Genomic DNA, 144,179 nt, shown 5'->3' on the forward strand with positions numbered 1-144,179 from the left:
AGTGGTAATCATACTTCATAACACATGCTCATGAAGTTAGTGCATGCAGCTCATTAGTGGCTCTGTGCAGAGACCAGACACAATACCTATCTGTGCACTAGCAAATTAAACTTGTCCCCAAACATTCTCTGGCGTTGGGGCCACTTGGCATGGAACATCCCATCTCCATGCTATTAAATTCTCTCACCGTACAAAACACAACAGCCACATGCAAGCTCCCTACTCAGAAATGTTCTTGACTTATGCTAACTCCAGAACCAGGACTGTGAATCATTTGGTAGAGCACCAGTTGATCTGGGCCAAAACTGTGCCTCCAATTAATGTAACAATTTAATAGCACAGATGGCAATGTCCCATTATCCAGAATCATTCCTTGGTATGGTTTAATTTACTAATGTAGACATAAGCAATGGCAATCAACCACTTCTGAGTGATGATGAGGTGACTCTGCCTTCAAAGGATTCTGTTTCAGACAAATCTTAAGACATGCCTATAATTTGAATCTCATGACCTTTCTCTATGTATCTTAGGGTATAATTTCATGTTACAATATTTCTAGTGGATTTACAAAAGAGAAAGGAGATAAACAAAAAAGCTTCACTTTGTATGTTTGGGGTTTTCTTTTATGGACGTATTTTACTGATGCAGTGTAAAGTGTGACCCCATTAAGAGCAGGCACGTTGAGGGAACTGTAAGGTCTGAAAGGAGCAGCAGAAGCAGGATTCAAAACCTGGCACTACCACCAGCAGCATTACAATATGAAAGCACACCCTCAGATATCTTGCACTAAAACATTTTACAATCTTTGCACCAAAATGAAGTCTCACAGACATTCTGAAAATTCCAGCTGTGAGACACCAGCAAGTCTGAGCTCATGTTACCTCTAAGCGTTTTTAAAGCACCTCTCCAGAAACCAAAGGTTATGCTCTTCAGTGCTTGAGGCACAAAAGCTTCAATGCAGAAAAGCCTGAAGTCTTGGCATGTAGATGCAACATGAGGCTAAAGCACCTGTGCACTGCAGTTAGTGATGAAATGTCAAAATAAATCAGTCTCTCAATGAAACATACACATCTCAAAATTGATAGAATAATGTACTATATTTTTAGAAGCCAATGCATTTTACTAAATGCAAAGGAAGTATTTCAAAATATTCCTGTACCATACATTTCCTATTAATTTGATTGGGTTGTTTAGAAAGAAGCCATCAAACATTACTGGTTTGGCAATAACAATTTCTAAGGAACACATTTTATTTGACAGTTAATTTCTAAGTGAAGTAAATACTTTGATATTGCAGTCCTACAAATAGCTCCAGTGCAAATCTCACATGATATCAATAGTCTGCAAAGTAATTTAGAAGTCTAAGGGTGAAATCTGAGGTATTTCAAAGAATCCTAGGAGGAAGTCATAGACCACATCCACATTTTTTTCTCCATGCTGGAGAACATAAGAAAACTCCAAGCTGAACTAAATTCAGAGATATTTCCCTTGATGCTCAGGATCAATATCCAGACAGCTTCCTGAGTCTTAGGTTCAGCAAATGCATGCTTCATATCCCATCATCAGAAACCTGTCAAAGCTTTTTAAATGCTGAATAGATAAGAAACAGTGCACAAAGTAATTTACGAAATGTGCCATAACAGCAGATTCTCCAAGCTCCAAAACTTGTCATCAGCCTAATGTGAACATCATCTATTATCCTGTGTTCTATCTGCCAGAGGGGTCAGAATCTAAATATGATATGAAATCTTCCTGGCTTTCCTTCTTATGCTATGGCATTCATCAGGGAGAATGGATGAAGCAGCAAGCCCAACTTTCAGAGGTATCAGAAGGAAAAGAGGAGCAACATGAGTCACCACAAGCGCTCCTGGCTGAGACATCTCATTGCTTTCACTCGAAACTTGACTTCATTGCACTTTACTGGGCAGATTCCATCTCAGCTGCTAGAAAGAGCATTTTACTGGTGGACTAATAAAAAATTATAATCTTTTTACTTCAATGACCTTTTTTTGTCAAAATCAAAATGTTTTGCAGATTGATATGTGCAGAGTCATTCAGCAGGAGACTTCTCACTTTATTATCCAAATGTGTGTAAAAGAAAGATCAAGCATATTTTTATAGAATCAATCAATTACTAATAATCAGAGATTATTGCTCTTCTGTGCAAGCATAAAGCATTGTTGTGCTCAGTATTAGTAACAGTAAGACTTTCCCCCATACAGCCCTTGCAATCTGATGCCTGGTATCTTCAGTGCAGCAATATTTTCTTACAGAGTAGTGCAACTGCCTTGAGAATTTCTTTGCAATGGCATCATCCATGCTCTGAAAGTCTCAAGTCACATTAGTAGTATTGCAAAGCTTCAATGTCAGAGTTATCCACGACCTCCATGACATTGTCTCTGTTGCATTTACCAATATGAAACAGCAGTGGAAAGGAAACATGGCACAGAGAGGTCCCACATCACCAGGGCTGTTGATAGTCAAGGACTACTCATGTATATATCATATATAACAGCTTTGGCTGGCTTGTAAACTTAAAATAAAGAAAGTACTTATAGAGGACTCATAACTAGTCAAAGGGATATAACTGAACTTCTGTATTACTATTTCTAGAATCAGCAGCAAAACTGGGCACACTTACCTATTAATTGAGGAACTTGGAGCAAACCAGCTCTCTGACAGCAACGATCTTCACATAAAGCATCTGTAACATCTTCTCCCCTTTTCTGCACACCCATGCCAGAGCAGTATGTTCTTCTCACAACTGGCACTTGAGGAAAACATCCCATTCAGCTACTGCATAGCAGGCATTTTTAACTAACTAATTATTTTATTTATTTTTAACTGTATTCAGATAGTTTTTGAATGTTTCTGAGTGTGTGTTTAAGTAAGAGTAAGGGAGAGAAATGCACAAACACACACACTGTTTTAGTTAAATGCACAAGAGTAGCAGAATAATTCTGCATTTCATCTTCTAATCACCTCAGAGACAAAGCTATTTGGTGTGAACTTCTATTTAAGCAAGATAATCACAAACTGTTGTAAAAAGAAGAAAAACCTCAAACAAAAAAACATCAAAAAATGTGGGTTTTGATTTTTCCATTCATTTTACGTAGGAGTCCTATTTATTCAGAGATTCTGGATTCGCTTTGGTAAGACTGACAGAAGAATCAGGTTACTAAATTTAAATTTGTTCACTTTTCTCTGGAAAACTCCGCTGAAGTCATCCATAGGGAAGCAATGGATCTATCCCACAAAATCAGTTTCCTGTAAAATTAACTAATTACCATTCTGTTCCATACTGTGCTTCATCATAGGCAACAAATACCAGAGTGTCTCAAAAATACCTTGGGATAATACTGGCAATACAACAATTTTACAATTTGACTGTCTTGCTGAAGAAAAGCACTGGTCAAAATATTTCTGTAATTTCTTTTGTAAAGATACAACCGATGATAGTTTTAATAATGGTATTCTGTCTACCACATAAATGCAGATTGGGCATGCATATTATATTATGAAAATGAATTCCTTGGATTATTTTGCTAAGATAGGATTTGCTGTGTGTTTCAAATTTACCTTAAAACAGTAATAAGCCATTCAAATGCAATACAGAACTTTAAGGTCTCAGAAGGAATAATTTATCAAGAGTTCATCCCTGTAGAATTGTAAGATGTGCTTTTTAGAGAGCACTAAAACCACAACTGTCATGTAAATACATGCTTCAGAAAAATTTGAAGGCCAGTAATGCTCTCAATAGAGGGACTTATAGGTCTCAAGTAGCCCATGTAAAGGTCAAATAATATAGAAAAAGGATTAATAAAGGAGATCTGGAGCATAAGAAACTTAGCAACTGAGCTGGTAAAATGTATGTTAATTGTCTTGTCCATATCCTAGCTCAAAAGTAAGATTGTTCATAATGCAGAACAGGTTGACTGATGTCAGAATACCACCTCAGTAAAACTTCCCTACCTTCTGAAAGTGAACATAATTCTGTTTCCCTGATGTATTTCTTCATTTATAGGCTATCTGAATTGAAAAGGCAGATGTTTTATTCTGGGAATTGACTGCAAGGGTGATTGCTTTCAGGTGAAACACTTAATAAATTAAAATTTAGGGAGCAAGATAACCTTACTTAGGGAGAAGAGTTCAAATAAGTAAATGTGAAAAGGAAAAAAAAATGCCTGGTGGTTTGGGTTACATTTCTCTGCCTAATTAGATAATTAGAAGGTGGCAACTAGAGGGTCTGATATTGATTAGTTTTCTGAAAAACCTCTTCACTGAGAACAAGAACTCAAATAGCTGAAAGCATTTTGGTATGCAGTCTATGGTGGTCACCTTTCTAGTCTTAACAGTTGTTTCAGGTAACCAAACAATGTTATCTCTAATTTGTAGTGCTCTTTAACAAATAGTGCAAACATAGAATTAACATTATTTAGTTATCCACTCAAAATGACAAGTTTTTGAGGATGGTTCTTGGTGTTACAGCAGTAGCCAGCACATGCTGGTTTTTCCTCACACAAAAGGTACATGCAATACAGAATATTAAAAGCTGACCCTCAGGTGACTCACTAAGCCAAGTGTTGTGTATTGAAGTCTAACAAGAAACTGAAAATTCCTTTCACAGTCTTGGCCACTCAGATAGGCCATATTTTTTAGTAGGCTTTTGAGAACATTCATTCACATACATCTATATAGGTAGTTTAGACCCCAAAACATCTAGAAGTTAATTAAATCCTCATTTCAGAACACAAAATCAACACTAGCCAGGGTCAGGAAGAAATCCTGAAGTTGATAAGAATCACTCCTTAAATATGCATAAGTAGGGATTCTATGATTCTCTTGAACTTTCTCTTGAACTAAAAGAAATTTCAGGAGAACTGAACTGTAAATCTGAGTAATTAAAATATCTGAATGCATTCAGCCTTCAGATGATATACCTTGGTACAGCCATCCAGTTCAAATAGTGCCTCAAAACAGCACTAGGCTAGTGCTACACAAAGGCACTGTAGCAGTGACTTTGACACCGAGCATTAGGATACAGACAGAGTTTTGTTACCAGCATGCCAGAGAAAGACAGTGGAAAGAAAGAGAACTTTTAGCAAACTTGTGGTGGAAGTTTGCTAATAACAAAAGCCCGCTTCGTGCAATATTCTCCTTTTTCCATCATTGTGCTTCTCAAAATCAACAAATTCTCTGGCTCCTATTGCTCATTTTTCTGATTTTCCCAATATTCTGAAAAGCCATATAATGGTATAAAACCATACAGATATCAATCACTTGATATCCATATATTTTTGGATAGGGTTTTGTTCAATAAACTGATTAGCCTGAATATTCCTGTAATAATTACATTTCATGATAATAAAAAAGAGAGTTGTAAAAAAAATATATAATCTTATATCCTTCCTCTGTCTTCAGCCACCTTGAAACTGCTGAACTGGACAGACTGAGAGCCAAGATTTAAATGCACCAAAAATAAAGGTGACAAAATTACCCATGCTTACAAAATTTAGTTAAAATTAATAAGTCTAAGAAAAACATATATAAGGACACATAAGGTTATCGTGGTACTCAGAAGCATACTCCCTTTCTCCCTTTTTTCTCTACAGATAGTAGCCATTCATATATTCAATAGCTTCCTGCAGCTTGAAAAGCAGTATTAGTATTTTAGAATCAAAATTGGAATGGCAGTCTTCAGGGGTTTGTCTGTCTTAACCTCATCTTTATTAAACCGATGGAGTTTCTTTACTTGAAGGGATTTAAAACAAGACTTTCTGCTCCATCTTTAACTTCCACTAAACTTTATAGTCCTCTTGGTGGGTTATAAACCAGTAAGCTTTGCTGAAATTAATCATCTTTCTACTCAGCCATTTTCTCTTGAAGGTATAGACACCACAGCTATATGCAATGAAAATAAATCTCTCCTTATACCACGTTAATTACCTTTGACAATTTCTATTGCCTAAAATCCCTTTTGAGACTAGTAGTGTAGCCATTAAAGGGATCACCAGCTACAGATAAGTCTTCAAATCAAATTTTTTTCATAAGAACACTGAGATTTTCATGGAAGAACAGCATGCAATGATGAGAATTATAGAATTCTTTTTACTAATGATGATAGCTCTCCTCAAAGACTATTTGTATGAGATTCGACCTCAGGAAAGATTATTTCCTTCTAGTACAACCAAGTATCATTTTGCTAAAAATGTTTAAAAAGTCAGCCTAATATTGGTCCTACAACTGATCCTGAACATTAACTCTGTTTTCAGAATGCTGTGAAATAGGAAGCATCATGTCCAATAAATAATTTCTTAGCACCATTTGAATGTCAGACATCAAATGTAAAGGACTAGCAAAGTTTGGTTGAGGACCTATTATTCACTTACTGTTTCAAAAACAAGTGACAATCTATTCGTGCACAATTTAAAATATATAAAGGAAAATTAAACCAAATACCATTACAATCATATATCACATGCTTTTTTTCCCCCCCTCAAAGTAGGCCAGATGAAAGTTCCTATAATTTTACGTAAAAGATATCGTTGGGATGAACAGATATAAAAAAGCATGCTTACCTTTACTGCTATAAAATTCTTCTTAAAATTCCTAACTTTCTTTCATCCCCAATTATAACTGCATGAAAAATTCAACCAGTCCAGTCTGATGCATCTAATTATTTCTGTATGGCATAATCAATTAAATCTATGCAAAGTTTGTTTGTAAAATTTGTGAATGACATTAAGCATGAAGTAGCTGTATTATGGAAGACAGAGTCAGAATTCAAAATGAGGTTTCATGAAATGAAAGAATGATCTGGTGTCAACTATGGAATTTGCTGAAATCAGATAACATAGAAACATGACCCACAGAAAGGTAGTACCGTCCAATGTAAAAAGACTGCAGCCCTACAAAAATGTCTATAGATCTAAGGTAGATCCCCGAATGAATGAGGGGGGGGGCATGTGATTCTGTCACAAGCATGAAAAGGCAAAGGTCCTTCTGGGATGTAGCAGCAAGCCCAGTGAAAGAAATCAGGTATAAATTTTTTAACTGGTATGGTGGGGCCTCAGTTTGAGATGCCTACCCAGCATTAAGCCTTACAAAGAGCTGACAGAGGAGAAGCAACAAGGATTTTGACCTGGAGCCTGGAAAAAAAAGGAAACACTGACATTATTTGGATTCTCTAATATGGAAAAGAGGACCAGTATAGCTCTTTAGATGTTTAGAAGTCTGTGCCAGTAAAATATATATATTTTTTTTTTCTTCTCCATATCCATTAAGAGTAAGGTAAAGTGTTAATCTGCAGGAAGAAAAAATTTTTCAACCGTAAGGACTGCTAAGCATTTCAATAGATTACCTAGGGAGGCAACAGAGTCTTCCCCCCTGAAGATTTAAGAACAGGTTAGCTAAACTCCTGGGCAAGTACATTTGCTCCCATATATGGACAAAGATGGACTAAATGTCCTCTTGCAATTCCTTCCAGAAATTGTTGCAGACACACTGTTTCATATCAGCATACAATATTCCTGCAACTCTTCTAAAGCAGAATTCTGAGATAGCTACAGTTGGAGAGCAGCGGTTGCTTTTTATAAAACTGTCCTCCTATCTATCCATGCAGTTTTCTCACTCTTCAGTAACCAAAGGACATGTGAAATCTTTCAGGATTCTCTCTTGTCTGTCAGAATTAGCAACCCCTTTCTTGTGTGACACTCTAAGAGTGATTGAATCTGGCTTTAGCCACATACTAAGTAACTGTCATGGCTGTCTTTATCATAGCTGATCTTCAATACAGAATTTTTCAAACTCCCACTAAAATGGTTTGCCATTCTCCTAACTATTTCTTTAAAAGCTATTTTATTTAGGGTTTCACTAGAGGCTACTAATGCAAGAGAGATGCAATTAAACCTTGTTCCCTATATGCTAAATTGTGACATCTTACATCCCCTAATCCATTATTTAAATTATAACTTCTTGCCCTCTCTTACTTCTATTTACTTCTACTTATTTGTTTTTCTTACTTCACTGTTTCATTCTATTACTAAGTGCTGTGTGACATTTACCTCGTATTTGTACACAAAATGCTTAAATTTCATTATTGATTATGCATAATCAGTGCAGGCTAATTGTCTCTGCTTCTGTAATTGTCATTATTGCATTGAAAATTACATAAACAAGAACTGAACATACAAGCTGAATCTTTAGGAAAATACATCATTTTGGAAAAAAAATCAGGCTTTCTAAATGTACGCTCCTTTCTTAGAGGAAGGGAAGCAGACTGGTGCATTTAAGGACAACATTTTTCTTTCAGATGTGCGTGGCTGATCCTAATTCCATTACCCTGCTCACCTTATGTGCATAGATCTCTGTGCATGAAAGATATAGAGAGCAGACTATCAAAGGTGAGTTCTGCTTGGTAGGATCTGAAAGGAAAATATCGCTTTAAGCTAACTTTGTCCAAAGCTTCAAGTTATCAATACAAAATCAAGGTCCATTTGAAGTAAGCTGGAATATCATGTCCTGCTTATGGTTTAACAGAATCAATCAGGGATATATGCTTCAGTCTTGCGGACAAGTAGCAAATTCTTCAATATTCCTGAAGAGCATTAGGTCTTTTTCTTCTCGTACACTCAAGTTATGTCACACAAAGCTAGATGGACCAGCTGCAAAGTTTTCTTTTTCTCAAACTCAACACCAATTCTTAGACTAAACACAGGAGAAAAAGAAATGCCAGGAATAACTAAGTGCTGGTTTCCTGTGGTTTAATTATTACTCTTCCTCACCAAGTATGGATAGTAGATTCATCATAGAGAATCAACACAGCAACTTCTGATTTCAAGCACAAGATTCTAAAATACTGTAACTTCTATAACACCACTGTGCAACCTTTTCATGAATTTTCAGCAAGCATTCATCCCTTTTTGCTCATATGCAAAAGAAACACCTTAACACATGTCATTCAAATATGTATATATTGACATAGAGTGTCTATAGGTAGAAAAGACTGACCATTCATGGCACTGACTTTTCTCTACAGAGCTGAGTAAGGAGCTCTAGGGGTCTTTGCACAGACTGCAAAGCAAAGACCCTTTATCACTGTAGATTGGCATGTTTTGGCTAAAGACATTTAAGGGCAGGAATGAGTCAGTGATTATGCAGGTGACACATCTGAATTATTGGTAAGAAATGGTGAAATGTACCTGTTTGCTGAGGAATGATTTTGGATTATCTTTACTTTTGAGAAATAGAAGTGTTGTACAGCTTTCAGAGTGCCAATAACAAAAGAAAGGAAGCCCTTGAAAAGACAAATTCTTCCTCAGAAATGTCACTATCTGTGATACCTGTTTTATTACCTTTGACCCCTTCACCAATAAATTAAAGGTGAAATTTTCCCATTTGAGTACAGAAAGTCAGATATGCCAATATAAATGTCCTGGTTTTCAAAAATCCTGAGACCTTTGCAGTTCTTTTCATTAACTTTGTTAGACACTTTGGGTACTTACTGCCCAAAAGCATCTAGCGGTGGATTTAGATTTGTTTTCCTAGGGACTACTGCTTAAATATATTGTATGAGCTTTTTACTTTGGTGACAAAGTAGAGAAATGGGAATTCATCCTTCCACCATAATGTGGTGATTTTAAGTTTCTCAGGCTCTGGTTTGCAAACTCCTTTGCATTATTAGTAAGAAAATAGGAAAACACATTTTAGCAGCATCTTCCGCCCTAAAATACAGTCGTTCACTTTCCCAGTACTACTAGCTGTTATCACTGAAATGCATTTCCAAAGTAGACTGTGACAGCAAATTGGGACCACTGCATACCAGAAGAGGAATTTTGACCCCAGGAGAAAGCTTAATGCTAATGAAAAGTAGTCAGGAATCCTTATTAGCTACATGGAGTAAGATAAAATTTTTTGGTTTTGGTTTTGGTTTACGAAATGTTACTGACAGAGCTAATTGTAAGATCGGTCTTTCAGGAGGAGGGTTTTCCACTGAGGAATGAAGATCCTGTTTCCAAGGAATGTAATGATACCAACCTTGAAAAACTAATCTCATGCCTTCATAAAAAAATGGTAACAAAAGAGCAAATCTCATCATAGCAGATGCTGCTACCTTGTGAATATGCAAAAAATGAGCAAGGAGTAAATTACAGAAAATATTGTTATTGTCAAATTGGCCATGTGACTATTGATATCCTAGAAGAATGGATGTGTTAGGACAGAAGAAGCAAGAATACTCTGCAGAAAAGGAAATGTGATGTTCACATGCTGGCCTCAAAATTAACTGCTTTTTCATGTAAATTTTAATTGTCAAAATCCTCAAAAAGTACCTTTGCACCAATTGTTCTAAGCCAATGTAATAGAAAGCACAACATTATGTTCTTAAAAGAATGTGCCGAAATACCTAATTCTAATATTGAAGTTGGCTTGCATAAAACATTTCCATTTATATGAAGTGTGAAGTATCAGCAAAGTAGAGAGACAAAACTACCCCTCTATTTCAAACTGTATTGTGTTTGTGTATAATTCAATCTAATTTATATAGTGCCTTGTCATGGAAGCATATCCCTGAAAGGAATTATACATCAGCTCAATAAAAAGCTATCTTAAAAAGAGCCCTTAATCTTACTTTAAGAACATTTAACAAGGGAATGAAATAAACGGTTTGTAATACAGGCAGACCCAGAAGTTTAGCATATATTTACGTTTTGAATACGTAATTCTAAGTAAGGCTAAATACAATAGGGCAACTTCAGTATCACAGTATTTGCTCAAGGCCTCTGTTGAATATCATGAATTAGTCTCTCTTTTCTTTCTTTTTGTTGATCTTACACTCATTTATTGCTAGCTGACGTCACAAGGCTGACAATCTAGAGCCAAGTCCTTTTAGTTCTTCACAGATAAGCCCCAAGTCTGTCAACATTCTCCACATCCTCCAAGCTCCATCAACCCTACTGCAGAAAGGACAACCTAATTTGTAAAATGGAGCGTGGGAAACCTTGCATTCAAGATGCATTCAGTCGTTATCCTTGCGGGGTTACTGAACAGCACAGAGTTGTGCCACTTGTTTTTGTTGAGGCCTATTAACAGGTAATCAAAAAGACTACACAGGTAAAATCTTGACTTCAGTGAAATCCATCTTTTTTACTTGAGTGGAACAAGGATTTTATCCCTTCCTGCTACCTTTTCACTAGACGAGTCTAAATACTAATGTTCTGTGTGCTATAATGTGTGTTTAATTAGCAGTGCAGCCTAAAGATTCCCAAACTAGTCTGGAGATGAGCACAGCCTAGTTTTGAGGCTTCACGTAGACCAGTTCATTCAATGACGTGCCACTGCACTTTTCTTTTCTGTGTGGAAAATTATCTGACACTCTGTCCCATACTACCATGGCTAAAACTATGATACTCGAGCTAACACTTTCAGAGCTGTCCCAAGTAGCATTGCACTGTACTGCAGTCTGCCAGGCTGATAAGCCCACAGTCTTGACTGCCATCCACACACACAACAGCTTTGCCTTCCTCCTATGGCAAAATGAGCTGTTGTGAACTGGCCATCAAAATCACTACAAGAAAGGTCCATATGTTCCGTTCCCTTTTTAATGTGGCTGAGATGTTTGTATTCTGTCCTGGACATTTTTATGAGGACCTAAAAGCAAGGCAATAAAAGAAATTTTATATTAAGATAAAAGGTTAAGTTATGCTAGAACTCATGCATCTGAAGCAACTGGGCACTGGACCAGTGTCCAGGTACTTGTGCAAGCTCCTAATACCCTTGGAGGAAGCTTAGAGCCACTGAGGACTGCCATAACACAAGAATAACTCTGTCCATATGACACAGGGCATCATCAGTCTAGAAGTCTTGTCTCTAGCTAGAACAGGCAAATACGCTACACAGCACAGTGCACGGGTATAGAGATGCTATGTTGGCTTCAGATATAATCTGTCGAATAAGTATCTCATCAACATAATGCAGTACTAAATTCTGTGTCTTATCATTATCTTATCTTGTCATGTATCTTACACTGTACTTAGCTTTATAGGCAGGTTTTTTACTCTAGCTCTAATACCCCTGCATGGCACTACACCATGCAGCTCAGACATATCAAACATTTCAGGCGCACAGCATGAGAGAGAAAAAGCTGGTGTAAGGCCTGTTCCTGAGGCTCTGTGCCACTCTTAGAGGCCAGCTTTCAGTGGCAAACTTAAGAGCTGCTGCAAGGCTTTCAGGGTCACTTTTACAGGAGGGGAATGGGCTTCCTGAATGCAGAGGTGATGGAGGTTTCACACGGTGGAGTACTGCTCAAGCATTTTTCTGCTCTGTTATCCACACAGCTGAAGCTTTATCGGTGTGTTTTTCTCTCTTATGCAAATCCCATCATTTTAGGATCAAACCATTTTCAAAACATATGAAAACAATATATGAGCAACTGATTCCTGACAGCACAGGGAGAATATTAGTTACCTATCTTGGGCACTGTCCTCCTTTAGTAGATCTATTCCTATCACAGCGGAGCTGAGTGAGACACACTTAAGAATTTCCTTTATTTCAAAATGCGTTTCCTCAGTCCATGTCTTACTTTTTCCTCCACTTGTGTGGCTTTTCCTCCATATGTGTGGTGCTTTTTTTGTTTTCTTTCTTTTTTAACCTGCCACATCTCTTTCATACTTAACACCTTTGTTTTTCTTGTTTCATCTCGTTCTGCATTTCATCACATTTTGTAGCTCTTGTTGTTGTTGTCATTGTCTGTAGAGTTGTTGATGCTTGACTTTTACCTTAATTTGAGATGAATAGAGAAAAATGAATTATATTCGCTGTAGAACATATGCACACAACAAACACCCGACTTTTAAAAGATGTCATGGAAGCATCTGGTATGTTATATTTTTATGACTGGTATAAAACTGAAATAATTGGTATTTACTTTTTATTTTCATCTTCAGATGTCACTTCTGCCCACCCCCTTTATACCCACTTAAAAATGTAGCACTACATTAAAGTTAAATCCACACACAAAAAAAGTCAGTCTAAAGGCATTTTTGAACTTCTGAAATTAAAACATTCCCAGAGTAAAAATAATCTTAACTACTGCAAAGTTTTATGCTCTCTCTGGTACTCTACACTCATTACTGACTACAGTTTAAAAATCTATGCTCATTAAGGCTTTTACTACCTGTTGGTGTGCATGTAAGTGAAAGGCATTTGTGTCTGACTACTTAAACTGAACTGACATACCTAATAAAACAGGCATTGAAAACTCAGTAAAAGGTTTTTTGGCACCCCAGAAAGTGAGTGGGATCATAACATAATTAAAATACATAGAAGGCAACTCTGAGTCAGCAAGGCAGCTACAGTACTTAGTAACTGTCACTTGATTACCCTTGAAAGCTGATAAAAATCAGAAATAGTGATTGCCCACCACAGGCATAAGATTTCCTTGCGGCTTTCGAAACATAATCACTGTATTGCAGGAGGTCTAATCAACAGCTGCATATAATCTCTGTGATAGCTGTAAAAATGCATTAATGAAATATTCATGCAGGTAACTGTCATAGGCATAAAACACCATAACCTATTCCTTTTTACTAATAAATACTTTACTGGGCTGTCCTGTTTCAACTTATATTCTAACAGAAACAATTTAGGTTCTGTTGCTGATTTGGCCTAACCAATATGAGCAACATCTCAACAAAGATGTCAGCCAAACTCCTGAGGAAGCCAGGACCAGGTGATGGAGCCAATTCCTGGAAAAGAGACATGACCACCAATTGCACATTTTAGAGCTAGATCCTTTTGTTTAAAATATCTCAGAAAAATTTTCTTTTGGAGTGAGAAAGAGATTAGATATATGTGAGTAGTTCTTGCTCCTACATTCACTTCTCAGAAAAGCACTGAAGAGGGAGGACTTTTGTTTATCAAAGGCATTAGGCTCACAAGACAACTACCTCTCAGTCCTGAGAGGTCATTTAATCCCTCTGCATCTCACTTCAAGATAATCAGGGAGACAATACTTCCTCTCCGTTTTAATTACGGACAAAATAAACGTTAAAATAGAACCCATCACTATGTGGCTGTAAAGTAATCTGACAATATGACACTAATAGTAAACGATTTAAGATACTTTATATGCAGGTATAAAGCTTGCAATGTACATTGCAGTATCTGTGCGACATATGTGTAAGGAGAACAGCATGGTAGTGGCTAACTATGGGACATCAGAACTGTTGGCCTGACAGCAGATACAAAAATATAAAGACCTTCAGATTTCTATTAAAAAATCAAGAATCCAACCCATCCAGACCACAGAAGGTTCATAAAAAACTAGAAGGAACTCAGACAGTTTAGGCAGTTATTTGAGAAATACAGCTCATAATCAGCTTAACTAAGCAAAAACTTTGCTTATATAGCTGTTGTAAATGCACTTTTATGCCATTTTCTTCTGATTAGAATATTAAACATTTTTATCTTTAAAGCGTGAAGTGATCAGATCCTTGATAGAAAGGATTCAATTTTCAACTCTTTGTTGAATTTCTTTTGCCTTTCCAGTACCATTAAAACTTCCAATGGATTAAATAAGGCAATATGGAAAATCTTTTTGAAGACAAGGAATCTTCTAGATAAAATGTCCACTGAGGATATCAAATATCATTTCAAATATACCTCTTGACTCATAATTCAACCACCCACAGTTCTACTGTCATTTCAATAACTTTACCAGAATAATAGCACATGAGACTCATCTGTGTCAGTTGAAGGAAAATCTAAGCTCCCCTTAGAGCATCTTAAAATGTAAAATACCAAACTTAGCTGAGAACTTAAAGACAGATCCAAGAAATAAATTCTGTTGCTCCAAGCAAAATTTGCAACCCTGCTCAAAAAACCCTGTTCAGCCACTGCCTGCCTAGAGACATCTACATGTGGTAGATTTTTACCATTAAAGGTTACCAGACTGCCTAGAATTACCTGCAGCTGTGCCCAGAAGTGTTTCAAATCACTGCAACCATAAATCACATATTCCCAGTCTGAGAGGGGCCCCACAGCCAGAATACAGTAGGTTTCTGCCAGACACAGCAGAGCTACTGTGAATGCACCACACAGGAGCTCCAAAGAGCCAGACTTGTTAAACATATGCAGAGCAGCTTAAGATCAACCTAAGATCACACTCAAGGCCTAACTCTACATCAGTGTCACAGTCGCAACAGACTCATTGCAGAGATGAAATCAAGCTGCTCTAGATATGCCCAGGCACCAGTGACACCCCTTTGACTCAGCCACGCTTCAGCTGTAATGGTGCTGTGTAATTCAGAGCTAGTCTCACGCTCCGTATTTCAGGACTTACTGATGAAGCAGCAACTCATCTGCTTGGGGTCCTGTTTGACATGATGAGTCTGCTCTAAAAATACTTAACCACACCTTCTCATATTGAGCACCACATACAACAGAAAACAGGTGCAGGTGGCACCTCAACTCAGTTCCCCATAAGGTAGTGGTTGGAGCACTCACTCACAGTACAGGGCAGGTAGGCACAGTTTTTTCTTTTCTTCAGGGCAGGAGGATTCAAACCTATATATCCACCTTCCCCTGGGTAACAGCACTTTGCATTCTCTCTTTGGAAGAGCAATACTGCAGGAGTGGGGGAAAGAAAAAGCAAGGTACTTGCAAAATAGAAAGGTACTAAGGGGTAGAACACTGCCTAAGGGGTAGAACACTGCCCAGTTCCTCAGTACTATGATACCAAGGAACTCAATACCCTTGCTCAATACCCTCACAAGACCTACTTCACGCTTTATTCAGTGATTATTTCACATTGAGTTATTCACAGACAGATCATGGAACAGGAACTGAAATCCAGCTCTCTTCCTCCTCTGATAAATCCCTAAATGCTAGTTATAGAGGTTCAGGTTTGTTGCTGTTGTTCTCTCATTTGCTCTCCTTTCTCATCCCAGAGAACTCTGAATTATTAGTGTACCAATGCACAACTCCAGCAAGAGAAGCTGGTCATATCTGCAGGCAAAATAATGGCCAGATGGGAAGCTGCATCCTTCCCAAGGAGATGTGGGTTTGACTATCCTCAGGCAAAGAAGATAATTGAATCTGGGTATTCTGCATCCTATCTGAGTAATGTAATTAATTGGTAGGATAGTTTATAAAAGCGTGTGCACTGCATTAGCCACCGCTTAAAAGAAAACTTTGGACACCTATGCCCTCCAACAAAACACATGGTATCAAGTCCACAAGCAAGTTCCAGGCTGTAAATCCCACGAGGTATAACTGAAAAGAAGTGGGATTTAAGGCACAGCATTATCCTCAGTTTTCCCCACTGGCCTGCCAACAGGTTTAGCTCATATTCCACAAGCCCCCATTTCTCACAAGGCATTAATTAACAAGCATAGCTGTGCCATCCAAGGGTACTGAATAGACTGAGTTTCTCTGTTGGTGCCCTGCATCTGCACAGCTAAATTCAGATTCAGATACATTTATCTGTGTTCAAAAGCTGCCATGCTCAAAGTAATAGATTCTGTCTCTAGTCTTCAATCCTATTCAAGTGCCTGTTGGGAGCTAGTTTCAGCAGGTAAAAAAAAGCTCTTTGACCAATTAACTCTTGTTTTATATCCCCAGTCATTGAAAAAAAAAAATCTGGTCAGTGTACTCAAGAATAAGCCTCAATATTACCCCATTGGTAATGCAATAATATACATAAAATAATCACCTAATTTATGCTTTCAGCAAAGCACCATGCAAGCATCAGCTAATTATTGTTAATTAAAACTTCCTTGCAAGCTTCTTTTCCAGAGGTGTGAGAACCAATAGCTTGATTTTATAATGATAAAATTTAAAAAAAGATGCATTTCAAAGAATAAATGAAGTAACAGAGCATAAAATACTGAAATGCTGTAAAAGCAGTTAATTATTTTGTACAATATATTGTATGGACATAAAGCAGTCAAGACAAAGGGATGTCAAGAATGAAGAGTCAGTGTTTTATTAACTTCAAAACCACTCTGCTTGCACTGCCAGCTCAGTAGACTGAAAACATTCAGTTTGTTAAGAGCCAATTTTATGTCCTTATAACCATGGACTGTGGAAACCCTCTCTGCCCAAACCATGGGAAATGAGAATCCAGAACAATGCTGTTTAGGCAGATCAGGCTTTAGTGCCAGTTGCAAAAGGACTACACTTCCAGTTCTGGAGAAGTACCTGAGTTGTCATCACCTCAGCACTTTCTGGGCAGCCTAGGAGCATTGGACTTCTGACATATGGCTCATATGTGACATGTATTGTCACAGGTCATTATGAGATGAATCATACATCTCATAAATATGAGATTAGATGTGTGAAAAGTGTGGAAAAGCTATTTTTCTCATATTCTTTTGTGGAATTAAAATTCTTACCAGACTAGTCTCAAACATCTTTTTTTTTTTTTTCCTTAAACCAAATTAAATAACAAAAACATCATTTTGTGTTTGTTTCCTCCATTCTGAAATGCATTGTGGATGTCTTCATAAATAATTATTTTGAAAATAAACAGTCATGAAAGATCCATACATGGATACGGAAGTATTTTTGAGCAGGCAGTCCATGAGCTGTGGACACCTTGCAGACATTATGTGTTTTGTTGGAGGAGCTCTCATGTCCTCTGTACTGTTTAAATATCCATAAAGCCTTTTATTTCAAATTGACAGAGATTCTTGTGAGCATTCATTTACCCTGTGAGAAGCATTTGGTAGGAGATATTAAAGGAAGGGAAAGATCTAGACAGATCTGGAGGGTCACAGGCTTTTTTTCTGATTGTTCAGAAACCAACCTTATAGCAAGAGGAGAATGCAGATGCCCAAAGGAAACCCCAGTACACATTTGCTTACTACCAACATGATACATACTCCTTGTGATTTGTATTGGTTTCTCCCTTACAGCTGAAAGCTGCCTCTCCCAGTTCCAAATTTCTGGGTTTCACTGAAAAATCTTGTTACAAGCTCCTTTTCCATGCTGTCCCCAGTCAGTACCAAATAAGGTTTTGCTTTATTTAAAAAATAGCAATACAATATTTTTACAGTGTGTCAAGGCTAAATGTTACAAAATGTTACAAAATGACCTTGTTGTTTCAAACCTCATTCTTAAAATTAGATCATGAGCTCTCCAAATGATGGGCACTACCTTTCTGCTTGCTCCACCACAGTTTGCAGCATGGTTAAAAACAATGCAGCAGGATGCTGTAACCCTTGCGCAGTCGCTACACTAGCTCCTCAGGCAGCCAGGCAATGGCTGAGAGAGCACCAGAGATTTAGGATACATGAACACCCAGGATCCTATGTGCTTGTTTTCCCCCTTCTTTGCAAAATTCATTTTGCAGAGGGGAGGCATATTCCATCTGCAGTCTGCTGCTCCAGGCTCCTTCCTATTCTCGGAGTTCATCTGGCTTGCGGTTAGCTCTGGATCTTGTTTTTGAAATAGAGATACATACACAGAAGATATACCCAGAAGGATACATTCTTCTGCACTTCCTCTCCTCATCTTTTACACACACTTCATCTGCCATGCCACTAATGTAGATAGATATGCCCCTGAGTAGGGAAGGAAAGAGTTCTGGTTTCATTGGTCTTAATTCACCTGTTTCTGCCTGATTTAATAGAACAGCTTTAGCCTTTTCATGCCCTCAGTCAAAGGGTAAGCACAATAATTATGACCAACACGAGGAAGGAGACTGGCTGGAAAACATCAATCATTTTAGCCTTTGATTGCACAGGGGAGAGGCAATCACATCAGATTTCCCTGCCCAAAATTGTACCTAAGGCCTAGTAAATTGTTCACCAATACGTGCTTTCTCAGAAGAGGTCAGTTTAAAGAAAACTGTGGTTCTTTATCATGTGGTCTCTGGTTGTTGAAACTGGGCTATCAAAGCACTGCTTCCTTCTCTATTGTCCTCGTCAGGCATTCTTTGTTAGTGGTGTTTTTCAACTGCTAATGTCCTCGGTAAGTGCGGTGAAATCGAACCAGAGCGACAGCTTAAAAGTGGCAAGGAATCTGGTGCGTTCACATTAAAACAATTTCTGGTTTTGTTTGAACTTATCCTGGGGTGCCTTTTTGTCACAAAAACAGTGTCTTGGCTGTTTGTGCTTGAATAGTCCTTGCTGTACCGTGGATGGCAGCCATTGCCATCCTGGTAATGTAGGTTCCCTGAGCGGAGACAAGGGAATGCCATGTGCTAAAATGACAGCTTTCCGTGCAGTGATATTTGCCAGAATTTCTGACATCGCTTCAGCTGTTAGCCTGGAGACAACTGCCAAATAGCAGGTATTCGATCCAGGTGTCAAATACAGCAAATCCTCTTTCTCTGGTTTGTGTCCTCAGTCATTTTTAAAGTCTACTGTGTGTTAAAGTCCATCGGATTCAGTTGTTTCCTTTTTCTCTAATCAGGTTACCAAACTTTGCTTCCTAGGTGATATTCAATTATCTGTACATGACATAGCAGTCTGGTGCTGGAGAAGGTACCTGTCTACTGGAAGACACAGCTAAGCTGGATTTATAACATTCTGCAACCATGGTTACATCCACTGTACTTTACTGAATTCCACGTAAATGAGTAAATGGCTTAGTGCTGTTGCGGCAAGAAAGACTATTAAGTCACTTGGTTCTTTCACACGATAGTCTATTCTATTAGCTATTTGTTCAAAATAGCTCAAACAGTGAAACAGATGATGAACATTTCTCTGGTTATTGGAGCTATAATTTTTTAAATTAATGCTAGAGGGAAACAAAAACTCACTCCTAAGCGTGCATCTGTGTTCAGGGCTAATATAAGTTTAGTTTCTGAGGCTTTTTTGCATGATATTTGCAAAACAAACATGGTTGCTTTTTTGTTCTGTGTTTACTAGTTCATATAACCTAAGAATTTAGATTTTGCATAGAAAAGGGGTAATAATTCACCAACAAAACTAGAAAGAGAAACCAAGGGGATCATTTAACCCCAGTCAGAAAAAGTGGTTGCGAACCTTCCATTTGCTTTTAAAGCTCATAAAGCAGCCACAGGCCAGAGGGAGGAGTGGAAGTTTATAGACACAGATGGTCTGAGGCTGAAAGAGGTAAAGGTAACTGAGGAAACTCTCTTAAGAAGCTGAAACAATATCATTTATGTTCTGGCTTTTTTTGGCTCTAGGCAATTAAGAGCAACTGACTCTGAAACCTACAGCTTGTTTTGGAATTGTGTGAGTCGAGGGGAGATTTACCTTTACAGTCTTTTATCCCTGGCAATGTTCATAGCCGAGCGAGGTCTGCGACAGTCCTAGACTGAAGGAATTGCAGATTAAATCTGTGATTTTCTAATTGCAACTCATTGCTATTTTCAACTATATTACTGCTATACTGCTATTACTGTCAAGCTTGAAGTGCTGAATTTTCTTTCTGGACTTTTCTGCTTTTAATTAGCAATGGATAACTGTACATTGTCATATTAACAGTACAGACAGATTTCAAAAATTGTGATATTTGGGCATGAAGTAAAAAAAGAGAATACTAAACACATAAGCCAATGCATAGCATACTTAAAAGCAGAAGAAGATGTAATTGGTGCTAAATGCTTATAGAACATTCTAAACAAGAGAATTTGACCAAAAAAATGTAAAGGAATTTTCATATGCTGAAAACTTTGCACATGTATCAAAGCCTCTAAATGGCTTCAATAAAGATTTATTTGCATGTGTGGGGTTCCCCTGCCCATATATGTAAATAGAGCTCTCACACTGCTGGAATTATGACATGTGAGACTCACGAGACAGTCCCTACTGCTGGAAAATACAAATGTGTACCCTCCCTGAGGTCATGACAGGAGCATGCCTGTACCCACACCCCAAAGAGGAGGAAATCATTCTTGTACAAGAGAACTATCCCTGAGTACTGTTACACTCAAAATCTTGTTATGGGCAAAAGGGAACAAACCATACTACACAGAGCCAATACTAATAATTTATTAGTAATCTGATTAAAATATGAACAATCTAATTAAAAAAAAAGATTATTAGTAGTCCAGTTACAATAATACTAACACCTGTAGTCCAAATTAATACATAAAAGCCTCAGTAGTAAAAACCCTTAAAATTTTATAAAAGAACATTTACCAAAACCGTTCCCTTTTCTGTGGTATGATGTTCACCCTCCCTGTGTCCTTCTGGGTCCTAAGGCTGATGGTTTCAGTCTTCCTCAAAAACACTGGAAGGGGAAGATTTTCCACAAGCTGTCAGCATCTTGAGGTCTTTACTGGGAATTGTATGACATTAATGATGGGGGTTTCTTCATCCTCAGTGCTGGGATCTACCTGGGTTTCTTTTTAAAACTTTTCTCCTCAGAGTCTCCTTCCTTCAGCAGCAGAGGCTGAGCTGAGGCACTTTCTATGATACCGATAGCAAGGAAGAGGCAAAGGGTACCAGACAAGATGTTGCTGGTATCTAGTGAGGAGAAAGGCTACAGTGAGCAATGTTAAACAAGAGGTGAAGATTTATAGTAGGGGAGATGAGGGGAGAGGTAGTAACAGGGCTACAGACCCTTCATTAGCACTTTTGTCTTAATGCTCACCCCTCATCACTGCAGCTACATCCATCCCAGGATAACACCACATCTTTCTCCAAGTATTTACTGTTTAAACCAGGGCAGCCCAAGTGAGTGTCTAAGGCTCTACTTAGGCAGACAGTACTTGTACTGAAATTCATATAATAAATTATCATCATGATGATGAGCTCAGTACATCTCTCTGACCTTGATTAAAAGGAAAATCAGACAACCCCCCCCAAAAAAAAGTTTAGTGTTTATCCAGAATGTAACATATAAAATGATATTCAGGAAATTTGGTCTTGAAATATTACATTCAAATGGAAGCACTTAATACCACTAACAAATATCAATTAGTATACTACCTGAATTTCACTTTTACTGTGAGAAATATGGAAGCAATCCATTTCTCTGACATGCCTTTTTAAAAAAAGAGAAGTGATGTGCCCACATACCACATTAAAATTTTATAAAACTGTTTCTGCTAATGAGATTCTGAGTGTTGATGCTTTCAGATATTTTATCTGTCACAGAAAGAGTGATACAACACTTAGTCATGTAAAACAACTTGGGGACTAACCAGAAATCAAGTCACTAACATAATGAGAACATCTGTTCAGCATCTGTTGTTTAACTTAATTTACTAGACCTGAGTACAGGAAAAAGTAGTGTCCTCATTAGGGGTCCATTGACAAATAAAGTAATGAGAAATTGACTGGAATTATTAGCAGCTCCATTTCAGCATAATCTGCATAAGCTGTCACTTACGTCTGACTTTTTTTTTTAATTCAGAATTTGATCATTCAAATCATTGCTTTTCAGCTATTTTACTGGTACATTTTTGAACATCAGAGGCAGGCAAGAAGATGTCCAACATGTTTAAAGTAAACACCATATAACAAAACTCCGGTTTAACTTTTTTGTCACTGCAGCTGCTTGAGTTCAGGGTGAAATACTGTCTTTTTTCCTTACATGGTTCTGTGGAAATGAATGCAGCACTAGGGAACCCAGACCTATGCTAAAGAAACCATTTAATCTCACCTAAAGTTCTAAGAAAAATTCTAAAAAGTTAAGTAGTATTCTTTCTTGATCCATTTTAACCACCTTAATTTGAGCTTTTTAAAGTGTGCAAGTTCTGTATTATTTCCTTGAACATATTAAAAGTAGACCTTTTAGAATATGAGTTGAGATGATATTTTTGCTTCAGCAGTGTAAATATTTATAAGTTTTGTATGAAATGTAGTCGGCATTTATTGCTGATGTAGCTATTGATTAGTAAAATTTAGAATGAAAAAGGTTACATTAGTCTTGCATTAAAATGCTCTTAAATGGACCTTGAATCACATTTTATTGCCTTTTTTTCTCTAATGGGAGCAAAACATTTAAATTCATAAGCTATCCCTTGAAGGTTTTTTAATCACTTTCTTTTCTGTTATGGAAATATTTCATAACTGAATCATATTTAGTGGAATAGAGTATACTCCTCCTACTAGAAAAGTGCAGTTTTAACTTGAGGCCTTCATGGGGGACCATTCCCAAAGGAATCCTCAGTTTCTTCTGAAGTTTTTGTCGACTTGAGTTTAACTTTTGTTGATTGAGTAGAGAGGAGGAGGAAGTTTAGATGTCAGGAATGCACACGGTAAGTAATCCTGTAAGTCTGTGCCTGCTTTACTCTGACAGCAGTTTCTATAGACTTACTTGAGAGAGTACAAATATCTGAGGGCAAATTAGACCTCACATAAAGGATGGGAGTAGTTGATTTCACTTAAGCATGTGATTTAAAGAGGCTGATGAAAAGTGTAGGAAAGACGACAGGTTTCAGCTCAAGACGCTGTGGGAAAAGCAAATAGCTTACTAAAGACTCATTCATCTAACAGGAAAAAAATCACTGGGCTTCACTTATGCTAAGTACAAGTTTAGCACTACATTTTAATGTGCATAGTAATATAAATATGAGCCCAGGCATGTAATCATGTTACCACATGTCACCACATGTCAACTGACTTACAGGTGTTACTGATGTGCATGATCTTTGCCTATTTCATTATAGACTAGTCTAAGTCAAATTGCCATGAATTTGACATGGGCTGAGAGCATTCAAACTGAGAAGTGCTGCAGCTCAGCTGATGAACTTGTAATACCACGGTAATTTGCTTTTGTGTTTCCCAGTGCTTCACATGTCAGTGTTCTTGACATATCAATACACAAAGTAAGTCAGATCACTTTAGGTGGATCTTTTCCAGGGAAGTGAAGCATTAGTTCCCATCTGTTTCCCTTTCTCACTGTTATTTCTCTCTGGCAGCCTGACCCAACACGCTAGCCTCAGACAAGCAGGGGGAACTGCTGTGCCACGCTGGGCACGTGGATGGTATCAGCACTGGGGCAGCCGGGAAGGAGGGACGAACCCCAGGCTTCCTCCCTGCCTTGTGCCCCATGTGTAGAGTGCACTGTGTGGCTTGTGGAGGGACACAGACACCCCACATGGCCTGACAGAAGGCGTCAAGAAACATCAGGTCTTCCATTCATCCCAGGGCTGCACCTGCCTCCTAATTTCCTATGTAACTCTATGATAGATATCTCTGAATTAATTTTAAATAGAGAAAATGGAGAGATGAAATCAGTCCTCCAGTTTTGGAAACTGTGGTTCAAGTATTGATCAACTTGTATGTAACTGAGGTGTCCTCTTTCTAATCACTGTTTGCTAATCACAGAAACAAGATCGTGCAGTCCCTGCTGCATGTTATGCCTGGCTCCAAGTTGTGATGTTACCCATGCATTTTATAATATAACATAACATAACATATGAAGTTGCTTGATATGCAAAAAATAGGGGAGAAAGTGATGCAAGATGGAGGAAAGTATTAGGACCATCATCTACAAAGAAGCCTGATCTGAAAAGAAGCCTTGTTTTAATATGAATTCTTGTCATGGCCATAGTGAGTTTCTACATTTCAGATTATTTTTGGTTTCTCTGAGGCAGATGGAGTTTGCCTTTCACATGGTGTCCTGAGGGTGAAGGTTCAGTAAGGATGAACTATGCAATCTGCTTCACTATAACACATGACATACTGTTGATCAAAGAAGAACGTGTTAGGGACCAGATGTTGCAAGTAGTTATAACATGTCCCAAGCCTTACTTTCACCTAATGCATGACATGCTGGAGCTAAAAATGCTTGTGATCAATAGGGAAAACATGAGTGAATACCACAGAAGAAATATCTCAGTTAAAATATTTCTTTGTTTCCTCGCTATTAATTCTCCCCTTCCCCTTTTCAATATTCTGCTGTAATTTCCCTCTGTGTTTAATTTTCTTCATCACATTTTAACCCCATTGGAATAGTTAGCTTAAAATTGGATAGATAGCTGCCTTTAATTTATTTTTTTCACTTAAAATGCACAGCCCCAATTTTTCCCAAAAGGGTACATTACTACTGTGAATTATTTCAAATCCTACTGGAAAGAAGCATGTTCCAGTTACTCAAACTCTCTGCCTTTGTCTCTGTATGGCTGTTGAATTATATTTAGGCTATTGAATTCTATTGCAAAATGACCATTTAAACAGTTCTGCTGTTAAGATCTGAATCTGTTGAGGGAAGGAAGATGGTTTTTCGGTTAAGAGATGGAACAAGAATATTGATCGCTGTTGCATTTTCAGATTTGACATGGGTTTCTTATGTGATGTGATGTCATTTCATCTTTGCATCTCACTTTCCTATCTGCAAAATGAGTTAGTACCTAACACCAGCAGAACATGATTCAACAATTCAAGCCTCCCCCCCCCCCCCCCCCCCGCCCCGAAAAAATCATAGTGGAAAGACATTTAGTCTGTAAGTTACCTAAGATAATCTGTCTTCATTTTGTTTCAGTAAGTCATCAGGAGGGTTGCATAGTCCAGTTTAGGGCACTGCACCTTGACAAAGATACAAACCATCTGGAAAGAGTCCAGAGGATTAGAATAACTGATGAAGAAAGCTGCTAGGGTTGTTGTTTAGACTAAAGAAGAAAGGACTAAAGGGAGAATATGTTAACAGTTTTCAGACCCAGGTACTGAGAAGAGGGGGGAATTAATCTTTTCTCTATGTCCATGCTGAATAGAATAGGAAGTAATGGATTCAAACTTTAGCAAGAAAGATGCTGGTTAGACATCAGAAAATAATATATCTAATAAAAAGAACAGTGAAGTTTGGATATTATGGAGTCTTTAACCTCAGTTTAGAGAAATATCTATGACAGATTTACCCTGTTTTGGGCAGGTTTAGGGAGAAGCTGATCTCTTGAGTTCTCAGTTTATAAAATTCTATTTCTTTTCCTGAATCTTTTGCTATCCTGCCTTAGCTGTAAGAGGAAAAGGGATTCTTTCTGAATCAGCATTGTGCCTGTCAGAACAGCACAGGTGGAGGCATGTATATGTCACTGTATATGTCACTGAAATACAACTAATTCCTGAATGACATCCTTTTATAGCTAGTTCAAGTTTATAGTCAATTCCTACCTTTAATATTTGCTGACATAGAAGAACAATACCATAGCTGAAAAACAGATCATGCTTTGACAATAAAGTTGATCAAATTATTGCACTTTTCTGGAATATTGTATGCAGTTTGTTTATTTTCTAATTCAAACCACCATGTCATCCCATACTATATTGTCATAAGAGCACTCTATTAACTACATATTTTTAGGGACTGAGGATGGCTGAGAATTCTCTTTTGGTTCTTTGTGAGATTTTTCTCATCTAAATCAGAAGAGCATCTTGGCCTGTAAGATAGTGTCTAGTTTGACTTTCTTAATTTCACAGAGTATGTTTGCAAACTTCATTTGCAACTGAACCAGTAACTACAGTCTTCCCCTCCAAGATCAGATGGCAGTTATTTTCATATCCACTGTCCTTTCTGACACCCAGGCTGCCGGCACACACTTGTCCTAGGCTGGAACATGCTACCAATTTGTGTGACTTTTCAAAAGGGCAATTTCAAATGCTGTAGCAAGAGACCTTGCAGCTTATTCACTGAGAAATTTTAAGGACATGTACAGAATCAGAGCTAAAGCTGGATTCTCTGCTGTGTGCTCACGGGTGTCCTAGAAACTAGAATAGAGAAAATATCCTAGCAGTTAATTATTACATGGTGTAAAAAGCAACTGAAATACCTCCTTTGCATTGTGATTGTCACTGGGAAAAAAAGGAAGAAATTCTCAGTGCAGCAGCATCTTTTGCCCATGTAGCTATGGGGACAATTGCCTTTTTGGTGTTGGGTCATCCATTATACAGCACCAGTTAAACTCACTCTCAGTAGGGGCCACTGGTTGCAAACTGTGTTGAAGAATCTAGACACTCAGAAAACATGTTAATGAGTGTGGTATAAACAGATAAATAGATCTGGCTGTTGAACAGCTTTGTAATTTGTCTGTGAAAAGTAATAATGTTCTGAAGCGCTCTCGGTTAATGAAAATAAGTAGTGTGTGCTTAACATAATGTTAAAGAGGATAGTTTATATTAGTATCAACTTTTATTTAAAAACATATTTGTTTAGGGAATGTATGAAGGCAATGCCATAGAGGCATTCTCTGAACTTAGTAGGGAAAGGCTTTTGCAGGATCTAAACCCTTTATCTTGACACTTTTATACAAAGCTAACTTGAGCTTTCCAATACAGCCTTGCTTAAATTGGTGTAAACAGGAACATTTGTACCTCAGAGAAATAATACTGTAATAGTCACCCATTTGCCTTCCTCTTAATTCAAGGAGATCGTCACTTTTATTTCTTTCTGTGTTTGCTGACTCACCTGGGTTCCCTCAGTGTTGACAGCTCATACAGAGGCATAAGGAGGCTTCTCCATCTGTAAATTATGTGGCCCAAATTCATTCTTTTAAAGAGTTTAATAATGCTAAGTCATCTGCATAATACTGTAAGGAAAGTCAGTATGATCCACATTGCATAAAAGTTGAGATAGAAATAGTAAGATGGAAATGTGCTCAGTGACATTAGCACAAATCAATCAGATTTACCAACTGAGATCCCTGGTAGTTCATTGTCCCACTGTGCTTTTGCTATTATGATTACATGGTACAGCACAGTTTATTTACCACAGAAATCACCGTAGCAGTCTAGGCCGCTTTAGTACCTCACTTCATTTAGAGGTAGAAAGTTTTTTTTATAATTCTTAACATGAAACTTTACTTCTGCAAGTTAAGCCTATTACTTGCTGACCTATTCCTTAGGTTCTGTTCCAGTTCAGCATCACAGCTGGCTGAGAAATTTCCGTTAAAACCCAATTTTGCCCCCACGATGAAAGAATTGATCATCAACATTTTTCAAATAAATTTCAGCTATCAGCTTGCTCTGAGACCATTTTCCAAAGCCTGTGAAAATGTTTAATAACTACCTGACATAAAACAGTATGCAAAAATATCTTAATAATCTAACATCTCATTTAATTGAAGATTTTAATAAAAACTTAATTAAGTTTCCCACATTTGTACTTGGGGCCTATCCTGAACTCAATACCATTCAAATCCCATTAGCGCTAATGGTCTAATGCCAAACGTGGAGAATATCAAGCACACAAAATTTATTTTTAATAAGTCATTCGTCCTACATTAAATATAAAAGTATTATTAAAAACACAGTCAAGAGGATTAACCACTATTATTACAATGAATGTTTTTAATAATCCGTTGATATTTATTTAGTTTACAGTACTGTCTAATTATTACACAATTATGGTTTTATAATGTCCCTATAAATCTTCAGCAAATGAAAAGTCTATCCGGCAACACTAATTTAAAAAGTTACCAAAATATATTTTAACAGCATTGGCTCAATTACTTTCCCTTTAAAAGGAGAGAGGAAAAGTTTTACTGAAAGACCATTTAGACAAGAGAATTTTAATTCAGAGAACCAGGACATATGATACACACCAGATTATTAGAAGGTCAAATCTCAAGACAGAGTCGATATTTTTATGAAAAAAATAAATAAGTAAATGAAAAGATCCTGTCTTTTTCACATGAGATTTTAACAAAGAAAAGACAAGCAATGAATCGTCATCAGGCCAAAGGGGCAACAAGCATTCCTGGGGAAGACAGAGAGGAGCTATTGCAGATGGTAACTTCAGCAGAACACCGGCAGGGAACTTGCAAGCAGCTGAGTTTTGGGCAAGGAGAACTTGTTCAGTCCTCAACATGAAAATGGGAATCTAGAATCTGGGATATTTTAAAAGTGATTAAGATGCTTAAAAGGATGGGAGAGAAACAGAAAAAGAAAATCATTGTTATGGACTGTAAAAACTGAAGGGGAGTGATTTACCATGAATCAACTGTAGACCATTTCTTCTGCATTTGTCCCACCTGTGCTCTGAAGCCTCTTCAGCCTGTTTCCTATTTTTCCCTTTATTTTAGTTTCCCCACATTGGCTCCCACAAAAAACACATATTGTCACACCTGTCCCCTTGACAGACAAGACTGCATATACTTCTTGGGAATTCAAACAGCTTTTCTCATGGATGCCAAGGGACTAACTTAAAATTGACAGCAGTTACTTCCTGTAGAAAAAGCATTGTTTGAAGTATCATGAAGCACTGTCCCCCTATTTTATCCTGAAAAACATTTTGACAAGTGTTACATGAGTAAACATACTCATGGAATCTGTACCAGATGCAACCCCAAACTAAATGTAGACAGCTACACTCCTCTACGCGATATGCAAATGCACATGGGACTAACCAGAGCTAATGGAAACACCTATATATTGCTTTATAATCATCCTTGTAAATCCACATCTGCGAAGTGACAGAAAATCTCTGAGAATGAGCTTGTGTCCCGATCCAATATCGGGGGGGTTTCGTTACGATCCCAAGGACGAGATTAAGATGCTAAAACCGGTCAAATATTGTACAATCGTTTAACTTTTATTTTCCACGAAGTGGTGAGAAAAGGTGGGGAAAGGCAAAGGGGAGGTGAAGGGAAGAGGGGAACAAGGGTAAGGGGAGAAGATAAAGAAAGTTGGAAAAGGAGAGAAGAAGCTAGCTACCACCACTCTGAGTCCAATGATGTTCTGCTGACTCCGTTCGAATTACAGCTCAGGCTGGGTGCCTCCAAAGAGGGACCCCAAACAAAGAAATCCCTGAGCAATTATACTTTCCAATCTAAGCTCTCCACCCTTCACGCAGTAGTTTGGACCAATAGTAATATTTAGGTCTGGGGTCTCTTGCTCCTTATTGGGTCCCTAGGTAGGTTGTTTACTGTTGCGGTTTCTGCTGACAGATGTGTCTTCATTCTTCGGGTCTTGCCCTTGTCTCTCAAGGCCCTGACAAATTAGTACTGCCCCAGCAGTGATCGTAGGTGTTATCTCCCAAGGTCCAGACAAAGGGAATATAATCTGGACCCCGAGATAGTCCAGACCCCCCGCTAATCAGCACTGTTTCAGCAGCGAGAGGAGGCCCTGCTCCCCAGGTTCCCGGCGCCCAAGCGGGCCTCACTTCAAAGCCTTGACATCCTTCCTCCGGGAGTGTGAAGCATAGGAATGCAAACTGCTGGTAACTCCCTTATCTTTCCAGCCTGCACCAGCTCTGGGACCCTTTCTCACTGAACTAGGGAGTGCGGCCTAAGGCTTCAGCAAATTTAGCTACTCATGCTAAGCAAGTTTTATAGAAGTTGTGCTAAGCGGCAATAATTTACAGTCCAGGTCCCAAAGTCTCTGCCTGATTGTGGTCTGGTTCAGCGCAGGCTCAGTGTGTCCTGAATGGTCGCAGGGAGACCATTTCGGGGGTCGCAGCAGCTCAGTCCTGTTCCCGCCAGGAACAGATGGCTTGTTCGGGGTTATGGTTTGCTTGCACCTTATGTACCAAGAAATGTTTAAGGCAAAAGTTCACTCATCTGTCTGCCACAGCTTGGTATATAGAAGGAGACATGTCTTCAGGAAGTTGACATGGTATACAAGCTCTGTCCCTAAGTCTACTGAAGCCAATCTGTATCTTCCCATTGACATCAGAACACTGTGAGTCAACAAATAATGCCACATACTTTTATTAATCACTTTAATTGGCTAAGATTTTATTGAAAAGAAGAAAGAAAATAATGAAAAATGAGAGAAAGTGTTTGCCTTGACTTTGAAATGCTTTGATTTCACTTGTTTCTGTCCTAATATTAAAGCTATTAAAACATATTTTAATTGATGACATTACAAACACTTTGAAATACAGAAAGTTAATGGGTGTTTTTAACATTCAGCAACAGTATATTATGAAATATATGTGATTTAGCTATATGTGGTGAAAAATAATCTTTAAATCTTTAAAATAACTCAGAATTTTTCTTTGTTTTGTTTATGTGAAACTCTAGGTACCCTTCTAAGGAAGGTAAAAATAGTCACTTACAATACAAGGACTATACTGGATTCTCAAATCATTGGAAGAGATCTTGATTTCACTTTGAAATGTGAATATTATTTCATCTTCAGAATATTCATTTTATATTCTAAATGCACAAAGATTGGGTTTTTTTGTTTTCTTAGGGAATCCTTATCATTAATCCCAGTAGTGCTTCTTCCTGCTTTCATGGTACCATCTTCCTCTCTGTGGTGATCAGACCCTCATGGAGCTCTTCATACAATTAACCTGCATCAGACTTGGACTTGATTTCCCACTGTTGTTCTGTCAAAGTATTCAACACAGCTGAATTCACAGAAGGCTTTATGCTTAATATGAGTTGCCAGTGATATTTTATGTATGAATCAGTGCATACTGTACAATTCAAAAAGAGAAACTAAGCACTTGTATCTCTTGTCTTCAAGCAGTGGACATAGGAAAGGGAAAAGGGAGGACAGATGGTAATGAGACACCAAAAGTAAGTAATAATATGTATCCTTTTATTAAACAGCAATTCAGATACATCTTCTTGTTCTGTTAGGCTTAGTCATGAGATTCTGTATCTGTTCTTTAGAGACGTGTGTCCTTTTCTCTCTGAGTAGTGTCAAGCCACGACTCAGAAGAGAAGATAAACCTTTGACAAATGACAGATCAAAAAATATAACAAGGATCAAAATGTTTAATGTATTTTTGCATTAGTCTTCATTAAAAATGTTCACTTCAGGATAGTTAATTGTCAGCAAAGGGTAAAATTGAATATCAGAAAAAAAAAAGGTTGGAGAATACTAAGTTAAATGATTTCCAATCAGCTGTGTCTAATAAAAATCACTCCTAGATACTTTAAAAAATTGCCTGAGGCAATATCAGAACCATTACCACTGTCTTTAAGAACTGGCACTGGAAAACTGGGAGATGTCAAATACACTACCAATCTTTAGAGGGGGCAGAAGAGAGGCTCTATAGATCGGTTAACTTAATTTCAATCACTGCGAAAATTCCAAAACAAAGAATCAATCTAGCCTCTGAGAAGCACCTGAAAGATACTATAGATGGGTATTGGCTAACATAAAGAACAAATTATGTCGAACAGATATTATTTCCCTCTACAACATGCTAACAAGTACAGCAGAGGGGGAGCATTATGTCAAGGCGCCATGGGGGCCAGGGGCTCCTGGGGCCAGGGGCTGCCGTTAGGGCTAAGCCAGGGCTGGGGGGTCCCGTGGCCAGGCAGGGGCTGGACCACGGCAGGGCTGGAGCCAGCACCGCGGCGGCAGCACGGGGCAGCAACTGACAGCTGAGCTGGGGCTGCGGCTGCAGCTGGGGCTGCGGCTGGGGCTGCACAGGGGGAGCTGGGGCGAGCAGGGACCGGCAGGGCTGGGGGGCCACCGGGACTGACACCTTACGTGTGGTATGCCGTGACTTTGAGAAGACTTTAGATGCCATTTTGCAAAGCTAGGCAAAAACAGCCAAAGGAAGGTGGGTGCCAGACTGGCTGGATAAACATATCTAGGCAGTAATTATGAGCAGCTCACTGTCAGACAGGAAGGTGTATCACAGGGTATTTTGTGAGGGTATTCAGGAGTCAGCTGAATGCTTTCACAACAAATGGGACCACAGCATAGGAAATACACTGAATAAATTCGAAGAAGGGAGAGCCCATTGGTGTGCTAAAGGAATGGACTCCAAAGGAAAGTGAGTGATTTTTAAAACAGATGAAATAGTCTGGAAAACACAAGTCAAACTGAAAAAGAACATGTGCAGTGTACAGCATTGAAGTGGGAATAATTGGCCAAAACAGCACTGGAACAACAGCTCTTTTAAATGGGATGTATAAAGTAGTTGATTACTACCTGAAAATTAGTGAGCATATTATTGCTATATATATACATTTATATATATATATATTATACATTTTTATATATCTATACACAAAAAATACATATAATATAGAATATATGTATATATTCCAGCTTGTATAAACATGACTTTAGCCTGCCAGACACCTGAAATAAATGTTTCTGCTGTGTTCAGCATTGATAAGATGTCCACTGGTGCGATCTATCTGGTTTGGGCACCGTCTTCAGAACCAACAAAGGAAAACTCATGGTAAAGCAACGAGAATGATCAGACACCTAGGAAAAATGACTTATCAGGAAAAACTCAAAGAATTGAGGTAAGTTAGCCTGAAAGAGTAGGGAGTGAATATGCTAAGCCTTCAAATGTATAAATGGCCATTGGAAAAGGAAGCAAATAATATATTCTCCAAGACGGAAACGAGTGGGAAAAAATATGCAATTAATACAGCAAAAAATATTTTTGTTAAATATTGGGGGGGAAAGTCTAATAATAAGGCTCATGAAATACAGGAAAAGATTATCTGGAGGTAATCATGCAGTCTCTGTCATTTGAAGTTTTCAAAAGCAGTTGAGTTGGACCTTTATCAGAGACGGCAAGGGGGTAGTTGACCCAGCCTTGGGGCTAGAATCTGGATGGATAAACTGTGGAGTACTGTGATTATGTGCTATGTCAAAAAGGGCTTGAAACTGCAAGGAGGAAGAGAGGAAAAGCATTGCTATGATATTGGCAGTATTGCCAATTCACATGGCCTCTAAAATGGGAGGGAATTTCTTCTGTACATACGAATGAGCTTGTAGGTCACAGGTGGGGTCTGATACTCTTCCTCATGAGTTCCTCTCAATGAATGAAACTTTAGAAACTTCTGCTTTAAAGTTTTGTGTCCATATTTTCATCATTGCTAGAACTCACAGGACTTTCTCCTTTTTCATAAACTTTTAGCAGACTTTGAAAGAGTACTACCTGCATTCTCACTAAATTTGCTAAAGCCCTCATTTTTACACCAAGTATCAGTTCTGAAGTCTGGTCATTTCCTCTCCTGCTGCTCCTTTTCCAATACACTGTAAAAATACCGTGTTCTAAGAAAAGCCAAATAAAGCTAGTTTCCCTCAGGGATAAAGGCTGGCCTCCGCAGTCTCCCAAAGACAGAAAGTCTGATACTCCAATCATGAAACCAAATGCACAAATATGTGCTCTGATCCACAGAGAACTGCACTAAACATGATCTGTTGCAGTTCTAGAAGAGATACATTAATGTAAGGGAAGGGCAAGAATACGACAAAAATAAGATTACAAGTTTCCTTGTTACGTGCATCATATCATTGCACCATTTGTTTTCTTCCTTATACAAGCTGACTTCTTCCCTCTGCTGAGATAGTTTCATTCTTTTCAAGGATATTGCTGCTTTTTTGCAGGAGAGAAAAATAAAGAAAATTGGAAAGATAAAAGACAGTAAGTGTCTTTGATTTGCTTGTGGTAGTCATGAAAGGTTGTAAAAAAAATGGTAGCTTATGAATACAAATATTTTCTTGCTTTCTGGCACAAATGTTTTCACTGCTGCCTGTTGGAGGATGTTGTTCTGCTGCCTCTCCAATGTGCCTGCCAATAGTAATGGCCTTGCTGGTGAGCTGGAACAATCCTGCAGTGGCTTTTTTGCCACATGCTGGCTTCTTGTCTGCACGATTTTTTTTTTATTATTCTCTCCTATATTTGGCCCTGACATTATATGTAAGCCTAATGAACTTCCTTCCAGATCTCTACAGAATGTGAGCAGGCCTGACAGCTTTACGCTGCATGTGTGGATGAAAAAGGACTAAATATAAAGACAAATTGAAATATTATGAGCATAAATACAGCTTTTGCCAGCTACTAACTAGAGGAACCAGATATGGTTGAGAGTTATAATTTAAAACCAGGCACAGCAAAAAAAGACTTTTGGAGAAAAGTGCACACAGAAATCCTGAATAAAATTAAGGAAGTTTTACCTTCATATGTGCCAAGAAACTAATTAAAAAAGAAATTGCAGACCGACAGTGGAATCAGTATGAAGACAAAATTAATATGGGAAAATAAGATTACTGTTGAATATTCTACATCAGAGGCCAAGGCCTGGGTTGAATATTGGTTCTAACAAAAGAGGCCTCTATTTTCCAATTCATAACTCTGTTACCGGTGTTAAATAAAATTCCTACATAGAATATAATTAAGTGATACCTATGGGGTTTTATAGAAATTAAATAAGATTCTATGGCATATCTCTTTTTTTTCTTTTTACAAATTGATAAGCAAATATGTATTGGCAGCAGAAGCTTTAACTCTTTAGAATATCTTGGGAATATTTGTAGGGCATTCCATATACTTGTTGCAAATGGCAGAATTCTTCTGAGCTGCACAGAAAAAATACTGTATAGCTGCATGAGCAAGTATCTTCTGTGAAAAGTTAACTCATGAATTCAAACTTTATAGAAGAGAAAGGTTCTGAGCTCTGACAAACAGATTTCCAGCACAACATATTCCACATCCAATACCCATGTGTTTCAAAGTTTGTATTGTGGTAATGTTCACCTCACTAGAAAAGCCAGTTTTGAGGTATGAGATCTCAGGTTTTTCATTAAGCACTGAGAATAATTCCTGGCTGGAACACTGTGGGAATGTCAGCTGCCAAGGAGTGAATCTTCTGGGACTTGTACTGGCAATGATAAAATCAGATGTGAGAAGAATCTTCTCTGGAATCAAAGTGCCTTTGAGCTTCACAGTATTTCCTTAATATCTCCATTTATTTATTCCTCCTAAAAGAGAAATAAGAAAACGTTACGAAAAAGCTGTGCTCATAAGTTTTCAGTTTCCAGGCTCAAGCACTGAGTGAGTAACAGCTGACCTTTTCTATCTGGATCTAATGAAACTTCCATATCTAGATATACCAAGACATTGCCATATAAAACCGACATTTTCTTTAATAAGACAGTTTTTGTTGAGTGAAACTTCAGCATCTCGCATTAGCTAAATCTCCCACGTGAATTATTTTGGGTGCCCGCCCAAAACAAATTCCATAACAGAAGGGGGGTAAAAAAAGCAGCTGAAATTTTGAAAATACATACATACCATCCTATGGTGGTGGGAGGGGCTGACCTCAAGCTCCCAGGAAGGAGCATACCTCTGGGATGTGAAAGATGGATTCGAAGTTTGGGCTCTGGCTTGTTCCAGAGAGGAACTAGAACCTGTGTCACCCACACCCCATATAGGTACCTTACCCACCAGGCTGTCAGTTATTCTGGATGCAGTTTGCTCTCAAAATATCATTAAATGATAGTGTTAACTAAATGCCCTTTTTCAGGTAAAAACAATGATTACAAAGAGATGCTTTTTAAAGAGGGCTTGATGTGAAGTAGGCTTCTAGCCCCTTGCTCAGAAACTATCTTGCTGAATACATTAACATTATGATTCTGCTGAGAGAGGGTAGGTAATTTTGTCCTTTTGTCAGAAGGTATCAACCATCATTCCGCTTTCATCAGTGCTGGGTGAGGTGGTGTTTTGTCCTTTGAAACAGCAAATCCATAGAACTGCAAGAAATCCAGACATTTCCCTACCCCACCCCGGTCACCCTTGTTGCTGGTCACCTGGCAATCCCAATTTCCAGTGAAGATGTGCTGTGTCCCAGTAGTGGCCTGCATGCAGCCCCTCAAAGTGTTGTGCCAGTATTGCTGTCCTCTTCTTGGTTCTGCACACACGCAGCCAGAGAGTTCAAAAAGTGAGCTACCTTGCCTGCCATCTGATACCATAGCAACGACTCCTCTGCTTTTTACCACTGAGCATCTGTTAGTGTTTTCATTGTAAACCCATGTTTTGAGGAGGTTAGGGTCTGGCATAAATTGTTGTTTTTACTCCAGTTTCTTGCACTGGATTGTATTAATTAGAAAATTAAGACGTCTGTCTCACTCTCCCTTCTCCAGCTTAAAAAATAGTGAAGTCCTCCAAAATCCAATGCAAAGCAAAGTAAAAACAATTGAAGTTACTAGAGGTTGCCATGGAAGTCCTGGTAGCACTTCAGCTCTAGTTCTCACCCTCCCGAGATCTCAGGAAAGGAGAGCCAAGCACATGGGTGATTTCGTTAGGAGACACTGCAGCTCAGCTACTTACCTCATTCTTGCCTGTGTCTGATGCTGCAGCATCAGATACAAATTGCGCTTCTGTGATGCAGAAGGCTGTGCATGTTAGAGAGCAAGAGAGGAAGACAAGCTAAAAGGAAGGAATGATGTTCTGGACTCAATGAAGGGAGGCTGGGATTAAGAAGGTATTTTTTGCTGCCCTTGAAACCAGGTTATTCCTTCTTCTCTTTACACATTGCATCTCTAGGAAGAAAGTGAGCTTTGCAGAGATGAAAATTGAGAGAGGACTTAGTGAAGGCTGAACTGTGTGCCATGTAAGTCAAAGGGATTTTCACTGTTGGCTTTAAAGAATACAAGAGTATGAAAAAATTAAGCGCCTTTTAAAATCAGATTAGTCTAATGAGCTGACAGATTTTATGGCAGAAATTATGTGAAGTGGCTTCTCTAATGGCTCCTAGCCATCCATATCCACTATCACATGGGATATTCCTATCACATGGAGCAAATAATAGATTCCAATGTTGTTTGTTTGGGTATGAATAACTCCTTGGTTCAGAAAATGCAGAATTTCAGGCCAGATTGAGGCATACTGTCTTTCTCTTTATTCTGTTTTTGAGACTCGGCCCACAAGAATACTTATACAGGGCTGCTGTTTCTTCAAGATCTCTCTCTCCCAGCATCCAGGGATCTCTGACCTCTTAGCCATATGTTCAGCTCAGTTCCATCACTGTCACTCAGGTATCCTCAATTCATCCAGGATAGCAAGCACCAAAAGAAAACAGAGTGGTTGACTCATGATCAAACTACAATTTTGTGCTGAAAAGAGCAAGGCTGTGAGAAGTCTCCCAACATGTCCTAGGGGCACTCCAAGACCAGAACAGCACAGACAGTCAAAGGGTTCAGCTTTGAAAGTACCAGCAAGGGTGGTTCAGCAAGACAAAATACTTACGGTTCTTTTGGGCTAGTTCAGAAGACTACCCTAAAATTCCTATGAAAAGATGTTTGACAGTGCTAAACTGAGAGGAATAGGCAGAATCCCTAAACACTGCCTAGGTTCACAAAAACTTAAAAATAGCCATCTTCAGGTACCTGTTCCAATCTCTGCATCTTCCCTGCCCTTGGGCTGCCACAAACCATTTGTGCAGCTGTGCAGTCAGGGATGAATTAGAAATATTTTTAGAAAAAATTATTCTTTTGGCAGCAGAAGTTTCCAATGCAAAATAGGGTTCTGAGAAAGCCCAGGTCAGACTAATGGGTTGAAAAAGGTCCTTCTGCTTTCAGTGTGAAGTCTGTTCTAACTTACTCCTCGATTACCTTCAAAAGTTCAAATCAGCTTACAAATCAGTGCCTGCTGGCAACTCAACATTGTAACAGTTAATTCATGCTTCCACAGCTGTTACATTAGCATTCCAAAAGAAGTTAAAGCCTCCTTGAAATTTCCTTCAGAGCAGTTTGAGCATAATTGAATATTAAGAGATTCAAAACTAAATTTTTGTATTTTCTTAACCAAATCTATTCAAATATGCCCTATGCAATAGGTCCCTTAGAGTATTAGGTGCAGAACAAGGTCAGAACTTCTACAACCAGCCATTTCTGAGTGACATATAAACAAAGAAAGGTTGGAACCTTTTCTTTCTTTTAAAACATCAAAAGCCAAAAATGTTTCTAAGCACTTTAATATCCACTGGGCCATGCTGCCACCTGTCAGTCTGGTAACCCTTCTTAGGTTTGTAAGGATACCAGAAGATAAGCTGAGTTGAAAATATCCTCCAACTAAGCATTTTTCATTCTAATTAGGAATGTGTAGTGTGAATTTTTTCAGCGAGTAAAGAGGAAACCCCTAGAATAAGTGCTTAAATAGGCTGTAAGGCTGCCTGTGCTGTCTAGGTGCACATTTATAACAGCTTTCATTACATGGGGATCAAATCCTTTAGTTAAACATTCTCATTTAAAACCAATTTGCATAAATAAGGGCCCATTTCTCAAAGTGCCTGCTCATTCGAAGAAAATTAGATTTGCCTTGGAAATACACACGACTCCAAATTTCTCATCATGTTCCCAGTCTGTGCAAAACAGATTCATTTCCAAATGTGTCTTACGGTGGTTGTCAACCATTTTCCTCCCTGTCTAAGTAGAGCCAGCTAAACTGTTGAGCACCAGAGCCTCTCTGAGCAGCCCCATGAGTTCATGCCCTTCCTGTGTCAAAGCAAGCCCTTGGCAGGCACTGTTCCTGCCTTATGCTGGCTTCTGAGGGAAGGACACCCATGCATTGTCCAGAGGGAGCTGTGAAATGATCCAGCCAGGTTCCCTATGATGGACATGCCTCTTCCTCAGTCTGTACATCGTCAGTGTCAGATAAAGGCCACATCTGAGCCCAAACTGAAGCAGTCATTTTGGGAAAGGATGGACTGAGTCCCTCCCTTGTTTCCTTTCTCACTTTCCCACACCCACTTCTGGCCCAATTTCTATGTATGGGAAAGCTGTTCCTCTCACCACACACACCTTCTGAAATTTTCCTGATTGCTCTCCTAGATTTTCGAGTATTCAGGAGCACCAATGAAATCTCTTATCCCATGTTGCTGGCATCAGAGAAACAGTATTAAGTAAACGGTTTGTGAGGAATTATTGTTTATCTATTCTTGTTCCATTTGGATTTTTGTTAAAGTCTATTGTCTAAAAAGCTTACTTGTCTTTAGCAGTGGCCAGGTTCTGTTACCCATTCACCCAAAGCAGCCTCCTTTGGGCTTAATAATGGCCATCACAGCGAGAGGGAGGACTCTGTGATGTTGTGTGCCTGGGCAGAGGCATTCCCTGAGTGTGACAGGCGGATGGATTGGCAAGGGCATTTTTCTATCTCTGCAAAATGCTAATGTAGCTTGAAAATCCACGGAAAGGCATGGGGCAGTCTCAGATTCCCCAGAAGTGCAGCTCTAGTATATACACAGCAAGAGCTGCTATTGTATTCAGCAAGGAACCCCCTAGCCAAATCAGTTTTATAGGCACTGTTTTGAGCACCACCTAAAGATGTGGTTGTCTGACACATTTGGAGGGCTTTAGTTGCTTTAGATGAATTTTTCAGGAGTCAGTTTCAGACTGATTTCTGGTTGTTTTTATTGCTTCTTTTGCTTTTGAGCTAAAACAGTTCAGCCACTGCTGAAAATGGTGAAACACGCATTTTGATCAATTTTTGAAAAGAATTACTGCAACCATTTGCATTGAAGAGCTCCTGGATCTCTGTGCTTTCAAGGGCTTCATGTTTGGCAAGCAAATCACTGCATGAAAATTCGCCCAAATTTGGACAGGTTACAAGTCTCTAGATGTCTATTTGTTTATGTGTAGTAGATAGAGTAGGTAATGGTCAGATTTTAGCAGCTAAATTCTCTAAGATTTCTTCCGCATGGAGCATTCTCTGTCCTTAAATGGTTCCTATATACCACCTCTATATACTGAATATAAAGTATATTGGTGCCATTAACGCTAAGACTTTTTCTTAAACTGTTTTCTAGTGTTGCTTGAAAATGAAGTTTTTCAAACACTTAAGCCATAAACAGAGAAACTTTTTCTTGTGTTGACGTAACTCTTCTCTGCTTGCGTTTCTAGCTTTTTCAGTAGTTCCCCAAATGTTGGTGTCCTTTTATTCCTTTGGCGTAGGTTAAAATGCAAGATGTGATCACATCATCTTGGTTGGATAGTTGATTGGTCAGGTGCTGGGGTTGTTTTTTGTTTCTTTTTTTTTAATTAAATATACAAGGTTGACTAAGCTTGTGAAATTAGCTCACAAAATTTCACCATAAGTTGAGTCTTGTTTCTCAGTGAGCATGAAAATCATATGAACAGAAATATGTGAACTCTGTATCATCTATTTAATTTACTTCTTATGGGATGACTAAAATATATTAATATGAAATAAGGAAATAAAAATATTTTAGTGATTTATGTCATCTATGTAGTCAACTACACTTATAATCCTTCTAAAAATAAAGTTTTTCCAGTTTATGAGATGTGTGGTATAATCTAAGTATCCAATTATGACATTAAAAATAGCTTGTTATCTATCTTACGTTACATATTTACAATATAGTATTATACCTGTACATCTGATTTAAAATACTTTATTTGCAGTGACTCTCACTAAATGCAATTCTTGTCATGCTTTTTCTTAATCAATTTGCTTTCTCCTGTTTACTAACTGAATAATTGTCAGAGTATAATTAACACAGATGTCGCATGTGCCTATTTTTCAGGTTCAGGTTAAATTTATACTACTGCATATGGAAGTGTCTAATTAGATTGCCATCTGAAATGGTGAAGGAGTTACTATATTTTGAATAAAGGCTTTTTCACAGACTTTTATCTTATTTAGTAGTACTATAATGTTTTCATTAGTTGGTGGTTTCTAAAACGAGATTCTTGTATTAAGCACATCAGCTTATGCACATTGGTGTCTCCTGAGATAGAAATATTTATACATTAGACACAGAACTCCCAAATATTTGCAGATATTCTAAATTATGTCAGCCAAAGTTTTATAGTGGACACATTAAAACCAAGATCCTAAATTTTTCAACCCCTAGGGGGTCTGAAATCCCAATGTATTTTGTATTCCATCTTCCATATAAACATTATTTCTCAATGACTTCTCTTTTTGTATTACCTACAAGACCTTGAAGGACTGGAACTTAAGATTCCAAAGATTTTACAACAAAATGGAGTTGTTTGTTAGCAATAAGACAAGATGTGAAGCAAGTATGAGTTTGATATTTTATTTACAAACCAGTTATAAAGAATTAGGTATAGTTCTAACAGTAACATTTAATTTATTGTGACTTTTCACATTAATGCCAACCAAGTATATCATGTGGGATAGAGAATATAAAAATAGTGTTAATGATCAGTTAGATAATTAACAGTTGCTCTACAAAAAGTGTCATTTTCCATATATCTTTCACAACAAATGACATTAAATAGTGAGAATGAAAGTCAAGCCAACAGGTTTTGGCACAGAGAATTAATAAAAGATAATGTATTTATCTTAGCAGAAAATAAGAAGATAGTGGGTCACTGCAATTACATTACTGCTTTTACTTAATATAAGCTGATAATGCACCCTTTCCTTCTTCATGCCTTTTTCGTTATTGAGTAATTCCAATAAATGATTGAAGCGCTGATTATGTTGTGCAATCCAAATTACTGAATGTGAGCTAAAGGGACATTCACAGACCTAGCCTAGCAAGAAAATGTTTTAATTCTAAATTGCCGCTTCAAATTATAAGCAGTGATATTAAATATGTTGTTCACATTAATTCTGATTTATAATCTTGTGTAATAATCAAATGGCAAAAATAGATTAAGTTCCATAGACTTCTTTGAAAAAATGTATGTAGTTGAGAACAAAAGGTTTATTACTTACACTGACGTCGCAACTGAGTCTTCAAGCTCTGTTGTCTTTATTTGCCAACATTTCCCTCCAGAATAACAAGTACCAAATACTTTTACTAAAGTAAATTGCACACTGAAGTCAAAGCAATTTTTTAATTGAGATTTCAAACAAATAATCTGATTCTTTATATGCACTTCTTCAGTAAATGAATAGCTGGTCTTATACATCTAAGAAAAAGAAATTCTCTGGATACATAACAATGAAATTAGTGCAGCAGCTAATTACTCGCCCCAGACAAATGAAACTTCTTCTCAGCACTGTCTCCCTACTCAAAGTCATCCTCTTAAAGCCCACAGTAACCTTATTACATTGTGAATTTCAGGTATGGAAGTATATTATTACTTTGGAATTGTGTAATGGGAACATGCCCTGTATTAGTAAGATGAGTGGGTTTTAAATGTAGCTATCTCTCAGAAATTTAGAATCTCTTTTAAAACAAACAAACATACAAACCAAGGCAATTTATTGAACAAGTGGGCATCTGTTCTGCTAAAACAGCCTCTCCCAATATGTTTGGGTTTTAGCTTTTCACTATGTTCCACAGTAGTTCTGGATGCTTCTTTTGCAATGCTTTGATTACTGTCACTTGTTTTTGTAGTAATGTTTCTTTACTTAGTGAGAATGAGTCTCTTAAAAACAGACTTAATTGGAGTTTTGTTTGTTTTCTTTATTTAAAGGACAAAATACTGGAAAAAAGGCCTGCACATCACTTTATGGCCCATTAAATCAGCTACAACCTCTGGATTTCTCTTCTGAGATTTTTCTGTCCACAGACCTCAGTGTACCTTCAATATATTTTAGTCATTACCTCTGTACACTATAGCAATAAAAATAAATTTTATTTACAAGAGTTTACTAATAATGTCTGCATGCATGGTCATGTGCCAGAGAATACCGAGAACGTTTCTGAAGTTGGGAACCAGGATGCAAAGATACAACTTTGATCCTGACTTTCCTTTGCTCAATATTGAAACTTGTAGGGAGCCAACCTGCAGGAGTGACTGTCATCCAGCCATTCTCCTCATCATGGTTTCTGCGGGGGGCTGAACATCCCAGCCCTACGCTCATACTGCTTTCGGTATCCAAGCCGCAACCAAATCTCTCTGTGCAGTATTGCATTGTGGTGAGGAATTTTTCTTGAGAAGAAATGAAACACAGCAGAGGGAAGAAGGAGAGGAGTGGGAGTTACTTAGTGTGAAAGAATTTGCAGCTCCATTGCTGTCCCTAAAGAACACCAGTTTGGAACTGAATCATGCATCCTTACTGACTTGAAAGCATATCTATATGAGCTTATATGCATTTGCGAAACTTTTTTCAGAGACTGCCAATTGCAAGAATCTGGCTTGAGATTCCTCCAAACTAAGGCACTGAAAAATTTTTATTTGATTTTAGAAATGTTGTCCAGCACCCTCTGTGTAAGTGAAGTACCATTTCTGCCTCCATGCCACCGGTTCCATCTAGTTTTATTGACTTCTTCCCATTCATCGACGTGCTGCAATCCCCCTATTTTGTAATGAGCTGTCATAGTGCAGCAACAAAGATAGGAAAGGAGCATCTACATCATGCCTCTGCATTTTTTTCCTTGGTACCAATTAATTAGACATAACTGTGGACTGCAGAAGAAATGCTTAGAACTGAAGATATCTAAATGATCTCATCAGCTGAAAGCTGGATCCTTTGGTTGATGGCTTCTAATTTATGTTGTAGCAGATGGATAGTGCTGAAGGTCACAATTACTGCATAAGGCCAACTTGTCTGTACAGTTGGAACTCCGTGCAGATAACTATCTTGTTTATACTGGCTGCTTGTAGTGAAAAGCCTTTGTCTTTTTTTAAATTTTGAATTCCTGTTGGTAAATTACATCTCTGTGATGAAACAAAATCAGATTTCAGGTTATATTCCATTTAATTTTTGATATTGAACCTGGAGCTCTCTAGCCTGAAGAGTTTTGTTGCCATCAAAGAACTGAAAAGGTTTTGTTACTTGGTTAGCTGTGAAAGATCTGAACTGAAAACTTATTAAAGATCCAGTTTAGTAGCAATAAAAATAGAATACTACTCCATATTTAACTGATGGATGAGAAACATTTTCTTTTAAGGCAAGCAAAAATCAGGTCAATTTCTTTAAGTCTGAAAATAGAACAAGCTAAATTTTTCAGACATATACAACTCACCAAAATGACTTAGGAGTTGCATGCTTTTTGGCTCTCCCTCACACACAAGCACACACACTCGGAAAGATTCAGGCTTGATTCTCTGAAAAATCCTTTCGTTTCCAAGGCACTGAGATTAAGTAAGGCAGTATTAGACAAACTCACTTTCTTTGCAATCTATTACTTTGCATTGCTTTCCTAAAATTTTGTTTAGTTTAATAGATTTGTGGATGTGTCCGAGCTGCAGTGAGCGAGTGAATATGGCACCATGCTGAATGTTTCCCAGCCAGTTGTTTCACATCTTGAATGTATGAAAGAGAAAGGTGAGTGAGCAGATTTAAGAAACAAGATCAGCTCTTTAAAGGTGTACATATCATAGAGAAACTACAGTGCAAGATAGAAAGCCATGCTTAATGCATAGTGGCTGTTATGTGTGATACATTTGCTGTCTCATCATCAAATTCAGTCTGACCTATGTTTGTTTGTAGTATCAAATCACTTATGAGATGTTATCATGCCTTATCTGTTCACTGAACTACCTATGGATAGTGATCTTTTCCTTTCCCTCCCTGTTTGCTGCATTCTCTGTGTCCTCTGCAAGTCCCATTTGAGCAGCCTGCAGTTTCATCGTCTTGGCTTCCTCCCAGATGTCTCTCAGCATAGCAGAAATGGCCTCGCTGCTTCTTCTCTGCTTGAGCCCTGCATACCAGCTCAGGATACTTAGAGATTTAACCCTGAGTGGTCCACCCTGACTCATCCAGGCTCCTGATTAGACTAACGCTGCGTCTGCATTACAGTCCTTTCTTACACTGCAGTTACTTGCTGTTACATCACCATTAGCAGTGTCCGGCAACATTCTGCCACTTTAAGTACAAACATACCATTTTTCTTCATTCTCCAGTATGCTGCCAAAGGAACTAACTAATGACTGTACAGGGCCAATGAAAAACTCATTGCTCCCTTTCAATTAAAAGTTTAACTTTTAGTTTTTATTTTCCACCTTAGTAGATCTTTTCACTTTTGTACAAATAGCAGAGCCATGTGGTGTTTTAAGTATAAGTTGTCCCAAATTTAGAATTTAGCATCTGTTTTAGGGTGCACATGCTGACATATTAAAAAAGAAACCTAACTGGTTTGTGCAGTTTATATATCCACATTTGCATGCACTTTCTAAAAATTAGTGCAGACTACCAATGGTTATTTATGTCTAGGCATTTTAGGAGCACATATTAGGAGCAAATATTAGATTTATGTCTGTAATTGTGTACTAGCCTGGACAGCATGCAAATATGATCAGAAAAATGCAGACATAAGTGGGCATCTGCACTTTAAATATCAGAACTTCTTTGTTCAAATGCATTACTTGTCAAAACACAAATAATTTTTGTTTGCAGTAGCCAAACGCAGCCTGGAATGCCAGGGGAGGCAGGAGGAGTTTTACACATGTCTATGGTAATGAAATAGGCTGCATATTAGTGGTGAATGTGAAATTAGAAGAAATATTTTTGAAAACTAGGAGCTTTCTGCTTGCAAGTAGCAGAGGTAAAACTTAGATTATAATGTGGGGTCTGGGAGATCAAATCCCTGTCAGAGTGGCAGCATGGTGTGCATCAGATTTTCATCCAGAGGTTTACATTCAAATATAGCTCTGTGGGCCAAAAGACAGCTGAGGTAAGTCACCTTATCCGGACATCCAGGGAGCAAGGACCACAACGCATGTTGCAAAGGGTGCCTGTCCCACCATATAGAGAGCACCATGTGAGATGCCTCTATGTTTCATGGCATCCTACATCTAAATGCTGTAAAAAGACTGAGGCCTCTTGTATTCTGCAATATACACAGCTTTGTACACATAGAAAACTCCTGATTGTGTGAGAAGCCCAACACCTGGGGTGGTTGAAGCCCAGGGCCCTCTGACAGTAAGTTCCACAGCTATTTATCTAGTTGTAGGAACAAGCTTTTGCAGGTGCTTTTGATTAAATGAACCATAGATGAGCCACACAATCAATACATGATTTTAATGAACTCAGGTACGTGCTTTGTGAAAAAAGCAAACCATTAGATTTTTATATTTATTGCAGAGTGGCTTCTAGATGATCAAAATCTGTTTCTCCAGGATGTCCTTTGCATTGTCATAAGGGTAGAACCCCACAAGAGCTCTCTCTGTGTGGCCTGAGTGCTGTTTCAAATACATGGTATTGTGCATTTGGGAACTTTAGCTCTCTGTCATGTTGGTTGGGTTCAGGACTCCTGAACCCTAGTGAGGAAGACTGGTGAGGCGTATGAATGTCAGGTGGCTCCTCAGAAGCCTGCTGATCAGAGCACTGGCCTGGGGTAAGTGAGAAGTACATGCTATCAAGAATTACTTGAACAGGGCACAATAGAAACTAACTTGGTTTTAGCACAGTGTAGACATTCAGAAGGGTTACAGTTCCCTGCTTCTGGCTGCAGTATGACAAGCTGCCCCTCAAATAAATGAAAGCCCTTTAAAATGAGTATTACTGTTGTCATGGAATTTGCTCTTATTGTTGCTCTATCTGTTTACAATTTCCCATTTACTATTTTTTTCAGACACTAAAATACTGACAAAGAATGTGAAGCATTATTAAATAACCTATTTTTTATTTTAATATATTTCATGCAAGTTTGAGCCTACGGGGCTTTAGAGAGTTAAATAATAAACAGCAGAGGAAAAGAGAAAAATGAAGTAACAGGAGAGGGAGAAAGGATAGAGATTTGAACAGAAACAGAGGGGCAATGAAGCGACGAGATTCAGGAAGGCTGTTCCAGATGGCAGAAGCTGCAGTTGGGAAGGCTCTGGCACCAACAGTGGCAAGACTGCAGGCAGGGACAGTGAGGAACCGGGTGCTCTGCAGGGAGGGGAGGAAGAGAGAAACACAAGGTCAGTGAGGCAGTCTGGATCAATTACATTGAAAATTATAAGACCCAGGCAGCTGATACTTTGCCGCCGAACCTTGTGCAGCTGATTTGCACCTGTGTAGCACTGTGTGAAATGGTGTCGGAAAGGTAGCAATCTTACACCTTTGTGGCAGGCATCTCGTACCAGCCGCAGGAGAGCAGGGCAGCAGTTGGTCACTCCTGAGGGATGCAGTTAGAGCAGAGCCTTGAGGAGGGATCTACTCCTTATGCTTGTGGGTGGAAGGAGCTGAGACCTTTAGAATCATGTAAAGATGTTTATTGACATTTTTTGAGACAGTAATTGCCTTTTCAGAGAATTAGCTTTGAAATTTGTTCTCTAACAAACAGCTTTCACAAGAACACCATTGTGTTGCACAGGTGGTGGGGCCCTGCCCTTCCAGTAGGGTCATTTCCTCTTGGATGCTGTGAAAATACCATGCCTTGATGATAAAAGTCAGCTTTTTTTAAAATTGCTTTTCTATAGCCCAAGCAATTGTAAAAGGCTTTCAAATGTACATACAACGAGTTCTCTTATGTGAATTAAACAAGTGGTGCATTGTGCACAAAGTATGGAAAAAATCTCTTTGAAATGTCTGCGGAGGTTTTTATGCTGTTCCATTTCTGTGGCACTCCTTCACACAGATTAATCTACATGCTCTGACTGCTTCACTCATGGCTTTTATGATAATACCACCAAAGACCTTTGAACGGAATCTGGGGTCAAATTACGCTGCTATCTTCATTCCACCACTGACGACATGAATAGTCCTGAATTTGGATCTGGGTGCCCAGCACATACAAACAGATCCATGATGTGATGTCCTCTTCTAGCTGAAAAACAGAAGCACTGAGTATGTTGATCCTTTCCTGTGCTGTAAGTCCTGTCAGGCAGATGTTAGGCAGGGATGGGTGCTGAGTGGATGGATGGTTCCTCTCCTGGCAAGATAGACTTGAGACTGATAGCTAGCCTAAAAGTGCCGAAACCTCAGAGTTTTTTAAATTAACATCAGCATGCAGTCAGCGCCATACTACGTTGGACCAATATGTTAATAGATTGCACTGTCCTACTTTATCTGACAGTGGCTAATAAAAGATAGCTGAAAGGAGGCACAGGAAGCTTTGCAGTAAGCAGTGGGGAAATAACTCACCAAGAGGAAAAAAATCCCACCTAACCTCCTTTTAATGTGTTGTTATCTGAAGCTCCTAATTATTTGGGGGAACTTGATTCTAAACACTCAAGCTGCTGCAAGTTTTTTCCTTGGTTTGCATGAGAGCTGGAGAAAGTGATTAATCTTTTTCTTCACAATTTCAGATATTCTTGTTTGCACATCTGCCTAATCATATTGCATAAAATGCTTAAGAACACAGAAGAGAGATGATGTGAGGGAAGGAAATGTTGAAAAAGTTGATTGTGTACTTAGTTATATTTAACTCCTGAGAAAGTATTTCTCATGAGGTAAATTTTTTGCATGTGGTATTTTGAATGTACCATTAGGGAGGATCTAAGTCAACCCAGATCTTGGGAACTAGCTATCACTTAAATATTATTTTCATAGTATATCATTCTGGTAGTTTTTCAACACATTGATATAAGGTATCCAAAAGCTTTGGTCCGGTTTGTGATGTCAGTTTTGCTTTTTAAAATAAGAAAGCTCTTTAAATAAAGAGAACACAATCATGTGGCTATGTATCCTGTATGAATATACAAAAATGTTATTAGTAATATGTTACTATGAAGTGATCGAAAAAAGCTGTTATTTCGTATTTAGTCTGTTTTTTTTTTTTTTTTAATTACAGTGTAAACAACATGGGTCAGAGGTGCAAATGTGCTTAACTAAAGTGTGTGTATAATAGAAGTGTATAAAATATCAAAACCAAATCTTTTGCTCAGAGGTGTCTGGTTATAGTTCAGTCACCAACTGACTAACCAATTTGGTTATTCATTTCTGTGAGAATTCACATTTCTCATTGACTTGACACTAGCCCAAACAATTGTACCATTCATTATATCAAAACCGTTGGATAAATGGTGGCAAATTTTCAACTCAACTCCCAGCGAATCAATTAAGCAGCATGGAGAACCACCGGCACAAGATATGGCCGGTAATGACTACTGTGCACCATGCATTGCATACTTTCATTTAATTCCCTTTGCCACTGTAATTTAATTAATTTCACTCGGTCGTATTAATCTTCAGATAACATCTTGATATGGACACACGTACAGCTTCATTGCGGGCAACAGACTTGTTCCAAGCATCTCTTTGTGAACAGTTTTTGTCTCTTCCTTCAGTGGAAGTGTCTGTGAACAGATGATGTTTAGGTCTCTGAATTCATAATTACTAACGTTATGCCTATAGTATTATCTTGTGAAAAAATACATTTATACTTCTTTAAAATATGATGCAGAGTCTCATCTCGCTTTTCCTCTAGTTTTGAAGTTGACTTTATCAATATCCACGGTGCTGTAGCCCTGGCTGCTGACGGTGCTTCAGCGCTTTTTTGGCCTTAGAGGGTTTTGCTAGTTGTTGTTGTCCAACAGTGCTCTCTATTGATGAAAAGTAGAAAAAACATTTCGGCTTTGTGCTTTTCTACATGCTTTTAATTTCTTCCAAAAGTGGTAAGTGAAGTAAAATAAATAGTTTAAATATCAAGACAAGCTACCGATTTCAAATTGATCTGCATACATTTTTTTGCCTTGTTTGTATTTAATTTCACATGAGTTCCTTTTTCCGGTATCCTACGCTTATGGAAGAGAGCCATAGTTATGTATCAAAATATTTGTGTATTTCCAAATAGAACCTAAGTATTTGAGAAAAACAGAATTTCCACAGGCTGTTTTACCTAAATCCTTGAGCTTTTTCTAGGCAACATTTTCTCATAATTTCCAAGTTGACACCAAACATTACTGAATTTTAACTGTGTAAAGTCTTCGAGATTAAGATCTTAGTTTCGATTTAAGTAATCTGATATCAAATCAAAAAATCGATTCAATAAAACATTACTGATGAAAAGGAAGGAAGGGAAGAGACAGAGAGAAAGAGACAGATATTTAATACGAATACATAAAACCATCAACTCAGAGCCTAGGCACACAGTGAAAAAGCAGATATGAGAAATGCCAGATAGTGCAGCTGATTGTCCCATAAATAGGTCAGCATCCAATGATGTTGTTTTTAAGTGGCCATAAGTGTGGACACATTCAGGAAAAAGGCTAAAAAGCAGAAGGGTAAGCATGTCCCATACAACAATACCATGTGAAAATGGGGACTTCAGTTTGGCAGAAAGGGATCAGTGGAATTTGAAAGGTGATCAGAAATGAGACATCACCAGTTAAAAACACACAAAGGATCACGACGGCAAAGGGTTGCTGTGACACTCTGATACTCTGCGTCAACATAACAGCACCGGATGGCTGCGGCAGCCCATGTCACCGCAGCTAACAGCCTGCACCTTGTTATGTGGGATTATGAGTTATAACTCATCACAGCAGTCTCCTGAAATATGTCATTTTTCATGAGACATTAACTAGTACTGCCTTTCTCGCTGTGTTTCCACAGCTACTACGTGAGCCAGGAGGAGAGGAGAGAAGGCATGTTTACAGGACCAGGGCTTGCCTGGTCTGTTTGGTGTATGCCTGCACCACCTGCACTGCATTAACCATGTGTGGGGCTCTTCTTTCCCAGGGGTGCAATTTCTACTGCTTCTTTCTGCTTCTTTTATTTCAGGATGATCTTGTGTGTGTGTCCATTGGATACTCCTCTGTCATCTACTAAGAGCCTTCAAGCCATGTCTGAATATGAAACAAAACAAGAATAACCTCATAGCCTTCCTCTAACTGGACTGACATTGAGTGTGAGAAAAAAACCACAAACCCTGCCTTATTTGCAGCATTGATGCTCTTTGAATGTGTTGTAATTATTTCTTTGCATTGATTTTGGTAGTTTTAATTTATTTCCTCTATTTAAATCAATCTGAAAAAGGAATAGTTGGATCATAATCCCTTACCTTGAGTAAACCACAACTGCAACAATATTGAGACTTCTCTCTTCTCTTTCACCTTCTGGCAGTGAATTTAGGCCTCAAACTCACACAAATTGTTTAGTCCATTTGGAATTCATATGACATTTTGCATGAAAAAGTGTGAAATGCTGTTCTCTCTGCTCCTGTGATATAAATTATTCATGTTTGTGATTTATCAGACAGCTTTTTCTTGTAGATAAGAAGTCACCTCTCATTTGCTCTATAGATCACATAGCCTAAACAATAGAAAATGGGTTGAATCTAGCAGAAAAAGAATGAGATCTGAGCATCTATACTTCATGTTAGGTTTAATAAAAGAAAATGCTATGGCTTCAGACCTGCTTATTTTTAATGAAGTTGTTTATGCATGAAGTAGGTTAGCCAGTGTGCAGTAAAATGGGGAGAGGTAGTGGATGTCCAGTTTCTAACTGTAAAAGAGAGTGTTATACAAATTACCAGGAAAATATCTAAGGTCTATGTGTTACACAGATGTCTAGATGATTGCAGTGATCTCCAATTATATAACATACATTGATGTACACTGGGATACCTTATCACCAGGAGGATGTTATTGCCAGGAAATCACTGTCTGTGACTACTTAATGCATTTGTGTATGTCTAACTAAGATATTAAAAATCATAGGAGTTCTTGGAGGTTTTTTTCTTTTGAAAGTAGTTTTGGAAGATTTTATATTTTTACTTTTTTAGGGCATTTTATTTAAAATTGAGTGATGAGCTTGCAAAGAGAATCACACACACATGCCTGGGAATGTGTGCATGAAGGATAGTCATATCTGAACACCCAGTTCTAGATCAGACAGTCTCTCAGTCACACATTGCTGGATGTTAGATGAACACACAGGGGAATATAATCATGTGCTTTTCCTGCTCTTATACTAGCCCTACACTTCCACTGTTGGTTACTCTCAGAGACATGGCATGGGGCTAGCTGGACCTTTAGCCTGAGCCAATACAGTCATGTTCACCTTCTTGCATTTCTTGCAAATTGCACCAAATACTGTATAATGTCATGCATGGAAGAATTCCTGCTTCTGAATCTGCCAATTTCTAAGAAAAAATTTAATGCTTCTCTTCATAATCAAATTAAAACAATATTTCCTGCTGGCCTTCGGCTTTTATCACAGCAATGTTTATAACAGTAAACCAAACTGGGCCCTGTTCTCTGGCCTTGATGGCAAATGGTACAGTATAGCTCTTGTCTAGGCAGCTAAATTCTCTTGCCCCCCGAAATAGGTGGGCCTTATTCACACCAGTCTACTGGGAATGGTCCCAAACCTAGGCTGTCCCCGGAGATAGCTAGCCTTTCCTACACTGCCAATTAGTACATTCGGAGGTTGCTAATTGGCGTAAGGCAAAACTGTGCCAGAGGATGGAGTATTATACAGCAGTGTGGCTCTGCTCTGACCAGGTTTAAGTTACTGAGGTAGACCTACACTGGCAGCTCCAGCAAACAAAAGACCAAAGATTTGGTGACCTGAATAAAAATCACCTACAGAATATATTTTGTACACAGTGCAACTGGTTTGTTAGAGGGATGCATGGCAATAAAATCCGCTGTATAAATTCATATGGGCTGTATGCTTACTTTACAATTTTCACTGAATGGCATAAAGATTTTTCAGGAATTTCATGAATAATGTGAAGATAATAATACTTTCTTAAATGGTTCCACCGTTTCTCCTGAACTTTGAAGTTGCTGCAGCAGCAGCAATTTATAGTAGTAGCTTTTGCTGTCTATGGCTTTGTAAGAGGCTGCATTTCTGTCACTGGTGGGGAACTGGCAATGTCCATTCAAACTACTGCCAACTCCTGCAAAAATTTCTGCTTACTGAAAAGAGTAAACTCCCTGCAAGCTCAGGAGAACACATAAAACTGCAAAAACTACCAGTTCAAGATGCTGTTGATAACAGCTAAGCAAAAATTTTTCCTTTGAAAAAAATCTAAAATATTTCTTTCCTTCGTTAAAAGTTTTTTTTCACTTCTGTGAATTGTTAGGCACATTTTGCCTCAAATTTTAAAAACATTAAAAACTGTGTGTGCTGTGTCAGCCAGTAGAGAAGGGAGTACATCACCAGTGCAAGTTAGTGACCTCTAAGTAATATGCAACAACTCAGAGATAAAACATTTTGATTGGTGGCAATGAATGGCTATTAAAAATCAGTGTTTGGAAAAATGTACTTTAGCCAAATTTTTTCTTCATTATACTTAGTTTATACACAAAAACTGAATGAAATCAAGTACCCATGAGACAAAACTTGTTGTTTGTAACTTCTTGCTGTACAAAAGTTGATCCACGGGATTTACATGGGCAAACTTCACAGAGGACGGTGGATTTAAGGTGGTTTGACAGATCTGGCTGAACTTGCAAAATGCATATATAGAAGAGAGAGTTGAGTTCACTGTAGGTAACAGAAAGTGCAGTCAGACCTTTTATTGGTATAAATAAAAGACAAGCTTTGTCTCACCAACTCAGTTCTGTAACACTATAGACAGAAATGATTTTATGCCTATTGTTAAGACTTCTTCAGATATGCCATTTTTGAATCCTTTTTCCCATTGCTTATAAATACTAAAGTTTAATTCCTTGAGGAAATTGTTTGCCATGCCATATGTTTGCCTCAGGACACATTTTTTAATTGATTTTGAAAGTATATTAAAGCAGGTTTTTGGCTTAAGTGGCTTGGCTCTTTCTGAGAATGAACCACAGGCAAAATATGTTTTACCCACATTACAAAAAAATAGAGAGAGAAGTGCTAGTACCTCCATGTTGAGCCTGCAGACTCCAGCAGGCTTGCAAAGGAATATATTCAGAGATACATATTTTCCCTAAAAATGTAATCTGAAAAAATACCATGTACTCAACAGTTTGTCAGCTACATTTTTAGAGGCTTTTGTTTACATCAAATCAGTTCCATTCTACACCTCTTGTAGGTTAACCTGCCTACAATTTTTTTTTTCAGAGCCCTTCAGCATTCCCCCTCTGAGGACCACAGGAACTGATCAGGGCTTCTCCTGCAGCTGAATCTCTGCAGCTTCCAGGAGCAACACAAGCACAAGGAGGAATAGTCCCATTATTTTCTCCCTCGTTCCCTAAGATAAGCCTTATTGCTAAGCACTAGAATAGGATCATGAGGCTGTTTTAAAGGTAATGGGCGAGGAACTGTAAAAAGGCAGAAGAAAAGAAAAAAAGAGGCACAGCTTATTGGGTTCAAGACTGGACAGAATGATAAAAGAGATAAAGGGCACTTGGGACAGGAGTAGAATAATCAAAACACACAGGCACACTGAATTTAGTGTTTGGGATGAGGTACAAGTGCAAAGCAATCCTATTTCATAGGCACTATTCCTGAATGGTGCTTGGGATGTGCTGTACTTTTGGGTTGAAGCCCATGCAAAACAGAAAGGAACTGCAGAAGTAACCACCTACCAAGCCAACCAAAAGGCCCAGCGTTGTGCAGAAGGTCTCAGCAAAGTCTCAGCATGTGCTGGAGAGAGCAGACCATGCACTGAATGCAATTAGGGAACCAACTTGTAAATTTTACTGGCTGTCAAACAGGGGCAGAGCAAACCTCCCCCATTTATTTTCTACTGAAAAAACAGCGTGCAAGCTTGTTGTGAAACATCGCATATGCAAACGCAAGCTAAAATAAACTCCCCCATGCAGCCTTAATTCTGCATCTGCAAAGTTTCATAAAGCTAACCTTTGGCAACCTTATTCTTAATGTATTTTTAAATACAGAAATATTATTGTAGGTTTTAAAGAGTGGCCCTTTAGAAAGGAGAATGCAGGAGTATTAATTATTTCAGACTACATTTCTATTTAAGTCTTCTTGGGTTACCGCTGAAATACAATAAATGTTCATAGAGCACCCTCTGATAGTTTATTAACTAGCAGTTAGGCAGCATGACAGTTTCAATAAGATACAGTTCCTAGATCTTAATAAGCATTTTAAACCATTGATTCCATCCCAGCTCTTAACCTTTTGATCAGACATGGAAATAGAGTGTTCAGAGACTGATAAGGGGCAGTAAAGCTTGAACGTAATAATAGGTAAATGTATCAATGTAGTTTCCTGTTCTGGGTTATATACTCCCAAAAGTTTAGAGCGTCACTTTATTTCTTTTGTTAGTGCATCATGTATTCAAAACAGAGCAGCACATAACAGATGATTATGTTAGTTCTGGCTGACGGCACCACAAAGGCAAAGAAGAAACAAAAATGCAGCAGCAGATCAGCAAACACGGCTGCATGCCAGGAGGCAGAGGCAAGAATATAAAACTGATTGTCACTGCAAGTCAGTAACTGGGCTTTTCCACTCCACGTGTGCTTTGTCTGGTTGACAAGAAGAAATGTTCAGTGAAATGCCTGGTTTCTCCTGATGACCCTGAAAAGGAAGGGGTGTTTAAGAAAGTAAACACACATTGGAGTGATTTTTGAAAGGTCCTGGGGAATCCAACAAATACTGGGTTATTCTTATCGGTAAACTTTCTTAAAAATGAATTAAGAAATTCACCTACACAGAAGACTTTAGTGCAACTTAGAAGAATAATGAAGATTATTTGTTGACTATGTTACTTTTACCCACCCAGCTTTCAGCATGTCGGCAGTTTTCAGCAGAACAAAGAAATGATTCCCTTAGATTTCTGAGGCATTTATTAGTGAATTAGGCCCTTATTAGTGAAACACATGTGGAATGAGACACAATATCCTATTTGACCAAGCTTTTTGAAAGCAAAACAGGTTGGCAACATTTCTTTCACTACTTATAAAGCACTAAATTTTTAATTAAAATATATGGATATTTTATTTTTGTATCACAAGAGATATATTGAGAAATCTTAGAAACTGTTCAGATTAAAATCTAAGGTTGTACTCAGGGGTCATGCCTAAGATGAAAATGGACAAACAGACCTTCCATGTGTGGCTGTACATCACAGTTAAGGCTTTTAAAACACAACCATAGCTATTAAACCTAGCAACTCAATAGACATCTCCTGTAATCTCTTTAATCTTTTTCCAGCATGACCTATTATTTGTATCACCTAATCCCACATTAATATTTTAATGCAGCTTGTATGTTAGTGTAAAGTCAGCATATGTTAGCGTAAAGTCAGCAGCAGAGTCCAGTCCAGGGTTTTAGTGGATTTTTTACCTGGATTCATTGCTGTGGTCTGTTTTCCTATTAAATAATAATCCCTGTTTCAAAAAACACTAGACACATTCATCCATAACACTTTAATTCAGAATTACCTATTGCTACTCAGATGACTGATCCAGGCCCCCAGCCCACCCAACTCTGCGATGGCTGCTGGGTGAAGGCTGCCCCATGGCTGAGATCTGCAAGGGCGCGTGGATTGCATCACGTATTGCAAGGTGCCAAATGCATTAAACTGGAGAGTGTCTGTTTGCCAAGCCTCTTGGGGACACCATGAGACCAAATCATAAAACAGAGTGGCACTGAAGCTGCATAATATACACCAGGAGTCAACACAGGTCAGGAGACAGCACACAGTGCAGAGAGCACAACTGTGGTTTAAAGCCTGTCTAATGCCCACCAAGAATTCATTTCATGAAGTCCACCCAACATCATTTGGTGCAAGAGGAATGACCTATTTAGGGATGACCAGAAAAATGTTCATAAAATATTTTTAATCAGAAAAAAATGCTGTAGCTAAATCATTTTCCCATGGTTTGTTATGAGATTTAACAAAAATTCCCGTAGTAAAAAATTATATACATAGGAAAATGAGTATTTATTAGCAAATATTTTAAAATTTTCATAAGGGAAATAAACACTTCATGCTTTTTTTCATTCCTATTCTATTTATTCTCAAAAAGTTGTACTTTTCAGTGCAGCACAAAAAAGGTTACTCTCTGAGGTTAAAAGAGTAAATAATTTTGGCTACCCAATATGACATTCTTAGCAAACAATGTTCTACAAGTAGATATTCCAAGGGTAGATAATCAATATTTCAGATAATCAAGCTCTCTTAAGACTTATAGCAGCATCTCAAAACTCTGGTCACTCTTCAAAATGTAGAAACATGAATGAAATCGGTGTTTATTCACATCCAAAAATGAATGGATACCTGGAGAAAGATGGATGAGGCTGCAAATGATTTCTGAGATTTTTATATATCTGGATGAAGAGTGATGATTGTATGCTTGGAGGAAGAGGATCCATATACAATGGATTCTTAATTTCCAGCTGAATTAAATGTGCTGTTCTTAATATGTGAGTTTGAGCCTTGTTTTGGATGAAAAACCATAGCATGTATGTGATTTATTGTTTCATGAGAAGCACCAATCACTGAAGAAGCTGTTTAAAACAAAACAGTAACTCTTCTCTTTCAGTTGAAAGAAAACAAGTAAGTTTTACTTTTCAACAAATACTAGCTGGCATTCTTAACCTGTTTATGCCCTTTTGGCCTGAATACTACAGAGAACAGTCATCTATCACAGTTTATCCAAGTAAGCAATTGTTCTTTCAGATGAATTGCTAGAATTTGAAACACTGTCTAGGGTGTTGTGGGGGAGCTATTTGAGAGAGTGGAATTGCAATCCAGACTATTTTTTTCTGAGGCAATATATGCCATTTAGGTAGTGGCTAACAGAAGTCAAATGTATTCAGTCTCTGTTTTTTTGCAGCACTGCAATGTAAATACCAGGCGAAGCTGATGTGGAATCATGATTTAATTCATCCTTTATTTAAGACAGCCAGGTGTGAAATGAGTAACAGGACATTATGGCTAATGATTTCACTGCAGTATAGGAATCCCTTCAGCAGGCAAGAGGTTATTCTATTTTACTTTTTTATGTAAAAGCTGTCCAAAGATTCCAGCCAAGGGAAAGTTTAATCGTAACCGGGGAGAAATATAACAGTAGAGTGCTTTACAGTAAAAAGAAAGAAGCTGTGAGTATTCAAGAAAGAACGTCTCTCTTTACTGCAGCTCCTCACTTTACAGAGGTTTTTTGTTTCTTCTTTTAAGGCCTGGTGAGCATTATTGTTGTTGTTGTTGTAGTTGTTGTTGTTGTCGTTGTCGTTGTTGTCGTCGTCGTTGTTGTTGTTGTTACTGTCTTTTCTCCCATACATGTCTTATTTATCAACATTTCCCTTGGAATGCAAAACTCTTTGCTGACACAGAGAGATCACTTTTCCTATTTGTCTGCCACTGTGCTATGCAGTGTGGCTCCCCTTTGATTCTTGTCCTAATGCCCCACAATTGGACCTCTTGCTTCTTCCGTGGCTTAAGAAACCTACTGTTCCTGCGAAGTTTCAGTTTGGTTTGTGTTTCTTCTCTGTTGTGGAGTTACGCTTCCAGAAGTAAAACCTCCCGTGAACTTCTAGGGAATATTTTAACAATTTGCAAGAAATCTATTTTATATGTCTGTGTTCTTATTTTTTGGTAAGAATTAGCAAGACAGGAAATTCTGTACTAAACTTGCTCTATAAATTTCTACTGCAGTGTCTTGGAGCACAGCAGTGGCCATATAAAAGCTTCAGACAGAGGGGAGAGCAAGAGAGATGCAAAAAATATGTTGCACAATTAAGCCATTATAAGAATCTATGCAGTGAGAGAAAACCCTCTTCCTGCCTTCAGCAGATGATGCTATTATGCCCAGACTACATGGACAGGAAGCCTTTCTTAACCTAAGGGAACAAAATGTAGTAATGTTGTAATGAAAACAAAATTTTTATTCATACTTGCTCTATTGATAGCCATGTTTCGAATCATGCAATGCTATTTACTTCAAAATGTGTCAGGGCACTAAGTTTGAAAAGATTAACTGTGATCAATGAAATACGTTTCTTGGAATGAGCTGTAAAAAAATTGTACTTTAATTTAGTTGAGTACATTTTTTTATTTTGTCAAAGAGGTATGTAATACACATGATCCCTAATGTGTCTCTTACTTTTTAAACTTCTGTCTTTTTCCAGATTTTCTTTTTCAATTTTTGTATCTGTTTAATCCTTTATTTTGTGTGGGGATTCCCTTTTTCTTCAACTCTTTAAAAGTTACTATTGCATTTTCCCAAATCTTCTCTATTTCCATAAGGCCCTTTTGTTGGGGGGACCGAAACAAAATGCACAGTTCAAGGAAAGAGTGTTATATTTCGTTTGCTATATTGTTATATTTCATTTACTATATTTTCTTTGTATGTCCTAGTTTATTATTTCTAACACATTCCACTGAGCTGCCCACCAGATGTTTAGATCTTCTTTTGCTTTTTCTTCTTGGAGATTATACAACTAATTAAAAAATAGTCAAACCAGTTCATGTTTCAAAATAGCTGTGGGATTGGGTAGACTTGATGCTGAAAGTGGATTCAGTGCTTCCTCTTGTCCAGCACCTATCTCTACCTGTTGATGGATTTTCATGAAATAACATGAAAGGAGGTATCATTCTCGTTGCTAAATTTTACCTTCAATTTCCAGTCCCCTTCCAAGTTGCATTCTCTTCAGGCCCTCTTCACCAACAAAAACAGGACTGTGAACCTTTGAAGTAATGAAACAATGTACAAAATAGCATCTCAAAACATGCAGCTTAAAATCTTGTGTGGACAAAAGTGGATTTTGTCACAACTCGCATTATCTGAACTTACTTTGGAAGTCCCTGTTACTGTCAGTTTTAGACTACGATTTTTAGAGGTGCTAATAATTTCATTTCAGTAAAGTAGAAACACTAGCTTCAAAGAAGATGACTACAGAGAGATAGCATTAAGCACTGACGCTGGTATACTAATTATATGAATACCTGCCATGCAAACGATTTTCATCATGCTGATTTGATGTCATATACCCTTCAAACACTAAGAAGCAGACTACAAAATGTGTAAGTACATTTAGATCTTCTTAGGAAAACAACAAAGTCTTGGTGTAAGAGTACCTTCATTCAAAGTAGGTCTTGTACATATCCTTGAAGGTAAGTACCTGCAGTACTTTCCTAAATGAAAAGTTGCTCTGAGTCAGGCCTTTACTACATTAGTACATCTGATAGCCTAAGAAATGTTCATTCTGAGCTGATCAGGCAAGGTGGGGTGATTTTTATTTCAATAAAGATTTGAGAATGAGGGCTAATCAGCCTGGCCAAAGTAGTCTTCATGGGCATAATATGTGGTACATGTTGCTGTACTTCGGTCCTTAAATTACATCTCACCTGACCAGTCAATAAAGCACTGGAGTGTCATTTTTTATTTATCAGGCAAAAATCCAGGTTCTGGTGAAAGCTTTAACTTTCTTTAGCACAGGGGAAGGTATGCCTTGGTACTGAGCCAAGATGTAGCCTGGTACTGAGCCACAGCTGTTTAGATCAAGCAAAACTATTAATAAAATAAGCACAAGGAGACTGAAGCATAGAACTGTGCAGGTCAACGCTGGCAGCAATTAAGCTTTCGTGAAACTTTCAGTGTGAATTGCTTGTCACTGGGGTGATCTCTGCAGAGCTGATGGCATAACAAGCAGTGGGTCCAGTGACAGTCAGAAATGGAGCTTGAAATTACACCCATCAGCATTGCCCTTTCGTGGCGTTGCTTTTGCTCTGCCGCTGCAAATGTTCATATTGTCAAGGCAGTCCATCTTCATGCACAAACTGCTCCAACATGTGGGAAATCTCATCTAGCATTTTATATATAGCATTTTCCTCTCACAAATTATGTATTGAACTTCCAGGTCTCCAAAAGCTTTATAGCAAACCAGAGCCCTGGGAATTAAAAGCAGCAAGTATAAACTCATTCTTTGGGGTGACTGGCAAAGCACTCATTCTTAGAGAATGAATTGCCTACCCTTGACATTCGAACAATGCATAAAAGTGTTGATGAACTGAATTGACTGGTGAAGCAATCAGTTCCATAACTTTGCTGCAGCAGATTCAACAGCACAAAAACTATTATCTTTTTGATAGGCAGCCAGAACATTTTTACCACAGCATGAGATTTTTTTTGTCTGACTCCATCAGAAGAGATACCTAAAAGTTAAATGTTTACAGTAATATCACCATGTTACGAAACTGTGAGAAAAAAATTTGAAAATAAAATACATTTGGAAAAGTGAGGAGGAGGGTCATCTCTTTTCAAGTGGTATGAGACTGGGTTTAAGTAAGAAAGAAATGAAGAGCAAGTTGCTAAGATACTAGACAAACCTATGGTGCCAATACATTTTAAGTAAAATGTGCAATTCTGGTCTTCACATCAATAAAAAGGATATAGCAGAACCAAGAAATGCAGAGCAAAAAGGAAAATCAGAAGTATGGAATAGCTTGCATATGAGGAATGGCTGAATAAAGCAGGTCACTACTTCCTCAGAAGAAGACAGCTGAGACCGTATGTAATGTGGATCTATAAAACTGTGATCAGCAGGGAAAAAGATTGTGATTATTCAGTATCTTTTCCAGTTCAAGACGCAGGAGTAACAAGTCAAAACAAGTGGAAAATTTGAACCAAAACCCAAAAAGAAGACTTTCTTTACATAGAGTAGAGAAAAGTTGTGGAACTCCTTGCAACTGGAGACTGTGAATGCAAAGTTTTTACTGATGGATTTGTATAAAATGGTGAGAAAAATCCACAAAGGGACATCAAAAAAGGATGCTGTCATCCTTTCAGGAAGTCTCTTATCCATGAATAGTTGGAGGCTGCTCTTTTACTGTTGATCAGGCATTTGTCACTGGCAACTGCAGAAGACAGGACTCAGGCATGATAGACCAATTGTTTGGCCTGATATAGCCATTCCTACAGTCTTCTGTTGATTTACAGGAAAGAAAAAAAAAAAGTAGCTGAAGCCTTATTCATATTATTTACATATCAAGTATACAAATAACATACATCAGCGTAGGGAAATGATAGTGCTCCAAAGCTGGACAGCAGTCTCTTCCATGTAACAGCAGGTTATTCAGTGGTTAGATAGATTTCGAGAAAATTAGCCAGAGCTTCATTAAGTGGTTGGGGTCACTTCTGTATAAAATAAGTGGAAGGAAAGTGAAAAGCTACTCCAAGTTATTAAAAATTACAACGCTTGGCAAAAGATGAATCATGGTGAGCAAATATATTGTTGCTGATTTAGTACACTAGCAATAGGAGAGCTTCCTGCTGTATATACATATGCCATTGTCACTGAATGCCTTTCTTATAGCACTACTGGCAATGCTGAAAAGGCAGAAAGAGACTGTTATCAATGAAGCAGGAGAATGCTGAACTTGATTTAAAGCAAATTGCTCAAAAACCTTGTGTGTGATAACAAATGATTACTATACAGGTTAAAAAAAGTTACAGCCTGCACCCTACACCTGGTTAATAGGATATTTGTCAGGGTGAAGAATGTCATAGTGTTTTTCTGTAGGAATATTTATCTCTGTGCTTAGCAACAGATGCGAATGGGATGGAGGTATAAAAATCTAATTTATTTAGCATATTTACATCTTAAGATATTACAAAATAGACTTTGTTTTCAATTACCTTCACAATTACTGATAGGTACTTCTTTACACACTGTTTAAAAACCCCTAAGGCTGCCCAAAAATGGTGTGTAATGTTCTTCACTTCAGTCAATGAGCTTTAACAGAAACCAATGCATTTTAACTGAATTTTTGTTTTTCTCAAGCAACACATTTTAATGAAATCAATACATTCTTGCTGAAAGCCTCGTGAATACATTGGAAAGAATACATTTTTACTGAAAGCAATATACAGTTTTATAATGTCTGTATGTTTTAATGAAAGCATGGCAATACATTTTAGCTGAAACCAATATGTTTCTCCAGGGCTGATACCAAAGAAACCTTATTTTATAGTGAAACCAATGCATTCTTACTGAAACTAATATTCCATATTCCTGAGTCAACATGGTCAGGCTAAATGAAAGCTATGTTTTATTTCAGTGAAGAAATTACATACTTCCAAGATTATCTTAAAACAGGGAGTTGTGCAAATCTTATATTTTAGTATGTACATAAAATAAAAAATAGATCATAAGAAGTCATTCCCATGTAGATCTATATCCTTGGTTTTACCTTTATGCAGTACTGCAACATATATGCATTCTATTGAGTGAGTAATGATACAGATAGGAGTTTATTTTCATTCTCAGTAGATCTTCACTACATCTTTTTTTTTCATTTTATATGCAAACTGACTTAAAATAAGCCTGCATTATGGCTGATTTACACTTCAGAGCAGAGGAACAGAACTGTGGTTAATGATTTTATTGTAGACTGGATATGATTTATTATGCAAGTTTTTTTGTAAGAATTGTTTTCAGTACATCATTTTTGCTATTTTTCTTGACATTTTGACTGAAGATGTGCTGATCCCCTTTACTTAGAAATATTTTGAATAGTCTGGTACACGTAACTAGTGATTTGTGATCCTTCTAAGTGTTTTAATTGATGCAATTAATGTGAATTAGAAGGCTCCATCTGAATTTCAACAGATCTGAGGAAATTCATAATATGCTTAAAGTTTAGATACAGTTTTTCTTTCTTTATCTCTTCAGCATAAAGAGAGAAAATAGGAAAAGTAAGAAAACCACCAATACTTGACTTTCAGTCACAGTGTTTCAGCATTAACTGGCATTACATGGTACAGCACAGAACAACAGGATTGTTAAACAAGAAGGGCAAATTTTACACAATTGCTTTTCTGAGCCTGGGCACATCTAGATATTATTTTCAGCTAGAACAAATAGGGAATCCTTTTCCAGTGAGGTGCCAGTTGATTAAAGGCATTTACTGTAGTTCAGTGAATGAAAAAAAAAAAGGTTGTTTGACTGCAATGAGATTTTGGCTAGAAGTCCAAGTTCCAAAACTGATTTGCAAACTGAAGAGGTCAAAAGGTCTCTCCAGTTCACATAGAAAATGTATTGAAAGTCTTCTATGTTAATTAGCTCAGAGCTGTGATTGGTTTCCTGAAGATGTCCTTGACTGAGAATATATTAGGGCTTTCTCCGTTACAGTGCTCACTTCTGACTCCACTGTTCATGGGTTCTTTGCCGAAACACCGAAGACAGTAACAAGCAACACAGAGCACTCCCAATTCATCAGTTCCAGTTCAGCATTCCTGTCTCTGCAGATGGGATCCTGAAATTTCAGGGACTAGGGAAAACATAGCCTCACCATGGCAAAGCTTGCTTTTCCAGGCTTGCTAGTTTACAGAGTTGACCTACTTACAATCCTTATGAAAAGAAAATGGACATTTTATCTCTGAAGTTATGTCTAATCACATCTTCAAAAAAAATTCTTTCCGTACTAATGACGTTTGAGAAATAACGAATAAAATGTAAATGCAAAGGAAAGTCAGAGGGAAAATGCAGTATTGAGGAAAATATATAGTCCAATTAAAATGATTAGCATAGAAAAAGGGTTGTCTGTATTCCTACTGCTGCTGCACTCTGAATGGTTTTCTTCATGTACAATAGGTTGCCTCAGGGGTGATTGATCCACTTCCAGAAAGTATAATCATTGGTTTCCAAAGAATCTAAAAGATGAAGTGTAACAAGACCATGCACTACTACTCTAGTATTAGATTTTACCTCTCCTCATTATTTAGACCCCTCTAGCAATTTTCCCATAAGAAGTTCCTATAGTGCTTTGCTGGATTCCTTTTTTTCTATAACATATTTTATTCTTGCAAATGAATCTGGTCCACTCATCTTGACACTACTTCTATACCACTTCTTTCTAATTGCTGTTCTTGGTGCCATACCACTTCTTGCAAATATTATAGAATAAGTGCCAGTCTTATATTTATTTTAGAATTCATATTTTTGTCACTCATTCTCAATGAAGAAGGATAGTGTTAGCTGCTCAGTTTCATTTTCTTGTCTGTCATTATTAGAATGTACTTGATTTTTAAAAAGAATTAAATTTAGGACTTGAAGCATAATCTTTGCCTAAATGCATGCAGTTGAACTAAAATAAAAACAGAAAAGAATTTCAGTTGTCTATTTGAACATAGGATACCAATAACAAGTTTTCATGATCACAGAAACACCTGAGGTTTTAATTAATGGGAAGGGCATTTATGCCCTTAATATGAAGGGCATTTAATGATAGCCTCATGAAAACCAGGGGACTGGCTTCAACCATTACATTAAGCATTTGTTTAATACTATTAGGGCTTGTTTTGTAGTGCTGACATTCAAATAGGGTTCAAAAAAGCTGAATGGGAGTTTTTAGTGCATCCAATGTCTTATTGGCTTGGTTGACAAAGCACAGGAAGTACAGAGACGTTATGTTTACTTCATGGAAGTAACAGAGCGGACATAGTAAAGATCACTACTAGGATATACTGTCACAGCCGACTGCTCACATTTTAATGATCTTGACAAAATCAAAAGGATATAGAAAAACGTTATGAAATTCACTTCAGATCTTGAAGGCCTGCCTTTGGCTTAGAAATTCAGGCAGCACATAACCGCAAAAAGATTAGAGGTAACTTGATCGTAACCTTTAAAAGTCAATAAAAGGAACAGATTTCTGATAGAAGGTATCTAGCAAACTAAGGAGTTAGGAGATTCAGATGTCACAAACTGATATTAAACCAGAAATGAGGGGCAGGAGGAGTATTCCAGTGAAAGGTAACTAACTATTGAAATGGCTAATTTAGGGATCCAGTCGATTCTGTGTGTTTTGAAGACTTTCACCTGATGCCAAACTGAAAGACTTGCTCTAGTTTGACAGGGAGCTTGAAAGTGATAGAAAAATTTCTGCCTCCAGATCTAAAGCTATGTTATGTAGGAGATCAGATTAGTAGACATACTGTTTTTTCCTGGTATTGATAAAAATGAATACAATTCCATAAAATATACTTTTTTAGCATTATAGTCAAACAATGTGAAGATTCAGAGAAGGAATCACTGTAGTATAATGTTAAAGAAGTAGCTGGGTATAATGAAGCAGGAGTCAAACCCAGTATTCAGGTTACCTGTTCTATTTTGCACTAAAATTGAAGTTTAACCTTGTCAAGGTTTTTCTGTATTCACTCATAACATAGTAAATGGATTTTTTTTAACATGGTAATCTACTGGGATAATGTTTCTGAAGTTAATAAATGAAAAAACAAAAGTAAGAGGATAGAGATGCTGGAAAGGCATCTAAATTTTTCCTACCCTATAGCTAACTACACATAGGGGTAGTTTGACCTTCTTGATCATTTGCAGCTTTTAACTTATAACAGCTATAACCTTAGCTCCTTAACTATAGGTGCTCTTTCAAATTCCCTCGCTCCTCTGCACAACACAATTTAATTTCCTGCCACTACTTATAATATCTTTACTCTTTGATGCTCACAGAATTAAACGATTGCCCTCCCGAAGACCAATTATTTTTGAGACAGAAATTTTTCCTGTCCTCTCTCTTTCCCATTTGCCTTCAGCAATCTGATCCAAAGGAAAATACTCTTTTTTTTTTTTTTCCTACACAGATCACACCCAAGTCAAGTCTAAATGAAATACCTCTTGGGAAGAGCTAGAGGCCGTCAGGAGCAACGCATCTACCACCAACAACCATCATCTCCATAAAAGAGAGATCCCTTCACATTGTCCTCTTCTAAGTCAACCAATATCAAAGGCCTTCCCTTCATCAGTTGCCATATTTATGCCACACAGAGCCTCCAAAACACTATCCCCCTTTCATTTCTGTCCCCCAAAAGGTTATCCCACCTGGTAATCAAGACCAAGAATTCCCTAGCAGAGCAGCTCCCAAAATCTGAATTAGGTAATTCGTGCATCACCAAGCAATAGCACTGCTGCTAGGTGGCTATACAGGGAAGAGATTAGATTCAAGGCCAAGATCACATGTTACAAAATGTGTGGATGACTGTCAGAAGTAAAGGAAATAGAGATATCTCAAATGCACATGTAAAAGTTTCCTATAAACAAGGTTTATTGGCCTGGGCTTGAATGGATAAATGCGCTATATGGTTGTGACAGACTGAGCTCAGATAAAGAAAACTAATACCAGATGACAGGAAACCATGTTTTCAGATTATCCAAGACACAAAAGAGCTGCTGCTTGTAAGGTTCTCCCTTATGAAGCATGTAAATTTGACAATTATCTGGCAGAAAAAAATTTAGCATGGGTAAATGTAGAACTACTTTAAGTACTGCAGACACAGAGCTTGAGATCTAAATTAGCTACCACCTCTAACAATGATGCACCAAGATCTATTAAAAATGCAGAGGATGTCATATCCCACAGAGTCATTTCTATTGACGTATAGCACTGTAAAAGCTATCTCCTCCTCCTAATATAAAAATTGCTTCAAATACCTAGCATGTTGACTTGGGGCTGCTCATGTAGAGGCATGTCTAAAGTTGTTCTGATAAGACAGAACAGTCTTTGTCAGTAATTAAAATCTCTATTAAAGGTTGAATGTAATTCTCCTTAAAATTAGTGAAAATATTTGCATCACTTCAAAAAGAGCTATATCCAGCCACAAATGATTTGTATTTTCTTCTTCCTCTTATTTTGTAAATGATGCTTCATTAAAAAGAGCACATAGCATTGTATCCCATGTGAAAAACTGAATATTCTCTGACATTTCCTGTTTACAAAAATTGTTCTCAGTTGAAATGCACTTTTCAGTTATTTGGTCCCTTTATAATGGCATCTGCGTGCAGCTAAGGCTCAGAAAATTTTGGTATCTGGCAAACTCTGGTGACACAAATCAATGGTTTTCATTTTGCTGTTGGCATGCCTGACAGAACACGTGACTATCAGATGTCAGATTCTTTTTAGGTTGGATTTATTGATCAAGTCTATCCAGAACTTTTAAAGTCTTCCCATGTGTTTTGAAGTACATAAAAAATGTCTTGCTGTTCAAGGTTCCACAGAAGCTGAGTTACTCATTTTCACTCACCATTAGTGCTGTTATTGGCAACTGTATGGTAATCACATCTCATTTTTCCCTTTCAGACAACTTCTGTCAAATGCCCTTTTTAATATCTATACACATGAAAGATGGTCACACAGGATTGGCAGAATGTTCTGAACATGATAATTGTGGTTACTGTTAAAAATTATCTTGTATGGATTTTTCTAATATGCCCTGAACAACTAAGAATATTATTCTAAGAATAAAGGAATGGAGTGACAATATTTGATCTGCTCCTTTGCATGATCATTCATACGTTTTGTTTAGGATAAAATTTTATGCTTTTGCTAGAGAGTAGAATCTGAAATTCTTTTGAAATCCCAGCCCTCTGGCATTTCCATTTTATGTCAGATGTGTTGCCGATGTTATGTTGTTACTCTTTAAATACATGGTAGATTGCTATGTGTCTGTCAGGCCTGCATCCAACGAATCACTTGTTTGGCATGGGATTTCACAAAATGATCTGAGCCTGTAGCAACAATCTGTATCTTCTATGTTTTACCTGCTTGACTTGCTATTTCACAACATGACCCAAATTTCCAGTAACCAGCACTACTTCTGCAGCCTATACTTATCAATAGGACCCTGAAGAACAGCTTGTATCATATACAGTGGCCACGCCACTCATGCGCAGGGGCGTGAAATGAGATTTGCCTGGGTCTACCCATAACTTCTTTGCAAGATTTAGGGATGGCATTTAGACACATGGGCTCTCTGCCTTAAGAACACAGAGTGCATGTCCTCACTGCTCTGTAACTTACTGTTGTCTTGGCAGTCTCTGACAAAGACAAATTAAAATGTTTCTGAAGCTTGATTTGTTTCCAAGAGTACACGCAGGCCTGGGAGTGGAAGGCTCATATAGACTCTGTATATGCAAACTGGGTCATTCCTTGTTCTCAGCTATAATGAAACCAGGTTTCAAAATATGGAAATCCTCCAGAAAAGAAAGTTTCTTTCCTTTCTTTATGCACCTCTAGGAAATAACACTGGCTTCCTCCAAACATTTGTAAAACTCAGTTGTTTGACTATTCACAGAGAGCAAATAAATATGGACAATGACAAAGCTGATCTTTGTCAGCGTTTCATGAATACTTATGGACTAACTAGTGCAGTTCACTTGACTTCACTCTCCATTTTAATGATTCCAGCAGAATTTTCATTTGGAAAATAAATACTGTGCTAACAACTAGAAAAAGAATAATCTGAGTTGCAGTCCAACTCCCTGATAATGTTTGTATTATGGAACACGTCCTGTAATAGGAACTGAAGTCAAGGACAGCTGTGAAAATAGAAAATATTGAATCCATTCGGAAGCATCTATAATAAATAAAATCTACCACTCACTTATATACCATTGTATCACAACAGAATACTGAAAGAAGTAACTATTTACCCACTTCCTCTCCCACCTATCTATTAACTCACCCATGAGAGTAAGGTTATATTAGTTGAGCTAATATTTGTGTGGCGTTGGTGCCAGTTTTCAGCCATCTCAGAGCATAGAGTGATTTCACATTCACCTGGTATATGTTGTTTATTCTTACTGTACACTTAGAAAAGCTGAGATTTTCTGGGTGACAGTTTTAGAGCCAGGTACATCCTACCTTTGGGACATGAGTCCTTTGGAGTCCTCCCTGAGGGACAAGATTCATCCTCTGCGAAAAGCTCCCATTCCTGAGGATGCTGATCCCAGTCACTAACTCTCCAGTTCAAAATAACTTGTTTGCTGAAGTAGCTGATGTTGAAATATCCTAGTTAAAGCTGCATATTGTTCTTCATGCTTCATATTCACCGCTGAAGAGTTATTTTCCTTGAGAGCTATAAATGCTCCAGATCCTCATTGTGTGGGTTTATTGCACAGACAGTAACACATACCTTTTTCTCTCAGCTGACCTTGCCAAAAAAAGATTATTAGTAAATGAAAGATCTGGTTAGAGAAAAGAAAGTGAAAAATATGAATTATGATTTTGCTCCCTGTGACTACTGGAGCCCTGTATGTGTACATATGTGTGTATGTATACATACATACATACATAAATATACCTGTATATAAATGTGCATGTATCTCTATATATAAACAAACATACATGGAAGAATCAGGCCACAAACTTCAATTATAGATTTTTTTTTTTTTTACATCGTAAAGGAGCATTCATGTGGAAAAGAGTGTGAGCATATAACAGCACTGTGTCGCTGCCCCCCAGACTCCTAATACTGTTCAGATCTATCTATCTATTCCAGATCTACCTATCTGAACTACTGGCCTGTTCAGCTATACTACGCCCTTATGCCAAATAAGGGAATGATAAAAATGGACAATAAAAAACTTTGTAAAGGCATGGAGTTTATTGATTTTCAAACACTTAATTGCTCTAAGTTTATAAAACTATTTGGAAGACATTAATGTTATTATTTAATGAAATAATATATATGAATATATAATGAACTAATGAAACTATATAATGAAAATAGTTATTCCCCCCCTTTTTTTTGAAGGTATCATGTATTCCTTTTATTAAAGAGAAGTCATTGACATAAAATATTGTTATTTAGAAGTAAAAGAACCTTAACTTCGTTTCCTAAAGGGACATTTTGTGTGTCCTGTACACCAAATCATATGTGTATATATTATACTGTATCTTTATTACCTTCTTCTACCAGCTCTATTTTCAAATTATTACTGAATTTATTTTTCTACTATTTCCTTTTCCCATTTTGCTTTCTTATTAAATTTATTCTTTCTGACCCTTGTCCATTTCAATTTTTTGCTTCTCTTTATTGGAGTGAGAGCCAAGTGATAAACTCTGAGTTGAGATTTTGAAACTTTTTTGTTGAAATGAGTTCAGGATTGAACAGAATTAGCTTATTCATCCAGGATTGCAAAAGGACAAATGCTGGAGGTTCCTGTGTGCTTCCAGCTTCCATTTACTTCAGAGCAAATTTCATATATTCAGCAGGCATTCAGTGCTAGGGTTGCTTGGGAACTTTCCTGGGAAACATTTTTCTGGTGTGTGAGCTAAGTCATTGCTATGCAGACCTGAAAAACATCAATGTAGTTATTGCAGCATTACACATGAAGAAATGGGCAGCATGAGACTACGACTGATCAACAGATAGAAAATGGACCAGAAGGACACCTGTAGCACATCAAAAGGTCTGTACAGACCATGTGCAGTATTGTATGGAGGAGAATGTGTAGCCTTCTAAAGATCCATATTAAGCATTAAAAATATATTATATGAACTGAACACATGGTTTTGCCAACACTTGGAGCCTGAGAGAATGCCTAGCTTATAGATAAAGAACTAACCAGTTTAAAAGTTCATGAAAACTGTCTATAGGAGAATTCATAGCATAAGTATATATACAAAGAATTGACAAAGGCATACCAAGGCAGAGCTGTAGCTTGTATTCCTTGGTTTCAAGCTCTGGAAAGTTCGACCCCACTGAGTGTAACTTTGTCCACAGTACACACTGCTCCCCTCACTACCTATGATATTTTCCAGATGAAGGATATCACAGTCCACACCTTCCCACACAGTTTAGACATGCTTCTAGCCTCACAGTGTGGTAATTACTGAAAAAGATCCAAGCTTTTTAATGGCACCATTCTGTAAATAGTGAAGTTCTACAAAAATTACAATTCAGCCTCAGCTGCTAAATTCAGAATTAACACATTGTAAGTAACTCCCATCATGCTTATTAGAAGTCCTGGATATCTGAAAACAGGATATTTTTCTTTATAACTAAATTTAGAAACAGAACCTCAACTTTTTCAGGAGCTGTTACAAACATCTTTCTTGTACCTTTATTAACCCTTCCAGTTCTTGGTTTCTTGTTTCCAGAGATACTCTCTCTTCTACACTTCTTTTCTTCCTTTACTATTCATTCTACAGTTTGATGTTATTAATATTTATAAGCTATATTGTTATGACCAGATTTATTCTGCTGGTTATTGTAAAGTTCTTTTAAAAAGAGAGATTTTGTGCAAACTAAGCACTTCTTCAAATGATTACTTTACAAGGTTTTTCTGATCCTACAAGTTCAATGAACCTGTTCCTCCAATATTTTGAATGTGACCCAAAAAACAGGGAGATTACTGAACTTCATGTAGAATTCTGTAGATACAGCTTTCTACATATTTTAACTGAACTTTTAATTTCTTTGTGATGTTCAGAAAGATTCCTTCAACAGCTGCACAGATACAAATGCAGATCACTGGTGACATCAAGTGGTGCTTTACATTTTGACTATATTTGAGAATAATCAGTGTCAGTGTAATAAGAGACTTTGTTGGTGCTTTTCCTCTGGTGATAAAATCATTGCTCACATCATTACATTAGTATTCTTCCACCCTCATTTGGTTACAGAATAAGGGACAAGAATAGCAGGATTTTTTTGATTTTTGTACTTTATCTGTAGTGCTTTTTATTTTCATTTCTGCATCAGTCATCCAAAAACCGCAAATACTGTCCAGCCTGAAAGCTGACTGCAAATGGCTCCAAAGACTGCAGGGTATGGGTTTTTGAGGTCATTACTGCTATGTCAGGTGTCATAGTCAGAAACTGTCATGGATAAGCTGAAATTTGGTGATATTTTATAAGAAACAAGAACTCTTAGTTCCTGGAGGACTTGCAGTCTTTGTAATCTTGAATATTATATATTTCTGCTAACACATTCAGTGATCAAAATGGGCTGGTATAGGATGTTACAGTATGCTGGCAATTCAAGCAGTTCATAATGACACTTTCTAATAAATCACTACAGGATGATTAAGGTTTGAAATTCCAGGACTTCTAAAACTGTGTTTTCTGCAGACTCCAGTGGTATACTACTTGTTCAGTAAGTACTAAGAGGTCACCTTACTTCTTTTTAATTTGATCCAATATCAAATACTAGTCTGAGTCTTGCCATTCTAGAAACTACAGCAAATACTGTATTCGTTGGTCTTGCTAGTTCTTATCAGCAACTTAGCAACTGTATGTTACCATGAAGTCTCTATATTTAAACAAGTAAAATATTTTTGCAGGTGTTTCAAGACTGTGAGTAGCAAATAGGAGGTTGTTACCTGTCATAGGGCAAGGAAAGAAGTAGCAGCCATAGCTTGCAAATGTGGGAGTAGCAGTGCTCTGCAATCAGTGCTTGGATTACATAGTTCAGGCTTTAGGGATATAATTCCTGTACAGATGCACAGCCCAACCTTTCTCCAACCAAGCATATAGTCATTCCATGTTCCTCTGAATTCTCTCACCAGATCCCTTACCAATGGTCTTCCCAGGACAATGGCACAACATATTTGTCCATAATTTTTTCTCTTTAAAATGTCAAAGAGAATAATTATGCTCCCAGTCTAATCCTTGAAACTTCACAATCAGCTACATAGGTAGGCTTAAAATCAGCCTCAGTGCTAAGCATCTCCATTGGTAATCATCTTTCAGAAATGAACATAGCCCACGCAGAGGCAGCAAAGAGTGATTATTAAAACCAAATTTCTTACTAGTTTTTTCTAATTCAGACCACACTGTTATGACGCATCGAAGCCAGACGGTCTGTTTGGTTGTGAAGACACATATAAAAATGACTGTGTATGCAATGTGCACAATTTATTCCTCTTGTAACTTGAGCAGCAAGTTATTCACCTGCTTGCAAAAGGGGATCAGAGTCCAGTTTCCCCAGGGTCTGAGCTCCAAGCAAAAACTTCTGTAAGGCTAAAATTGCTCTTTGTTAGAGTGCAAGAACAGCAGGTCTCAGCAGGAGATGTGAGGGGAGTGGAACATATTAAGTTATGCTCAGAGATGACACAGGAATGATCAAGTCAGAAAGAGCATACCCAGTATTCGTTGGGTGTTGCAAAAATGAGTAATGCATTACATTTGGGATGGAGACATGGCCATAATAAGTGAATATTTTGAGTCCAATAACATCCAACACAGCTGGTCAACCAGTACAATAAGGTCTATATTCTCTACTTTTCTGTCTCTGTGTTTGCATATTAGTAACATAGCAACTGGAAATAGAAACAAAAGGTTGTGTAAAGCTGATTACGAGGCAGAATGAAGTTTATCTTTTCATAATATTCCTGTAGAAAACTAACTGAAGAAGTATACAACAGTGAGGGGAGAACATAACATTCTCTGTGGAAGTTTTACAAGATTTCCACAAGTTCTTGATTAATGCTATGGAAACACCTGGTCAAACTTATTTGAGGAGGACTAGCAGTTAGAGTACACCATGTCCTGAGGTAAAGTAATGGTTAATTTCTGTTGAAATTCTTAACTATTAGAAATCTGCTCTTTATTCTAGGCTGAATATCCCTTTTTCAGCTTCCCTCTATAGAACTTCATCACATCTTTCTCCGCTATATTAAATAGCCATCTGCCAACCAAAGTCTATTCCCTTATACATGCAGTGGCCAAGTTGATTTTAACCTTCTCTTGAGTAAACATATTTAGATTGAGCTTTATCAGACTGTTTTCACGGGGCAGCTGTTTCATTCTTCTCAAGCACTCCCAATTAGTCTTTCATCAAAAATTAATTGTCTGTTCTCAAAGAATATGCCTTTATTTTTCCCTGAGAAAAAATATTTTCTAAACATTTCCAGCAATGCAATTTAATGAGAGACAATGGGGCAGTTGTATCCAGAATCAGTTATTACAAAATCTCTTTCATTAAGAGAGGACATAACATAGAGGTCCAACATAGAGGAACTGCATTTCAAAGCAAAAGCATTTATTATGTTGTACAAAATAGACCTAACAACAACAGGTTTAAAACTTCTTCAACAAATTGTAGTTTCTTTTGCTTTAAAATGGTGGATTATCTGGCCAATTTCCATGCATGCATGGTCCATGACTAGTGTCTATCTAAAATAGTAGCATGGAACTCTGTTTTTACTGCCCATGAATTCCTCTTCCAGATCAAACCTGCTTAGTTTTCAAGAGAAACATAGGCTGAATTCTGATTTAGTTACACAAGTGTAACTGACTATCAGAATAATAGGTCCCTGAGGCAACTAACAAAATCTCATGCAGTACTCTGAAGTTATCTGAACAGATCACGGATGGACATTCCTAGCAGAGTTACTGTGATGTGGTGAAAATGGACACAGAATAATCTCCAAAACCCTGTTCATAACACTGCTTCCAGGGGAGATTCCTCTGGAAGCTGGAGAAATCCCAGCACTGAATCTCTGACCCTCCAGTACCTCTTTTGGTGAGTAATGGAAAATAGAAACTGAGTGACAGAAAGTCCTGTCTTGAAGGCTGAGGACAGAACTTGCATATTCCATAAAACTTCCTTCGTCCTCTCCAGTTTGATTGACTGCTGTGAGTAATTCACAATCTACCAGAGTTCTAGAAAAGACCGGTATGTGGAGCACAAAACAGTCCTGGCACTGTGAGCCTTGGTTTCATGTCAGCTTTATGAGCAAACACTCCTTTCTCAGAGTAGTGGTTCCAGATCTGAAGAATCCACTCTCTGAAATGAGGGAGCCCAAGAAAACTTGAAGTGAAGGGCAACAGCTTGATGTGCAATGGCTAAAAATATGTAGACAAAGAATAGATTAAGAGGCATTCAGCAAAGCACATCGCCTCCCATTAGCTGTCTAGAAAGGATTTCAATTGCATTTAATGTGATGTGAAAAGGCACCATGATAGACCGAGTCCTGGACATACAGATAAATCTGGGATATGTAAAAATACCTTGAAACATTACTAGGAAGGGTACAAAAGCAAGAAATAAGACCAAAATTTTCAAATTTTGAAATAATAAATGTTTCTGAATGCCCCAAAAAAAAGCAAATAATATTGCAAAGCAATCTGGATAATTGTGTAACATTTTAAAATTATGTCTATATTTATTGTAAAATTATGTATTATTTAATGCATAGGTGACATGTTTAGATATTTTTCCATATTCAGTTGTGTGATAGCCCAACAATTTTGATTTCCTACTCAATTTTCCAATAACCCTGCCTCTGATTTTCTTAACATTTGTTGTAGACCCTTGTTAGAGTAGCACAACACAGCAGAGCAGCAGAGGAATTTGTTTCTCAAAGATCTGCCAGTGATGATGTATATAATCCCTATTAAAAGAGATTTCTTGATACTGAATATTTTGAAGTCTGCTTTGTTAAGTATTACAGGAGCTGATACTGCCAAAGATTTTTTAAAGACAGTAATTTTTAGGAAGGGACCAACAGCAAAATGGTTAATATAGGATCGTATGCTAATTCGTTTGTTTGTAGTGAAGAGGACTTAGCTCCACAAACACTGCTTTTTAACTGAGGCACAAGATGAATGAAGGTTTCCGAACTGATATTTAAGTAAGAAATTCCTGTTTTAATATTCCGTATTTATGTTGTCCGTGTCTTTGTTTTTACTTCTTTCCACAAGAGGGCATAAGCAAACTATAAACATGTATTTTTGCCTTTGCTTTATACTGTAACAATTGGAATCTGAGATGATTTTTCTTTTGAAAAAATCAGATGTTCCACTGCTATAATTCACAATTAGCCTCTGAAATTAACAAAACCTGCCTCTGTAATCAAATTTCCCAAGCAGAAAAAAGCACTACATGTAGAGGAAAGTTTTCAGGTCTAATGAACTTTGAGCATGCTTAAAGAACTTCCCAAGGTGGTGGAGGTTAGGTTTACATCATTGAGTCTAAGAAGCTTTATCCCACTTTCTACCAAATGAGGATCCGAGTTATCATTTATTTTCTGCTACTTTTTAAGTTTCAGGTGGTTTTTTTCTTACCATTATTTCATCATCATGTTTAGGTTTTGATTTATCCTACCTGTGTATTTTCCATCTCAGTCTCTGCAGCCTACTCTCTCAGCCTACTTTCCATGTTATTTTTTGCTTCAGTGTAGGTATTTACTACTTCTGTTTCACGGATCTTATGCATCTCTTGGACAATTGACTTCAGAGGAAGCATATGTGTATGCCTTCCCATGAAAAAAAGTCTTAAACACAGTGATTTCCTGAAGGTGAGATGGTAATCTTCTTTTTACATTTTTTGTAACATTAACAAGGACAGAAAAGCTATTTCCCACTTAGATCTGTTACAAGGTGTTTAATCATGAACAGATTACTCTTCAAAAACACAGAAACTATTTGTACTGGGAGTCTATTCTTTACAGTTACTTCCAGAGACCTATCAACTGGATTTTAAGCCTCTGAATAATGCTAACCTAACTCTGTGTAATCCATTTTCTTGCCTTTATGCTTCTTATTATAGGAAATACCATTATGACTAGGGTTATCCATATATTTGATGTTCTTCATATTGGACAATAAATTGGTTCAGGAATTTGAAGACAAAATAAGATTATATAATTAACCAAATTCATTCAAACTCTTTGAAAAATTACTAAGCAGTATAAAAGCTAACTCTCTGTGGGCATCAGTAAATTTATGAGAAGCTGTATGGGCATGTTTTTTACAGAGAAAAGGGAAAAGAATGAAAAGGAAACAAATGAATGTACTACTGTATAAACAAAGAGAGTTTAAGAACTATAGGTAGTCAATTCACAAACAGTGAATTTGATACGTTGCTTTCACTTGAGGAGTTTCGACCACCACACACAAAACCTCAGAGTTTCATCTACCACACACAAAACCTTAATAGTTTTCAAAGAACTGTAGTTTCATGCAGTTTTCAAAGAAATTATGTAGTTTTCAAAGAAATTCCTGAAAATCCATGCCTGCATCATGGTTCAACAGAAGGAAGCTTACTTTAAAATGTAGACCAGAAACAACTGCCAAATGTGAGCCATTTTTTTCCCTTTTATTGCTGGCCTGTCCCAACAAATACATTATTTGTCTGCATTAGAAACACAGGATTTTTAAGGATACTTTCCATGTGATGCCCTGGAATAAGAACATCATTTGTACACATAACAGTCCAGAAGATTTTAATCTTTGAATATTGGAGAGGAATTTGTGGAATAGGTGAGCAATTAGGTTTGCTCTGTGTTTCATTCTGGCGAAATTTGCTTGTACATCGTCCAGAGATGATGTAGCCTTAAAACATCCCAAATATTATTGGATCTATTGAAATACTTGCTGGGGGGTGGGGGGGAGAGTTGGACATTATTGACCTGCAGGTCATATTGGTCTGCAGGTCATTCTCCAATTTGGTTTACATAACAAAATGAAGTAATTCTAGAGAACAAAATGAAGTTCATTCTCCAAGGAGATTATAATGTCAGCCTTTAAAGACTACTAATGTACTTAACATTTCTCTATTGTGGTTTTAAAGCTGATTTGAATACAATATCTTGCATGTTCTTTGGTGAAATATGCTGCACATGGCAACACCTGGATTAACAGCAGTGGCTTATGTCTGAAAGTGCACAGTCAGGCCACGTTTAAATATACCTCAGTTCTGTCCTCTGCCACCACAGTTTAGTGCTTGTTTGCATTGAAGAGCAGGGAATTAATACTAGACCAAACCATGCAACACAAAAACAGTCACTGGAATCTAAGCTGAAACATCTGTACATGTTTTTCTGTTACATCCAAAAGTTGTATTTGAACAGCCTATAAATATACGACAACATTTATAAGCAAGAAAGGCAACTGTCTTGTCCAACATTGACTCTGTAATCTAGTTTTCCAGGTCCTGATTTTCTTAATCCCTCTTTCAAGCTTTCATCAGAAGACAAAATGATCAAATTCTTCTTGGTAGGCTAAATTCATGTAGGAAGCCTGGAGACTTTTGTGGGAAAGGAGCTGATAGGAAGGGAAGTAGCTCTGAAGTAGGAAGAAAGGGTCTTTCAGGATAGCAGAAGCTTTAGGACAAGAAGTTTTAGGGGCTTGGAGCTCTGTGATGGGAACTCTTGGTGATCTCTGGAAGGACTGAAGCATTTGAACTATGCAGCAGGAGAAGTGAGAAACTTAGAGCTTGGATGGGGTGAAAGGAATTAGATGGTAGACTATGAAGTGCAGGGTCACAGGATGAGCGAGCCTCTAGCATGTCTTTCAGCTCCCATTTCGACTTCTTGGTGTTGGTATAAGTTGTCCCTGCTCCCATGAAAGCATCGTGAGAAGATACTCGTGAGTCATTCACTTCAAACAGAGAATGAGAGAGAGCAGAGAGATAAGCACAGGGGGGTCTGATATTTGACATTAGAGGGCAGAGACTTTCAAATTACTTATGAATGGACCGAGTACAGAAAATCAATAGAGCCAAGAGAAACATGTTGCAAAGGTAAAACGTATTTTGACCTAGCCATGGAGAGAGAACAATATGGAGTAGCATAGTGTCATACAAGCAAGTCTGCCTTAGAATAGTCTGCCTAGTACTCCACTTGCAGAAGCCACTTTCATGACATGAATGAAAAAAGCATGAGCATGAATAAGACAACCAGAATAAATGGTCAGTTAGACTGGATGCATTCAGATATTTTCAAAATTACCTGCTGGGTATACAGTAGCCAGTTAACTGTTTGGTGATCCCCTTGATGAAAAGAAGGGGTGAATGTGTTAGATCTGATGGAAAATATAAACACAGCTCAAGAATTACTGAGAAGGGAGATCCCAGCAGTTTCTGCACATGGGTATAGATGACTAAAGAGGTAAGGAAGAAGAGCATTGGAAATTTAGTAGAGGGCAAAATTAAATTGAAGGCCTTCATGTAAATAATTAGGTAAAACAACAAAAGTAATTTGGGAGCTATAAACATTTCTGAAGAAGTATAATTAAAGAGGAGGACATAAATATATTGGGTGCTGGAAGAAATTCTGTTAAAAAGGAGGAGCTTAAGGAGGAAGAATGGAGAACTTAATCAAAATTGACCTTGACTGCAGAAAATTACCAACAAGAGTTGTCTGGGCAGGAGGGTCTCTATGAAAGTAAATCTTAGATTATTCTGTGAAAAATTACCCAAAAGCCAAAATACCGTCACTGGGAAACACTGTTGCAGTTTATAGGTATAGTTCAGGTACTTTTCATTCCGCTTCTCTTTCAGCCAGTCTTACCTATCAGAATTCTATCTACCCTCTCTGAGGAGATAGCAGTCTCCTCCACTGATAAGGAAAAGCAAAATATTGTAGAAGTCCCTAGCCAAAATGCCTCATGTTGGAATACAATGCAATCAAAAAGCCTGTATCATAACGGACAGTTGGGAACAAGCTGTCTGAAACGCAGTTCCTGCAAGACTACAGCATCATCCCAAATCAATATCTTTCAGCTTTAATTCAAAAATATTCAATTAAGTCTTTCAAAGAAAATTAAATTACAAATGCAATAGATGTGTTTTCAAGAGAACATCCACTGATTTAATATATGTATATTCAAAGCAGCTTCAAAGAAAAAAAAAACCCATACAGTGTGTAGAAAGTCCAGTTCACAGTTTCAAGATTAAAGAAACATTAAATTTTGTGTTGAACATCTGCGATACACACAGACAGTGTAGCATTCATTCACCAAAATCACAGATCTTAATTTGGAGGGGGGCACACAATACATATTCTGAGAATTTAAAAGTAAATCAATAGTGCAATTTAAGTTAAAACAGCTTTAAAGTAAATTCAGTCTGGGATGTCATGTGTTATGTCACGACATGATATAGATTCATCAAACTTCTGCTATCTGTAAAGTTATCTGTAAAGTTATGTAAAGTAATCTGTAAAGTTTTCTGTGAAGTTATCTGTAATATCTGGCTGTTGAAAAGTAGTGGAATAGCAGATATTTGTGAAATATGTTGGAATGACAAAACCTGTTTGAGCCCTGTCATACCTGTGCATAATTTCTACAGGATCACTAGAGCATGAGGTTACAGAACTGGAGAAACAGCTCTTTTCATAGAGGATTTCATAAGAAGTAATGAAATATTTCAGATGGGAGAAAGGCCCTTACAGTAGATTCAGCCATTGAGTTAGACACGAAATAAGTATAACATTATTATCTGCTACATTAACAATATTATCTGTTGACTGCTAAGTGTCCCTGAAAAAACTATCTTCTTCTGTCAAATAGAATCCTAAACTGTACAGATGCCCGGAGTGATCTATAGTGGTAATTATCATACTAACTAGAAATGAAAGGAATTCTGAGATTAGTTAGATAAACACTGTGCCATGGATGGATTAGTTACCAGTATAATGTCTAGTTTAACATGGCTGTTATTTCCCGTATGAACTTAATAAAATAATGATGGATTACACAGTCTCTGTTTTGTAATGCTTTTTGTTCTCTTCCTCTGGCTGTACGTGGTACATATGGTTTTAAATAAGTCAATGAAGATTTGCAAGGTATATATACTAACATATGTTAAATATGGGCTTTGGTTATCATTCACACTAATCATATTTTAAACTAGTTAACAAACATAGTCCTATTCTAATACCTAAAAGATGATCAAGTAGATACAATCCCACCTTTTGGAAAAGGAGTTGACAAGTTTTTCTCTATCACTGTTCAACAAACCTCAGGTTGAATGAATTGTCTGTAAATGTTCAGCATAACAGATAATATGTTCATGTATCATCTGTACTGTACACCACATCTAATCATATATATACCATATATATCATATGTTCACAGTTCATTGAGTCATGTGTAAATGTTCAAAGTCACAGATGAACTAAAATGCCACTGTTGATACAGGATGAAAGCTGCTGTAAAATCACAATAAAGTTCTAGGCACACTGTGGGTTTCTTCATTACAGAAATACTAGATTTTGCAGCTGCACACTAGACTTAATGAATCTGCTGCAGAAGTTTACTTTCTTATTACACAAAAAGTTACCAGCACAGATCATTGTTAAGGTTGCAAAGTCAAGCATTCAGAAGTGAGGAAATGCCAGATTTATACTTGTCTGTCTCCTTCATTTGGCCCCATTAGGCAAAATGCATTATCATACATGATTTACATGATCACATTTAAATTTTTAAAGGATACTTGCTTACTCACCCCACCTAATGGGGCACAATCAAATTTGCTCTGTTTTTCTTTTGACTCTGCTTTTTAGACAGAACAACAAAAGGAGTTGGAGGAATGGCATATATCCAGTCCAGGGAGCCTGAAGGAAAAGGATCCAGCAATAAACGACATGTCCAAATCACTCCCAGACACTGAGGCCAGCTGGCCCAGAGTGACCCCATCAGCAGCCATAAGCAGCTTGGGAAAAGGTAGTTCTTACTGCCTAACTGTGCCTGAGATTGGTTGGGAAAATAGTTGGCACAGGCCACAAGGATAGTGTAAAACATTGTCACAGTTCAGCAGAATATATGGTCATGTTGCAGGACCCAGAAATGTTTCTGAACATTTTTAATTTACTAGTGTAGGTGCAGCTCCGAGAGGCTGGACCATGCTCAACACAGTTTTTCAGAAATACCATTTTAGTCCACTCATTTTAGTGAGTGGATTGTCATGGGAGAGGAAAAAGGTGACCTTTTCCCTAGTATCAAGCTGCAAAGCATGTGCACACTCTTGGTTTCCAAGGCATAAGTTAGGTTTTTAATGTATTTTCCTTGGTGTAACCTTAAAACATTTATAAAATTCATAAACAACTAAAAAGAGGGTTTTTGGAAGGATGAGAGTCAAGCTACAAGTTCTATCAAATAAGTGTCTCAGGATATATGTAGGTTTGGAGGGATATATTAGTGGCACTGCTGTAAAAGACATGAATGAAATAATGAAGATTGATTATAATAATTGCATCTTTAAATTAGGTATGGAGACCTAATCATATTTTAAAATCTGCTTGAAAAATGGCAAATTATCTCATACTAGTCTAACAAATTAACATGGGCTAGAGCCTTGCTTGGTGTAAATCTGTATAGTTCCTTTGACTTTGGAGACTAGAATCACAAAATTGAATTTGATTGTTTTTTCTCTTTTAATAACTGCAGTCCTCTCAAAGTAAACACAATATCAAACAGAAGTGCTGCTGAGCAAAGTAAGTGATAAATCTTAGTATCTTTGAGATCTTCATGTAACAAGAAAATAATTTGTTAAAATATAAATTCTATATCTATTACTCAAAGCAGAAAATGATACCTTCAGCCCCTTCTGAACAACCTGTATGTCTGTCTTTACTATACACTTTATTTCATTTTTCTTCTGCACTGTTTGATCACAGCAATATGCATCAAGAGTAATTCCACTAAATTCAGCAGTTCCCCATCTGGAAATGTAAAGGAAAGACAGGCACATTCAGTCCAGTGGATAAAAATTCTATATTAGGTTATGTTTGCTTCTTTTCTCGATTTGATGGGAGCTGACATATGGATTTGATTATCAATTTTATATGAAGTAATTTAGAAATAAATTCATAGCTGAAGAATGCAAATATATAACAGCTAAATAAATAGCTTGCAGATAAATCTAAATAATCCTACTTAAATTGGATTAGAACGAAGTTCTCTAGATCAGTGTTTTAAGGGAGTTACTCTTGCTGAGAGGTTAGACTGAATCTTCTAGGAGCAGTCTATTTTTAAGAGAAGGAATGATTAAAGGAAAATCTGCTCTTAGTGTGAAGGTCTTTTAATGAAGCTATATGACAGATTTCATATTGCCATTTGAAGAAAAAAAAAAGTTGTAGACTTCGGTCTTTTATATTTCCATGAAAACTTGTCCAAACTCTGAAGTTTCTTTAATCCAATAACCTTCCAATTTTCTATGATTGCTCAGAAGATTTGTTGGTCAAGCATGTACTATACAGGAAGATGAACAAGGTATGAAAATCATGACGTATAGGTAAGTGCAATACTGACACCTAGCCAGTACTATTCTCAAACCTCACGTCCAATTAAAACATGTCAAAAAATCCGTAAAAAGGGGATATCAACAAATAATATACTGGAAACAGTATGTGAGAAATTTTAATAGATTGTTAGCCATTTAACTACACATGGGAGTGGGGGAGGAGGAAGAGGGTATCCTCTGATCTAATGCTTTTTTTTTTTACTACATTTTCATCTAGATAAAGAAATAAGCTGTTAATTTAAAAAAAAAATCCTAGAAGATTAGATTTTACCCAAACTGGGAAATATTGTAACCTACTACATTTAAAGCTGAAGGAACTACTCATCTTTTTAAAGCATTGTTAACTGTTCAAATTTATTGCATATGTGTAAAATTCTAGCAAATACATCTGGGATAAATTTCATCAGTAGATTCATGGTGAAAATGTCATAACACTGCTCATCTTATATGTTCAGACAGTTTAGCTGATTGTGGCCCGTCAGCAATCATGTACCATTGGTAGGTAACCAGCTCTAAATAGCAGACAGAGTCATCCTGGCTTGCTCTATAAATATGAGAAAACATCCAGGGCCCAGTGCCAGATACAAATAAGCACAGCCACGATTTTCCAGTACAAATATTCTGTTGAATACATCCCATCCTATCAATTAGAGGTTTTCAGAGCTACATTTTAAACAGTAAACTGTAAATTTTATCACATTCCTGTTCAGCTGCAGTGTGTTTGTACCAGGATAAATTGCATAATTAGTGTAAGTATAATTCATGTAGGTGCACTTTAACTATTGCAGGAAAAGGGCCATAAGCTTTTGTAAACCTAAAACACTAGCAACATTTGATCTGCTTCAGAAGTTACAGTTGTCTGTGTAATTGTGTTTATGTGTATCACATAGGTGTGTCCTACTTGATGCATTTGATGTCCTACATTATATGCACCTTGTTACTGTGCAAAACAATATTAAAGCTTTTTTCACAAGAGGTGAATGACTTGAAGTAACTGTCACTTTTACACTTAGCTATATCATTTGCAATTTCAAATACTTGCAACCTGCAATCAGTTTCCATCATAGTCAATACAAATTAATTCCACAACTAATTGGAATTGATGGTAACAGCAATTTATCAAAGGAAAACTAAACACTTTTCAGAATAGCAAGAAATAAACGGCAGGATAAGAGAAATGGAATGGTAAACTGTCTGGTTTTATGCTGCACTCACTTCTTTTCCTTCAGCCAAGTAACACAGTGGTACAACTCAGCAAAGGTCAACTTCTCCTTTGAATACTCACAGTTTTGTCCCTGGCAGGAATAACATGAACCGTCCATGCCAAAAGGGCTTCCTAGAAAAAGTAGTCTGAGAGCCAGCACTCTCAAATGTCTGAGAGCCAGCACTCTCAAATGCATTGAAGAAAACTAATCAGAGCCCAGAGGGTCAGAAAATTATTTGCTTTGGATCTGATCGAACACTTTAGAAGGTAGTAAGTTACAGGAGCCTACCAAAACATATGCACAGAGATGTTATTCAGACTGCACTGATACATATATGTGTGTGTGTATGTATATTTAAAAATTTCAGTGTTTTATGATGTGAAGCTGTCTTCCGCAAAAGTAAAATGGATTTTTTTCATAGTTTGCTTCCTAACAGTTTTATTTCAAGTCCTTTCTTTGCTGTATAGTTAAAAGTAGCACTTGCTTATTGGATGACAAGAGCAACTGTTACAAGAAAATAGCTGGAAACAAAAATGACAACATCTTGTGAGGTAACCTTTTCTTAGTAGTTGAAGGAACCAGTGAAGGAAATATTTGTAATTTAACAAGGAATACCTGAAGAACCAGGGCTAACACCAAAGCAAAACAGAACCAAAGCAATTCAGTCCTACTGATCATATTCCAGTTTCTGAACTTCCTGGTTCTCTGATCATTTCTGGATTCATGGTGACCTAGAGCCTGTTACTTTACAACCTCCCTCTAAGAAAGTTAAATCAAGGATATATCCACTAGAATGTGTAAGAACTTGTATCATGACAAAATAAACCCAGATGGGCTGAGTTTATCTCAGGTGTCTGTCCCCTGCCTCAAGTTACATCAGATTAAAGGCTTGGTCCATACAGTACAGTTCTAGAAACATGTTTTAAATAACTACTGCTATTTAAATGACATGCTGCATACTACTAAATAGCTACTGCTATTTACATGACAGAGGCTATGGGAATTGTTCACTGGTCAACTTTTCATGAACACTTGGGAGATTAAAATCATCCGATATGGATTACCTGGCCAGTAATTTGGGAAGTGGCTGTATTAATTCTTCGATACTGATGGGTACATTCAGACATTCTCACACTGTCAGCTCAGGATTATAACCTTCTGGATACAAACTGGTTACTAAAGTTGAGAGGCAGAAAAAACAAGACATAAAGAGGTGTGGGCAGTTCATTTGCAGAGATGAGTTTCTGAGCCCTTTCCAACCCCAAAACATTGTAAAAGCCCCAGCATTGTACTGTGATTGAAGGAAGGAGAAAGGCATGTGCTGGGGACACAGAAAGGGACCTTACCCCAGAAAAAAACAAGCAATAGGAAATGTATTCTGCAAGGGAAGTGCTACTTAAAGTTTGTTTGCAAAAAAAAGCAGAAATGCTGTAACAGGCAGGCTCAGATCAACCAAAATAGGGGTTACAAGATTATTTCAGATGAGGTAATGATGTAAAAAACAAATCTGTGTCTAAAGATATGAACCTAGGAAGGACCAAGGAGAACAATAAAACAAATTAAAACACACTAATTCTTTGGAAAGGACAAAAGAGTTAATATTACCAGGACACTAATTAAAGATTTAAATTTTTGAAATTAACCTAAGCTAGGCCTGCTGGGAAGACAGGGCCTAAACTTTTTAAGAGACTTGAGAAGACCCTGGAAAACCCTGGGCAAAATCAAACCAAGTATTCTGTGCTCCATGAAGAACCAGAAAGGAAATACATGGTGAAAAAAAAGAGAAAAGGCTCTGAGAAGAAGAAAGTTCATGGGATAGAGTTCCTGCTTAAGGACACTCAGAGTGTGCAGTAGATGAGAGGTTGAGAGCGATGCGATATAACTCACATCCACATGAAAGGAGGAGGTTATTGTTATTTAAAAATACTGTTGATAAGATGAAGGAAGTAATGGACCTTCAAAGGAAAGTATGTACCCTGTGGAAGAACCTGACCTAGAAGAATTGGATTTTGGCTGCCCATTGGATCGGAGATATAGCTTGGAAGGGCTGGACAGGCAGGCTACCCACTGCATCAAATAAATGGAGCTGAGGGCTGGCGAACGACTGACACTTCATGGAGAATGAAATAGAATCTGAGATGTGTTTGGAGAGACTTTGCCACTTGTAAATCTGCCTAAAAAAGCATTAAGACTGCTAACAAGAGCAGGTATGCTTCAGCTGCCATAGACCTACCGAATTCAATAAAAATACACTGACCTTTGTTGGCTGTGTGTCTGACAGCTATTCTTGAGCAGAGTAACCCAGGCAGGTTTATGAACCTCCACCTGAAAACTCGTGAAAGATAAAAAACAAGTTGGCTCTCTGAGAGGAGGCAAATGACTGTGGATCTCAGTCTTGAAAAAGATCCAGCAGTTCCTACTCAGGGAAAATGCACTTCATTTTCAAAGACCTGGCCACCTCCACCTCCACATGGCAGGGTATATTCTGTATGCAACGTACATTTTGTAGCAGGAGAGCGAGAACAGATTTCGACACAGTTAATAAGGGCCCTGACTGAGTGAAAATACAGACTTAAAAATACAGGTTAGGACCAGTCAGCTGCATGAGACTCTTTGAATTGTGACTCATCCACACAAGAGACCCTGTGACACCATACCTGGGAAGACACCTCCTTAAGCACTCAGGGAATCTAACTTATTCTTGTTAAAGGTTACACACATTTACAGCTTCACAGACCAGACTGTGCTGGGCTTTTTTATACCAAGATTATTTCAAATCATGAAGCACTTGTGTACTTCTCCTATAACCAGAATACCAGCCTTTAATTCCTCTTGCCACAGGGTAAGGTATGACTCAAGGAATATTTTTAGTTAGATGACCAAGAAAATTCCCTAGGACACTGCAGAAATGATCCAGATGCTGACATACAAGTAGCTAGTGCCATTGGAGATGCCTTCTCATATTCAAGACATCTGCTTGGAGATATAACACAGGACAGCAAGGGACTGCTACCTTTCTTGAGTGGAAGCTCGGTGGCACCACAAATGGCATTAGACACCTGTATGTAGGCTTCTGGTTGCCAATCTGTGTGTCTTAACTATGCCTCCAGGCACAGGAATGAAATGAAGGTCTTTGAATCAAGGAACAATTTATCAGGACACATGGTAGTGGCACATCCTTAATTGAAGGAGATAAGCAGCAAGCCAGCCCTGATTTCAGAAGTGGGAAACTGCTTGATGAATTATATGTGTCATTTTTTGAGGCATAACAGGAAGCACAAGGCTATCATTAGTGAGAAGAAAGATACTGGCTTAATTTAGTCACTTGGGTGCGATGTAATGATTGGTTGTGAAGAAAGAGAAAATGAGGCTAAGGTTGTAGGCAAGGCCAAGAAATAAAAAGCCTTGACAGCAAGGAGGGGGATATTGAAGTGATGAAGAAAATCTTGAGACATTTTTAATAAGACATGTACAGCATAAAGAAAAAGACTTTGCCCACAGTTTGCTAGCCTTGCACTGGCCAAGAGGCTGCAAAAATTGAACGCATGGTTGGCCTACTGAGCAGGTACTACACCACCTGCTTCTCCCCACAGAAGGCCAAAAGCTGTCAGTCCTGGTGTCTGAAAGAATTATGAGTTCCAAGCCCACTGCATTTCAGTATCATTAAACACCCCCTTCCCTTCGACCTCTGACTTCTAACAACACTGGATAAGCTGTTAATAATGCATATTTACATACAAATGCATATTTACATTGCTATACTGCATTTAACTGATAGGCATCCTCTGGCACTGTGCAGTACCTTCAGAGAAAAGCAAAGGAGGCTGTTTCAGACAGCTGTCAAACAGCCTTCCTGTAGGTGGAAGCTGGTTTTAACTAGGTATGGTATCTTATGGAAAAAATTGCTTTCCACAGAAAATTCTGATTTATGCATTGTTCATGAAAAGTCACTTACACTAGAATTGTACAAATATTATGCTGAAAACTTAAATATATTAATCAGAAAATGTTCTTACGACTGGACAGGGTTGCTATTTTACTGCCTTATGCTCCAGTTCTCTGTGGGCTGAACTATATCCTCCAAACTTTACAACACACTGCACTAAATTTTGTTGAAAGAAGCCTGACAAAGATGAAAAGTTGTGTATGTATCTCTTTTTTTCTTGAAATTCTTTGGTATTTGAATTTTCATCAAGTAGGTATAATGACACTTTTTTCTACACTCTTATGAGGGTACCCTCTTTGTCTGTGCCTAGCCATAAGAGAAATTTTACTTATTGTCTTGTAAGATTTGGTTCTTTCTGAAATTGTACTAAGCTCTGAGTGTGTTATGTGTGATTAAAACAAGGACAAGGAATTTGATAAGCGCTTCCCTTATTTTCAGAAAAAAACTGCATAAGATGTCTTTTTTATAGCAAATAAGAAAAGACAGAGTATTTTTCCTTTATTTCATCTATACCCGAGACTTGAAATATGCCCAACACTATTTCTCATCTCTAAACTACGTGGTCATACCCTCTTTAGTATATGCACAGGGAAGTATTGTCAAAGCTTAAATTATTAGCTTTGAATACATTCTATTTTTTCCTCTGTTTTTTCCTTTTCTTAAAAAGTAGCAGTCTCTACTGAACATAAAATTTATGACATAGCATGTCATTGGATACTTACTGTTCCTATTGCAGCCCAGTGAATATAGCTTTGCCAATACTAGCAAAAGGCAATAGGCCTGATACTGACCTAACAAGGCAAGATCCCAAGATAAGTCTTGACTTGAGCTGATTTTCTCTTATTTTAACTGCTGGGTGGTGGTGAAGTGACAATTGCCCCCCCTGTTCTAGGTTAAGCTCTGTGAATGCCATGTAGGGTATAAAGTCTGAAAGACCCAGGGATGACCCTTTAGGGGCAGGGCCAGGGACTGGGACACTCTTAGGCTTTAAGTGGAAACCAGTGAGGCCTGTGATAATAAAATATATAGAGAAAGTTAAACCAATCAGATAGAGTGGGAGAGGACCCTCCACCAGTGTTGAACTCCACCTGGCAAAGACTTTGGGAAGCTGCCAAGTCTCTGCAACCCCATCTCCTCTCCACTTAGGAAAGATCAATGCCATTAACAGAGGAATGCAGGAAGGGTGAGCATCACACCAACAAAAAGGGAGAGATATTGGTACATTTTCCCACGCAACAGTCCTAAGAGTATTAGTAATGAGGATTTGCTGTGTTAATTTCAACTGTGGCTGTTTGCATTGTCATAACTGGACTAGTAATTATTTTTTGTCATTTGATTAGATTGTTAATACTTTAATTAGGCTATCAATAAATTCTTAGATCCATTTTTACAGTATTTCTTTTTGCCTGTAACAACATTGAGTCTGACACTATTATTTTAGCTTATTATAGTCCACTTTAAAGTTGTCCAAAGATCATCTTAGTGTGTTCTTGCAAACAGCTTTCATCACTTTATAGTAATCCCTGCTACACACTGAGCATAAACTGTAACTGAGGTCTCAGCAGTAATATTGCATTATGAATGTTACTGTTAATGTAGAACTAGCAAGAAAAAATCCCTTGTATTCCTAGTGTATGTTACTTTGTATTTGTTAAAATAGGTTAAACTTCACCATGCTGAATAGGTTTGGGAGCTTCAGAAAGAACTGTTTTCTTTGATCTTGATAAACTCAAATAATTCTATTACAAATTTTTCTGCCTAACTATTTTTTCCCTATATAATAGACCATTCCATGAATACCAAACTTGTACTTGATATGCACTGATTTCACTTTGTAGGGGGGACTGAGACACTGTGCATATGCAGTGGCCATTTCTGAATCTGAATCATTATCTGAAGTGGAGGAGAAGGCTGTTACTAGAGGTGGTGGGCAGCTCCCAAAAATTTTAGGACTGGCTGGCCTGCTTTAGCTGGGACTGGGTATTTAGACATGTGGTGATAAAGGAGCCACAGTACAAGTCATCTTGTGTTTTAGTCTAGATGAGGGATTTGGATATGGATGCATAAAGGCAGAACTGAGTTGTTTAGGATGGTGTTTGCCATCTCTCTCACAGCCCATATGAGTTCCTGGGAGTCTTTCCAGTGATTTCAATATGCATGTCAGATCAAATTCTTATAAGTGAAGAGGACCCAAATAAATGCATTTATTTCCCTTCTGTCTTGAAATCAGTTGTGCACACTGAGTTCTGCTAAATTCTGTTCTAATGCTGTGACTATCACCCAACCCAAAGGTAGAAGTAAGGAGCATAACAGTGCTTTTGAAATTCCCCTGCAGCTTAAGGAAATGTAGAGAATAGAAGAGAGATATTAGCTGAGCTGGTTGTATGTGTTGTCATTGCTAACTTTTTTCTTCTTTTTTTTTTTTTTTTTAACATATATTTTCCCTTCTGTTTTCCCCTGCCTAAGCCTAAAATTTTTGAGCTTTTTATGTTCATCCGTAATACTCTCAGACCTTTCTGCAGGAAATTTTGAATGATTTTAATCATCTCTAGATCACTGGGAGGCAGTTTCCATGTGTATAGCATACACCTCACTTACTTTTCTCGCTTTATGGGAACAGCTCACAGAAGCTGTTTAAATTACTGTTGCACACTACATGTTGAAAAATATTCTCTCCACAGCTGAACTTATTTCGGATACAGAGGGAATACTGGTGGATGTTAGGAGGCAGAGAACTAGTCTGCGTGTGTGGGTCTACGTGTGATTGGCAATTTATAGAAACAGACTCTTTCCTGGGGAGTAAACAATGCATTGAGATGAGATTCACGAGGAATGAAGGATGTGATCTGAGAGATGTCAGCTTTTGCAGCCACAGTGTATAAAACAGTATGTTCACATAGCTTCAGAAAAACCCAAGTTTTTGTTCTCTGACTTAAAGAAAAGCTTTTCAGAGTTCATTAAAACTGTACAAAATTCTCTTGCTAGTTAATATACCCTCCCTTCTGCAAATTTTCTGAGAACATATCTGGAGTTCTGAGAACATGAATTCACTAATTTGATGATATGAGAGAAAATACAGCCCTTCTTTGGAGGCCTAATCTTCAAAGCTGCCCCTAATTTTGTGATATTCATTATGGTTAACTGTAAAATACAGAGCTAAGAACGTAAATAGTATCTAAAGACAGAACTACATGCAAGTCATCTTTAGGTGCAAGGTTTCTTTCTGAAAATAACACAAATTGTAGACATCAGTTCAGGGATTCTTTGTGGAAAAAATGTGATGGTAATATAGTTTATGGTCTTATGGTGAAATAACTGTGCTCATTATCACACCTGTTAACCTGCTGTGAATTATGACAATTGTATGGAGGAATGCTACTATTATGCAGCCCAGTAGATATCAATTTTGCCATGACTAGTAACAGGCCACAGGCTTTGCACTGCCCTGCCAGCACCGGGTCTCAGGGCTCATCTGGGATCGCTGTTTTAGCAATTGCCTAAAGGAGAAGTGCCCATTGCCTCTCCTATTTCAGCTTCTCTCTGAAATACCTGATATGCAACAGTCGGACAGACCCGGGGAGCCAGTGTGTAGCACATAGCCCTTTAGGGGCTGGGGGAGGCAACTGTGTTACTCTCAAGCTTTACATGCAAACGAGGGGGAAGAAAATGTTTATAAAGAAACGCAAGTGGACCTGAAGACTAAACAGAAAGAAAACACCAATTTCATGCTCCTCCCCGGAAGGACACCAAGACACCAGTAGCGTGTTGTAACCTCCCAAGCACACTGAAACTGCCAGCCACAGGACACAGAGGGACAGAGGAAGGGTGAGCATCACACTAGACAAAAGGGGAAGGTATTAGTAAGTTTTCCTCTGTAATGATCCTAAGGTTTAATTAGTGAGGCTTATTTTCATATAACTGAGACTGCATTAGTATTAATATTACTGTAGCTGGACTGATAGTTGTTTACTGTCCTTTGATTAGACTGTTAATGTTTTAATTCAGTAAAAAATAAATCCTTCTATCCTTATATGTGCTGTGTTTCCTTTTGCCCATAGCAATATTTTGAATGTAACATGTTCATTTCAGGTTAAATTTTTCATATTTTTTCATACCTCTTATTCACATGTTCATTTCAGGTTAAATTTTTCATATTTTTTCATACCTCTTATTCTCATTTAATAAGAAGTGCTGCTATTTTTGCAAAAACTGGGGTATTTTAGTTCATTCAACTACTTCTTCTAAGAAAGCACAAATGAAAAAAGGTACATGACAAGAGAAGCTATTAAATTCTTATTTACCTATTTATAGAATCTGGTTTTATTATAGAGCACTGTGGGATACTTTAAGTTGCATTGTCTGTGTGATATAATAGAAGACAACAGGATCTCTGAAGCAGGAATCTTCATTTAAAATGCATCTTGTAGAACATCTGTCCCAATGGAGAGTTTGATTCAGTTCAGGCTTCCAACACTTCCACAGCATAACAGCGCAGAACAGTTTAGATAAAAAGCAGCTGCTACATATGTAAATGCTTATACTGACTAAACTGTACCTGATAAAAAGAAAGAGATGAAAAAGGGAATCGGTAACGAGAAATAGCATCATGATCAAAAGGGAAACTACCAGAATCCTCATATAAAACAAATACAACGAAACTTTCTTAAAGTTTATGACAGGCTGTGGCTTCTAAACAGAACTTTTTCATTACAGTGGCAAAAGTTTCATTGCATCCAAACTTTAAATGATTCTTTTCAAATTCATCTAGTTTATGTTCATTTCCTCCTCCTTGGTTATAAATGGTATTCATACCAATTATAATGGCACTTGATTATCAAACTGAGCAGCTTGATGAATAGAAATGGTGTTTTCAAAACAGAAAAGACGAATGAGCTAGAAAATGACTGATTGGCAAGGAAATTAACAGATGCAGAAAAAAAAAGGTGAAATATAAGTTTTAGCATACACCATGTAGAGTAGGTGCTACTCCACAGGAAAATGGTTTGTAATTAGAAGTGGTGATAGCCTGATCCTAGAGAGATTTATTTTTGTTTTACTTTATATTCTTGTGTATGTTCTAAGACCAAAATGAACCAGCTTATGAAACACAATCAAGCTTGGACCCAAATGTTTTGTTTAATGACCTTATTACTGTTTAGATTTTATGTTGTTTAAGAATAGGGTGCTCTGATAGGAGGAAAAGGAGAACAAGACTGTGAGTTAGCTAGAAGTATCTTTTATGGAAAATGCAATAAGCAAAAGGAAACATCAATCTCCATGAACTCTATAATGGTCTTCTCATTTTGTGATCTGCTAAAAGATCACAAAGGTTGTGGACACCTGACAAAATAGGAAAATCATTTTTGTCCAAGAGACATTATTGGTCGTGCTGATATAATGATTAGCACAGCAGATGTGCCTAACAGAGCAGTGAAAATCGGCACAGTCCCTAGCTTTCCCTTTCTGAAAACATTATCTTATTATTCCATATTGATTTATCTAAATATAAGAAAACATCTATCACCTACTGTCTCCTGAATAGTTCTGTTAATTGCTTGCATGAGAAATTAATATTCATTAAACCAATCTTTCTATGTCAAACTAAAAAAACAATATTCGGTCTTTATTTTCCTCTTCATACTTGAAATGCACTTACGTTATCTTCTCTTTCCAAGTTAGGAATTCATCATCTCCCACTGCTTATTTTCTTTTGGTGCTGCCAACTGAACCTCCCAAATTCTGATCTCAAACTGAGCCTCACAGGAAGATATACAAGCTATATCCCTATTCAAATTCTCTATGTAACAAGTATCTTACTCTTTCTATACACAATTACCTACTGAATGGTTTTTATCACCCTGAATTTGTGTTTTCAAGTGGTCTGTTGTAAATCCAGACTGTTTTGATTATATCTCAGTAGGCATATGAGGTTCCACAAATGAAAACTGCTATCCCTTCACAGGGATAGCACATTTTTTGACAGTTAATAGATGCACTTTGAGAGGGTGATGCTGATGCATTTTACCCTAAAGGTGTGGACCTAATGTCACCAACTATTGTAATCACCAAAACACTAGCTTAAAATTAAGTCCATGACCAAAGCAGAAACAGAGAGACTTAATTCTTGGACTTTAAGTCAGAAACTGCTGAAGGCAGTGTGGGACTGGCCTACTGTGGTAGTGATGCCCCCCCAGGGCACGGTATCCAGCACCCATAGGAGCAACTACCCCAAGTCCAGCACAGGCCTTGTCCCAGAGCAAGCTCCCAATGGTGGATATGGCTCCAGGGAGTTGGGTTGCAGGGAGTGCCTGGCACCTATCACGGGAGGGAAATGGGCTCCTTAGCTGCAGGGGACAAGGGCTGTGTCACCCAGCTACAGACCTGTGTGAGGAGGTGAACAAACTGCGTAGCATCAAGGAGAATGAAAGTTGACTGGATCTTCACAGATATCCTGCAAAGACGAGAGCCTGAATGACACAGAAGGAGTGGAAGGAGGGGCAGCCATAGATCACAGTCACTTATGGGGTAAATGGAGCCTCCTATAATGGGGAAAGCTGGAGGTTTGTGACTTCTGGCACCAGGAGGGCAGCTCCTTCTCCACCCACAGATCTGCAGCTGCAGAACAGGTTCAGTGCCCTGATAGCAGACTGGGAGCTGGGAGGTGTGTCCAACAACACATCCAAGCCAGGTGAGCCTGAACTATGCAGCAGCACCAGGAGGAAAAGGCAAGTAATAGTAGCAAATGACTCCCTGCTGTGGGAGATGAAGGCCTCCACCTACTAGCCTGATCTGCTCTACAGGGAGGTTTGCTGCTTGCCAGGGGCTCAGATTCAGGACATTGTAGCTGCTGAGGCTTGTCCATCACCCAGAGTATTACCCCCTGCTGCTCTTCCCCATGGCACTGATGATACTGCCAGGAGAGACTTGGAGGGTATCAAGCATGACTACATGGTGCTGGAGGGGAGGGTTAAGGTTGCAGGGGAGGCAGGTGTTGTCTCCTTGTCCCTTTGAGGAAGGGGAAAGCTGGGGGAAGAGGGAAGGATCATGCTGGTCAACATCTGGTTGCGCAGCCACCAGTGACATCAAGGCATTGGTTTTTACAATCATGGAACCCTCCTTGAGGATCAAGGGCTGCTAGAACCAAGTGGACCACATTTGCCAACAGGCTGGCCAATCTTGTCAGGAGAGCTTTAAACTAGGAATGAGAGGGGAGAGAGGTTACAGGCCACAGTTAAAAGAGGAAATGGTGGACAGGGTGTAAAGCAAGAGGTGCAGGAAAATGGAGCAAGAGAGACCTTAGTCACAGATGAAGGGACACCAGCCTCTAGCGAATGTACAGGGATTGCATGCAGCCTCAGAAACAAGCAGGAGAAGCTGGATCTGTGTGTGCTGTCACAGAACTGTGCTGGAAAGGACAGATATAAGCTCTTTGTGAAAGACAGATAAAGAAAGGATACAAGAAAGCAGTTTGCTCTCTGTTCAGAAGGGCAGCTGGGCTGTATGGAGCTGTTCTACAAGGTGGACGGCAGTCTGGTTGAGAGCTCGTGGGTCAGCAGAGAGGCCAGTAAAGACAACATCATGGTAGTAGTTTGCTACAGACCACCTGATCTGAGGGAGAAAACTGGTGACATCTCTAGTTTAGAAATGTTGCCCAGGCATGCAGGGATTGTGTCAGGAAAGCCAAAGCTCAGCTGGAGCTGATACTTGCCAAGGACATCCAAGGCACCAAGAAGAGCTTCTTCCACTAGTAATAAACTAGTAATAAAAGGCTGAACAAGGAAAATCTACCATTGTTGAATAGGGCAGGCAATTTAGTGACAGTGGACGCAGGTAAGTCTGAGGTACTCAATGCCTTCTTTGCTTCAGTATTCACCAGCAGGGTCTCCCAGGCCTCTGTGATTAGTGAAAGCTGCAAGAAGAATCACCAGTAGCAGATGAGGACGAGTTGAGGTTAACTGGAGAGTTCTTGACCTGTACAAGTCCCTGGTACCAGACCAGCTGCATCCCAAGGTCCTGACAGACCTGGCCAATGGCCTTGCAAGGCTGCTCTCAATCATCTTTGAAAGGCTTTGGAAGTCAAGGGATGTCCCTGACTATTACAGAAAGGCAAAGTTATTGGACTCATCTTCAAAAAAAGCCAAAACATCAGTCCAGGGAACTACAGGCTGTTCAGTCTCACTTTGGTCCCTTGGAAAACCTTGAGGCAAGTCCTCTTGGAACACATTTCTATGCACATGGAGGAGAATAAGGTGACTGGGAACCATCAGCATGGATTCACCAAGATCAAATCATGCCTGACCCACCTGATTGCCTGCTGTGGTGAAGTGACTGGATTAGTGGATGAGGGGAGGACAGTGGATCTCATTTACTTCGACTTCAGCAATGCTTTTGACACTGTGTCCCATAATAGCCTTGTATCCAAGTTGGGACGTTACAGTCTGGATGGATGGACTACAAGTTGTACTAAAAACTGGCTGGGTAGCTGGGCTCAGAGGGTAGAGATTAATGTGCTCTACCTGAAACTCAGTAAGAAGTGGAGTGCCACGGGGGTCTGTACCGGGACCTGCCCTGTTTGACATCTCTATCAGTGACCTGGAGGAGGTAATGAAGCACACCCTCATCAAGTCTGAAGATGACACCAAACTGAGGGGACCAATGAATATGTTCAAAGGCAGGGCTGCCATCCAGAGAGACTTCAGCAGGCTAGAGGAATGAGCCAACAGGGACCTTGTGAAACTGAACAAGGACAAATGCCAAGTCCTGCTCCTGGGAAGGAGGATCATTGAAATCTAGTCCACGTATTCTTCAGCTCCCTTTTTCTGTCATTCTAACACTTGTACAACATAATAACAAACAGGATTTTTGCTTCATCTTTGGTCCGTAGCCCTGTGGAGGAGGCAATGTGTCTGTGTTCCTACCTTCCTCCTAAGGTTTTTTTATTTTCACTTTTTTAACAGGAATCATAGTTACGTACGTGCTGGTTTGGAAGCTCGATGCTGCTTGGAAGCCTGATGTCTTATTCTCTTTGAAGAGGTTTTGGTCTCTCGGTGATTCAGCCTTTATCTGTTATGTCAAGCTAGCAGAAAAAAACAAAATACGGTCACTCTTTTCTCCTCAGACTTTTCAACTTAAAAGTACTTAATTAGAAGAAATTCCTGATGAAAATTAAGGCTGTTGGAAATAACAATAAGCCAGTGAATATTTCCCAACAGACTGCAGCAATAAAAAAAGGACAAAAACCTCAGCAAGCTGTAGTATCATTTTTTAAGAAAGCTTATGCTGCAAAGGAAAAAGTTTGTCTCTTATCAAATAAACATACAAATACAGCTACTTTTTGTCCCAGACATTGTTTATTTACTGGTGGATTGCTATGTCTCCTCCACTATGTCTCCAAGATATGTCAATAGAAATAGAAAAATATTAATGAAACTGGAAGCAGGGATGGGAGAACATAAGGATGGTCAATGTTTGGGGACTGAGTCACTGTTCAAGTCATGAAACACATTGCTCCAAAGCTAATGCAAGAGTTCTGCAGATACACTGCTGAGCTTTTTCACTGAAAATAAATATTTTAGCGTAGGATGACAGAAACAATAGCTTCAAAATATTTATAGGAAGCACAGCAATTTCTGGGGCAGGAGGAGGCACAGCAGCAGTGCAGCAAGCTGTCATTCAGCTGCCTGACTCATCAAGCTCAGCAAGGCTCCCCTGTAATTCAGACTGGAACGTACAGGGATGAAGTCTATCAAGCCACTCTCTGAGAGTATATCATGAGAATATATTATACATGCAAAACCCTTGTTTAACTACCAAAGTGAAGACAGCGAGCGAGTACAATTGTTAGCAGTAAATGAAATGGGTTTGGTTAAGTTCCCACCAGGGAAAGGAACCACATGAGCTAAAAGCCACTCTTATCCCAGGAACTTATGGGTGCACTCTGCTCAGGAAAATGCCGCGGCTTGGGACAGCACTGTTTCTAACCACTGAAATTCTGGGACAGCCTTTTAGCAGCAGTAGCAAGGACAGAAGGCAAAACAAGTTTTAAAGCATTCTCTGATGAGATTATGGAAATAATTATGGGATGTCTTGCCTTTAAAAGAGCTCAGTGGTGCTTTCTTCCATTCCTATGTTCAGAGTGCTTTTCCTATCCTTTTACCTCACACCAGTAATTTCTCCCAGTAATTAGTTTGTTCTATAACAGGAACAACTGGAACATATCTGGTGATTCCTGCTTGTCTGGCCTGGTTTGTCCCAAAACCAACAGACCTGGCCTTGTTTGAGTATCAGAAGAGGAACCAAGACTGGTTTGTCCCTAGAGTGATGTAGGAGTTAGCTGATAGAAGACTGAACGGATAACAAATATTAATTTCCCCTTCCTTGGCAATGGTGCAGTGCAGAACGAGCTTTCTGCGTATGGTTTTATTTCATTTTCCTGAGAACCAATAAGCCCAGTGCTTGTTGTAGTGGACCCGTCCTGAAGGAAAGCAGATCTGTAACTTATATTCTGCCTTCTGTGGAAGGAGCCTTTTGGCTAAACACTACTTCAAAGGATGTTAAGGAAAACAAGTCATTTCCAGGAATAAAGGAGCTGATTTTGGCTGATGTCTGGCATTAATAAAGACTTTTCCTGGCTGAATGAAAGTTCCTCTCCAACTCTGAAATATGAGGTAACCATAGTAATTTCTGTATTACAAATTCACTTCTGAATTCCTTCAGAACCAAGACTCTATTTTCCCTAAATGTTAATATTAATGAATCTCTGCTTTTTCTACCACCATGTCCATGATCTACGCTTTACATACATTAGACTAGCTTTGTGATGGGAACCTTTTCAAAATATAACCATAAATATTTCTTATTAAAATTGAATAGCTTTTCCAATTAATAAAAAGAAAGGGAAAATGATTTTAACATTTAGCTGATAATATTATTATGTGATCATTTAAATATGTATGTTAATTACAAAAGTCTTCAATAAGAAAACTTCGATGTATGTCTACAGCAGGTTAAATCAGAAAACCCACATACATGTGGGTTCTTATCATTTTGGCACCGTCCTTGTCTTTTCCTCCCTATTACCAGAATGCTGTATTTCCTCAGTAAGGTGGAATGGGACATATGGTCAAAGGAAAAATAAGATCGTGGTGTTGCTACCTTCTCAGGCATTCTGTTTTCCAGTTCTCAGCCCATCTTTCTTCTTGTTTCTATGAGTATCTTCAGTACCATTTTCATGCCTCTTGTAGTAGCAAATTTCTTTAAAAACTGATGCTCATTTCCCTTTACGTAGAAGTGCCTCTAATAGAAATTTCTACCTTCATCAGGTTTTTTTGAGAACAGCCTGCCTAACTTACACAGCCTATGAATCCTGTGCAGTCCACTGAGGCTTTATGCAAATGGCAGATTAAGATGTCCAGAGAAAATAAGCTGTTGTCCTAAGTTTATTACAAGACAATTCAATTGCATAGATAATAAGACCTCCAGTAAAGTGAAATGCAACAGTTTAATAATTACATGAGAACCCTTGAATGATACTTAAAGTTTATCTAGTGGAGGCAAGAATTGAATTATCATCAGTCACCTCTTTTACATGTAACCTTTATGAGCAGGCCACAGGAAGTATAGAATAAATGCATTATCAAGCAGAAAAAAGGGAAGAAAAGATTAAAGAAAAATGAAGATATTAACAGTAAGACTGGGGAGAGATCAGCAATTCTCCTGAGGTAACTGTCAGTAAAGTGCTTCTGCATTACTATGCATTTCATTTTTATGACAGAAATATAGTTGCTGGGATAAATATCTTGTGAACATATTTTTGAATTTTTTCCTGCTTTTTAAAATATTCAAACACTGATATCAGCAGGATTCCACACAGGCTCAGCAAGTATGCTGCACGCAACAAATCCTGTGATCAAAGACTAAGACTATGGCTTTCAGTAAGCACCACATGGATATATGCCTACATTTGTGCAATGCATCTCTTAGGGCTTGGCACAAGCGCAGGCATCTGTTGAATCACAGCCTTATAGTCCTATTTTTCAACATGCTGCTCAGACAGCAATGTTCAACTTTTGGTGTGCCAAAAACATAAGCAAGATACAAGGTACAAAATCATTAAAGTGAGATGTTTATACTTTGTTCTTAACCCTTGCATTTTTTTTTTTTTCTGTTGATGTTCATAGTCTGACAGATCCTCAGCTGTGGAGGGAAGGAAAGCAGGCAGACTGTCACAGCTGTGCAGCACAGCTCCAGGGCAGATATTTCTGCAGAGCTGGAAGGACTGGTTAGGGCAGAAGGCATAGCTGTGATCTCTTTTCTTTCCACATTCACCTTCATAGAAGGTGACTGTGCTGAACCTGACATAGAGCACCATCTAGTCTCAGTGCTACTGCTAACTCAGGAAAGGGTGCAGGGAGTTGTGGCTTGGAGAAAGAGTAAATGAGAACATAGCAGCCCCAGTTACAGTGGTTTAAATTGTTAGAAAAACTGTGTCTTCCAAAATCATTCATACCAACCTGAAATCTTCAGATAACTAAAAATAAAGGACTCTGTAAAATGTTAAAACTCATACTATTCCATAACATTACACTGTCCAGAAAATCTGTGTCAGTAATGATTTCATCAGTGGTCTGCAACGTTAAAATAGTTTAAACTGTAACCCCTATGAATTTGAGAAACAGTGTTTTGGCAAAATGTGGTGTTAAAAATGAGTTTTACTACTGGAAAATACTGAAATAATATTACATCTTTGTATGAGTTCTAGCAAGATAGGCATACTGGAGGCACACATTTGGCTGTTATAAACATAAATAAAAGGAAAAAAAGGAGGGAACTCTCATTAATAATGTTCATGTACTAAACAGAGAACTTCGGTTGTCAGGATCTCCATGTTTAGACTAGGAAGATGATGCATACCAACAAGATGGTGCATGCCTCAGAGCTGTAGCAAATAGGAACTTTGGAAATTAATTCACTAAACTTTACTCTCTGACAATGAGAGTAAACGTAGTTAATATTCTTTGCCTTCATCACCTACTGCAAGGTTTTCAGCACTGGGAATTGCTTTCATGCTTTTTTTTTTCCTTTTTGTCTTTGATTTTGTTTCTTAATTATTCCCTGAAGCCTTACTCTCAGAATCTAACAAATACATTCTCTTGGGTAATCACTTATTTACTGTTTTTCCAGATGTAGAGTTTTGAGTTACTTCTCCCAGACAAACATCAAAGGGGTTTGAAAGTTCAGGCTACTCTTATGAATGCATGATGGGCCTTAGCTGAGTGCATTCCAGGTCATCTTATCATTTGGGTGGGGGTTTTTTTTTACAGTTTGTTTTTCAGGGGATCAGGGGGTTGTTTTGTATGAGGGTTTGTTTTGGAGGGAAGTCAAGATTGCCACATATGTCATTATTCAGGGGACTCTTAGACATCAGTGTCCATGGGAATACTAAATATCAAGAGTGGATCATCAGTAGGACAGAGTAAAACTGGTTGTACAACTGATTTTCAAAAAGAAGAGGTGGACTAGAAATAAAAAGGAAAAATTGAATGAAGACCAATATGTACTTGTTTCACAGACCTTAGAAGACTAATCTTCTGAGAAGTTAAAGCTGATATCCTTTTGATACTGGCTCCTGTTTCTTTATCAGTAGTTTGGATATGTTGCATTAAGCTGTTTGGAAGTAAGTTCAGGATGGAGGAGTTGGTTGGTTGGTTGGTTGGTTGTTTTTTAAGGAAGAAGACATAATGGAATAAGAAAACAAAACAATGAACCTTCAAGTCCTGAAGGAGGAGACCCTGGCATATAGCAAGACATTTTTCTTTAGAGTATAGAGTGATGGAAGTAACTCTCTAACAGAACTAAGGAATTAGGTATAGTGTCCTGGAGAGAAACCTGAGCAACTATTGAGCATTGAGAAGGTGTCATCTGTTGTTGGTGATGACAGCCAAGCTGTAGAAACAGACAGAGTTTAAACACTAACTGTTGTTAATCTTTCACAAATCACAAAACATTTAACAGGAAAGTCAACAGAAGAAGTGTGCCTAGACTGCCAGCTAGAGAGTGCCAAGTCCACCATTACATATAACTAACTTTTCTACCTCCTATAACCTTGTACTTCTGCCAAGCTATTTGTAAAGCATTGGATATTCAGGAGGAATTTTGTGAAGCTAAACTTTAGAGTTCTTTGTATGCAAAACTGAATTATTAAATTCACAGCCAGCAACCAAAAAGAGAACCATACAGTTTGTTATTAGGAGAGAGTTTAATAGAGAAATAGATTATATTAAAGGTATAAAGTACATGGGAAAACTATGAATAACTTTTAAAAACACTATTTGAGAGTCAGCTGTCATCTGGTGTGTCAGTCCTTGCAATACAGCCATGAATATAATATGTATTATCTAAATTCTTCAAAGTTTGAAAGGGAAAAAGGGAGCATTTCTGCTTTGCAAAACCTCTTCACAACTGTACCAGCTAGCAACCTGCTCTCCAAAGCCAGGAACACATTGAAGCCTTTAGGCCCAAAGCTGACTATTATCCCTAGTTTCTAGTAAAAATGAAAGCTGTAGCTTGTACTCAAAGAAGCACAGATACTGGAGTCAATATAAAAAAATACTAGCTTCCCAAAGCTCTCACTCTGCACTACACTTTTTGTCCCCCTAATCCTAGCTAAGTCAGACAACAACATATAAACCTTACCTAGCATTTTGGTCTGATTTTGTTCTCACTTTAATAAGATTCCTATATACATGCACTACTTTTTCTCTTGAGGTGAGAAGAGGGAAAAATAAGAATCAAACAAAATCAGAACCACAGGATGGAGTGTATGGGTTTCAGTCTACGGGGTTTTGTAGTTAATACTTTTTTCTATTCCTAATAAGTTGAGCCTTTTTTTATATATATAACTAAAAACCTGTCCAGAAATCTAGTTTTCTGTTATTATGTATACTATGTTATATTATACTGTAAATATAACTAATGGAAGAGAATGAGTTCCATTACAAGTATATAAAGATCCTATGAAGAGATCTAGACATTTTAGTATTATATAGACATAACATCCTCCAATCTCTTCCCTGAAAGGCTTATATCTGAGTGACTTTAAAAAAAAGAAAAAAAAGAGAAATAGTGCGATGCCAGAAAAAAATTTTTTTTTGGTATCTTTTTGGTATCAGATGGTATATTTTGATATCAGATGGTTTTGGTCTCCTTTTAATGTTTAGCTGCTTCTTGCTAGCAATGAAGAATGACTGAATCTTAAAGGGGAACTTTAATGCCTAAGAGTGCATGCCACTTAGATATAACAAAGCAATTTGGGATTTTGTTAATATACATTTCAACTTCTGTTTATAAGTATTTTAATTTATTATTTTCAATAGTAAGTATTTACTACTGTATTTACTTTCAATAAGTATTTACTAACAAATTTACATTGAGAACTTGGCAGGTAGGAGAGGGGATTATTCAACATTTCATTTTCATTTCATTTACATTTTTCATTCAACCTCCTTTGCAAAAGCACTCCTCAGTGAAAGAGGTTTCCCATTCATTTTCTATTCCTGAGTGTCATTTGTACATCTCATGGCATAAAATTCTGTCCAAGGGGGTCAGTTTTTCATTTTACTTCAAGTTTTTTATCCTAGTTTTAGAAAGCCACTCTGTTTCCTTTATTCTCATCTTATTCTTTATTGAGATGGCAGTTCATGAAGGAGCTGGTGCCCTCTCAGTGCTCTCCTCATTTCAGTGATGTTCCTAATGTTTCTCTGATCTATGTTCAGTGACGATGGTGGTGGTGGTGGTGTGGTATAAAAGCAGCACACCTTCAAATAGTCCACTGTGTTTTGGTTTCCATAACAGCTGAGAAAGTCAACATCAAAGGATGGGTATATGATTTGCTCTTGAACTATTCCTCTGACACCACAATAAATAGCAACGAACACTACAAGAAATAGCATCTTAGAGCAATCAGAAATTTTAGAACAGGTTTCATAGTTCTGTTTTAAACACATCAGGCTATACTAAACCCTTTCTTAAAAATGTTTTGATGTACATATGCTCAAAGACGTATCTTTCAGAAGTAGCATCATATTTTTAGCTTACATACCCCGGGGGAAAAGTGAGAAGATGCTCAAATTAAAAACATCCAGCAATTTTACATACACTGTAGCTTTTTATACAAGTTGAGAAGGGTGAGCTGTGAGTTTGGGGGAAACTAGGTTGAGGGTGGCTGAGAAGAGCTTGTAAGTGGCTCTTCCAAGCAATCCAGGAGCGTGAGATGCAGAACGTATTTCTGTGTTGGTAAAACACATTTGGCACACATCCCTTCAGTGCTAGTTTGTACACAGCAGTGGGAGACACATGACAGAAAACCCTGGCTGACTGCAAGTCCTAGCAAACCCAACTACTCCTCGCTTGTGGATAAGCATCCATAGCATACACGTGGAAGCTCTTCTGCCACAGTCATCTGCCTTTTCTCCTTATTCCTGAAAATGTAGCCCATGCATAGCAGAATGTGGACTTGCCATGACTGAGTACATTAAAGAGGGAAGTTATTGACAGTTAAGGAGTGAATGACAAAAATAACAAAAAATATGTGGGAAGAAGGAAGATGGAGGGGATTAGATATACAGCAAATGGAGAAGACAAAAAGAAGTGATATTGAAGGAAAAACGAGGAGCAGGCTGAAATGTTGGCAATATCCCCTGGGACATTTACATGCCTCAGATCATTCAGGGGCTTTGCAATATTCCCACCCTCAAAAAATCCCCTCAGGCATGTGTATGCTGGTAACCTGCTCTACAGCTGAGCACCAGGGAGATTAAATTTACTTCTAAACTGACAGACAGGGGAGCACCTCTGAGTTCCTGGGTATGTGAATTCTCTAGACATGTTCCAAACCCATATGGGATTGAAACCAGACTGCACATCAGCACTCTTTTCTCTATCTTGTTTCAATGAAAAGGAAGCCTGCACACAACAAGGCAAGAGCCATGACAGGCTTCAAATAACTCTCTAATCTGGAGAACTAGCGAACCAAGACCGTGGGTCAGTTCCAAAAAAAAAAAAGAGAGAGAGTGAGAAAGAGAAATAAACACTCCTTAGTTCCATGGACAATGCTCAGACAAAGCAGTCTCATGAAATTACTATCACTTGACACACTTTATTTTTCTCTTCAAAATCTTATGTCGTAGATGTTTATAAGGTCATGATGAAATACTGTATGAAAAATACAACAATAATTTAAAATTAAATATACTAAAACTATTAATTGATTTATCTTTTATATAATTATAGAGCAAAAAGGATTAATTATCACCTACTCTCATGCTCCTCTGTATCTTGCATTTTGGAAGTTACAATACTAAAGTTATATAACCTACATTTTTACAGCTAGAGAATTATAGTATTTTAGGTTAGTTAAAACTGGTTGTGAATTTGAGTAAAATTTCAACAAAAGTTTTCAAAATATTTGGCAAAACCCAGGTTTTGGGCAATATAAATGAATTTTGATATACATTTTCATATATGTATATGTATGATTGTACATATGATATAACGGCCTCAACTCCTGGAGAGGGTAGGCTGATTTTTAAAGGAACAAAATGAGCAGTAAGCAGCAGTGGAAGTATTTGGACTATACACTTGAGTCCTTGAGAGGTCTCAAGCCTAAATCCAGATGGGTCATCAAGTAGGAGAGGTCATAAGATTGCAGTAAGAGCCACATAGTCCTAAATAGCAGAAACAGCAAAAGCCCTATCGAGCTCATGTCAGAGTTGTGGGGAGTGCCATTTTAAAAGCATTTGCTCTCTCCCTTGCAAGAAATGGTTGCTCCAGTGTTCTGCAGTGGTCAAGGGGAGGAGAGGACCAAGGATCCATCAGCCAAATCCACACTTCAGTGTCACCGGTGCTGGGCCTTTTAAGTGCCCACTACTGTAGGATTACATTCTTGTACTTTTTATCTTCAGTGCTTTAAAAGACTATCAGGGAGTCTTAATAGCTAGCAATTTGTCATGCTGACAGCAATTATCACTGAGTAGTACCAATATGCAGTGAGTGGTAAGATTTAGATGTGTTTTTTATGCTTGGTTTCATGTCCCGGCAGAGTGCAAGACAGTTCACTGAAAGGATTCTAGCTAAACATAGTTTTACTTCCAATACAGCAAATGTGTTTACATGTGCATTACCACTATATTCTAAAGTTTTCTAATTTCACCTAAAAATAAAAAAAAAAAAAAAATAAGACCCAGTTTCTCTTAGAACAGAAAAGCAGAAAAAGCGTCTCTCTCTTCTCTGTCTACCTGGCCAGCTACTCTGCCAGCTCATCTGGCCTTTCTCAAACTTAGTTCTGGAGACTCAGTGATGTAGGCAATAAGATTCACTTCTAAGTGTGAAACCACTGTGGATTAATAGTGACTGAAACTCATTAAAATCAAACGCCTATTCAGTGACCTGTGTGAAATAGGTTGGTGGAGTCAGTGCAGCTCCCTCCCACAGACTCTTTTGCCAGTGCTGTCACTAATTGATAGCCTTGGTGACATTTTCAGCAAAAACTGAGGACTGAATAGACAGAGAAATACTATTTCTGGACAGTTTGCCTATGCAACTATATATCCATTGGCAGCACAACAGTGAAAGCTCTATAGAGCAAACATAATATTCCTATATTCCTATTTGTTTTTTCATAAGACTATTACTGGAGTTAGAAGTAACAGTGGTAGCTTCTTTGCAAAATGTGTCTGTGGGGCTGGTTTGGGCTTTGAAAAATTTGGTTGCTATGGTGCTGGTTTGGGCTGAGTCTTAGTTAAATATTTTGTACCTCTGAAGCACAAAAAGACACGCAGACAAAAATCGTAGAAAAAATTAAATTTATTGGAAAAAATCTGCAATCTCTTATTAATGCTTTTGGAAAATGCAGATGCCCTTTTTTTTCTCTAGTTTTCAGAATTTGGCATGTGATGTTTTATAATGCAGTGAAGAAATACACGCTGTAAATATATTTCAACAAATTTCTTGCTGTGCTTTTCTGTATTGCTTCAGGTAATCAGAAGAATGGAATTGAGTCAGATGTAAAACTTACCCACCAGAGTGAATGGGACCTCTTTTGCATCACATATTTACACAGCATGATACCTCATTCTTTATACAAGCTATTTACTCCTGTAATTTCAGAAACAGTAAGCATTACTGAGGTTCAACAAGGAGAGAATAAAACTGTAAGGATACATGGCTGCACAGCTGCAATTTCCAGAAGAAAGCTGGCCTGCTTGAGGAAGGTTCAGCTGAAGCTGTATTTTACTCTATAGAAAATATGGGGTTATTTTATCATTTCCACTATGTGTTTAAAATTAATCAAACCAGTGTCTACCAATGTAGATTGGAAGGCAACACTGGCATTGGACTGAGGAAGACTGCTGAAAACTCAGACATTGAAGGTACCCTTTCCTCTCCACTCGCTTCTCTGCCACAGCTTTCTGACCACTAGGAGGATAACCATGATCCTTTATCATCATACCCTCCTTATCTAATCTGCATCTTTTAACTAAACTTGATATTGCTGCAGTTCTTGCAAGGTGATTCTTATCATCCAAAGACAAATTTCATGTAGTTATCAAAAACAAGTAAATATCTCCTTTAAAATGTCTCTGATGTCTATTGAAGAAGCTTAGCTTTGTTATGCTCAAAGAAATAAATTTAAAGAATAATCAAAAAAGAAAAGAATTGTGCTTCTAATTTTAAATTTCATACTTTTTCCCCCTTCTCCTTTAAACTATTGACAAGACTGTATTGCATCTTCTTTGAAACCTGGGAGAGAGACCTGCAGCTTCCAAAAAAGACAAAAAATCAGAAAAAAAGCTTCAGTAGTAATTAATATAAAACCAGCAGAATTGAGATCATTGGCTAGAAATGTAAAACTAATCATGGACTGAGGAAAAAGGAGTTACAGAACACTAGTAACACAATAATTAAGCAAGAAAAAGAGACTGCCAACTTCTTCTAAGAGCTCATGAGCACACTAGGACACCAGCAATGCTCTCTGGGCCCAGACCTGTGTCCCCCCAGCACAGTGTTCAGGCTCCAACAAAGCTGTGGGCTCACCACACTTCCCCCAAGCCAGCTGAGTGACCTTGCAGCTCTCTAAAATAAACCATGGATTGTGATATTACTGTGCTTTTGCTGACCATACCTTCAGTGTATGAAGGCTGGTTTTACTAGGGTTGATGCCCCATACTATCGTCTTTGCTTCCAACTCCGACCACTGGAGACCAACAGGTTGCAAAATCTGATATAGACCAGAAAGACAACTACAGACATAGTGAACTCCGGGGTAAAAGAGGACATCTATAAAGCTTTGTACGTCACACTGTACTCTCTGGTAATACCATATATATTCACAGAATGCTTAACTGCTCTGTCTGGGTCGGTGGCTCCATTCTGGCTTCTCTCTCCACCTTCCAGCAGATTCAGATCAGCAAGGGAGACTACAATAAATCCTGACCATCCATTGTCCAGCACAAGTACTTTTAAGCCAGTGTGTTATGAAGACCCACACCCATTTGATGAACCAAAACTCGTAACTGCAAGATGAGATTGGCATAGCTGTTTGCTGACTCAGGATTTGTATACAGAAATGCTGAAGGTAACAGGAGCAGTCTTAAAGCAAAACCTCTTGAAGGAAACCTCCCTAAACTTCTACAGGGCCTCTGAGGACTATGCCTGTGCATTTGTGTCTACAATAGTCATTCCAAATATGTTCTAGTACATTGCTGCAGGGGGTTACTCATCCCTGTGAAGGTAACAGTCCAACTCAAGAGAGCAAATACCAGTTACTGGTGTTACATATCATCTGTAATATAATATGTAATAATATGAGACTGAACTGTTGCGTTTCATTCCTGATCTTGATGAAAAAATTGATCTAAGTTAATGGCTTTTCTTTGAAACAGGAAGGACTGGTTTGGAGATGATATGGCTGTGCCATCTAGCACTAAGGAGGACATTAATTAGATCCACTGCAGCCCTATTGCACCTTGAATTTCCTGCTTGAACTTTCTGTCTTGCGGTATACACCTAAATCATGATTCTCTTGGGATTCATTCTCAAGATATCCTGACTACTAAAGGATGATATTAGGGGCTCAGAATCCAGTTATGTTTCTTGATGTAGTGGGGAGCTGGAACTATGAAATTAAAGACTCTGCCAGCCTGTGGACAGAACATTGTTCTGTGGTTTGCGGTTAGAACAAGGCACAATTCCTCATCAGAGGATGCTGCAGCCTAAATAACAAACTATGTCTAGGAGGAACAAAGTTATTCCAGAGGCAAGCCATTCATTCGTTGTATCTTTAAAATAGCTGCTTTTGTTTTAAAAAATGAACCAAGCTAATGTGTGTCTCTATATTATGGTGATGAACTGAGCCCTCAGCTAAAAAAAAATACACTGTAGGGATTTCCCATTTATTTCCAGTCGTGCTTCTAAAATAAAAGCAGATAATACACATGCACATGACCAAAACGAAAAACAATTGAGCCAAAACATGTCAAAAAACAGATGGCCTGGTTCTAGTCATGAATTTCAGTCAACATCTCTTGTTATCACTGAAGCCAGCTATTGAGTGGTCTGTCAGTATGATCACTAACTTTGCCGAGAATAATAAATCAACAAAGCTAGGACAGACACGAAGGTGATCGTCTTTGTTGGGAAAGTATTTAGACAAGAGATGTCTTGAGAAGGTTCTCTTTATTCTTTTTCCCCTGCTCAAGACATTCTGGTTCAATGAAGATGGAAAATGGTGTACAGGGCTCAATATCTTCTTCCTGATTCTAGCTGGAAACTGAAGCAAGCAAAAATAACATAAAGCAAAATACATAAGGAGTGATTATGTTTTATCTGAAGTTCACTAACGTCTCTAGCTTGCCAGAAAAGTTGAAAATTAGGGCTTAATTGTCTTAATTGCTCTGGATTCTCCCTCAGCCCTTCTAACCCGTAGTCTAAAGAATTACTTCTCCAAAAGACATCAAAAGGGACAGAATAGCGATAAGCTGTTTATGTCCATTGTAGGGAGAATAACTGAATATATTTGCATACCAAACAAGTTTTGATTTTATTTATTGAGTCAAAGTTTCCAGATTATTGCCTATGCAGAATTGCAAATTTGATATTGAAACAAACATGATTTTTCATATCTGTCTTTTCTAAAAACAATTTATAGTCTGGCACATTTGAAGTGCCAACAGGAGAATATCTTCTGTTCCCTTTGAGAATAATTTTTAAATTTCCTTTTACCTAACTTTAGAGAAAGTCCTTTATCTAGATGGACAGTCATTAGAACTCAGAAAGGTATTCTAGATTAAATTAATTAAAGTTCTGTTGTACAAAACAGGATGTAAAAATAGAAATATTTATCAAATTACAGTTTATCCTCTTCTATTTAAAAAAAAAAAAGATTCACATAAGTGTGAAGAATATGCCTTCACAAAGCCTAACTGGAGTGACAGAGCCAGTGATAGACAGCAAAGAGAAAAATGAGATTATAAATGCCAGTTACTATGAAAAGCACCTGTTTACAAAAATTCCCAAGTTATCTCCACATATAACTTATCTCAGACAGATAAAGAGACTGTAACAGCTTCAGTTTACATAAAATTCGGTAGCTAAATTCCTACACACACTGCAACTCCTGGTTATATCCATTCCTGAAAATTTTCTAGCCTCTCATTACTATCCTTTCTGCAGGATTTTCAGTACAGATACCTCTAGCTACATATTTAAGTTACTAGCTCCTCTCTACACATTTCTATGTTTATGCCATCAGAATTCCATAACAGACTGCATTACTCTTGATGTTGTAAATCTAGTGGCATGCAGTTTGAGATTTAACAATGTTATTGCAACCAAGCCATTTATCAACACTCCACTCAGTTGTAGTAAATCCTTTAGATAAATACTGTAACCAACAGATATGACTATTGGACAGGAAAATTTATTTTCTCCCACAGATTAAGCTGCTAAAGGGTCCAAATTTTTTTCAGTTACTAACAAAAATAGGAATTGAAATAATGTCAATAGTGGAGAGGAAGTCACAATGTGAGGCTATTCATATGCAACAGATGCAAATTATTTTTTAAATAGGTGGGACTGCTTACTCCCTTTCTAGCTCCTCTAACCTTTTTTGTATATATAGAATGAAATAGTTTGGGTAGGAAACATTAAGATTAATCTCAGACTACTTAGGGGCTTGGTAGGGGAGCATCCTGGCTGGGCTGTTCACGCCCTGACTCCCACTGACTCAATACTTGGGTTTCAAAGCACATCTCCCAGGTCATTGGCAAGTGCTTTAAGTACTAAAAGCTAAGTACAACTAATCTCGAATTAGCTCAAAAGCTAAGTACAGAACCAAGTCTAGTTGTTTTGTTCATCATTTCTGCAAATAGAACAAGTAATGAAAAGCAAACTTTGGCTTCCCAAAAAGCTAACCTAGCCCATGCACAGCACTGCACACCAAAGTTTGTAGCAAACACACTTTCCTCTCACTCCAAAGGCACTGGATTAAACACCTAAGCCCCATCCCTTCCCTGCTTCTCATTCAGATCGATTGCTGCTTGGCTGGTTTTTAAACCTCAGAAATCACTTAAAGTAGCAACCCCCAGCCATCATCTTCCCTCACTCGGGCACAGAAAAAGCTTTCATGTCTGCACACAGCTGCACATGCTGCACATACAGTGACACTCCCATGCTTCAGGGACACAACCAGCATTACCATCCACATTCAGCAAATTCCCTTTGGACTCATGTAGTGCACTTGTTACTCCAGATACTGCCTAGAGCATGCATGCACACTGAGATTACTGAGCACACACTGTAAATCAGGGTTTATGTGAGGATTTGCTATGGCTCTGATCATGTTGCCAGGGAAGCACAGTGTGGGAACCTGCACTTGCTAACATTGGGCACATTTGAAATTGCAGCCGTGCTTTGAAATATATTTCTGTACCTGTTTGTATTTTGTTTAAGTGGAAAAGAAAAGCCTCCTGCTGGGGACCTGAACAGAAATGGCTCACTATAAAGTTCACATTATTAAGAAAAGAAAAAAGCAATCACACAGAACATAGTTCCTGTCATCTGTTGCAATGAAAGGCAGAGGGAGGAATCAACTATTTTAAAGCACCAGTTTTAGTTTTCTGTTAAAAAACATGGAATGGGACTATGATAAGGCAGACCATGACTAACAGGGATCTCTTGAAAGGAGAAGGCTCCTGACCAAGGCAACAATTAAAACGTCTTTCTTCTGGGCTAGTCAGAGGAACAAAGTTTCTTTTTTGTATCATAAACATCTGAGCATTTTAGACTACACCATTTTCAGTTCAGATGGTCTTTGCTTCCTTGAGATGGTGCAGTTGCAGGTGAGAATATGGTCATGGGGGGTTTTTTTCTTTCTTTTTTTTTGAGAAAGACAAAAATACACCAGTGCTTTTCTGAAACCCTTGTTGAGAGTCATGACAGCTTCAGACTTGACTCCATCCATACCAGCAAAAACTGAACCTTTAAATATGTGGTCCTGCTTGGCAGACAAGTACGGAGGAGAAGATGAAACAGAGACATTCATGAGAGCAAGGTGCACAGAGTGGAAGTTTCTTGCATCCTCCATTGCTTGTGCACCTAGACTTCAAGCATACAGCATTCATTTAAAAGACTCTTAGCACCTTTCACACTGAAATGCCTCAAGTCTTTATCAGGGAATCATCCAAAGTTTTGAACAGGAGCAAGAGGCAATCTGAATAAGAACTTCCATGTCACTCATACTTGCTCTTACATATACTCTTGAACCGTGGGGTTTGGACTCAGCTGTAATACACAATAGGATATCACCATGGAAATCACCATCTAAAATTATGGTAGGTTCTGAAACAGTAACTTTGTTTATAAATTTAATCTATTAATCATCACAACAAGAGGCATGAAGGGGAAGCTTACAGTAAAGACAAATGGCCTCTGAGAAGAGAAAAATAAGAGCCACATCCAAATAATAATCCTATCAGTCATTTGCGTAAATGAAAGATAGACTGCCCAATATGTATGCCCTATTATGTATGCAGAACCAGTTCAAAAAAGATCAGAAATATAGAATTAGAAAAACTTTTAATTAATCATAAGTATCATATAAAAACTCAAATGCTCTTTTTTCCCCCTCAAGCAAAAGGGAGAATTAAAGCTTCCAGAGCTTTCTGCGTAGAGAAAATATGTTTGCCTTTTTGCTAGTTATTGTTAAGTGGAATACACAAAGGAGACTCAATTAGAAGACAAAAAGGCTGCCCTTAGCTTTTAACAATTACAAGGCTATTTTGTAAAAGGACAGATCTTCTCTTTTACAGCTCACTCGTTAATGAGAAGCCTTGAACTGCAAATCTTGCAGTTATTGACAAAGAGCTTTCTCACACCTCTGGAGGCTTTTAATAAGATATCTGCTTTTATGACAGATGATCAGGTTTTCCAAGGACTGCTTTGCAACAGTCTTGTAGTTTAGGTAACCCTTATTATTGAATAACCCGAGAAGAAAATTGACTTTGAAAAAAGTCAACTCTGATTTTATTATGCCCTTAAGAATTCTAATAAATTTCAAGCTAGAATATCAGTTCCTATTTTTTCTAGTTTTTAGGATCAAAATAATTTAGGTTGGAAGAGATCTCTGGAGGTCATCTGATCCAACCACTTGCTCAAAGCATATCTAATTAAAGTAGGTTGCTCAGAAATTTGTTAGGGCTTAGATATCTTCAAGGATGGAGATTCCACAATCTCTTTGGACCACTGTTCCCATGCCTGACTGATCTTACTGTGAAAAATGTTATCTACTACATAATCAAAATTTTTCCTAATGTAACTTGTGTCCACTATCTCTCACCCAATCCCTGTGGTCCTGCAAGAAGAGTTTGATTCTGCCTTCTCTATCCATTAAGTAGTTGAAGACAGCTGTAAGAGTTCTGAGGGCACTAATGAGCCTTAATTGCCCTAATGGCCTCACCTGGGACCCACACACACCCTACCCATAGACCCACAGAACTATTTAAGCTCAGTCCTGGGCACTCCATGTTGTAGATAGGTTTTGTGCTCTGCCTTGTTTCTGGCTCTGTCTCCTGAATGGACCATGATATGTGTTGTAGGCAGCTTGTTTACCTGATGAACTCCTCACACATATGCTGCAGCTTTTCTTCAGCTCTTTCTCGGGCCCTGGGCTCTCACTTACATTGCTTCCCACCCTGAAGTTGTTAAAATACACTTTGTCCCCAAAGTAGGTGGATTGCAGAAGGTTGCAGTAAAGCATGTTGAGGATACTTGGTCTGAAATTCCCTAACAAATTTCTCTTCAAATTGCAGTCCTTGTAATTTTTCTGGCCACTTTATGTAGCATGACAGATAGGCTAATTTGAACTTGCTGAGCTACAAGACTTAGTAAAATTATTCCAGTTAGAGGGATAATAGAGCTCTCTTCTACTTCTCAGTGATGCAGGCACATGGTATTTTGGTTGAGCTGAGTTCTGGCTGACATTTAAGCATTAACTAAATTGATAGTATTTATCAAAAGCCTTATAAAAGGAAAAGAGGGAAAACATTGTATTTCTTGATTTTCTTAATTATTTTTGTTATTTTGAAGTGATCCTCCACCTCTACTCAGCCCTTGTGAGGCCTCTTCTGGAATACTGTGTCTAGTTCTAGGCTCCTCAGTACAAGAGAGACATGGCACTACTGGAGCGAGTCCAGCGGAGGGCTACTAAGATGATTAAGGGATTGGAGGATGCCTCCTGTGAGGAAAGGCTGAGAGAGCTGGGTCTGCTCAGCCTAGAGAAGAGAAGGCTGAGGGATCTTATCAATGCATATAAGTATCTGAAGGGAGAGTGTAGAGATGATGGAGCCAGACTCTTTTCAGTGGAGCCCAGCAATAGGACGAGAAGCAACAGGCACAAACTGAAACACAGCAAGTTCCATCCGAACATGAGAAAAAACTTCTTTACTGTGAGGGTGACTGAGCATGGGAACAGGTTACCCGGAGAGGCTGTGGAGTCTCCTTCCTTGGGTATATTTAAAAGCTGTCTGGACGAAATCCCTGGAAACATGCTCTAGGTGACCCTGTTTGAGCAAGGGGGTTGGACTAGATGATCTCCAAAGGTCCCTTCCAACCTCAACCATTCTGTGATTCTGTGATTTTATTGTTGATATATGATAATAATGCTAAAACAAATATAAGAGATGTGAATAAGGGAATGAAATAAAAGCCAAGATTCTTCTCTCATACTAGCTATTCCTTTCTTGAGTAATAGCTAACTGAAACTTTCAAATGGATTTTTTTGGAAAGATGAGGGTGGGAAAAAATGGGGAAGGGAGAAGTTTTCTGGCAGAAACTGCCAGAAAGTTTGCAGTCTAAGATAATTATCAACATTTTCTTCCAAATCAGAGAAAGAACAAATTTCAAGCTGCAAATTTAACATTGTTAAAATACAAGACCTCATAGAATTTGCTAACTACCAGACCAAAAAATTTTTTTTACAGCCAGAACAGTTGCATTTTACTTTAACTAAATGGCTGGCATACAAGGGCTTGGGTCTTAAGTCCTCTGAGTGAAATATAAACTGCAAATAATTAATAGAACATTTGTCTTGTTATGGCTGCATCTCATTGTATAGGGGTTAAGCTAAGCATGAAAGCATGTTAATGCTTTAGTGAGTCAAGGCCCAGCAGAAGGTCCTGCATGATCATTGTCAGTACAATCTTAAAACATTGGCCACCAGGGCCACTAGTCAGGTCCAGAGACCCCAAATATCCCAACCTATATATTCAAATGCTATATCCCGTATGAAAAGCGTATGAGACGACTCTTTGCACACATTCATAGTAACTAGTCAACTGCTTCTCTACAGGCTGTTTTGATATATGCAGTCTGAGAAACTTTACACTGAATACACAAAGAATTCCAGCTGAACTTGTTTACTGTGTTCAAATTGAAGCTGTTGTCAGAGCTGTGTGATTTATCTACCAAGGACTTTAGAGGTCTTCAAACAGCACCATTCAAAATTTTTGAAAAGGCGTTGGAACTCCTTTTCCTCATGCAGAGCATATCACAAGCACAATAGCAAAGGCCAAGAGCACTAGAGTAAGATCTTCGCTTGAGTGGCTGAGAATACATAACAAATGCCCTCAACACTATTGTCATTTTGGTGTGGATGGGACAACAATTCAATGTTCTTCTTTTCAGTTTCATGTGCTTTTCTGCTAAGAAAAGGTGTGATCGGTGTAACCTGGAGGACAGATCGCACTTTTGCAAAGAGCCATTGAATTTCTCCAGCAGGGAGAAGCTTCTGTAATGCACAAGGGCGCTCTGCAGCCAGAGACTCTTAGAGAGGACATGGGGCTGACAGCAGCTCAGAACCAAGCTTGAGAAAAGCAACAGGGAGGAGATTATTAGGGACCATTAGGACGTTATGAGGGACCTCCAACAGTCTTTGTTGTGTTTGGGCAGCCAAGGAAGACTGTGAAAACTGCTGGACAGGAAAGCAAAAGTCAAGAAAAGGACATATACTCCAAGGACCATGTGCCCAGGGAGATTTTATTTTAAAACCTTTTTATTTTAATCTGTCTCCCTCAAAAGATCTGAGTGACTTTTCATTAAAAACTACCTTTTTATTATTAATTAAGGTTTATTATTTTTATACTCTAACTCACATATAACTGTGAAGATAAGAGGCCTTTTCGTATCTTCTGATATGTCACCTTAAAAGAAAGTGGACACAGATCTACCTCAGGATCCTGAACAGGTTTGGGCCCCATACCACCATCTTGACATTGGTTTTGATACACAGTGTGAGCTCCCCTTTAAGTACTCAAATTATTTTCAAGTTAGAGACTAAATATTCTGACCTCTACAGCTAACCGTGTACAGATACAGATGCTTTGAGAGTTCCCCCAAAGCCCGAACTCCATGACTGCAAACAGCTCTGAATAAAATAAGGTGTCCTTGTCAGATACTTCACCATTTGCTGTTAAAAAATATTTCAATAAATTGAAGTTTTCAACATTTGACCTCCAAATCAGTAACCATTTAACCATATTTAATTCAATCAATAAAGCTATTCTTATTGGTTTATTTTCTCATTTGAAAGATACCATTACTTCACAGGACAGACAGCAACTAGAAAGAAGTGTTCTGCTACTGTTAACAGTCCATATCACTGTAACTTTCTAAAAAACAAAAAAATAAGTCAGATTTAATTCACAAGAGGAAGAATTCATTTGACATAGGCCAAGAGGAACAGTCACAGGAAAATAACATCCTCACAAGGCAGCACACATGTATGCATAGGCACATGCCTCCATGATGATATCTGGATCTTGTGACTCATATCTGAGCACGAACGAAAAAATACAATGTCACCTTCTAGGCTATTAGAATCAAATAATATATCAAATAATGTATTCATAACTGAGTTTTATTACAGGTGCGGCAGTGGTGCAGAGCTATTATAGAGGATTAAAATAAAACATAAGAGAAAAGCAGTACCAACGAGGAAGGTCATACACTCAACCAACAGCAAGGCAGAGACTGTGGTCTCAAGGCATAAAAGACACATTTTGAGGACAAAAAAGAGAAGAAGGGACAAAGACAAACATTGTCCTTGAAGGAAAGCAAGCTGTAAAATGAAGGGAGAAACTTTAAAACCTCCATTTGTATTAATATTTATGTTTCAAGATGGGTAAAAGAACTGTCTCAAAGAAGCAAGGCACTCTACAGTGGAGAAAGTTAAACTTGGGGAAAAAGTCATGAGGTAGAAAACAGAAAGATAATTTCACCAAAAGAAAAAAAAAAACCTGCTTCTCATCTTGCATGGGAAATGGCAAATAATATTCAAGATATTTCTCTGTGTCCCTGTGAGAGCAGGGATTTGGCTATATCATAAACTCATTTTAGTACCTTTTTTTGTGCGAGGAGAAAAAGACAGCTACTGTGGTCTGTCTGAACTGAAGCAGAAGACCTCATGAAGAAGTCATAAAAATAAAAGGTGTTCGAAGGGTTAAGACCCTTCTACAACAAGGGTCAAAGGATATAACAAGCCTTATGTGTCTCGCTTTTCAGATAGTGCTGTAGTAACAATGATGGTATCAGCTGACAGTGAATACATTGAACAGTGTCTAGGACAGATTTCCTGGGAGCTTTACCTGCAACCAGAGCGTCTTCTTAGTGTAAGAATGATCATTGCGGAGAGATTAAGCCAAATTCATCCTGTTGGTGTAATCCACTGATTTCAGTAGGACTGCTTGTCTGATTTTCAGGCCCAGGATAAGCATGCTCAGCACATCTGCAAGATCTGGTCTTAAGAATTTTATCCTTACTTTTAAGACATCTATTATTAGATCCGGGTACATGAATGAAAAGTGGACTTGCCTCACTGAAATAATGTTTTCTAGGAGCAGACTGCTCTAATTGAAACAGAATATAAAAGTGAGAAATAACACCCTGTGAACCCAATCCCTAACACCAACTATTATATAGACTTGCTTGTACACTTAAGTAATTAAAAATATATTTATTCATTGAATGTATAACAATATTAGGTAAGTCACTCATATTCAGCTTTTATTTTTTAAATTAGTGCATCCATATATGCATTAAAATTCTGTGTTTTATTCCATCCCAAACCAGTGGATGTAATGCACAACACATGATGAAGATGGAGGTGAGTAGAAGTCTCAGAAATCATTTTGCCATTAAAAGGCTGAATTCTTGAAGATGGGTAGATGCACTCTCTTTTCTATAGTAGATTTCTGCTGCTACTCAGAATTGTACTCTCCTGTCCTCCAAATGTCAGGATTTGTGCAGGAAAAGGGACTCTCAGGACAAAAGCTCACAGGAGCAAAAGCTGGAATGGGCAATAGTTCTTTATACTTTCATTTCTGCCTTTTAATGAATCTATGTAACATAAATCAGGATTTTTGCTATATTAACTCTGAATATTAAGTATAAAACAACCCTGATATGTCTGTGATTGAGGACATAATTACCTAATTTGTGCTTCCACTTCCATTTACCTTTCAAGTATAAAAATGCAAATTGATATTCATGGAAAAGGACAGACAAAAGTGGAATATTTAGATGCCTGAACACTTGTAGCATAGCTACTTTATAGTTTCTGTGTGCAACTACTTCAAATGAAAACCAATGTAAAGGGAAAGGAGATATATATATAGTAAAAAGAGCTAAAGAAAAAAAAAAACAACCACAGACTGCTATTCACCTTTCAAAGAATTAAAACTCAAACTTCATATAAAAGTCTAGGTATATCACAAACATTTATTTGATTATGTTTATCATAGTTATCCAAACCAGAGGTTTTCAGGAAATGCAAAGGTCAGATAAATTAACAGCTATTTATTTTTATAACATTTTAGAGATGATATATCCATACATTATTTTTTCAATGTTTTAACCTTTGTGGAGGTATTTCAGGTAACAAGTTGTCCATAAGTCTATAGATGTTTGTATTTTAAGCATGCAAGTCACCCCACTAAAATCAGTGGAAGTTGGTTATGCACCAAAGTGTTTACAGGGATCAAATTTTAAATCTCAAATGAGCACTACTGCAAGCTTATCAGAAATGAGCATTTATTCCACAGCAAAAAGTTTAACCAATGCTCAGCACCACAGCATTTGGGTGCTTACCATACCGAAGACTTCTAGTTTAAACAGGGGCAGCTCTTATATCTGTGATAAAGGTGTCCAGCCACACCAGAACGTGCTAAACCTTGGTAAAACCTTTCTGAGACTCATTTCCCTCTTGAGCTAAGCACAGAAAATGTACATGCTGGCATCAAGACTAGCACTGTGACAGATCAGAAGATACACACCAGAACAGGCAGGTTACTGTGCCTGCGCATTAGTCGTCACTGGGGATTCCCCTGGCTGTCCCCAAAGCCACAGAAACAGGCGTGCGCTAGTTGGGCTGAGCACAGAAAGCAGTGCATAGGAGAGTGTTAGAGGGTCCCTGTGCCCCAGGTGCCCTGTGATTTCATTTGTGAGGTGCGCGATGAGAATTTGATATATAACTGCGTGGATCAACCCTCCTTTCTGTGATGAAGCTGGACAGAGTAGACTTCTTTGTGTGGAAAACCAATTTCAATACATGTGTTACAGAGCTCTCATGCATTTGTGTGTCTGCACAGTAGCTCTAAGCGGGGATTTCGCTGGCTATCCCCACGGGTGTGTGGTAACTCAGCTTGCACATGGAAAGGGGCATGCTGGAGAAAGACACCCAGTCCTTCACAAAAGTGCGTTAATTTTATTTTTTTCACACACAAGTTGCTGCAGTGCCATAATTCCAGGACCAAGGGAAGAGCTGCCAAAAAATTCAGTGCCAAATCACTAACAAGGTAGTCATGTGTGCTGTAGATCCATTTAAGCCATGTATGGTTTTATTCCTTTTTGTGAAATCACTGCATGTCTTCTCCAAGAACATGTGCTAAAAGCTGTTCCCCAATCTTTTGGAGAAATGACAGATGTTCTTGAAAACATACTTTTGACGTGCAGTTGCTATTACATTTATTAGGCTCAGTATTTTTTCTGCCATCCTACCAATACCACTTTTTATACAAGGCACACTATTAAATCCAATTTCTCCTCTCACATAAGTCATTGCAGCATTCATGCAGGTATGAAAGGGGTTACACTTTGCTAGGCAGAGGATCATCGGGCCAATTATATTTTTAGTAAATGGATGCTATTACATCATTAACAAAGCTGATATTGTTCTAACCCATCATGAACAAGATACACATGATAATAACCTGCTATTATGAATACAGTGATTACAGGTAGGTAGAAACAGAGTTATCCCATCCCACAAGCCTATAATGATTTTTTTTAAGTATCTATTTTAAATCAGGTCAAAAGTTTGACCTCAGGAAACCTGTGGAGAAAAGACAGGGAAGCTTGGTGAAAACTGAGAAAGAGGTCCTCTCTCATCAGATCAATAGATTTCCAAATGGCTGTTACAGTCTTCTTTGGTCATGTTGCAGGACCTTCTCTATTTTGTATTAACATGGAATAATAAGAAAAGAATTGAACCAAAGACCAGTATTCACATTTCCAGCATGCTAAAAGGCTCTAGCCACCAGGAAATTATCTACTCTTTCATGGAGGACAGATGTGTGCCTGACATCTGATTTGATTTTTCCTTCTTATTTAAAAAAACACTCAAAATTTGCAGGTAAGACCTGATAAATATCTTCACAGTAAAATGACTCACAAAAAAGGGGTTCGAAACAAGAAAATGCTTCACTGAAAAATTCTCCATTATCTCTAAATTGTAATCTTAATATCACTCTAAACACTAGCATGTTAAGAAATTTTATTCTTTCTTGAAGGGGGAGTGGAGATAAAGGATGTGTATTTCTAAATATACTCTTATTTTTTGTTTCAGTGACTATGTAGGCAAGGTAGCTTCCAAACTGTCATCTTCTCTGAGAGCACACACTGAAGCACTGGGATGGACATCAGTCACTTTGAATCCTTATGGATCATTATGATGGAAAACAAACCCCTCTCCAAATAGGCTGTAAATACAAAGGAAGAAAAGAAGGGGAGGGCAACATGCTGAGTGACAAAGTGGAAAGCTCTGCCCACTTCTGACTTGAGAATGTATGTGCCTCATACTTTGAGTCTTGATGGAGATAGGCAGGTTTTGTAATTAGTCACTTATGCATTTAATATTCACATCCAAAACTGGGAATTCAAAGTACCACAAGCTGCGTTAGCCAGGAATTAGTCCTCAGGTAGCATGGACGGACAACATGACCAAAATAAACATCAGGACTTTGGAAGAGAAATAAGGAACTTGCAGGTCAATCAGTGTCTTCTGGTAATGCCTGCATGTGAATATTTCAACTGGTGGAGTCAACAAGGCCTTTGATTATTGTGATATAATGGAGAAGACTATAGTTGTCACAAATATGAACTAACTACATTGTCAGGTGTGAGAAAACCATTAAACAAATAGGAATTACAAATTGGCTACATTTTCATGGTCTAAGAAAAATTATAAGTGATTTATTAAGAGCATAAAGATGAAATGACCCTTTTTATTCATCATCTTTTAAAACCAAAAAGAATAATGTAAGACATCATATATTTGGGGCTTTTTTCTGAGGAAGGCACCTCTTAGCTGTCTATCTTTATAATCGGCAATTTCATTAGTGGCAGAAATGCAGAAAAAGGGTAAACATATTTGAATTGATATTATTATTTAGGTGATCCGAATATTTCTCAAGGATGTAGGTAATCTGCGACCCTAATATTTTTTCCTGTTGTCATTTGCTCATCAGCCTGAGAACAGAAATGTGAAGTGATTCTCCATTACTGGAAGATCCTGTGTACTTTGCCTCCTGCTATTTGTACCATATTTTTGTAATAAAGGAAAACTGTCTTTCATTTCAGCTTTGACTGGAACAGGCCAAAAAAAACATTGTCGGGAAAATATACTTTTATCAGCATGGCTAATTCTCTACAAAATACTGTCAGTTTTATGAGCTTTTCAACTTTTTTTTCCACTAGACAGACTATAAAAAAAATCTTCATTTCAAAATGTGAACGCCTGATGTTTTAACAAAACATTTTTCAGGCTTTGAAAACCAAAACCATTTCTGCTGTCCATTTACAGCTTTGGACTTTCTGTCAAAACTCCCAAATTCATCTCTCTTGTGTTTAGACTAAATAAGGTGACTTTTTTCAAGGTCTTACTCCAAAAGTTAAAGATATTGAACATTTTATTTTGATTTCATTTAGAAATGTACCATGAAAATAACCCATAATCTTTCTGAAAAGAGTCTTTACCAAAAAAAGAAAAGGATATGGTGGAAATGTCTTTTATCATTTTTTTATGACAGATACTACAGTGAAGGCTGTCACAGAAACATTACCATTCTGCAGAGGACAATGTAACAGAACTCGTTATTTCTAACCCTGTCAGTTTGATTAGTTTTTGCTGTTCCCTGTGGAACTACTCTCTGCCAGAGAAAACTTGGTGGGAAAATTCCACACAAGTAAACCAGTATCAAAATGGGAAAAAGGGAAAGAAAGTGGTCTCCCCAGGTCTCGTGTGTTTTTAGAAGACACCATGTGCCTGCAGCAATTAAACATCTTTAGAAGTAAAGGAGCATTGAGACCAGTCTCAATCAGACATCACTTGCTAGTTCTTTACCATAATGAGGAATTACAGTAGATCAGAGAAGTGGGCAAGGGTGAGACATGAAGTGAGCTCAGTGGGTTTGATTCTGGTGGATCTTCAGCAGATCTTCTGCTTGTGTGGATCTAACAGTGACTAACACCAGCACCTGTGCACTCTCTCCTCACTCACACTGTAGCAGCTCAATTGATCTAAATCAATAAACTGTGTTTCTAAGTTCCCTGAGTTGTGTCACATTGACTTTTCTTCAACCGATATTATTTATGGAACAAGATAACATTGAGAAACTGCTGGAAGAAACCTTTACCATAACACTGTAGAAATGCTGTAATAATATCTTAGTACAAAATAAAACACAACAGCATCTGCAATCATTTTGGTCATCCCAGAAAACCAGTATTTTGCAGATGTGATCACAAAGTTTACTTTTATACAGATAAAAAAGCAATCTGGGTCCTCATAGAAAACTTTTATTGAAAGATGTTTGTCTGTTCTCAGCAATATCTGTCAATAATATCTGATTCTTACCTTTTGCCCTTCTCCCCAAATAGACACAAGCTTTTTCTTCCTTGTCTGATAGCCCTCACCTGCTGAAGCTAAAAATGTATCATCCAGTTGATCTCTGTTTCTAGCAAATTTCTCTCGCAAGGCTGATAGTTTCAGTGGTCCAGTGGAATGTAGCTGTGATGAAGACTAATGACCAGTGAAGGTGAGGTGGTTGTCGCGGCCCGAAAGGAGTCGTTCAGGACGACCTCCCTCCCCTTGGGGCCAAACGACCAAGTTCGTGATGCCCTTGGACTGAATTAAGGTGAAACGACACCAGCCAACCGGTTTTAAGATTTATTAACACAAAGATAAGGCATGTGGTCAAATAGGATAATTCAATGGCGAATACTGCAACTAGCTAGACAAAAACAGATCTTACCAACATTCAACAAAAGAGAGGGGGAAAGAGAGAGAGAGAGAGAGAAAGATATCACCACCCGTGGATCCAGCGGCGTCCTGTTGGTCCTCTTCCTTTGGGAGTCTCGGCAGTGGGGGGGGGGGGGGGGGGGGGCTCCCGTCTGGTGGTAGGTGGGTCCTCTTCACCCTGGGTGTAAGTTTTGGTGGTGCGCGTGCAGTAATTACAACTCGAGTTGGGTCCGACCCTAGGTTAGCTCGGAATGACACGCGTGCAGTGGTTACAGCTCGAGTTGGGTACCTCCAAAGAGTGACCCTGAACAAAGAGATCCCTGGGCAATTATAGCTTTTTCAAATTAAGTTTCCCACCCCCCCACGTGGTAGTTCAGACCAATAGTAATTTTTGAGTCTGGGGTCTCCTGCTCCTTATTGGATCTCATCGTTGTTCCTAGGCAGGCTGTTTCTTTTCTCCCTTATCTTTTCTGTTGCAGTTTCTGCCGACAGGTGTGTCTTCCATCCTATAGGTGTGTCTTCCTTCCTCGGGTCCCACCATCATCTCTCAAGGTCTTGACAAAGAGGTGGTAACTCCAGCAATTAGCACTGTTTCAGCAGTGCACAGGAATGCAAATTGCTGGTAACTCCCTTATCGTTCCCGCCTGCACCAGCTCTGGGGCCCTTTCTCACCAAACTAGGGAGTGCGGCCTAAGGCTTCAGCAAATTTAGCCACTCATGCCAAGCAAGTTTTATAGAAGTTGTGCTAAAAACGGATCCCAAAGTCTCTGCCCGACTGTGGTCTCGTTCAGTGCAGGCTCGGTGTGTTCCGGGTGGTCGCAGGGAGACCATCTCAGGGGTCGCAGCAGCCCAGTCCTGTTTCCGCCAGGGACAGATGGCTTGTTCGGGGTTATGGCCTGCCTGCACCCCATGCACCAAGAAATGTTTAAGGCAAAAAATTCATTCATCTGTCCGCCACAGTGGTTCATCATGTGGGCTGGTGCTGCAAGCCCTTTTTAAGACAAAGACAGGGATTGTGAATTCTGCTTGTCACTACAGGAGGAGACAGGCATGACAATACAGCTCTCATAATATTCTTCTATCAGGCCCAGATCGGATTCCTGCGTTTGAAACAGGTGTAGTCTTACTGAGAAAGGTCTTTTCACATCCATGGGCCCAGACCTAAAGTGTTTTGCACTAGTGATGATGCATTTTGGAGGCTTGAGAGCTGAATGAAAATCTAACAAGAGGGTAGCATTATATTAAATACAGATGGAAAAGGGTATTTTGGGGAAAGTTGTTTATTTGCTTCCCCCTCACCCCCCTAAAAGGCTACCTCAGTCTGAAAGCTCCGACTTCTCTAGTCATCACTCTCTAGCCATGACTGGACTTCGTAACACAATTGTCCCTTAGTTTTCTTTTAGTCAGACAAGAAAACAAGGAGCAAAACGGCTCATACTGACATGTTAGACTGCACTTGAGTGAAGGGGCCATTCTTTCTGTTGGCCTCTCAGCAGCAGCATGACCCATCATTATTCTCTTACAGCACAGGGCTCCTGAAATAGCTGACTGATATCCTGCTAGTTGTCATGTGTAATCATTATGCTCAATTAGGTCCAGACCTACAGAGGGAGAGGGCACACTCAGGCTCTTACAGCAAAAACACTAATTTATTGTGCAAGTTATAATATTCTGCAGAGAAACACAGAAACTCTTTTATGCAGTTACAAGTAACCGGTATTTAGACTCCTGCCAGGTCCTAATTTTTTCTCTTCAGACTTTTTTTCCCCAAATTTTCAATATCCAAAAACTATTCAATTCCACTATCCAATTATAATAACAGTTATCAACATCCTGAAAGCTACAACATGATGGAAGGGAGGAGGAGGAGTGTGTTTTTGTCACATTGACTGCTGGACTCCCCATCTCTATGCTTATCAGTTGCTTAAATAATATAATTTTCTTTAGGCATCTAAAGGCACAAAATCACATTTTATAACGTGTCCATCCATCAGGTAATAAAAATGCCTGTTTTAAACAAGTGTCAATGAAATTCTGCCTACCTAACACTTTTAACATTATAGCTTTTGTGCTTGTATCATCTACAGCTCCCATGAATTAGTGATAAATGCCAAAAAACAGCAAAAGGTGATTTGAATTTCAGGACTGCACATTTGTAAAGATTCCACAAAAAACTCAAGTGATCTCTCTTCCAGCTATAACTGCATGAATATTGCATGTGGTAAACTCATTCACTGAAGCAAGACTTTCCTGTAATATAGAATGAATTAATAAATAATAATTATATATCGCCTTTTAATCACGTTGTTTTTTATTTATCACTGAGCCTTTGCACTCAGGTCTGTAACAGGAATAACCATAAAAGTGCTACTCTTTACATGGTTTATTTTAAGTGGTATTATCAGATATATTTTACTTGAACCTAGTAGGAAAGGATAAACTAGAAAGATCTTTGCATGTTCTAAAGAAGAAACAGTTCTATTGAAGACTTTTTCCTAATTAAATTTGAGTTGACATTTCTAATGGATCAAGTGATAGTCAAGAATATTCATGTGTTTATCTCAGGGCTGGGTACTATGAACAGTAAAGTCAAATTACTTTTAGAATGGAATAATTTGTTCATTGCTACTGTGAATAAAAGGAATGTCTGTAAATATTAAATTAGTTAAAGTGATCTCCATCATGCTATCAAGGCAACTTTCTGATACTCTGGCAAAGGAGCAGCTCACTAAAAAGACTTAGTCTTATTAAAAACTTCCTGCTTTCTTGACTAAAAACCAGGGTTGAAAGGAGCAGAAATGGATCCTAAACAACTGGATACAAACTATCCAAGTTCAAAAGACTTTATATATGTTCAGAAAAGTTGTGTTTTATATCATGTGCTTTTCGTTTCATCAAGTCTTTCTTCTGCTTGACAAAACTAGTCCAATCTCCGGGCCATATGCATGCATATACAGCCCCCAGTCTTGCCCCTCATCCCCTTTCAGATCACGACTGCATGTGTCCTCGGAGATGTGTGCACCCAGAGAGGAGGTGTGTTTATTTAGGCTTTAATTGGGCTAGCTCAGGCTGCACTTGCAGCCCAACTTCAGCACAGCATGCTGACCTTCGCAGCTGTGTGAGGCCCCAGCATGGACTTGAGTGGCTGTCACAGAAGTCTGAGCTGCCACAGAACTCTTCACTGAAACTCTTATCCAAATTAGCTTGATCAAGCTGTACTTAAGCGTATCTACATATCCCGTGTTCTCTCTTTTGATGCACCTGTAGGCCCCTCTCTTTTTCCTTCTGGGGAGAGGGTGTTAACGATGCATGGCTTCTTGAATTTATTGGACTTGCTACTTTCACCTAATTCAATACTGTCCCAGAAAGTCATTTTAGAAGCTTGCCACATTTCCTCCCGGTATTGGTGGACACTTTTTATTTAGCATTTTGACAGAAAATGAGTGAAATTTGTGAATTTCTTCACTTTCAGTTCTGTATTTCAAGAAGACGGTATAAACTTTGAAAGCTGGATTGCTTTTGAAATGCTGGATTCTGCCATTCTTGCTTCCTTTCAGCACGTCTTCCAGAAACAGTGGGTCATGCCATAAAGATGCTATTCACAGAGTGAGGTCCTATTAACTGTGAATAAGTATGACAGAATTTAACTCATAATAAAATGACCCTAAAACTGATGCGCTTGGGTACAATTTGCAATCGCATTTTTATGAGTTCATTATGCCTAAATTTCTATATAAATATTAATTAAAGCAAAAACATTGCTGATAAAGCAGCACACTCTGAGCTCTGGAAAGCTGCCATTTTATCATATTATTAAAATTGCGGGGAGGAGCTCCTCAGCACTGCAGCAGCTGTTCACCTGTCCATCAGTCCTCAACAGTGTCATCCCCTCAAATATAATTTTGCAGAATCATGTATCAAAGACCCTTTAAAGTTAAAAAGCTCCCTTTTATACACAACACAGAACACTGGAATGGGCTATCGTAAAGGCAAATCTTACTGTAATTTCCTGGCAGTCTTTGACACCATCTTTACCTAGAAACTAGTAAAACATTTTTCTTCATACCACCCTTTCTAAGGGACTCTGGTTGAGAAAACTGAAACACATGATGGTAGTAGTTATTTAAAATAATTCAGAGTTTTGGCAGTTGTAAAACTGATATGAAATGGAAAAATATGGATTCTTATTTGAAGAAATATGTGGTTGATTACCAGGATAGCAATAGTTAAGAAATAGATATTGTCTTCAAAGTCTCTCCTCTATTAAATAATTTGGAACCTGCTAATACCACACACCTGTGCTATCCGAGCACATGTCTTCTGCTTCATCCTTGCCACTGCACGAGAAGAAAGGATTATAAGGAAATACAAGGTTTTTGAGCTCTCTCTTCTCAGAGATCTGAATTTTATAGGGAAGCTATAGAAGAGTCTTGAATAGGAAAATATTCATCCAGGTTCATTTTTTCATGTCCTTGGAGGAGATACTACTTCCTAGAAAATAAATGGTTTTACATGGCTATCATTGCATGTGGACCTGCCTATCTATTCTAACCAAGGTTCAAACAAACATTCATTTGGGCTCTCATTCTCTGTGCCTGAACTAAGGACGCAGGAAGAAAAGACAGATTGAGCAGGACTAACAGCTCTTGCTCACCCTCTTGTCACTGAATGGAAAAGAGGGTGTAGATTTCTGCCTGTTTAGAGAGCTGGATCAGCTCCCTCAGAGCTTTGGAAAGTGCTTTGACCTTTAAGGAGTTATATAGCAAAGCAGACAACAAAATGCTTGTGGAAAAGATTATTAGAATTGAAAATGTGTTTGTATCCCCATAATTCGATCAGTGTTAACATAGATATTAATAATATTCATTACATCTGTTTCCCATATTTTATACCACACAGAAGAAGCCTTCTTCTTTTACGAACTTAGTACAGCCACTATAAAGTCTAAAAGAGTTACATTTTGCAAGTTTGCTACGTTTCACATTTGTAGTCATTTAAGCACATAAGGCTTGTATTTGACTTGAAATTGTATCTGGGTTGCATTCTTAGTTTGCTTTTATTATGATAAAATGTTGAGGCATTAGTAAGGTTGAGGCTATTCCCGAGTTCAGCCATCACTCACAGTGAAGGATGTTGACGAAGGTCCGTTTCTTGCTGCACTTGAGTTGAAACTATCAGCACTAGAGCACATTACCTTCTATACACTGGCATTGGTTCCAGTCAGCTTAAAACAAATGCTCTTCTTGAGAACTGGTATCTTGCTTTTCAACCAAACAGTCCTTAACCACGAATAACCATCTATATTAATGTAGTATTTTAGAGAGCTTGAACTAAATTAATCATGTTTAATAATGCTGGGAAGCATTCTCTGCAGCAACATGGACCTTGGATCTCATCTTTAGAAGTAATGCTGGCAGCGACAGTCTACCTTTATTTGCAGAACAGACAAAGCTTTCGTTATTTGCTTGTCTTTTAAATCAGACTTTATTCTAGCTTGTTCCTGAGAGCACTTCTGACAAAAACTCTGGTTTACATCCAGTTTGCAAATCATACATTGGTAACAGGAGAGAGGCAAAATGAAATCTCTATTTTCGGAAGCAAATAAGAGAAGCACCATTTCCAAAGATATTAAATGGCTTCTGACCAGTTTCTGCTAACACTGGCCTCCCACAAATAATGACAAGAAGCAGTGTTACCACAGCCAACATCAGAGCTTTATTTGTACATATGGAGGAACGCTCATTTTTTGTGGTAGTTCTTGCAGTGCACCAACCACAAGCCTCCAGTTCTGAGACATCTCTCCACAACTTACTTTCACACTTGTTTTGCCAGCACTGCAGGGCTCATGTAGTTCCCCATTTCCTGAAGATTTGTATTCCATTCCCCACCAAACATCTTTGCACCACACAGCTCACAGGGTGTCAGGACTGGCAGCTAGATTAGACGCACACATTTTTGTACTCCTTTATCTCTTGTGAAAACTTGGGGGGGGGGGGGTGGCAGTGGCCTTGCTCCTATTGTGGTCTTCCTTTACATTCTCCTGTGTTGACTTACCTTTTAACTACATAGTCAGTATTTCGTGTCTATTGTTTTCAATTTAGCCAACCAGTTCTGACTCTCTCCAAGGCTTCCAAAAGCCTTCTACTGTTTTTTGCTTACCTCAAAATATCACTTATGCAATCTTTACTACCCCCTATGCCACTGCTACCCCATCTGTGGTGCATGGACCACCAACAATCCATAATATATTGGGTAATCTTTGAAAAAAGATTCCAAAATTATTTTTAAAACACACACTGCATTCATTCATTTCCATCTCCTTCCACACCCTAGTGGTCCCCAACCAGGCAAACTCACAAACAAAATGGGCCGGGGGGGAGGAGAATAAAGATAAAAATTAGGCAAAACTTTACATATTTGTTATCTGTTGGTAAATGAAATACATCATGGCAGTATTTTATTCCTATAAAACACATCCATTGTTGTATTGGTGCTAAGGCACATACAGAGGGCTCTAAAGTCTGTCTAGCTAAACAGCTACCTTTTTGTGTGTATTTTTGTTGTTGTTGCTTTGTTTCTTGCTTTATGCTTAACAATTTCTCTTTCCTGCCTTTTTTATTTCTGAAAGAATAAGATTATTTATTTCATTTTAGAATATGATGAATGTAATATTATCTAACATTAAGTAAACAAAATAGGTTTTAATGGTTTTTCAAATGAAAATTGCCTAGCTGAAATATCAATCTGCAGAAAATAATTGTAGAGCTAGAACTTTAAACCACAGAGGCAATATTGCTGAATATATTTACAACCCAAAATGTCTCCATTCCAATTTTGAGAATGCTTATTAGAGAGCAAAATTATGTTGAATAGGAGATATTTTTCTAACTGAAAGAAGGTTATCTCAGAAAATAACATTTTCAAAGTGAGCAGAAACACAGTGAAGATTTCAGGGAAAAATGCTAAGCTTGTGAAGTCAAAGAGAAAATAATGCATGTCGTGACATTTTCTCAGCTTTCTCAAAAATTCTAAATGATAAATCCATTAAATAAAGTAGTCAAAATTATTTGAATATGTGCAGTCACATTTCTTGCTCTTCAGAACAGATTTGGATATTCCCACTTAGTAGAAAATGATTTAAGAGTGAGAAATTTCTTGTTCCTTGACCCACTTTCTAACCATAAAAATCATAAATTTTCTAAAGAAGAAGCAGTGCTAATTGATTTATCTTTAAATAATGCTGAACTTAAGAAAATAAAGAAAAAATGTAAAATAAATGGAAAATTTCAGTCTCCTGAGTTAGATTGAGAAATAAATCAACCAGCATGTTCGTTTCATTTCCAGCAGCTTTCTTGTGAGATTTTCACCCCCTGCACTCTAATAATAAAAGCATCAAAAGAAAGAATCCAAGCCAAATCCTGCTATTGCTGAATTTTTCACATATAAACTTCACACTGAAGATCAACTTGCATAAAAGATGTATCCAATAGGAGTACATTAATTATTAATAGTTTTTAATTAAGCAATTTAAAGTATTAATTACTTAAAACCTAATTACTTGCATGAAGAATTACAACAGTAATTACATCGATAAAGTCTTGATTTGATAGCTGTCATATTTTGTTTCCTAGATGTTTTATTTATCAACTTTTGCCTCTTTCCCTCCCTCATTCTGCAACCAACCAGTAACAGGCAGAAAATGCTATGTATGTGGTATTTTTTCCAAACAGAAATGACACTAACTGAAAAGCGCCATTCAGACATGCTTTGCTGGATACCAAAATGCCTTTGATGTCATATGACGATTGCCAGAAATGTCTTAAAGGAGGCATCATATTTGCCAAACATATATTCTAGTGCTCTACAGGCAACTGCCTGTTCACTGACACTTTCCACCAAGAATGCAATGAAAACAGTTCCTTTTGTTTCAACATACTAATTTGTTTGGATTGGATAAAAAGATAGATTCTGTTGATTTTTAAATTTATTTATAAAATGAGCAAGTCCTGTGTCTGTACACATTCTGTGATTTCTTCTTTAGTTCTGCCTTAAAAAGAGGGAGTTTTCCTACGTGACAGCTGGGATCCTTCACATGTCTTCTGCAGCTTATTGAAGGCTCCCTATCTTCTAGGAGATCCCTAACTCTTCTTCAATGACTTCTGCCCCTTGCCTTTTCAATGATTAGGTTGGAGGGAGGGGTCATCATTTTTAATCTAAGAATTGTCTCTCTTTCCCAGTGTAGTCCTTACGCATACATTCATTTCACAAACAGATTTGGCAGGCATCATCAAACTCACAACTGTGAGGCCAGAGTTTAATTCATTAACTAGAATTCAGTCCAGTTATTCTGCTCTCCAGAATTCACTTTACCATGATATCTTTAAAAAACTGAGTAATAGCACGATATTATTCCTGAAAACTCTCTCATCTTTTCACTCATTCCCTCTTGCTTATGAAGATCCTCCTTGAAGGTATATTTACATGAACGATGCAGTGCTATTAAGGATACAAGAGCTAGTTTTAAATATAACAGCTTGGAAACAAGAGGTAATTTTGCCACCATAGAACAGAGTCCGGCATGAATTAACTCATAAAATTAAGAAACACCATTGCACTCCAGTCTGCAGTGGCAATGTTGTTTCAGACTATTAAACGCCCCCTTTTTAGTAATGCAGCTATATGAATAGAATACCTGACTAGCACTACCTCAATGCCACCTTTTTGTCCTACAATTGCACTTTACACAGATCTCTGTAACCTCCTTTAGCCAGGAAAAGCATATAGCATTATCACAGCATCTATGAAATTATTTAATATCTTAACCTCATTCCAAATCTGATGAACATTGTGATTCAAAGAACATCCAGCCACATGCAACCATACTATTTATGCAGTCCAGCTAGAGCTTTTTAGGTGCTATTGCAATATATTTTTCTGTATAGTAAGTACTCTTCCAATATCTTTTGCCTGAATAACACATACATTTGTAATATTACAACTTCCAACTGTGTAGAGGGGATTTGTTTCTAAGCATCAAGGTTGGAAAATAGGCGTGGAGTGGTGAAAAGAATTGTCTGAACTTTTCTGTGGCAAAAAAAAAAAAAAAAAAAAAAAATTCCTCCTCTTCCCCTGTGTTATTTCCTATGAGAAAGAGATGTTGACTTCTAACTCCATGATTAAGGCTCATCTGATCAAAGGCTCATGTTACCATGACAACACAGTGGGATCAAAGTCAGTTCTATGAAACACAACCGAGCTGATACCAGCAGCCACCTCTTGAAAATCTAGCCTTGCCTCAAGTGACCCTTTGCCATCATCTGAAGTGCACCAAGGCTTCTTCGGCATTCCCCTAATCAGCACGAGGGTGGAAGGGTCCTTCCAGGCTCTCATGACTGAGTGCTGAGTAGCACTGACAGAAAGAAATCTCTGACAAATGGAAATTGAGGACCATGTGACACTGCATGCTCATTGTTTTTGTAACTTGTATTCATTAATTGCTCTCTGAACACATTTTTGTGTGAGTCACTTCCCATTTGTATGTTGAAATGGGTAGTCTGTATACTCACCAGCACCTGATGACAAACATTTGGTAAGAATATTCTAATTTATAGCTTCTTTTTGAGGTCACTATACACACTCTTCATGCCATGTATAAGACAAGTGCAGATACTGAAATGTAATGTATAGAACTGTTTTACCAAAAAGATCTATCTTCTCCTTGTCCTAAAAAAAAAGATGTAAAATTTCAATGGTAGTCTCAAAGTAAGAAATTATTCATTTAAAAATTTAAAAGTATTTACTTAACCTCAGGCTTGGAGCTGGAGTATGGCTAATTAGCCACACTCTATAACATAATGGGCTCTCTGCAGCACACTTCCATTTAATTAACTAAAGAAAAATTATTAACTTACTGAAGAAATTATTCAGTGTGATATTTCCAGAGTTAAGATTCCTAGGCTCATTTGTTGAAATTAGGATCCTAATTTAGAGTAAAAAGATTTAGTAGTTCTCTGATAGGTCCATTTCCTGTTTTCTAATCATGAAGATTTCTTTTACTTTCAGAAGTAACATTGTAGAGGTTAGACATTCAATATAACAATACTTTGTTGCATCTGTAAGAGTCCAAACTCATCTAAAGCTTACTTACATTATTTACTGGAGGGGTTTTTTTATCCCAGTAAAGGATCATATGCATTCCAGAAAAGTCTTCCTACCTTGTTTGAGCAATATTTGAGGTGCTTTTATGCCCCATAAGCTCCCATTTGAAAAGCTGTACCATTGTGTTAACAAACCTGTGATCTTATAGAAAGCAGCTTGGCAGAGAAAGACCTGGTGTCCTGATGGACACCAAGCTGACCATGAGCAATGTGCCCTCATGGTGAAGAAGGCCAGTGGTATCCTGGGCTGCATTAGGCAGAGCCTTGCCAGCAGGTCGAGGGAGGTGGTCCACCCTTCCGCTCAGCCCTGGTGACACCTCACCTGGAGTGTTGGAGCCCAGTGCTGGGCTCTCCAGTACAAGAGAGACATGGACCTACTGGGGCAAGTCTAGCAAAGGGCCACAGAGATTATTAGGGAATTGGAGCATCTGTCACACAAGCAGAGGCTGAGAGAGCTGGGACTGTTCAGCCTGGAGACGAGAAGGCTGAGGGGGGATCTTATCAGTGTGTATAATTATCTGACAGGAGAGTGTAAAGAGGACAGGAAGAAGCTGTGCTTCACCCCCTGCATGATATGGCTGGCAGCTTTGGAATCAATGAGGCTTGACTGTTTTACTAACAATTGCAGTTTTCAAGGTAATTTGATAAGCATAATTAAACTTGAGGGCTTTGGAGAATCAAGAATGACTCAAATAAAGAATCTAATCACAGTACAGGACTAGAGGTATCACCTTTCTGTAAAGATATATATATATATCTGTAAGAATACTGAATTATACAAGGTGCTGCTATCTGATCCGAAGCAGAAATGCACAGAAAGTGCATCTCAGAAAGTCATTCTAAAAAGCTGCTAGGGAGCCAGTTCTGACCACTTTATGAATAGTTGATTCACAACTCAACTGTCAGTGTAATTTAAACTTGCTAGATAAGAATGCAGCAGAGAATGAGTCATTCCCCTGTGCAACCAATCTTTGTACCCAGGACAAGAATATTAAAATCAGAGCTTATCTTACAGCTGTGACCACTACAGAATACTTCTCTTCTGTATTTAAACATTGAAAAGAATAAAAATCTGTTAAGGGACCAGAAAATTATAGGAGGTAAAGAGAGACAAAAGGCAATGAATGAATGAAAAATACAGGGGAAGAACAGTAGATGAAAATATAATTAAAAGAGAAAAAAATTAAAACAAGCCTCAAGGAAGATTTAAAATATTTTGAAAGGAAATACATAGGTAGGTTGGTAGGTATGTAGGTAGATATAGAAGGTGCCACCAGCACACTGAAGTCATGAAGTAGACAGGGACAAAAGAAGTGATGAAACGTTAATGTGAAATAAGAAGATACTCCATTAGAACAAAAATTGAAGTAGAAGAGAAAGAGGTGAATGGGACTTCATTCTAAGGACCAAAGTAGATAGCAGATTTGGGGATTTTCTCCATGGTATCATTAAGGCCTTCAGGAGGGATTTCTTTCCAAGCCCTAGTGCAAGATATAGGCAGGAAGGAGAACACTCAGTCTATGCAGGAAGTGCTGCAATGCTGGTAAGTCTGGAGTACAGGTGCATGATTTTCCAAGCTGTTGAGATACCCAAGCTCCCATTAGTGAGACTTTTTTAGGTATTGAACCGAGCTGAAACTTGGGCAACTAGAAAACCTTAGCTTGAGCAGTTTAACCTGCCTACCACACAGACATGGTTCTTGTACACATCCCTCATCCTACCCTTCCATCCCATTTCACCTCTGCCAGCCTAGGCAGGGGTACAGATGCATAGTGAAGCATTTTGCTTAAAACTGACCTAGAAAAATATACTGATTTTTCTAGTGCATCAGCTGTGCCAGGACAAGGAAAGAAGGAAGGCAAGAGTGGTGGACAACTGTGGTGGGCAGTGGTGTCCAGAGACAGACGACAGGCAGATGGTAGGCCATCTTCTTTTTGGAGTAGAGCTGGGTCATAATGTCCCTTAAACTGCAGCTTGCCTTGCTGGCTGCAGCTGACACCACAAGAGGGAGATGAGTAATGTACCTCAGTGTAACCGCAATGTTTCTGAAGAGGGCTAAAAAGATCTGATCGGTTCATTGTTGACATCTAATCCAACTGCTTCCCCTTGCATCAGTCTAGCACTCATCAGCTCACTGTACAGGCAGGAGAACTTTTTTTGTTTGTAATGTGTTTGGCTGTTCTGAGCTGAGCTCATTCCTGGGGTTTGGTGAGTGACAGATCCAGTGCAGTGGAAGAAATGGGAGCAGGACCACCTCTTCCAGTGGCTACTGAATGGCTTAGCCATTTTCCAGAAGGGTACCCCGCTCTGTTGTATAACCATATAGCACAACAGCTTTGTTATTGAAGATCTTAGCAGTTTGAGAGTAGTCTTTTATGGGACAGATTCAAACATCTGCATAGATCCTATGCTACCCCATTCTCCAATAGCAACCAAAGATGAAAACTAATTTTAACTACTTTGATCACACAAGTGAATGGCTTGGTGATGGCTGCTTCTACAGTACGTGAGAACCCAGGTCTTCTGGAGGACTTTGACAGCTTCTGCGGGCTTGAGGTCAGGTCTAAGAATGGAAGAAAGAAGACTGAAAACCAGATTAAAAGGAGGACATATATGTACATTGGTCTATGTTTTGTAGTTATAAAAGCAATACTAAAACAGAAAAGCAGAAAGAGCAGATAAACAGTGTGACCTCTGCACTAAATAGCAACAGAGCATTTGTTGGCATCTTGGTAAACATAAGGGTTTAGTGTGTCCTCAGTCTTCCTGAAAAACAGTAGTCACAAGTTTCCCCAAGTCCCAAGTCTCTCTCTAAGCCTGCTTCTGTTTCAGGCACAATGGCGGGCTGTAAAAACCCTGTTTTTCTCCTTCAACATTTTTCTCTCACCACTATTCTTGCAGTGAATCAGTGAAAACTGTGAGGGAGCAAATAGATAAAATTTAACTTTTTGTTTTCAAGTCACATAGAAAAGTCAATTAGCAAATGTTATGGATGAATCTTAACTTAAAGAACAGAAAAATATAATATTATTACCATAACCATAATTCTAATGTCTACATGCCCTAAAATAAACTTTTTTTTGTCAAACTTATTTACAGCAAATATTATACTTTTTTGTTTTATGGACTTTGGAGCATAATTGTCTCACCTTTTAAATTGTTCTTGCCACCACATAAGTACTATTCATACTAAGGTAGTTACAAATAACACATTGCATATGTACTTGGATAACATAATTCTCACTGTAAGTTAACAGTTCTAGGCCAGTGCCTTCACAAAATGCCGGAAGATGTATGAAGCACCATTTTTAGAAAGAATGAGAGTTCTGCACCTCAAAAAGAGACTGAAAATAGCCAACCTCTCTGGGACCTAAGTTCACCTGAAGATAATATATTCAGCATTCAGGATCCAGAGTAAGCCAGCAGGAAATGCTGATAATAAATGCATTTCCAAAACTGGCCACTGCAACACTGGTGAGCTACTAGCAAGTGCTTCCATTTCCTTGGGATCTGTAACCCTCAGCTAGATGTCTGCAGCTTTTCAGTCCTGTTTATTCTATTATTCTATCCATTATTTTAGGAAAAACAGTGCAACTCAAATGTCCTAAAGTCATCAAGCTCCAATGTCACAAAGCACAAAGCTCCTCTATAGTCCTGGAGAAGACCTTACTCCGAAACAATTTCTCTGCAAAATGTTCTCATTTCAGAACAGCATGTTTCAGTGATGTTCTATTTCACTGAAAATACTCTAACAAGCTTTTGTACGCTAGTCTAATTGCAGCTAAGAGAGTCAACCACCTGTTATGTTTACAGCATGTTTGGAATATTCATGTGACGAGTTAATTCAGCTGTTTTGCCTGTAGTGGTTTGAAACCCTACTGAATCCTAAATCGTCTCTGAACCACCACCACACAGGGCAGCGGTGTTTATGAGTGTGGCCTCCTGAGTCACGATGCTTTACAGCTCTGATGCTCTTTCAGGCTCTTTTCGATTGAAGTCTCTAAACTGAGGAAGCAGGAATCTCATACTCTTGCAAACCAAAACACCTGAGGTATTAATTTAAAGTTGCTAGTCCGAATAAATTTTAAAAATGATTAAAATACTGCTCCCTTTCTCTTAAGCATTTTAGTAATCAGGAAAATAGGCAACAACAATGATGCTGAATATATCATTACTGATCTTAGAACAAAGTGAATAGATCAATATACATGAATCAAACCTTAAGCAGTATCACCAGCTGGATGGTAACATCCAGTTACCTTTAGTCATTTTTTAAAGGTTTTCTATAGAGTTGTAACAATGCATTATTTCCTCAGTTTCTTTTTTGCTTTTTCTAATTTTCTGTTTTTCTTAATCACACGATACAGTTAGAAGAGAGACTAGGAGAGTAGCCAGTATACAACACCATCACATCTCTGACACACAGGGAAAATAAAACAGCTTTTGAAAGTAGCACTGAAGATAGGAAGAAATATTTCCCAGAGATATTTCTTCACATGGTGTCAAATCCTCCCCAGTGTATGCACACATGCACTTAAATCCCATTCACATCTGTAGAGAAATGAGTCATTATTTTTAGCATGCCAATTTACACAAGCTAAACCAGGTGAAAGATAGATAGTCACCGTCATGAAGAATATGATCTAAATGAAATTTTCTTGCTTTTGGAAGATTTTCACTGTTCAAGTGGAAACTGATGAAGTAGGATTTGTTCTTAAATTTCTTATGCATTTATGAGGGGGAAAAAAAGGATAGAAAGCCCTGCTTCCCTGGGCATCTTGGTGATAAATAGTAAGTAAAAGGATCTTCACTCAGATATGTCACTATAGCGAACCCTGCATCCAAAAGGATGAGCATCTGTGCTTCTTCTGAAAACAACTGCATTTACAGCTAAGAAAACCCTGCTTTATTGAGGTGTTATCTGTCCTACCACCAAATGCCTCAGGCCTTTCCCCACATGCATTTTTCCCATTGCCTTTACTAAATCAAGAAGCTTAATTGCTCCTTCTTTGGGGACTGAAAGATCATTTGTTAATCCCATTCATTTTGCAAGTGTGAATCTTTGCAGCTGAAAAAATGATGCTGGTGTCCATTAACCATTTTAAGCATAAACTGGAATTATTACTGTTCATTTTTCTTCTCCTCTTTCTTTTTTTTTTTTTTTTTTGGTCCCATATAGCAAGTGTAATGAACTCAGCCATTCCAAGTAAGAAATTCATAAATTATAGCATGCAGGGAAACCTACTGCCTGATTTCTTCATTGTAGGAGACCACTCCAGTAAAACAGTGAGAATTTGAACTTCTGACAGAACTGAAACAGGTGTTTCATACAGCTTTCACAAGACAAACCAAATGTTTCTGGGTACAAAAAGACAGCAACCATTGCAATTCTAGCCATCTGGCACTGGGGTGTTTCAATTTCCTTAGCAGTTTACTTCTAACAAATGTACTAAACCTCAAAAAGGAGATGCGACCCAAAATAGGATTTTGGGAGGAGGGTTATAATAAAGGCGATTTTTAAAGACTGCCTCAGCAATGATGTATATACAGGTGTGTTCATATGTACAGAAGAATAGATAAGAATTTTAAATCTTACTAACATTTACTAACATACTTAAAAACTAACATACTAAAAAACTAACATTTATTTTATTGATGTGAAAATCTCATTATTGGAAAGCCTGAAGTGTTCATCTGAAGCAAGGCTCCCTAGCAATAACAACAGACACATTGCAATTTTAACCCATTGGATAATTGCATCAATTTTTTTTTTTTTTTTTTTTTTTTTTTTTTGGTAATTAAGCATTAATGCTTCAATGTTTAGGTGCAAAACTGGGGTTGAGTCCAAGGCATGGTACACCATCCTAACTCATGTTAGTTTTAGCACAATTTCTTAAAACTCGTAGGATACCAAAAATGGATATGGAAGCCGACTGACATGACCTCTTCCTGCAATGCACGAAGATTCAGAATAATAGAAAGATAAGCTAGAGAAAGTACACATTAAACATACAGGAAAAATACTTGTTTCACATAGACTGAAAACGTAGATGACTGTCTGCCCCACAGACTATGAATCTCTCACTGCTTCTTCACGAGTTGCCCTCATCCTTGGCCTAAATACAGTGCCTCAAGATAGGCGCTGTGCAGGTTTGACAAAAATGTAATACAGACTTGACTGGTCAGGACTGGACAGCAAACATTGTACCCAAAGAATGACTATGCATGGCTATACTAACTCAAAAAATACCTTTAGAAGCTCTTTTTGAAAAGGGTTTTACATTGTACTGCTAGCAGATTTCAAGTGTCTTTCACTAACAGGAGAAAACAGTATTTGTCCTTCCCTGGAGCCAAATTACATTTCAGAGTAGGAGTCCAGTCCTCCATGTAGGATGATTACAATCATCTTCTGGCAATTCATAGATGCATACCTTAATTGAAAGCCATGATTATTTAACACAATTTAGTAATTTGTATTTAGTAGCAATCTTTTTGTCATTTCTGAAAAATATATTTCCTGACAGTGTAAAGGCCAGCATACTTGTAATCCTCTCACAGTGTTATACTTCAAAATATGCTAACTTGATGACAGTGCACAATTGTCAATGACCTTTATTTCTTTTTTTGTTGACAGACAGGAGATTTCTGTTAACAGCATTTACATTATATACTGCAGAGTCTATATTAAAAACTCAAGAACTAGCCTCAAAGAATACTCTTCTACTGTTATTGTGTGTGCAGACTTTCTCCAAGCAGCAAGAGAGGAGTTCATTATGACTTGATACTATTTTATTTGTTTATCACTAGGACTTCTGAATGAGACAGAAATGCAGCACTGCATCTTCCAGAAGAAGAAAAATTAGAATTTTTAAAGTTTAATATAAACCTAGCATACTAGATTTTCCCTATTCCCTCCTCCACAATGAGAGTTTTTAAAAACCTCTTATTCTAAATGATTTTTGTGTATGGCTTTCTCAATTTGTTTTGTTTCACTGTAAGCTCTGAGGAATGGGAACTATTCACATCTGTGTCCCACAGGATCCCAAGCACACTCTTCATGCGCAGCAAACAGCAATATTATAAGAGTGCCAGCTGTCTGCCTGTCCTGTGATGAGAGCTAACTGCTACATTCTGTTCCATATGTGATTATTCTGCACTGCAAACTTTCATTTCTACACTTTAAAGACAAGTTTGAACTAAAATCCTAGATCTGGATCAGTGTATTTCTGTGAGTCTGTCAGTGTATTTCTCCATAGGTGAGTCTCAAGAATAAACGTGAAACTCCTAAAGTTTCTAAAATTTATTTTATATCTGGATATTGGAGTCCAAGCTCAAAATGTGCATTTCTTGGATTTAGATTCAATGAGGCTCTCTGTTGCTCTCATAGTGCATGCAAGATACCTACTTTACATAACTACTGGCAAGAGCAACCTCTAATAAATATCATTTGAAAATTGCCTAGTCTACAATTCTTTAAATGAAATCACCTTATATATTACCAGGGAAATAGAGAACGACAGGGACATATGAAGGAGACAGTGTATATGAAAATTAGGTTTTAGGTTATTTGTTATTAAAGACCCCCAAGAGAAACTGTAGAACCAACAGCTATTCCTCAACAGAGAAGCCACAGCAAGCTAGTCCAGACACAGATTTAGCACAGTTGACTGTGGAAACACACAGAGGGAGTAAAGACACAATGCTTCCTCTTAACGTCAACAAGGCCTCTGCCAGGACATCTCTTGTAGCAATTACATTTGTCATTTATTCACAATGTAAAACACAACCTGGCCTCTCTTTGGAAGTTAGGGCTTATGCACCCAGAAATGCAGCAGCCTGACAGCTCATAGCAGAAGTCTGACTGCAGCAGACAATGAATATTGACAAGGAGAGAAGAGAAAAAGAAAAAATTGCAAGGTCAGTCTGGTATCAAAACATTTCCTACTCAAGATTGTGAAAATCTTGGGAAATAGATTGCTTCTGCTCATGTTTTTACACCTGAAAATATATAAATTCTCACTTGCCATTATTATATTCAGCTAATGGGAAGGGAAGCTGCTAACAAACTCAGAACAAAGAAGCAGAAGTAAGAGCTCCACATCCCATTAGCAATCTTTGAAAGTCATCCTTTGCCCACTAAGCATATATAATCAATGCTGATAACTTTTGACAGTGTCTAGCACAGCCACTTCCCATATCTTTCCACCAGACAACACAGTATTGGCTGGCATTGCCCACACAGACTTGATATGGCAAGAGATGTGCAGCTTTTCCTATACTTATCTAGTTGATTTTGTTGAGTCCAGCTTGAGGGCACCTTTCAAATTTGTAAAAGAAGGCGGCCATTATCTTTCTTTCATTGCTGAAGCACAATTCAACTGTTTTACTGTCGAAGTATAAATCAAGTTCTCACAGTTGGAATCAGTAAGTTGAAATTCTCATTATTACATGAGAGGAATTTAAATTTTGTTACCAAAGATCAAAACTGGCAATCATTGCAAAGTGAGCAATCATAATGCATTGCAAAACTCTGTGTTGGCAAGGTTAAGTGTGAATAATTTTTTACTCTTACACAGAGAACAGCACTGAGATTTAAGGGTTATTCCACCCTATTAGTATCTCTACTACAATTGGGGGAGATACCAGCCACTGGAGCAGGGCTGCATTACTAGTGTTTTGAATTCATCTCTATAATCTTCTGCCTACAAAGAGACTTCAAATTGGGAAGTTTGCTGAAAACGTACATTG

The sequence above is a fragment of the Dromaius novaehollandiae genome, chromosome 2 (genome assembly GCF_036370855.1).
Source record: "Dromaius novaehollandiae isolate bDroNov1 chromosome 2, bDroNov1.hap1, whole genome shotgun sequence".
NCBI classification, from domain to species: domain Eukaryota; kingdom Metazoa; phylum Chordata; class Aves; order Casuariiformes; family Dromaiidae; genus Dromaius; species Dromaius novaehollandiae.